Source organism: Dicentrarchus labrax, unplaced genomic scaffold (assembly GCF_905237075.1).
Source record: "Dicentrarchus labrax unplaced genomic scaffold, dlabrax2021, whole genome shotgun sequence".
Taxonomy (NCBI): domain Eukaryota; kingdom Metazoa; phylum Chordata; class Actinopteri; family Moronidae; genus Dicentrarchus; species Dicentrarchus labrax.
In genome coordinates this window covers 23711887-23833782 of record NW_026136715.1, presented here as the reverse complement: position 1 = coordinate 23833782, position 121896 = coordinate 23711887, and the positions used below count along the sequence as shown (strand labels likewise).

Below are 121896 nucleotides of genomic sequence, written 5' to 3'. Positions count from 1 at the left end.
TATGTTAAGAAATTGCACATGGTTATGATAAACACAATGCTTTTCATGCATTATACACACATGAAATGACTTTGATTGAAAGCAGCGCGATCCTGGAACATGGTATCCAGTTCTCTGAACAAATTTATAATAAAAAACTGTAAGAGAGGTCGTTAGACCTGAGATGTGTCGTTTTATTTCTGCCACAAAAGTATAAAAGCAAATAGGTTCACATTCACAGTTTAACTTTTAAGAAGGCAACTGCTAAGCTAACTGTACCCTAACTTCTGTATAAAAAAAGATGCTAAAAAGTGAAATGAAATCCAATCTGCACTAAAGGTTTGAGCACTACTGGGAAATCACATTTACACAAATAATGTCAGGATTTTAGGATAAGCATGTTGCATATGGTGTTTTATGCATAAGTTATTAAAGGCACTAAATTCAGAGAATCTTTGGAAATGAAAGAAAATAATTTTTACTTATAGGTATAGGTATACCTCTGTTGCCTGAGATCGGTATTTTCCCAACGATCTATCTAAATTTCATCCAACACATATTGATGAAATTTCATTCATTTGTTCTCTGTCACTTGTAGCCTGCTGCTGTTTTTGCTAAAATCTAAGTAATAGGAATATTTCCAACCACTGAAAGTAAGCATTGCCATCTTCCAAGCTAGCTTCCTGCTTGCTGACATGCATGATTTAAAAAAAAAAAATTAATCTGGGGATGTAATTGGATCATTGGATTTCTAATCAGTAGGGGGTTGACAACAAAAGAAAGGTTGCAACTCATTATTATTTGGGGCGGGGGGTAACAATAATACTATTACTGAAACTACTTCTTACAGTGGAAAGTAATATCATTACGTTTAGTGTGTTACTGCCGAGAGCTGTTTAATTACCACCCCAAACATAATTTATAGGGATATTACACTCAAATTAAGGAGCCACTACGTTTATTTGCTGGGTTGGTTAATTTTAGCCTCTGACCACAAAACACAAAAGAGAGTGTCAGTGTAGATTAATACCAATCCTTTTAAAGTGCCGCTGCAACCTTTTATTCTGTACATTGATTACAGCCCAGAGAGTTAATAGACGAGACAGTTGGAACAAAAGAGAGCGAAGATGCAGGGCAGCGGTGTGACAGCAAACAGTCAGGCAGGAACCAAGGACAGTCCTGGGACAAATTGGACTCAGTGATGAAAGCAGTGTTTGTTGGGAAATAAAACGGTCCCTTCAACAAAATTGCAGTAGTGTGGAGAAAAGGGGGGGAAATGGAGATGAGACAACAAGAATCCTGTTGCCTGTTGCATGCCTGAATAGAATGTATTTTGTGTGACCTCTTTCAGGGTAACAAATTACAATTTTGTGGTGCTTGTAGTTATAATTTACACTCATTATTCTTGAATAATAATGTATTTATATCCTTATCTTGATATATCACATACTCTTTTTCTCGTGATCATAAATATGTCATTATCTCAAAATAACACATTTTATGCATTTTTGATTTATATTCTGGCTGTTGTTGTTGTAATGAACACACTGTGACTGTGACTGAAGTTCAGTCAGCTCTGTCAGACTACGCCAAGATAAACTCTTGAGCAACAATGCAGTAATCAAAAAAAAGCACAAAATGCTTGCTAATCAAACAACAGCAATGAAATGATATTCCTAAAACGGGCTTTAAAATAACCAACGCAAAAGTCATGACCTCAAGGAAATAGTTTATTCGTTGGGTATCAGGTGAATATTCAGAGCGGTGGTTGCCGCAGCGACTTCCTTCCAGCACAACTCAGCCTTCCAGAGCTTGTCTGTTGACTGTTTCTGTTTACTTCACATTGCTACCGTCGTCTCTGTGGAAGTTGGACAGGACGACTCCCACCACGGCCTGGCAGGCGTGAAGCGAGGACACTGAGTGACTAGATCACATGTGACAGAACTGCGGTGAAGGAACTCAACCAATGTGGAGGGAGAGGAAGGCGGGAGGGCTAGATGATGGAAGGAACAAAGCAAGGAGGAGGAGAGGATGAGATCTAGAGACACTGGGGGGAAAAGGCCAGTCAGTGCCCAGGGCAGGTGAGGAAAAACCAAAGAGGGGGTTGTAGTTTGCTCATATACTAGGCATATGATTTTTCATCACTAAGAAAGCATGGGATGAGAAGAAATCAGGAGTGTCAGAGAGATAAAAAAGATCATTAGATGTGTTTCGCCGCAAGACCACAACCTGCCTGGTAGAAAGAGAGAGAGAGAAGGAGAGGTGTCAAAATGAGATCAAGAGAGATTAAAGAGTGAGGCTGAGAAGGGGGACAGGGGTCCAAAGCTGCTAATCTGAGACTGTGTGCGTTACATATCCTGCCAGGTTGAAGTCAGGTTACAGGATCCAATCAGAGCATGTGAGGTCACGGTTACAGCCAGGCCACTATGTACAGCCAAGAAACACAGCAGGAGGTGACACCAATAACATGCATGATATATTGAGGTGATGTTAACAACAGGGGTTCACCATAGGGCTGGGAAATGACTCTTAAGACTTGCTGCCTCAAAGCAGAACCCCTTGTGGTGTTCTGTAGTGTGGTATCGTTGGCCTTTTGAAGATCACACTAGGTTAACAGACTGGATTTCTTGACTTGCTTTTGGTTGTTGCTCACAAACTGTCCATATTTTGGTGATTTCTTTGATGAAAATATGCCAATGACACCAAAATGGAATTTTGAAAAAAGTCCTCAGCCTACAGCCACGGTAACACTGTCGCCTCTCTTCCCACTGTGGCAGTTTGAGGGCTGGTTCAGAGCCGGTGCCTAATCTTGAACCGGTTCTTCGCGTTTCGACAACCAGGAAAACGTGTTACCAACACTTTAGCTGTCTAAGACCAAGAAGCGCTGGGCTGGGAGCGCCTTATAGCCAGCTGTGTATTTATGTTAGCTGTTTAGCACATAGATGTTATTAATGTAACATTAAGCTAGCTGACTAGCTAGCTAGCTGTTGGTCAGCGAACATTATTCAAGAAAGCACAGCTACTCATTTCTCTCATCAATGTTCCCTTGTAACAACAGTGTTATGTTGATGTTATTTCAGACTGGTTCTTTGAAGGTTCCCAAGTGGAACCAGCTCTGCACCGGCACTAGCACCAGCCCATAATAAGCACTAGGTTCAAGTTGGGGTGTGAAGGCTGTGAGTGGTGTTTTGAGCTAAATGCTAACTAAGCTGGGTCCCAATTACAATGCTAACATGCTGATTTAGCAGGTAATGTTCACCATGTTTATAATCTTTAGCATGTTAGCATGCTAACATTTGTATTTAGTTCCAATCAATCCTATTTTGAGCTACACTTTTACTATTATTTTTGTTTTTAGTATGCACTTCTATTTTCTTCACCTAAATGTTTCTATTTACTTTGACAGATGGCAGACAAAATGTGTATGAAGGCCCATTGTGACAGTATGTATCTAAACCTCCCCCCCGGCCCTCACATAGTGTGTGGACGCCCCTGACACTAATATCTGGCAGTAAACACACATTTTCTAAAAAGCTTCATTCACTGGTTCATATTGAAGCAAAACTTTGGGAACACTGTAAGTTAAGAAAAGACCGGAGGGGTAAATAACACAAGCTTAAGCTAAAGCTAAAGTTTCCGATTCACTCTGTGTCCAGTACATCTCCAAAATAAATGTTTCTACCAATAACAAACATTCTCAGCGGTTAAGTCAGGAACCGCCACATGTCAATCTCATCCTGTTGAAAGCAAACCAGGCAAACCACAGTGAGATTCTTCTGCCGGTTATAGCCTGTGAAGTTAAATGGAAGGTAAAGCTGTTGATCTTGTTAACTGGGAGGAAGTTTCAGCTTTGCAGGATTCTTTCTTAAAAAGACTTATTTCTACTGGCTGATGTTTATTACTCACTGCTGTTGACCTGTGTACATTTGTTTGATATAGTGTATATTTTTGGATATTCACCTACATGCTTACTTTTGTAACCATTACTGTTAACTTGGTTGCTCTATCTTATCTTATCTTATCTTCACAAGATTGAATAAAAAAGAAAATGAAACAAGTTTTTAGCATTAACTTTATTCTAACACTAGTATCAATCAGCTACAATTTATACAACTGAGCTGAAGCTGAAAAAGTGGCCTTACATATTGATTTGAAAGGCCAACTGAACTTCAGGAATCCAAACGTGTCATGAAGAGACAGTCATGAAGTGATTCATTGCCTTTAAAACCGTTTATGGCTGTCACATCTTATCATGTATAATTGCTGAAATCACATTTCTTTTGTTGCCTTTCTCTATCTTACCTTTCACTGTAACTGTCTCAAGTAATAGCGGTCAGGATGGTGCCATTATCTTGATGTTCCAGTCTATGATTAAAAGGGTTTTTTAAATGACCGGCATTTCTTATTCAAGCATGCACTTGATGGCTTTCTTGTACTGAATTTCATGCTCTAGCTGTCATACATATTGCTAACATGCTGACACGCTAGACTCCACTTGGGATTTGTTAAACCAAGGAAATAAAAGTTCTTATACATCTTTGGGTTGCAATTTTAGTTTGTATTGATATCAAAATTTACTTTACTCAAGTGTGTACCTTACCTCCATATCTGTTATTATTGTAATTAACATGCTGCTGTTATTTTCCAAACTCCATTATATACTTCTTTTCCTTTTTGAATATGTTCTGGTGTTATGTACATGTACATGTAATATTGCATAAATGCATTATCTATACTACATATAAATATAGATGTCAAAAGATAATGTGTCTCCTCAGGGTGAGAGAATCTTATATTTGCTGCATTAACTGATTTAAAAGTCAACAGAATCTAAAACTGGATCAAAGGGAAATGTGCTGAGCCCCAGTGACCCACAGACCAGCGGTTTGTTTGGACTGCTCCCAGGTCAGCTTCTAGAAACCCTTTGTTGCAGTGACCCAGAACCGATATAGAAATGCAGTACCAGCTGATCAAGCAGGGGATAAGATAAGATAAACTTTATTGATCTCATGCAGGGAAACTGAAGTGTCACAGCAGCAGAAGCAGATGCAGTATAGATATATGACTCACTACTAAATACATTGTGAACATCTACAATACAACATGATGCATGAAAAAAACAAAAATAAATGCTAGGCTACTAAATGCTTCATACACCAACACAAACCACCAACACCAACTACAGTGCAAGAACAAGTGCTAGAAACAAGACGAATATTCTTGGATGGAATCAAATTTTATTGTAATGAGCATAAAAAGAAAATAACAATCTGCTAATGGTATAAGCTAATTCTGCTTCTTTAAAAATGCCAAGATTACTTTTCATGCAAAACAGGCTTAACAAGATTCATTTTCTTTTTAGACAAAAAAAAAAAAAAGACTCTTGTCCTAGACACAAGGCTCTTTTATTATTTTTTATTTTTTATTTATTTTAATTTTTGCTGTGTATAAAGTGCATTAAAAATGAAGAGAAATGTGAACAGAGAACCAGATGGACTCACTGAATGTTATGTGGAATAAGGGGTAAATTTTTGTCTTCATTTTGTATCCATATGCTCAGTATATCAACAGTATGTGGCCGGTACTCACTGGTGGGGAAGCTACTTTAAAAGCATAGCTTTACCAGCTAATTAATTCACACTGGAAGATGTTGAACTACAGTAAAGCTACCTTAGGGAGAAATCTAATTTGGTTAACTAAAACCACTTAGAAGAACAGTTCAAGTTACTTTGTTAAAATAAATGATGAAATTGAAAATGCATGCGATACACAATTATAACAAAATATAAAGAGAGGCACACGGCAGCAAAAAATGAAACTCAGTCGAGTCATACATAAAAATAAACATAAATAAAAATACCCCGCTATTTATTGGAAAGTGCAATGAATGTGAGCTTTGGTTTTGTATACAGTGTCCATCAGTCAGGTACAATGCGTCTGGAAAGTATTCACAGCACTTCACTTTTTACACATTTTGTTATGTTACACCCTGTTTCTGAAATGGATTACATTTTTTTCCCCCTCAAAATTCAACACACAATACCCCATAATGACAACGTGAAAAAACTTTCTTTTAAATTTTAGCAAATGTATTAAAAATTAAAAACAAAAAAATCACATGTACATAAGTATTCACAGCCTTTGCTCAATACTTTGTTGAAGCACCTTTGGCCGAAATTACAGCCTCAAGTCTTTTTGAGTACGATGCTACAAGCTTGGCACACCTATTTTTGGGCAGTTTCTCCCAGTCTTCTTTGCAGGACCTCTCAAGCTGCATCAGGTTGGACGGTGAGCGTCGGTGCACAGACATTTTCAGATCTCTCCAGAGATGTTCAATCGGGTTCAAGTCTGGGCTCGGGTTGTGCCACTCAAGGACATTCACAGAATTGTCCTGGAGCCACTCCTTTGTTATCTTGGCTGTATGCTTAGGGCCGTTGTCCTGTTGGAAAATGAACCGTTGCCCCAGTGTGAGGTCCAGAGCCCACTGGAGCAGGTTTTCATCAAAGATGTCTCTTTACATTGCTGCGTTTATCTTTCCCTCGATCCTGACTACCTGACTAGTCTCCCAGTTCCTGCCACTGAAAAACATCCCCACAGCATGATGCTGCTACCACCACGCTTCACTGTAGGGATGGTATTGGCCAGGTGATGAGTGGTGCCTGGTTTCCTCCAGACATGACGCTTGGCATTCAGGCCAAAGAGTTCAATCAGTTCCATCAGACCAGAGAATTTTGTTTCTAATGGTCTGAGAGTCCTTGAGGTGCCTTTTGGCAAACTCCAGGTGGGCTGTCATGTTCCTTTTACTGAGGAGGGGCTTCTGTCTGGCCACTGTACCATACAGGCCTGATTGGTGTAGTGCTGTACGGATGGTTGTCCTTCTGGAAGGCTCTCCTCTCTCCAGAGAGCAACACTGGAGCTCTGTCAGAATGACCATCAGGTTCTTGGTCAGCTCTAGGAAGAGTCCGGGTGGTTCCAAACTTTTTCCATTTACGGATGATGGAGGCCACTGTGCTCATTGGGACCTTCAGATTTTTCTGTACCCTTCCCCAGATCTGTGCCTCGATACAATCCTGTCTGGGAGGTCTACAGACAATTCCTTGGACTTCATGGCTTGGTTTGTGCTCTGAACTGCACTGTCAACTGTGGGACCTTATATAGACAGGTGTGTGCCTTTCCAAATCCTGTCCAATCAACTGAATTTACCTAAGGTGGACCCCAATCAAGTTGTAGAAAAATCTGGAGAATGATCATTGGAAACAGGATGCTCCTGAGCTCAATTTTGAATGTCACGGAAAAGGCTTGTTTTTTTATTTTTAATACATTTTTCACGTTGTCATTATGGGGTATTGTGTGTTGAATTTAAAAGGGGGTAAAAAAATGAATCCATTTCGGAAACAGGCTGTAACATAACAAAATGTGTAAAAAGTGAGGTGCTGTGAATACTTTCTGGACGCACTGTACCAGTGGGAGTATTGCACTAAGCAGGATTACTACTACTATAGCAGATTCACATTAAAAACTACAGCCAGACATTTTTTTTACAGGTGAGTTGACCATCCAGCTTAGAAAAGCAAATTATAAATCACTCCTTTACTTTTATGGCCCAAACTTGTTCGTAGTTTCAGTAGTTAACTACATAGAAAAATGGTAGAGAAAAGTAATTTAACAACTTGAATCACGATGCAAATATGAATTTAGTTGAGCTGCCAGCAAGATACTGCAAGCTAATTCCACTAATTACATGTCGTTCACTACTCCCCAGGCACTGTTATAACCACACAATCCATCTTATCTTTCTGTGGTCCGGTTGTTGACCAACTCCAATTAGGCAAAAGTTGAGATTACCTCCAAAACAGGATTTAGCAGACAGGCTAGGATTACTTGGGGGAGGATAAAACAGAGACCCATGCTCTCCTGTGTGTGCGTTTGTGTGATTATGCTTGCACAGTATGTATATTATGTGTATCTATATGCTAAATTCATACTTGTGCTCACAATTTTTCTCTCGTACATGCTTCATACCATCTGTAGAGGAAACAGAGCAACAGGAATTTGATTATATAAGTGAGAAGAAGAACTCCCTGTGGCCTTCCTGGCTTTTAGTCTATCTGGACCACATGACACTTAACAATATACTGCAGAATTATTTTATTTTTCATCACAGCTAAAATGATTCGCTCCTGACATGTTATTATACCAGATTGATTGTTTGTGATCATTGTGTGAAATTATAACTCGCACAGCAAATGTGAAAGCAAATAGTCATACAATATTCATTTCTTACTGTGTGGTTGACCTACTTCCAGTATTTGGGGTACAGGTTAAACCAATGACACTCTGTGTTATCAGACAGCCTTACATCTTATTGATTTCAGTCATATTCCTGCATCCAAAGTCCAGCACCACATTGATTTACCAACAGTCCTTCTTAGCTTGTCAAATGTGTGTATGTGTGTGTATCTGTCTAACCATCTCTGTCTCTGTCTCTGTTTCTATGTGTGTGTGTGTGTGTGTGTGTGTGTGTGTATACTGGTCTTTAATGGGGCTAAAGACTACAGCGGGTCAAACAGGAGTAGGCCGCTCACGTGTTAGGGATTGTGATGACAGGGAGCGTGTGTGCATTAAGCTGTTAGTATAGACTAAGCTTTGGGACATCAGGTTAAAGTATCCTCACAGCACCTCTCTGTTGATCTATGGGTGGATGTATATGGGTGGGGTTTACAGCTGCACAAAGAGAGAGGGAGAGAGAGAGAGAGAGAGAGAGAGAGAGACTGACTGTAATGCAGAAGTTCAGTGAGCGTGGTAATCTGAATTCTAGATGAGATGAGATTTTACATTAGATTAGATGAAATTTAAATCATCCCCATAAAGCAAAAAGAAAGTGGTATAACTAAGATCAAAGCACGTTGGAGATGTGAAGCATAATGTAACCAGCATTTCTCAGTGTAGAGACACATGTTAAGTAAAGATGTAGCCTATCTTCCATCCCAGCCATACAACCCAAACGGAGTACAGTTTTATTCAAATAATGAACATATAGCTGGCACAGACAGATAGCTAGATAGATAAATACTCTGCTGCCCCCACATGGCAGTTTTAGTTACTACAACTAACCACATAACCACCACCATAACATTTTACACAAAACAATCATCTTTAGTGCATTTGCATCTCATTATTATTACGACATAGTGTTATAGGAATTGTTAGAATATTATTAAAAGCAACGTCCTCGCCTGCTCTTTTTAAATGCTAAACTGTATGCTGGCCTCTGGCTGTAACCAAAGATACAGAAGTATCAAGATAGATCCCAACCTTTACAACCCATAAATGGATGGTAGTATCGTGACAACTTAATCCCAAATGAGTAAGTATACTTTGTGGAATTACAGGGGGAGACAGAAAGCAGGTTGAAAGGCCTGGGGGAGGGGAAATTCAATTGTGAAATAAATGTGAGTAGAGACCACTCCAGTCTAACGTCCCCGGCGTTTACTACCGAAATATAAATTAAGAGGGAGTTAAACATCTCATCGTGCTGTCATGCTATCTAGCTATATTTTGCGGCGCTTACGCATACATTAAGACGTATAACCCATTGACAGTATATATAAGGTATGACCATAACAATAGTTTTTTTTAGAAGATTTAAGCTTCGGTATCACTGAGGAGAATCCACCAAGCGGCACCCGGGCTAACGACACACGTTAGCTAAACTAACCCCGATTTATCCAGTGTCATTTAGCTAATTTCAATGTCAAATTTACAGCTGTGTCGTTGTGCTCCAGCTCCATTAAAGAGTATTACCAGGTGTACAAGTTATGTGTCTATGTAGAGGTCAAGACTTCATAAAGTGACGAGGCATCAAGGCGGTACCATCCGGTCCCATGGTGTAATGGTTAGCACTCTGGACTTTGAATCCAGCGATCCGAGTTCAAATCTCGGTGGGACCTCATCCTTTTCTTCAATGTGAAACAACTTGCCGGTTGCCAATATATTGCATAGTGTTGCGTGTAAACCAGAAGCTGATAAACAGCAGCAGTGTTTCAACAGCAGTCCAAGCTGTGACTAGCACCAACTACACAGCAAGACTGCAGAGAGTCAAGCAATGTTACACCGCCACCGCCACCTTACCAAACCATTTTCCTCTCATGTTGTTCATATGAACTCTGGTTGAAGAGGGAATTCCCCTATGGTGCCCAAATATCCGAAACAGCCATCCTACAGTGCTCAGATCCTTTACTTACTTTGAGCAATATCACAACACAAAATCAAGGTGGAGCTCATTTTAACTACTTAATACACCGTTAGGTTGTTTGATCTATAACAAGCCATCATATTTAATGAGTTGTTTGTATATTTTGTTGGAAAATGTAATCTGCAAAGTAACTAGCGAAAAGCACAATCTTTTCTCCCTGTAAGAGTGGAGTATAAATTATATAAAGCAGCAGTGGAAATTCTTCAATAGTGCAGTACAGTATTGGAAGACATTTATCATCCTTGGACAATAATACTGGGATTAAATAATTTCACTCAGAAATTTCACTGAATACTACAGGTTTATGTTTAAACAACTTTATTTCCACAAATAAATGGCAGTGTTAAAAATATATATATACAATAATGTGCTTGAATTGAACATTTCTTTTTACGTTTTATTGGAATGTTTCTCAAATTTCTTTACAAATATGTCCATGACAGCTGTTTCTCTACTGGGCAGCATTGGCAAAAGTATACAGAGTGGGATCCCTGTGCAGAATGAGTTGAGAACCACCGCTCTTTAACAAAGCCTTCTCATACTCAGCTGTTTTCTTACCACAATAGTGTCTTATTCCCCGTGCATCAGTGTACCCTGCTGTATCCACACTGGAACATTTGTGTTACCAGTACGTTGTGTGTGGGTGCATCCTGGAAGAACACCACATTTGAGCTCACTTTCAAACATAAGACTCGCTCAGTATTCCAGTGGAAACTGAAAAGGTGCTGCTGCTGTAGCCTGCCAGTGTACACACAGCACGGTACATGTGCAATGGAAAAACTATTAAATTATATCTCCGTGAAGTGGCAGTAAATTGTATTCATGCATTTGAAAAAAAAAAGGACATTGTAACAACCATACAAACCATTAGAAACAGGGAAACAGCCTATTTTAACAGCCACAACAAAAACAACAGACTAATATTACAAAGCAATAGGATACATACTATATACTATATATATACTATTATTGTATACTATATATATATATAGTATACTATAATAATACTGTAATAAAGACATGAAATTGTCTCTTTCCCATGCTGATTGAAGAGGGAGTTAATAGCAGATGGAAAAAAACATTAATTCCTAATTTATAAACTAATCTGCCACAGCTATATCCGACACAGACACATTTTAAAATGGAATTCTTAATGTGTAGCTCTGTCTTGTCTTTGTTTTCATCAGATTTCCCACCGTATTACAATAAAATGTATGTCATGATAGAAAGTGAAGATTGTAGTAAATTAGATAAAGGAACATTTTTCCCACCAATTGTACAAACAATTGCAACAAAGTCAGAGGGAGTACACACAGCTCCTCACACTCCTTACATACATGATTTCACACACTACAGTGCTTTTAAATCTATTGTATGTGTGCTGTTTATTGGCCCAAATGACTGAGATTCAGTATGAGTGAAATTATTGCAGCACTCCACATCTTCATTATCTATGCACCAGAGGAGAGAGTGGGAAGAGGTGGAGCCGGTAATGTTTAGCACATAATATAGTTCCAGGAAGTAAATCAGATCAAATCAGATGAGGCTTAAAATTCGCTGCACACTACTTTACATACATGTTTAGCTGTCGTGCCAGGATGTTATGCTATGGAGAAATGGATTGCCACAGTTTTATCTCCTACTGAACTACATGAGCTGTGTGTATGAATCATTAAAGTCAGAGTACATTCCACATTCAAATGAGCTCTGATTATTTGCCATAAAAGTAAATAAATATTGGCAATATTTGTGTAAGCATACATTGCGACCATCAACTTTAACAAAATACAATAATACAATAATGTGGGGATAAAGCATTTAAACTAATTTTAGCTATACCATAATGTCCTACAAAGGCCAATACTTCAGAAACAGTGAAGTTGACAAAAAGGTTTAAAGCTGCAACGGCTGGCAAACAGTAAAACGGACTCATTTTAAGCGAGCAGCAACCTCCGTGGCTAGCAAGTTAAGCCAACACGGCAAAAACTGCAGTGCCTTGAGCGGCCACTTGAGGCTGGCTACAGAAGTGAGTCACACTCCATAAGCCCCAATATTAAAATGTCCAACTTTACAGCAGAAATAAACATGTTTACAGCCCGGTACAAAAAAACGGTTTCGGTCTCTATGGCTAAATTCCTTTCTCGTGTCAACTGTATGGTGGGTGACTCATTGGTTTAAAATATATTAAGGCTTAAAGTTATGCATAATTAAGGGAATAGTGACAGGCGGGTGGTTACAGTTACCATGCTTCACTCAGCTCCACCCACGGCTAACGGCTAACCATAACCCTGTCTGTCCACCTACTAATAATATTTGTATTCATTTACAATTTAAAACATTGAAACATGTCCTTTAAAGGTAACTGAACCTCACCAAACCATAGAATTCAAAAGCTGAAATGACCGTTAGCAGGACTTTAGCTGGCTTAACGTTTTTTTCTCCATCTTGACTGGATTTTACTACTGTCTCATTGAGTTACACGGAATAACAAAGTGAAGTAACCAGATGTCATCAATATCTATATCATCTATATTTTTCAGTTACACAAAACAGCCGAGAAAAATCAGTAAATAAATGTAGGTTTAGCTAGCTGAGGCTATTTCACTAGCTAGCCTTACCTTAGCTACCTTTTTTTACTTTAGCTAATGTGCTGTCTTTGTGTGACAGAGTGCAATATGTGCCATGGTGGAGCACACACAACCACACTGTGGTTACTACAGTTTGGGTTTAAGCTCAGGTTTTCATTTGGTAAAAGGCATGTAAAAACAGTTTTGACCAAATATGTAGTAACTGTGTTTTGCCTTTTTTAGGGCTTTGAGTCCAAAAGGCTCTACACAGTGAAGTAGTTGAAGCCCTCTGGCCACTGTACACTTCCTCTGAGTCCGATTTATGTCATTAGGAAATCGCAACCGTGATTATGTTGTTTCATCCTGTTAACATGAACGTTTTTTATTTCCTTGCCGCCTTTCTGCAGACCATTGATGATTATATTATCCGTCTTAGATAAAAGCATGTAAAAGAACGTATAGATCACATCAGTGGGCTTTGACATTCATTGGTCACAGTGGTGTGTGGGGTAAAGCATTCAGAGGCTTCATAAGGCAGCAGATTACACAAACACACAGCTTTACATTTGTGATATCAAAATGGCAGGTTCAGGGATTGGCATCTTTCTAAACTTTAACAGGAAATACATTATAAAAACTACAAAAAATACTGAAATACATAAGTGGACTTCATCCCAGCAACAGAACACATGTACACAAAACCATGACTACACTAAGATTACAGGATGACACCATGATATAATGATTATTTCTCATCAGTTTATATGAGTCCAAAAAATGTCTGTGTATGAACATCACATGCTCTTTAAGTGCTTTTCAGATTTTTTTAGTCTTCTGTCTACATATAAGTGTGTGTGTGTGTGTGTGTGTGTGTGTGTGTGTGTGTGTGTATTTGGCACCACAACTATCACCTCCACTCAGATGTCAGTGGTCTCCAACTTGTTGATCATGTCCACCTCCCCGTTGCTGCATGTTTTGCTGTTCTTCTGCTGCCCGTTGGCTTTCTGCTGGAACACGAATGTGTTTTCTGAAGGCACAGCAGTGGGCTGCTCCAAGTTGATGGTGGCGCGGCTGGTTTCGGTAATGGAGGAATTGCGGTAGTGGTTGTTGGTAATAGGTGTTTCTCCCCATCCGGTTTTGCCCCAGGCAGACTTCCACTGAGCCCACTTCCTCTGCAGCGCTGTCTGGGCCTGGACGACAACAATGATAGTCATGAGAGAATTAAAACTTACTACAAGCACTGTTTAAGTGCTTAGGAAACAGTCTCAGTTTAAACAAACAAGACCATGAGTGAGAAGGTTGGCTACTTCTATGCCTGCCACCGGGACGTATCCGGTTGCATTCCCCTTGAAATCAATGAAATGAGGTAGTGGAAACACTACTGCTTTTGTCCACAGGGGCCGCCCCGCTCAACAAAATGGAAGTTCGTAGGAGCTTTAAATAAATCTATCTATCATGTATATGGTACAACAGTTTACATTATTTGAGTCTACCTTAAGTATCTATTAGCGGTTTTAGTCTCTATTATGTCTAATATTATAATTTTAACGTACCTCAGCATTGCAGAAACAGAATATAACTGCCACTAGGAGTCCCTGCAAAGTAAAAGGACAGATTAAATATTAATAAGTTAACAGATGTAGGTGACTATCCTGTAAATAATGAATGTAAATAGACCAATTGATGCATTGTTTCTTGCTGTGAATTTTGGATTTATGGCCACCACAAGAAACCAATTTTACAAATATCAATACAAGGAGCAGCTGACAGTCAAATTTCCAAAAGCGGCCAAACAGCACTTGTTTATTCAAACTCAAGAGCCCAGAATGGCTCTCTCATGTTTTGCAGTGTAATGGAAATTGTTGAAAGTGCTCTTTAGTTCGACATTGCTGCTTAATGGCATTTAATGGCATTAAAAGCATTCATGCCAGACAGTACCTGTGCTTGGAACAGAAAATGTCAAATCTTTCATGTGGTAAACATCACCATAGAGTTTGTTTCATACATCCACGATTTGAATGAGTCTCTGTTGAGCAGAAGCATCAGCCTTTGTGTGCTGGTTGTACCTGGAAGTGGCTTACGACATTTACAAAGAAATCGTAGATGGCCCGGCTGATGTGTCCCTCTGGCCTCGAGGGGAAAAGGATGTACTGGACTCCCAGCAGGGGGATGAGGATGAGAGTTGCTCTCACCGCCTTCATGTAGGCTGTGGACTCAGCACAGTGGGTGTCTTTCAGCTTGGTAATTAGGACGCGGACGATGTTCAGGAGAAAGAAAAAGTTAACCTTTGATAGATTGATGGTGGGTGGATGGACGGAGGGATGAGTGAATGAAATGAAAGTGGAAGAGAGAAAGAGAGAAGGATAGAAATGTTTAAATGTTACTGATATACAGAAGTTAACTTGACTAAACTTGAAGAGAAGGCACGTATGCATACTATCTAAAGAAATACAATGACTGGCCTGGTGGTGGCACTATCATCACATCTTTAAGTACCAAGCTCATGGCAGTGAGTCTCCTATAACCTCTTTTCCTGATTCCTGATTTCCATGGCATTTAAATATCATTTTTAAGAGTTTCTGTGTAAAATGACTTGGTAATAAAACCTGAACAATGATGTACAGTATGTTGGCCCTATGTTCTACCATTACCAAGTTACTAAATCAAATGAAATATTATCATCTCAGTGGCATATTAATATCAGTACTGTTTGGTCATTTTGTTTCTGATGAACAGTCCTGCCAATAAAGGTTGTAAATTAGAAACTGACAGCAGTGTGTTTGAATTAATTTTGTATTTACATCTAAACCACAGTGTTCATTTGCATGACGAGTTTCAGGTAAACAAATTCTACCAGTCTGCCCTTTGTTGTCACTAACTATTTGAAAGGCAGTTTGTTTTCAAGGTACATTTTGAAGGAACAAGCAGAGATTGGGTCAAATTTGCAGAAAAGTTGCAGTGACTGGACAAAATTGCAAGGTCACAGAATTCACATGGATTGCTTTAATTGTTGCAATCTCAACATTGCAACTTCCTTGAGGGACTGACAAGATAAAATCTGTGACTGATCATTTCCTGGTAATTCTTATGGTAAAACCTTACATAATATACTTGTATTAATTACTCACAAGCAGTGCAGCTTGAATTGGCCCATGAGTGATATAGAGCAGGTGTGTGTTTGAGCTGATCCAACACCTGAAACAAACAGAGAGCGAGAAAAAGTTAAGCTCTGAACACCTTCCCGGTGAGCTTTCACATGCACAGTGACATAAAAAAAAGCCAGAGGGCTTCATGAAAGCCTGAATTCATTGTTAGCACTACACTCAGAAAACAAAGGGCTCACTCAAATGCTTCTCAATGAGGCAAATCAATATATTTCAATTCCTCTCAGCCTGACAGTGAGTAAACAGAAGGTCACAGGAAGGAGAGAGAGGGAGCCTGTTGTTATGTTACAGTGGGTTACTGCATGGAATGCATTACATGCTGTAACATTCCTGGTCTTGATCTGGACTCGGGCTTTACAGTTGTGACAGTCAGAAGAACAGTAAAAATACTACATCTTACTTGTCGTTAAAGAAGAGCCCACGAGCCACAGCATACGTGATGGCAGGAACGATGGGAAAACCTTTGGACAGAGAGAAACACAGACAGAAATATCAGACTGACATCCTGAATGTCTACAGAGGCTTCTGCTGTTGCATCACAATGTGTAAACATGTGAAAAGTAAAACAGAATATTAACAGAATAGATGATACATGTGTTTTAAATAAACAGTCACACAGTATTTTTTAACTAACTTTAAAGGAATAGATTGACATTTGGGGAAATATGCACATTCCCTTTCTTGCTGAGAGTTAGATGAGAACATTGATAGGCATATCTGTTTGTTTAATAGGAAGATCAGGAGACAGTTAACATAGCTTAGCATAAAGAATGGAAATGAACGGCAAGAAAGTGACATCTAGTGGCGTAGTTGCAGATTGCAATCCCTTCACTTCACCCTCCTGTTCCAAGTGAATAGGTTGGGAGAAACTACAGTGGCCACGAAACAAGCAAAAAACGCATTAAGGCCCTATGAATAGACAGTGTTCAGTTTAACCCTTCTGGGCTACTGTACAAATATGGTTCAACATGGTGGAGTCACTAGAATTGGACCTGCTCCCCTATATTCCATTTCTGCCAATCCTCCTACATGTTACACACTTGACCTTTAAGTAACGTATAGGACATGCGCCATGCTCATTACAGGCAGGTTATTTTGTACAGGTATATATATATATATATATATATATATATATAAAAAGTGAGCCTTGCAGAGACATAAAAGAATCCATTACTGATACACAAGAGCTGGATGCCTGCATGAGTGCTGAAATAAAAAGCCCACTCATCTAAGCCCAGGTACATCTAGGCTTCAAGGTTACATTTTCGTATTGAATTATGTGTGAAATTGTATGTTCTCAGTGCAATAAAAGCATTCAAGGCTAAAATATAGTGAAAAATTGCAGATGCTTTCATACATTCAGGTGGCCTTCTAAGTACATTTATGTTTCGGCACTTTAATTTGAAACATGTTTTGGAATACATGTTTTTTGATTTTTACACAACCACAAGATGGGAGCAGCTTACACTGAAACAACAAAAAGGAAATAGTTTGGAAATGAAAGTGAAATAGCAGATCCTCTTGACTCACCCCATCCCAGGACATAGTACCAGAAGAGCTGCTGTTCCCCGACAAAGACGGCCACTATGATGAGCGTGTGGAGGTAGATGCCTTCACACAGCATCCAGAAGTAGTTGGAAGTAGACGTATACTGATTCAGCACAGCCAGGACCTTACAGATCACCTGATGGACAGGGAATGTAAGACTTCACTTCCAATGTGATTTAAACCCAGAATAAAAAACAGAGAGCCACCCACAGATTGAGTAGTGCTTTAAGCTGTGGATTATACACCTAATGAGCACAACAAGTTAAATATAGGATGTATTTAACATGGGGGAATTGAATTATTAAATGTATTAGTGTGATAAGATGAAATATAGATGAAAGATAAATTCAGCGGCTCACTGGGTTGGTGGCATTTATGGCTTGGTTATTGCCCGCAGTGAGCGAGAGCCATATTATAGTAATAATGGAGTTCAAGATGAAGGAGAGAAACATATTCTTGTGGAGGGAGATTCTCTGGCAGCTCAGACTCCTGAAAGAGAGAAACAGACAGAGGGAAGGGAAGGTATGTTAGGAAAAGTCTCTTTTTATAAAGGCTTATACAAACAGTTTAGGACTGCCATTGCCATAGCTGAGTGAGATATTGAATGTGATTGTACTTTTCCTCAACAATTACATTCTTTAGATTGATTAGATGGAAAAGCCTTTGAAACATTTGCATTTTGTCACAATAAAACTGATAAGCAGCACAGTACAGTATTGCTCAGTTGTAGAGAATCATAGTGTTATTCAATATTAAGGGCGGGGCCAGACGTTGGGCTTAGCCCAAAACTTGGGGGGCCCGGGGAGATTTTTTTTCTCCATTTATGGCAGCTATATAAACTACTCTTCAAGCCATTTGAGATAATAAAATGCCTAAAAATCTGCACATAATTTAAGAACTAACTATCTTCATAATGAAACCATAACATAAAACATTTTCAGGATGTCTGTTTTCACTCCTGCTAGCTTAAAAGATGTTATTTCAGCTACATAACATGGATAGGGAAGGGAATTTACATAAACAACATTAGTAATATTAAAGCCTATTTTCTCTGTTCATTCCATAATAGAAATGTTGTGTGCTTATGTTATAAATATCAATGTTGTTTCCATATATTGGTCTACATACAAGCAGCCTATACCAGTTTCTGAGCTAGCATACACACACTGACACTGAAATAGGACGGAAAAGTAAGTTTAAGTGTATAAAGTGAGTCAGATCAGACATTAGAAACCTTGGGACTCACTTGAAGTAGGAGAAGATGATCAGACAGATGATCAGGGACACAATGGACAGACCGTGACCCACCATGGCCAGGTAGTAGAGACTGATGGCAATCTGCAAGGGACAAAAGATGGTTTATTCATGATAAATATAAATAAATTCACCACATATTAAGGATGGTTTTATTTTAAGGCCAGGTGAAAGCATATAGAGTGTTTGCATAGTTTTCACCTTTACAGTATGTTATCAGAAGCATGCAAGCATCGCCTCTTTGCAGCACGAAAGAAAGCAACGGAAACATCTGTAAAGAATATGAGCCTTTTGGGAAAATTCAGAAAAGAAAGTGTTTCCTGAATGGTTATAAATTTAGATTCACTGACTGAAATAATCATACTGCTGTCACAGCAGTTAAATGAGATTCATGGAAGATTGTCCAAGTGGCACAAATCCTAAATGCAGACACTAGGTGGATCAAGTTGATTTATTAGACATATATTTAATTATTTAACATTAAAAAGGTTTTCACAATACATTTACACTTAAATCAGAACTCCACACAGACAAGATTCTGCGAGTTAGATGTCGAGTTTGACTTCCAAAGATGTAAAGTGGGGGGAGGAAATTGAGATGAGTTTTCCTGTGATGCTCACTGTAAGTTTATACAACAAAAAAAAGCAATCTTAGCTTTTTGAACATTGGACATTAATTAGTGTAACATAGTGCGGATGGTATGTATTACACCCTGATTCATGCAGACACACCGACACCACCCAGCTACGGGCCAATCAGGGTGTGTGATTTAAAGTCGCAGGATAGAGATTTTGATGGTTTGGAGATTTTAAAGAAATCTGATTCCACTTGCTGTAACTTGAGCTAAGCATGGTGGAGGCAGCTTGTTAGCTGTAGTTTACAGTCTCAGGGCAGTAGTGTAGTTTACAGTGTTTACAGCAGTTCCCACAACATGAGTCAGTGAATCAGTTCGTGTTGTTATGCTCAGCTGTCCAAGGACTTGTAACTTTTGACTATCAGATATCAACATCTGTCAGAAAGCCTTCTGGTGTTGTTTCCTGTAGCCTGCTCCGATTACATTTCCGGCATCATGCCAAAAAAGGTGCAACGGTTGCATGTTGCATTTTGTCCTTTCACAGTTAATGCTATAAGCTTTAGGTCAAGTCAGCCAACACTGTAAAGTCTAGGAACATTAAGCAACTGAGGCTGCACTTAACTACACTTGGAGGCATTACTTAAAAGTCTTGTGGTTACTTTGCACCAGTCCACTTGAAAGAGGAGAGAGTCTTGGTTTTTGTGGTTTTTTTATCCCACCAAATGAAACTACTCTAATTTGGTCAAATGAGCCAAACTAAATGTGTTTTTAAGTGCTCCAAACATGGAGAAACCTTTGAAATCCTCTCTCACACACACACACAGTTTCACTGCATTGTGTTTTTCCTTTACATATATATATATACTGTCAATGGTTTTACCTTGAGTTTGTCCTTGGTGTGGGCCTGGCACTGGGTGTAGTTAGTCCAGACCCTGTTGCTCTCTGGGTGGTGGAACCACTGGCCACCAGGATTACACACTTTGGTAACCTTCTCTGTTGAAAACGTTATATTTCTTACAGTTTGAATTAAGTGAGAAATTAGGAATAACAAAAAGAAAATACAAGATACACAAAATAAACTGCTGTGCCTGCATATGTGTACATACATATATGTATGTGTGTGTGTGTGTGTGTGTGTGTGTGTGTGTGTGTGTGTGTGTGTGTGTGTGTGTGTGTGCTGCCTCACCAGCAGGGTCAAAGTCAGCAAAGTATTCAGGACACATCTGCATGACAGTCCCTGGAGATGAATCCCCCCAGCACAGCCAGCCATCCCACGTACGGTTGCAGTAAGAACCTACAGAGGGCAGTACGGACATGACAGTGAACCTGCAGAGCTTGCAGATACTAGACATTAGAGATGTGTGTGTAGCTCAAAAACACATGCCTTGGCTTTTTAAAATGAAACTTAAATGTAATGCTGCTTGCTTCAAGTGCACTATTTAGATATAAAGTCACCCGAAATCCCAAACAGGTAGAGGGCTGGAAATAAAGAGAGGAAAAAGAGCAGCGTGTAAACCTTCTTCCACTCCTTGTTTTAAGTGAGGGACTTAATTCTGTAAATGGCTGTGAATCTCCAGGAAAACTTGAAAAGGCCCTATCTTTGAGCCAGTGCTTGGTTTGAATGTTCTGGGCTACTGCAGAAACATGTCAGCTCAACATGGCGGGCTTCATATAAGAGGACCCGCTCCCTCTGTAAATAAAAACTGCTCATTCTAAGGTAACGAAAAAACAATGATTCTTATTATTCGGTGATTATACACTAATGAAAACATACCTATGAATATTATATTCTAGAGCCATTTTCAGCTTGTCTAATTAGAACTTTATGAGCACTAAATCAGGCACGAGAAGTAAGTTTGGATTTTATTTCCAAAACTGAAGCCTATTGTAATGTATTACCACTCAACCAATAAATTATAACAGTTATGTAATGAGCCTGCTGTCAGTGGCAAACATGTCAACAGAGATCCATGAAGGTACTTTTTTAAATGTTTAATAAACTTCCTGGCTGGATGAATCATATAAATTATCTATTCAACATAAACGGTGTGTCACACCTCTATTTAACTGCAGCTGGCCCGCACAAAGTCTGTCAACAATGGACGGAAACCTGGTGGTACCAGGTTGCACAGTGCCATGTTGGGAAACAGAGCACAAAATAACATTTCAAAGGCAGTGAATACTGAGCAGGAGTAACAGGCACTGGAAAATAGACAAAGGGCAAGTTTCCTTTCTTTCAGGCTCACTTCCCCTCTCTCTCTCTCTGTCTCTCTCTCTCCCTCTATCTCTCTGAGTGTGTGCACACGCTGGGAACTAGGTAAGACTATCATGAGGATAATTGACTGAAAGTCATATTTTTTCCTCCTTCTCATTCACATCTTAATTGCGGATCCTAGTATGACAGTATAGTGCTAAAAGAACAGGAGCATGTGGAATTAAGGGTAATCCAAGCATTTCTTTTGGAAGGACATCCTGTAATTCAATCTCTTACTTTTTTATAAGTGATTACAACTGCAGTGGGAGTGATTTCATTAAAACTGCTTTAGCACTGCAACTTGTCTGTAAAATGTGATTAACATTTATCTGCCATCCGCCAGAAGCAAAATATGTTGATACCATTAAGGATATGTAAGTTCCAGCTGGACTGTGAGTAAACAATAAAGAACAACAGCTTTATCACCTTCTTCTAGACGTGGCGGGTCATGGATTATCTTCAGGTAGCACTCAAACTGAGCAGCCAAGATTTGGGGTCGGGATTCTCCTAGTACGGTGGAAATGTCACTGTAATTCTCCTCCTCCTCAAACTCCACGCTTTCCACAGCCACCACTGACCCCACATCCTCAGACTGGGACACCTGGGTAAAAAAAATCATACACAGTACAATACATATATATTAGAGATGTTAGAATGATGAATGGCTCTACTTGACGTAAGCTTTCCTGTTAGACTCAAATGTCACTTTACAATGAGAAACTACTACCAACAGGTCCCAGAGAAAGTATAGCTTGTAATAACTGGGATTTTATCAAATGATACTAAATGATATAACAGTTGGATATATCAGAGAAACATGCATGGCTAAAATGTAATAAAGAAGTATTACAGAAGTAACACTGTATGTGTACACACTCAGGGTGTCAAAAGCAATTAACTAAATATAGAATGAAAAGGAGAGGACTATGGATCCACACACACACACCCACACACACACACACACACACACACACACACACACACACAAATCGCACTCACCTCTGTGCCCAATACCAGTGCAACTATCAGTGACAGTGCTAGGGTCCTCCACATGTTTCTAAAACAGAAAAAAGAACAAGGACAATCCAATTATTAGACATTTTTATGCCAGATTACCAAGTATCCACATGTTATTACCTGTGAGAAGCTGTTATTTATTACAAAACTGATTCCAAACAGTTCCTGGGCCAAAGTGGACTGACTAACAGACTGGTCGGTCCACCACTTTGACACATTTTGACTCCGTCCCATGACTCTGGCTGCTAAAAATACAATTGTGACCCTTTTACGTCCGTAGCTAACATCACACACAGTTTAATAATTCCATGTTAATAAAACGTTGCTACAGAGCCCCTAAAGGGACATGGGGGCTCCGTACGTTGGTGTTTTTTTCCTGCTGTTATTTAAATTCAAATCACTGTGAGTGCATGGTCTTACAAGCGTGCTTATGTATGTTTATTTACAGTATGTATTTTCTCATGTCAGGACAGGAAGTTCATGCTCCACCAGCCATTCCTCTCCACTGTCCACTCAGGGTCACACAAACAGATGTGTGTTTATTGTTATTTCTGAGTGGGTTAGGGTTAAGGGCAGCGAGTTCCCTTTAGTGTTTCCTCTTGAACCAAATAAGTCAAACGAGGGTAAAATAAATACTCAGAATAAGGAGGCTTAAGAGAGAGGTGACAATAATAGTCTCTTTGGTGGGAGAGTGTGATGGGTTTTATTCATTATTATTATATTTACATGACAGATCAGATGCTCAATTCAGGTGGTAATAAAATGCAGAATTGTGCTACTTGTGCTTCTGTGCATCATTTGTTTCTTTCAGCTTGCTCTTCGTGGGAGTTACCAATGTATCATCAGTGTAGAGCTGATTGGATTAGGCTTTTTTTTACGCCAGATGCCCCTCCTGACGCAAACCCTCCCCATTTATCCAGGCTTGGGACCCGCAGCTAGGAATGCACTGGGGTTCAGCTCTGACACTGTCAGTATGTAAATAGGTAAGTAATGGAGTACATGTCTAAGTGATTGAGTGATCCTTTGCCTTCGGGGAGTAAGGTGTAATATGCAACCCGTCCTTCTCTTTGGAATTGGAACCTCTTTCATCCCTGTGAATTATTTTACTTGACTTCAAATGCTTGTTGTGCAGATGACATATTCAATTTTCAAACCAAACAATAATCTTTAGAATCATTTAAGAGCAGAGAAGTTTAACTTTTAAAGAGAGCGGTAAAAACCAGCCAAAGATATATAAACTGAATCATAAACAAATGAAATGAAAAACGACAAATGTTGAGATTAACTGAATGTTGATGTCCCCCTGAACAAATAAAGATGAATATTTAAGTGGTTCTAAAGCACAGACAGGCAGACAGTTAAAATCAGTTACAGTTCAAATTCAAGCCAAGAAGCTCTTCTTGAGGCCAGAGTAATGAAAACATTTGGACAGTTGAGAGAGATGAAGAAATAGAGGAGAAAGCAATGTGGGAATGCTGTGCGTCAATGGTGTGAGGCTTTCGGGAACAAGTGCTTTGAATAGAACCAGTGCTTTTAATAGTACGAAAAAACATTCCTCATTCTTTGTTTGGACGTTTTTCTTTCTACCTCTACTCGCTCACGTAAAGCACAAGATGCGGAACGTGTGAGTGTCACGGTCGCTCACAAGCATAGAGAGGGAAAAACAGGACATAGCCCAGATTTAACTGAAACAGAGCATTTCAATAAATGATGTTTGAGGGAGCATTTAGAGCAGACTTTCATGCATAATGTTCAGTGATTTTGTGTGACGTCTCATACCCAAAGGGAGTGATGTGCCAAGGTTGTACAGAAGCAAGCTCTTTTTACTCCCCCCAAGACACAAGGGTGATAATTAAAACATTTGCAGTAAATAACTTCTCAGTGTTGAAGAATGTAATATTTATGTGTGCTAACCTTTCAGCAATTGTCTGTAGTGACAATGTTTTTATGGCAGAAAGGTTCAGAATGTTTGAATAAATGACAGAAAATATATTAAGTAGGTGTCTTCCACAAAACACAATGTGATGCTAATAGTGCTAGCTGGTCATTTTTAACAGTGTATTAAAACCGACTATCACGATGGGTTCAAAAAGGCGTAAAAAGAACACTGCCATTTTCAAACCCAGGGTAACTAGGTGAGTAGTTTCCTAGCTAAAATGATAAGACACACATAAAACATTTTAGAGTGGTGGAAGTTGGCGTTTGATGGAGGCTAGCTGTTTACCCATGAAGCTGCCTCCTTTATTCACAGCAGACATTTTGACTTAATAGCAGGAACACAGGTGTTGCTCTAAGTTAACGATGGCTCTGTTCCATTTATTTCCCCATAAGACCTGACAGTTGAGTTTTTAGATTTTTTATTTATTTTATTTGCACACATAATGCATACATAAAAGACAACAGAATTTTAAAAAGTTTGAACAGTGTGCAGTAGAGGATGTAAGGTCCCCTGTATAATCTTATTTAAAAAAAGAGAAACAATGATGGTGTATATACGTCAAAGTTTCAAGCTGCAGAAACACAAAAATGTACAGAAATGTACGATTTCCATTGAATTTTATGTTAACCCAATCTAATGCATTATATTGAGATACAGTGTTAAATTATGAATAGTTTTTCACATGCTCTTTTAATAAAGATAAACCATCCTGATGTACCATATTTCAATTAAAGAAAGTCCGACCATGCAGAGGATGAAAGTCCTAAATGTCCGGTAGAATATGAGGAAAGGTCTGAGGAAAACCTTAAAAACTGCTGAAAGGCGCTACGAGAGTCATGAGTTGTGTTGTTGTTGTTGTTGTTGTTGTTGAGGGCATAAACACACAAGTGTGGAATATGTTCACATTATAAATTAATAGACATTTGTATGTTCTGAAGAGAGTCGTATCTTTCAGCATAGCTAATCACCCTGGCAACAGTATTACAATACACAGTGTAAGGAAAAGTTAAAGTACAGGAATGATTTATCAGTGAACGAACCAAAGATACTGACTGACTCCACATGTTATGGTCAGTAGCTTCTAGTGTTTTCCCCTCCCTGGTGTTCCTCTCTCTCTCTCTCTCTCTCTCTCTCTCTCTCTCTCTCTGTATGGACTCCTCCCACTCTCCCTGATTACCTGCTCACTCGTCTGACTGCTCGAACCTGCCAGCCATCAACCCTGGTTCTTCATCCACTCTCCGCCAGATCGTTGTTTCCACATGTTTGGTAGCAACTCTCTCGCCCAGTTAGTGATACTGAAGATACGTTTTTTTTCCCCAGTGCCTCAGAATCATCACCTACACCTAAGCTAACCTGCCCGCTTCACCTCACCATCTCATCAGCCACCAATTGGTTTTACAATAAAGCCCTGTCTTTGGTAATCATACTCAACTTTTGTTTGTGTTCTGCTTGTGGGTTCCTCTGTTTAACACAACACCACAGTCCTTTCACAGACAAGTTCAATGTGTTACGGAATTTAAGAAATTATTTCAACGTTTATATACGTCTATATTTTGGCTTTCTCTTTTGTATACAACTATACAGAATGCAGTAATTATTAGTGTTGTGCTTGGTGCTATTACTATGGTCGTGTGTATGTGTCCTGTCCCTCTCTCCTGGTTCCTGGAGCCCTGTTCATCTGCACACCTGCAATCAATCAGCTCGTCAGCTCTCCGGTATTTCAAACTTCGCCCAGATTGTTCAGTCAGCTGCAGTATGAGCTCAGGCCTTCCTCAAGTATTTGAGATTCAGTTTTCTTTCTGATTATTCCTTGTACTCCAGGACCATACCCCTCTGCTGATCTGCCTGGCTGCATTCAACCCAGCCATCTCCAGCAAGCCACGCTGTCCCCCGCTCACTCCTCCATCCTGTTCCGGTAAACCCAGCCATTGCTCGCTGCTCTCTGGCTTCAGTCTTTACTCGTTCACCTCCGTTCCCAGCTTCCCTTGCAATAAATGCCCTTCTGATATTTACTACTCCTGTGCCTGGGTTCTGCGTTCGGTTCCACCTCTAAACTGAAATGTAGTAATTGCACGTCAAAATGTTTTTTGTGAACAAAGTCTATTGACTTCATAAAGTAAATTGACAGCTCTATGATCTAACTCGGTAAAAGCCAATGATTGGGGGAAAAAAAAATTTCTGTCAGTTTTTTTCTCTTAAACGGCTACAGGGCTGCCTACTCTTCAATGGAAAATAACACTTGCTCTAAACTGCTACATTATGTAATGTGCTCATTTGCAACTGCCCCATTTGCTTATTAACAGTTAGGAAAAAGTAATATAAATTAGATACCAATTTCCCTGGTACATGAGTAGCTACCAGGTAACCACTAACATACATGCAATCATATTCAGCAAACACTTAGACTTAATTTTTTGCTGCTAATTCACTCGTTTGGAGAAATAAACTACTTTGTTTTTCTGGCAGTGAATTAGAGGAGAGGAATATCACTCATATCTGACATTAAATGGGAGCCTAAGCTTAGTTTAGCTTAGCAAAAAGGTGGGAATTGGCTCGCTTGCCTCAATCAGACTCAGAAGGAATATATATTGACATATTTAATGGTCCGATGAGAGAGTAGTATCACAACATCTCTAAAAACTTGTGAATAAGCTTATTTTTCCCAAAATGTCGACCTATTCCTTTAACGCTGCTTGGTGCAGCGACTTCCCCCACCACCCCAGAAAGGTTTTTGGTATGGACTATAAGATCTAATGTTCATGTATGTTTATAGCTATCTCTGGATTATTTATGTGTGTATAGTTTATGTGCTTATGCTGGGGGTTAGTTTGGATTCTTTGCTCCTCCTCAAAGAGCACTCGTGGAAGTGAAACGCTAATGCCCCAATTCCTTTTGGAAAGTAACTGACAGAAACGAAGTAACATGTGTCAGGAGACCAAGCAGGTTGTTTCTCTTGGTCACTGAAAGATGTCATGCCCCTTGGAATTAGAACACCTTTACTACCTTTACTACTAAAAAATGTCAAGAGTAGACATTCTAGATCTTGCCTTTGTCCCTTCTTTCTCTCTTTTACGTGCACACAAACACACACACAAAGCATACAATGCTTTAAATTCATCTCCTAAACCCACTGCACCAGAAGCCACTTTGCCCACTAAGCGGTTTGTATTGTCTGTCCTCTTTATATGACAACAAGCCACAGCAGCACATATATCATTCTCATTCTGGGTTTCAAGACTTGCAGCTAAAACCTGAGATAATCCAAGAGATTGATATATATATATATATATATATATATATATATATATATATATATATATATATATTGTAATTGTGTCCCCATCGTTGGTGCTGAGAACAGCACATTTTTGTACTAGTGTGACATCTTTTCCCTGGGACTGCAGTTTGAGTTCAGGCGACGACTGCTATTAACAAACACCCACAAACAGACGTTCATTTATAATTACAGTTCCATTCAATAAGACCCAAACAATGAATGCCTTTCTATCTGTTATGTACACAGTGGCCCCTAGCAATGTATTGTTCGCGATCAGGACATTGTAAATCCAAGGAAACACACACTCACACATTATAATACCTTGGCTATGCTCGCTGTGCGCCATTGTCGCTGACGAACTCTGTGTACAATGTATGTGAACTGAATCCAAGTAGTTCGGTCTGTATTTGTTTTCTGGTGACAATACAAACGGAATGGCTGCTACCCTTCTCACTTCCTTTATCCGTTGTCATTTGTCCTTTTTTTCCAGGGTGATCACCTCTAATTATGAGGCAATCAAGAGCATCAATGAAATGCTATGACATTAAAAATTAGGGATGCAGGCTCCCTCATAGCTAACCAGGTAGAGCTGGCGCCCCATGTACCAAGGCTGAGTTCTTGCTGCAATGGCCATGGGTTTGAATCCAACCTGTGGCCTTTTGCTGCATGTCATCCCCCCTTACTGTCTATCTTCAGCTGTCCTATCCAATAAAGGCAAAAAACACACACACACACACACACACACACACATACATACATACATACATACATACATATATAAAATGAGGGATGGACAATGATCAGGGCAGATAAATGATCAGCCGTTAATGTGAAATTTATATTGTTATGAATTGCAGCCAATACATTATCGGTCCACAATAATAACTTATTTTCAATTCTTATGCAAAATAATTGATAGGCTTTACGTTCTGTGAAAGTATTTGTGAAGTTTTTTTAAATACTTTTATTGTACTTGATGAACATTTGACGAGTCAGAACTGAGATGTCAGATTAGTTTAAGTTAGGTCAGAGCTACAGAATATCAAAACATCCATTTTTTCAATTATCGGCTATCTTATTGGTATCGTCCACGAGAAGCAGGTAATTGTCGGTTATGACTGAAGTGTGCATTTGATCAGTGTCTAAACTCCCCTTTTCCTTTAACTATGTATTTTGTGTCCTGGGGGGGACATGAGGGAAAGAGGAGTTTAAACTTGGGTCAAACAAACACACACACATCAGCCCTACCACCCTTTCGATGTCTCTTGCTTTCCTCTAATTACATTCTCAACCTGCCTCTGTTTTCTCTCTCCTACACTGCTGCCAACATTTATCAGTCGCTCTGTGTGTGTGTGTGTGTGTGTGTGTGTGTGTGTGTGTGTGTCTCTCTAACTGTGCCCAGCCTCTTTGGCTTTCATTTCATATCCTGTTGATCAGCTTAACAGGAGAGTGATGAGGGCATATAGACAACGAAATCACCCACACATCAATGACCTTCAAAGGGGAATCAGCTTGTGTTTACAGGTCTTGGTAAGTATATGTGAAAAGGTTGTAGAAAGCCTTTTGTTTTTTTGTCTGCTTCATGTAGAAAAATCTTTCAAACTGCCATCATGACTCCGACAACATTGAGGAATGCTAAATAGAAGTACTCTTTCACAAATATTGTCTTTCTCTTGTAGCCTGTAGAATACTCATTTTAAAAGATAAAATGCAATCTAAAGCCATGTTTACTTTAAAGGTTAATTCTAGGGATCTTTAATATTTGTCTTACTCTCAACAAATCCCATGATCCTACTAACAAGTACTGCACTGTGTATACAAAGCCTGATATATCTTATTCCTCTGTGCCATAGAGCTCCATTGTTGTCCAAAAAGATTAAAAACACATCAGAGAGCCAAAAGTTGCACTGGGTGACATCTACTTCATTACAATGAACATGGGCACTGTAGTTTATTATAATGCATAAACATACAACATCTCGCCGACATAAATACTGAAAATAGTCCCGAACAAATACTCTTAAGTAGCACCACGGCCAAAGACCTACAAGTAAATCATGAGTTAATTGTTGGTGTCTGGTACTTGATAAATCTCCAGATAAAGCTCAGTGTATTCCTTTAAAGGAGTCCTGATTTCTTTCTCCAGTGTGATGTTTAGATGGTCTGAGAGCTTTCATTGTCAAACTGGAATGCATGCTTTGCTTGTCTGGTAACAGCTGTAGAAACAACACTGAGCCACGAGTACACCATGTGTAGGACACTTAAACTCATAATAAAAGAATACAGAAGAAAACCATAAACTATTGGCAGCTTTAATTAGGAAAATACTAACAAGAGTATCAGCCTTCACAAAGCCCAAATCAGACCCCGTAATGCCAGCCATATGTGTAATACAATCTGCTGTTAAAGCTACTGCTGAAACCAGCTGCTGAGGTATGAGAAGGGGCTGAAAGAGCTGCAGAATTAGTGTCTCTTGGCAACCACGGAGCTCAAGGTAGGTGATGTTTCTGATTAATGTGTCTTTTGTATGCAGCAATCCCACACCTAGCAACATAGACACAAAAATTGCAATGATGAAACTGTCCAGTTAGTTTTGGACGCATACACACTGCAACTTCACAAGGGTTTAAAGCAAAGATGTGCAAAATCTGCCAAAATGAACAGTGTATTTAATGGAAAGAGGAGGGAGGCTTCATATTATGTGTGCCCTTTATCAGTGCATCTCGAATGGTTTGATTGGATCAAAGAGGGACATGCACCCCAGAAACAAAGAATATAAAGGCTTGTGTTTGTGGCCTCGGGGTCCTGTGCTTTATATTTAGAAGCATTCCAAAGGAGACAAACCTCAACTGAGGAAATCGAACACACATCTCCTGAGCCAAAAGCTCATATGATGCCTTATGATCATAGGACAAGTCAGTGTCAGCAGTATTGTGGCAGGGCTTAGAGTCACGGAACTTTTTTTTCCTGCTAAAAACAAAAGGGATTCGATGATAAGCCAGAGGTTCAAAATAAAGAGAGACTGGTGCCAATAATTTCCCCTTTCTCAGCACAATGGAGGGCTGCACAATTAAGCAAAAAAATAATAAACATGTTTGTGCAGCACAGACAGCAAAGGAAAAAAAAATCACTTCATCATGATTTTAATATTTTTCTTCAGTGGAAACTAATATTGATGCACAAATGATTATTCCCACACTAATCGTGATACATTTTGCAATTGCAATTGTCATAATATTCGCAATATGATGTTTTTACCATATAGTGCAGCCCTAGTGCAATGTGTTCTTGCTGGGGGGTAGAACATACAGATCCATATGAACATATATATTTTATCTGATAAAATACACACTGCACTTCTCAGTGACTCATCCTGAGGCGGATGTAGTCTGACACTGTCTAGCAATCCCTGGCAGCAAACAACAAAGTGGGAGAACAATATCAATAATTTAGTAAAAGCTTTGCTGGCTATGAGGTAATTTGGCCGGTGTTCCACCCTTTTCATTTCATTCCAATGTTTAAATATCACCACTGCAATATTTTATCCATTCGTGTTATTTACTGATGAACTGCTGACATTTTTTGTACATCCTTTTTTTCTCAACCTGCTTTTTCCCTCTAAATCAATTAGTGGCGTCCAACATTTCCCAGAATGCCTTTGGACAACATCCAAGGAATGGTCATTTTCCATTCAGAAGTCTGATATGTGTGTGTGTGTGTGTGTGTGTGTGTGTGTGTGTGTGCACATGGGGAAAGTAGTAATTATTTTAACCGGAGAACAAGACCTTCTAGTGAAAGAGTCATCACAGCAAGCCAAAAACCTGTTTTAGATCATTGAAACTTTTTTTAGCAAACCCCAACCTTATGTTTGGTCAGTAACCACCAGAGTGGAAAAAAAACCCACAGGACATTTTAGATTGAATTTTCTATTTGAGGACCATTAATGTACTTTTATGTAATCTTTGAATCCTGGTCCTTAAACCTCACTGTGAGAGTCATACTACTCTCATGGGGTCATTGGTCATCAGATGGAATGATGGGAAATCCAAATACTGTTGTCCTGCTACACCAGATTTAGTTTTAATGGCCAATGCACCCAGTGAAATGACTGCAGATGCTGCTGTGACCTTAAAACAGGATTTTGTCCCGACCCTAGAGATCATTACTGCTCGGGGTACAGTATGAGCGGCGTTTCCAGGCCTCCATTTTTGCAGGGTGGAAGGACTTTGATATAAGGCATAGGGAAATGTAAAATTGCCTTCATGAAGTATTTGGAAGCAATTTCTTTTGGGAAGTATTGCACTTAATTTGGGAAAATCCAGACACCCAGATATGCTTAAGGGAAAACAGAACAAAAAGCCTGGACTAAAAGCTGAAATGAAAACAAACTGTGTAGCTTAAAATAACAGCCGTAAGAGCAAATAGCTGAATAGAATTCTTCTGCTGCTGTCAACAAAGAAAAGATATAATTTTATAATTAAATGATTTTTTTTTTTCATGATAACTTAAACAAATAGCACTAAAAGGAACAATCACAGAGTGTTGTGCTGCAGACGGGAGTGTTTGACAGAGATAAGATAAAATACCAGAAACACAACACCAGGGAGACCCAGAGGGAGCAAAAATACACAGCCAATTACTCCAGAGCTGACCAAGAATGAGAAACAGTGGGCTTAACCTTCATTAACATGCCAAGCTTAGTCTCCTTGAAACTACTTGTGGTGATGCTGTGAAAGGATTGGTCAATTTTAACCTTTGGCAGTTATTATAATATGGTAAACAGCTATTGCTGTGAGGAAAAATACAATTCGACCCTCCGCAGACCCAACTAGGGCTGCAACTAATGATTACTTTCACTATCAATGACTCTGCTGATATTATTTCCGAGGGGATGGACTTCAAAACCCAAAGATGTTCATTTTACTATCGAAGAAACAAGTACTCACATTTAGGAAGCTACAGTAGAACCAGAAATGTTTTTATTTCACCTTGTAAAATTATTATTAATAATTATTATTATCAAACTTATTTTTCTGTGTCAACTATTGTATCTACTAAGCTCTAAAAACTACATATATATTTATATATATATATGTATGTATAAACCAATACAGCAATGTAAAAGTCCTGCATTCAAAATATATTATTATCACCAAAATTGACTTAAAGTATCAAAATATTGCCCCTCTGTCAGATATGGTATTATATATGACATTATTAGATTAATAATACTGGTGCAACAATGTGTTTGTAGCATGCAGTTGGAGCTGCTTTTATCTACATTCGATACAGTTCAGGGCAGGGTTCCCAACCTCCAAAATTGGACTTATTGCAGTGCTGGCTATTCTTTTCTCATGTTTTCTCATCTGCTCCGTGTTACCCATCTAGTTCTGTCAGAGTTACTCTAAGATTCAGAACTGACACTGAACTCTACAAGTTCTACAAGTTCCCTGTAATAAGCTGCTGTAGTTCACTGTCTTATAGGTCAAACTGTCAGAGCTCCATCTTGTAGCTCTCCAGGGACCACGGAAGTGTCTGTGTGCATCTGTTCACACATTATTATCATTTTTATATTCCAGCAGGGGATCCAGAGAACCGCAGGGAAGCAACACAAACCCCAAGAGTGTGTGTTTGTACATATGTCTGTATGTGAGGGAAGGCAGAGGAAGGATGAAGGTTGAGGAGGATGCTACTATCTTCCTCTGTCATCCTGCGACCACTTCCTCCCTTCTCTCCCCTCTCCACTTCTAAACAGCCCCACAGGTTAAAAATAAGCCATTGTTACACATACACAAAGGGACATGGAAGGGACACAGCTAACACCCTTATAGACTTTTAAGTCTCTGATAAACTTCCTCACTTTTCAAAGTCTATTATTACTATTATTATAATTAAGACAGAAATCTTATATCCGAAGTAGGGCTGCAAAAAATTTTCATGATCAAATCTCAATCAATCAATTAAGCGTTTGGTCTATGAAATGTCAACAAATTGAGAAAAATGACCATCACAAGTTCCCATGGTGACATCTCCAAACATCTCGGTTTCCTTGACTAAAAGCACAAAACCCAAAGAAGCTCACATTACTATCATCGTCATCACAGTAATAAAACAAGCCCAATTTCTCATTTGAAGAGCTGGACCAGTTAATTTTGGCCATGTTTGCCTAAAAAAAATTGCTCAAGTGATAATTCAATCATTTTTTTCTCGATTACCAATCGATTAATCGACTAATCATTGCAGCTCTAATCTGAAGGTAATGCTGCTGACTGTGTGCAATGAGATAACCAAAATATAACTTTCAATGACACTGAAACCTCACGCCTCAACGCCCAAAAGATGTCAACATCAAACCAAATAACCACACATTTGTAAACATCTATTCTCATTCTAAATTCATAAAATGCTATCAGCATGAAGAACAACTAATGCCGTATTAATGGACCGTTTGCACAGCAGTCATTTTGATAGCAGTGAACTCACAGGTGTATTAATGATAGCGGCATTCCACAAAACTATGATTACAGATGAAGAATAAACACTGTATAATAGACCTTTCTTCAAGCGGGCACTTTGATTTGTGTTGGAAGCAAAAGCACAGGCGTTAATGGCTCCATAACATTTCGGTGCCCCAGTAAACCAGATGTCTAGCATTAACAATAATAACATGCTTGGACGCAAAGCGCTGTCAAAGATGGCCTCCCTTATCTCTCATGACTTTCATCGCAAGAAAAATAAGCAGTAGCGTCAGAACAACCAGCAAGGAGACTGAACATTCATATAATTTATGTCAACACAGTATAACATCACACAGGGCCTCCCCCCCACACACCTGGCCCATAGATGTGTAAATAAAACATGACTGTGCGATTGTCTGTGTTGGAAAATTACAACAATTGTTGGATGCAGCCCCCCCAAATTCCAACGTCAGGAATGTGTCATCAGATGCAGACAAGTAGGCCTACGTGCTATAACAATGCTGAGACCTTCAGGAAACCGTTTCTCATTTGCACACACAGAGCGACATTAGTAGTAATTTGGAGATGTGTTTCTGGCCACCTGATGAGTAGATGTTCAATAATTAGTCCAATTAAGTCAGGTTATAAGCTTGTATAGCTCGATTTTTGCTGACATCAATCTGCCTGCTGCTGCTGGAGTAAGAACTACGAGACTCACACATACATTAAAGGTGCTGTTAAACCAAAACAATTAGCTCAAAGTGGTTTAAAAGTACCACAAACATTAGACACATTTGTAACTGATTAAATACATTGAAATGCACCACATGAAAACATTATTTCTGCTAACCAAGTATGTAGCACATTGAGCCAAAAACCAACATAACACAGATCCTGTTATGCAATAGCCACAAGAAGGTTCAATTACAGTTCAGACAGGGCACTTCAACCTGCAGGCAGGGGGTGACTGGATAAGACGGGATGCACTGTGCCTTTAAAGAACAAATGCAGTCCCCCAGAAAGCATTAAAGAGACGCACGTGTCTGGAACATGAGTTGATCTGCAAAAAATATAGTGTTTTTGCACATCTCCCATACGGTTTTGGGGCTCTGTACCTATTTTCCACTCCGAACGAGAGCACATCTTCTGTCCGCATTGTTAAAGTCCAGCATTAAGTTAAGTTATGTAGAAAGCGGGCTCTTAAGACTGTCTGATCCTGTAAATCACTTATGAGAGCCAGCACACCACACCACCGGGATTTACAGCAACCGAGCTATCCGTGTATGAATGATTACGGACTTGGTTATTTTCCCATAGCTGGACCCAAAAATAGCTCCTCCAGCTTGGACCTATGCCATGCAATGTCTTTTGATTTTTTATTTGTTGTTTTTTTTGTCCCTGGGGCTATAAAAACAGCATAGACAGAGTAGAGCGGAAAATAGAATCATTGCTCCCTAAGCAAGATGGTCAAACCATGATATGAACTACCCAACCAAACATAAGCTTTCCCACCAGTCAGCCGATGCCCGTAGGCTATGCTGGGAGATAAGAAGATCAGCACCAATGCCACTCTCCCCCACCTATCAATCAGTGTGGGAGCCAGCACGCCCTGACACAGTTCTCAGATATGGTCAGCCTGACACCACGTTCACCACCAAAGCATCTACTCTGATTCCTTTTTCAGCCCATTATCTAATTTTATCTTTCCTTAGTTTCCTCCTGAGAATAAGCAAACTATGCCTTTCTGTCTTTATTTAGTTTCCTTGACTTGTCACTGTTTTTACTGTTTCCTCACTTTAAAAAAAAATGGGATGCAATTCAACATTTTTCATCAATAAGATGGTTGATAAGCAGCTTGAATCCCTTACAGTGGCAACAAGTGCAATTAGTAACATTAGTAACAATTGTTATAGCTATATAGCATAAAATAAAGGGCAGTTGGTTTTGTTCAAACTAATGGCCAAGGCTTGTTGGTTTGTATGTTGTTTGAAATGGAGAGAGCGGGGTGGGGGTTGGGACCAAAGTGGCAGCCAAAGCACCTATTAATATACTGATTGCTGCCTGGCAAGAGCAGGCTGTTCCAGTCAAAGACACACTGGGACACTGGTGGGGTGGGGGTGATAGTTTCCCACGGGCGGACCTACAGTCAGACTGTAGAGTCCAGGAATCATTCTGAGGTATTCCAAAGTCAAGTAAGGGCCTGGTCTGAGATCGGTTTCTTGGGTGTGAGGATTACAACTTGGCAACACTAAAGGGTATTCCTGAAGACACTGAAATTGAGCCAATTGAAGATATAAACACACAAAACAAACATGGAAATAGCATCTGCTGGCGAAATAAAAGCTGCCTTGCAAATTTTGCAGGGGCTGGGGATGGCATTAGAATAACATTAGTTTGTAATTAAGAATAAGAATGCATATGAACAGAATATAGGTTTCCTTTTCTGGATGGATCAAGCCCAGCAAGCGGTATGAACTTACAGGAGCAACTCCTGCAAATCTGTTGGGTTTGCTGGTGATTGCTAACTTGCATGTAAAAGTGAATGAAAATCACCTAGGAGAAATGCAAATTCATAGAGAAAACAAGGCCTGCTGGGAACATGTTCAAGGGTGCCTTGTGTATCTACACCTCCATGTACCCTCCATTGTTTAACTCCATGCTGCCGCTTTGGATCTGGACTGAATGTCAAATGGAATCCAGCTCCATTCTTTAATGTGCAGAGTTTTGTTAGTTCACCATAAGTCTGTAAGGGAGATATGTTTAAGCTTGTTTTTGATTGATCATTTTGAGTGGTTTCATTGAAAGCAGAAACTTTAAGTCATTAATATTTAGGTTTCATACTAGTATGTACAGCTTGATTGAGTCTTGGAGCTCTGCTGATGACATGAACACTATCAGCTTGGATTGTAAATGACTAAAGCACTGCAATATTTCCCATCTTTACAGTCGCATGCCATTCGCTTTTATCTCTGCGTTGACGTACTGTGACGTTCCCATATGTTGACCAAGGACTCATCAGCCATCTGTTGTGTTTCATATTAGTGGGGGAAATCACAGCGACACTCTATTCAACTCTATTCTATTTATATTTCTATTCATATGGTACTTAGAATTGCAACTGTAGAAGCAGGCAACAAGCCAGCTCAGGGTGTGACCTTCCCTCAACCTGCATTCATCCTCAATGATATACTTTACAACCCCGTACAGAAAAAAAACATAGTTACATTCCATTAATATTGCTGTAAGAACTTTTAGTGTGTCTGTGGTACTCAGTGGTTACTTAAAGTGACCTTATTGTGGTTGTGATCATAAACACAGTCCTATAGTCTTCCTATGGGAGCTTACATTCTATCTATGGTCAATTGTGAATTTATAGACATCTTACAGTACTTTATGTTGTGTTGCACTTTGTCCTATACTTACACTTTACAATCCCTATAATGCTCCTAAAGTCTCTTAACTTTTCTTGTGATATAAAGTTGTTTTATAGGAGTATTGGTATTAGAATTCGTATCATTATTATACTGACTGGTGTATTGCTGTAGTTATTTTTTCAGAGGGTAAAACTGCATTACATCGTGTGTTCTATAGACACATTTCACATGACCACATTCAGTCAAGCCTCATAAAAAACATTGCAAATTATGACGCCTGTGCTGTTCCAAGTATCTGACAGGCTCTTGAGTGGAAAACAGACTTTGTGCTTACCTTTTCTTCGGGTGAGCTGTCAAACTGTCTTTTTCTCCAAATATCCCCATGCTTGCATGATCCGAGCAGGGAAGGGTCTCATGCTGCTCTTCTGTCAACACTGACCAACCTCGGGCTCTCGGCTATAGCAGTCAATTATGGCACAGTAGCAAATACATACCTTCCTGTTATCACTTCAAAATAAAACGCTCACTAACATATTGCTATATTTGTTGGGAACAATAAAAAACCAAAGCGTAGTTTAAGCACTATCTTCCAGTTATTTTGCTGTGACTGATCAGTATATTCATATGTGACATTTTTGCTTTGTATTAGTTTTTGCTAATAGATCATAAAAATATTCTTTCTATTGAGCACACAAGTTCAGCTTTAGGAGCACAGTTATATATCAGTTATATGTATGTTCCAAAAATCTACCGATTGTCTTTACAATTAGTCAGAAGCATATTCAGGCACTAAGGAAGCCATAAATACAGAGACTGCAGTAAACTTGATTCACCATCATTGTGATTTACAGTTTACCAGTAGCCTAACTGAAAGGAAATCGGCATGGATTGGATTCAGGATCATCAAGAGAGAACATGCTTGGTGATATAATAAATAAATAACATGGCATGAAATAATAATCTAAGCAAACTTAACTTTTTATTCTGTATTTTATTTCATCATTTTCCCGACGTGACAAATGTGATGCCTTTATTTTGATGGCAAAGGTTAACTTCTGGTATCATCCCACTCATCTCTGTTGGTTTGACCTCGAAAAGCTGCAGTTGAAATAAATAAAAAAAACGGCGGTTTAATATTTTGACACTTGAGCAAAGTCATTGATTCAAAAAGCAGCATTTATTTTATTTTGCAACAGAAAATATCATAATCAAGGCATATTTTTATATATTTGATAGAATTTAGCCACTGTTTTCTGTAAACTGTAAAGCAATTTAATATTTCATAGATTATATAACAAACATTTATTATTACTAGATTATTTAGTAAACTGTCAATCTCCTGATTGAAGATCATAAAAATAATGCTTGATTTACAGCAGCAACCTATAATCATTTTGCTGTGAAGTACAAAAGTGCCATCTGCTGTTTGCAGCTGGTGGCAGTTGGACTATAATATATAACATATAGCAAAATCTAAAAAGGAGAGGATAACAGGAATGCATACCATTAACATTATGTCCGGTTTATCGTCGAAAAGGTTTTTTATATTAAATAAAATATAAAACTGTATATTATAAGTATACTGACCGGTGAACCGATGAAGTTCATTTAATTGTGTGACAGGCTGTTGCATCATGGTCCTTAATGCATGCAATGTATTTGTAATTTAGGCAATAAAACCACAGTACACAGTAAGATTTAATCACACCATCGTGTAAAAGACTGGCACGGTTGCAACACTGTAAATCGCATACTGACAGCGACAGCCAAAGGTTATGGCAGGATACTGACAGCACAGAGTGGTCACTCAGGATAAAAACACATTTTTAACTTCTGCTGTTGACTAAAAGCTGCATTTAAACTATAATTTGTTCATTCAGGAGAGGCCCAATGCCCCCCCCCTCCAAGCCGACGGACCCGTGCAAAAACTCCAATGCAGCAAAATCTATTCTGCTTTTAAATCTATTTCACAAACATGCAACAAGGACCTTAAACGCATCAGCATGTTTACTGGCCGTCCATTGGTCCGTCCTGCTCCGACTCTGGTCCAATCCCAGCGGAAAGGGGCAGGAGCGTGCGCCCCACCTTGTTTCGGTCACGTGACGTGAGCTTACGAAGATGGTGGAAGTTTCTTCTTCCTTGAAGTGAAGCCCCGACTGAAACCTAAACATCCTGCACTCCGAGGGCTGGGAGTCCACTGCAACGCTACCAGTTTGGTTTTACAGCCTCCCTTCGGACCCGGGTAAGTGATGGCAGCCAATAACTAGACCTCTCACCGGCGGTATTTGTTTCTTCGTTGTCGTTGGACTTTGGGATTTCCAGCCAGCCATGATGATGACACGAGCTAGGAGGCTAGCAGTTAGCCCGGCTGGGATGGCAGCTGGCTGTCAGACTGAACCGGTGGCCAGCTGACATTCAACACGTCGCTACCCAGCCACTCCTGCGACCACACCGCCACCGTAAACACACATACCGCCTAGCGTCAGTGCCGGTTATTAGCTAACAAGGACATACTGTTCTTCACTGTGCGGCTAACTAGTTAGCGTTAGCTCGGTATCCAGTCCTAGTTGGATTAAATTATGTAATCTTTACCAACATTTGTTATCCTAGCAAACTAGAAAGGGGATGTAGAGGGATAGTGACTGAAGCAGGTGCTCGTTGTCATTAACTTAATGCACATGCTGGCCCGCAGAGTTGAAGTTAAAGTGTTTGTTTTTCCTCAGTTGTTCTCATATGGAGGAAACAGTACGCCACACTCAATACAATATATAGTTTAGTGTTCCCGCGCTCATTGGTAAAGTTATTAGTTTATATGAGACAAAATACGAGACTAATAGAACATTAGGACTAACTCAAAACGAAATATTTTGCTGATACAAGCACAATGGTTGAATGTTAAATAAACTGTTTATTGCTTTATGGAGCACGTTTGTTGATGCCCTGCAGCTGTTCTGACTGCATAGTTTTGTCTCCTTGGAGAGTTGTAGTTATGTGAGGAAGAGACAATGATTTTTTGTCACAACTGTTAGTCATCTGCATGTTGGCAAGGCTGGTAGTGTCCCCGTCTGCTGCTATGGTTCTCTACAGGGAGTATCAAGTGTTTAGTAAGCTGGTGACTAAACAGGGAGGGTGTTTTCTAGGGTGGCCCTCCGGTTATGGGAAGTTTTTTGACTATTAATGATCCATTACACAAGATCTCCAACGTGACCTTTGACCTGAAAGACGACACTTAAGTTGGATTTTCACCAGTGACCTAGTGTATTCAAAACAAAAACAACCTATGAATTATCTGAATGATTTTACATTAAGATGTAAAGATATTAGTTAAAAACTACTGTTACTTCTGTAAGTGTGGACAGTGACTGACATCAGATGGATGTTTGAGTAATTGATTCCTTGAAGCATCATAATAGAAGAACCTGTTTGTTTGCTTAGTCACGGTGTAAACAGTCTATCTCAAGTGTTAATCAGTCCAAGGAGTTACCAGTTTAGAGAATGCAAGTTCAGCCTATAGCTGATGAGGCTTAGTTTTTTGAGATTTTGTTGATCTTTAAAGAGGTTATATTGCTCAAAGTGGGCTGTTCAGGTGCACAGCTGGTGCAGTTTGAGTTCAGATGTGTTTTTAGCTGGTTAAAAAATCCAAGGCAGGTCATCGTAGAGTTTAATATTCAACGAATATCCTCATCTACAAAACGCGGTCGGCCTGCTGGCGAGGCTGCAAAGTCAGCAGTTGCAATTAATTATTGACGGAGACTGAAGCAGTAGCCAAAGTGAAAGTTTACCCAGGAGCTCCTCACTTTCTCCTTCTGGACGAGATAGACTGAGGAACATGCATTATTCAGTGACGCCGCATCGAGGTAACGGACCAGATTCTAGGAAAGATCACAGGACCTGATTCCGGTGCCAGTGTTACCCTTTCCTTTCTCTCTCTCTTTCATTGACACATTTGTGAGTGGTGCAGCTTATTTGCATTTTGATTCACAACTGTACCTGGAACAATCCATCACAGAAGAGGCAAAGACACAAGAGTCATCTTCAGCATTGAGTTGTGAATAAGCAAAGCAGCCTTGGATGTAAAGTCTTCTCTGTGTCATCACACCATAGCGGCTGATTGGTGGCCCTTTTATTGGGGGGTTGCCACGAGGCCTCCTGGAAAATGAAGGGAATCCCTAACTGAAGTAGAAATAGATGACTTGACTCCAGCCTCCTGTGGTGAACAGGTACACCGAGATAATGTCGGTTGGATGGGTTACAATACAAAGTTAATATTTGTTCAAAGCAGCACCTGTTGTCTTTATGCATTGTTGACAGCATTGTGTGGACACTTTACTGGTTTGTAGTCAGGTGTATTTGTCCCTCAGCCACAGAGCAGCAACATGGGGACAGGTAGTAGTAGTAGTAGTAGTTTTGGGTTAGTTAAGTAACAAGTTAAAAATTGACAAAAACACTTTATACAAGAAGTATTTCACAGACTGCGGGTCTGACCCTTGTCGCCATTTACCACCTGAAGTTATAGTGCAAGTTGTGTGTGTTTCACATGACGGTCTGACAAGTAACTCAAACAGAGTGGAAAGCTTGTTTGACTTGATGTTTTGAGTTAACAGACAGTCTGTTCTCCTATTGCTATTTGGAACTCAAATGTCAACAGCTGATAATACTGTTTCAGTGTTGAAGATAGATTCCAGTAAGGGAAGACAAGTAACAAATGTAGCCTCTCCATCTATTAAAACTGACGCTCCAGATTACATTACATTCATTTGGCAGGCGCTTCTGTCCAAAAGAGTTACAGTAAGTGCATTTGACCTCCAAAGGAAAAAGAAGTAAGTGCTCACATATTAGCAGTATTTCACCTGGCTGAGGGCTACATGGGGCACTGTGGGGGCTTAGTGAGCTATGTTGGATGAGACTGGATCATTTACTGTTTTTCTGTACTGTGAATAAAGCCGCGGATGAATTGCAGGTTCATGCTTCAAGCAGAAAGAGATGACAGCTATTGTGCACAGTCAATTTACATGAAAACAGGCAGAACAGGTGCACATATGGGAAGTGCACATGATGTAATTCAGAGACAAGAAGAAGACCGTAATTTATGTCATCTATGTAGGCAGCAGTATATATCATATCATATCATGCGTCATGCCTGAAAGTCTACATTGTCGGCCTCTAATAGTGACTGGCTGATTGTTATGCTGTCAGTATTATCGGTTTGTATCATACTTGATTGTACTATTTAATAAAAAACTGGCTGTTATTAGAATAAATAAAGCTGAAACTTGATTGTACTTATTGTTTACCTATTTACTGTAAGCATTAGCAAGATAGGGGTGCACATACACTCCTTGATTGTTGTTTTTTTTACTTGCTAATTTAGTTTAGATGTCTGGTTGTTGGCGAAATATAATTACCATACAGTGAGCTCATATGCGTGTTGCATATGTGCAGCAGTGGGTTAACCAATTTGTCACCACCCTAATGATGTGTTGTCTGTGCTGCAGGCCTTCAACCCAGCCCTATGTCATGGATGGTGGAGTCACAAAGTCGGGCACTTCCAACGGTTACCCTATGAAGGCACAGCTACAAATCATTGGTAAGTGTTCACATCTTATCAAACTGAACAGAGGTTCAAGTTCAAATAAAACATTTCTTGTTTTACTTTGACCATGAGGCTTCCTCTGTTCAAAAATGATGATAATTGTTAATGTAAAACAAGGAAACAAATCAATAATAAAAAATAGAATGATGGCCGCATTCCATTTAGCTGCTTCAGTTTCAGGGTGCTGATATTGTGCATGCTGACTCACTGTCACACTGTCATGGCTAATTGGGACACTTTAATAGAACAGAGCCATTGTTAATAATATTAGTAACACCTGTGCTTTTCTTACTGTGAGACGTCAAAATGTCTGCTGTGATAAAAGCCTATTGTGAGAACTTAGCCTGTCTTCTTTGCCTTGCCCTATGTTTTATTGTGTAGTGATGTTCCTCCATCACTGCATCGCCAGACATTTTGACTACCGCTGCCTCACCAGCTAAATACAATTTTGCACTTGTTTTATCCAACTGGTAATATCCAGATTTCATTGCAGTCATGTTCCCCTGTTCTGCTTTTCATTTAAAGATTGTGCTGTAAACAGTATTTCCTTGTTCCTGAGTTATTGTTTTCCTTTTCCTCTTTCTTTCTGCACCAACATGACTGACTGTCCGCTGCACGGTTCCTTCTCCCTCTTTCAGTGCTATCAGCAAAACTAAAAGAGAACAAGAAAAACTGGTTTGGTCCCAGTCCTTATGTGGAGGTGACAGTCGACGGCCAGTCCAAGAAAACAGAGAAATGCAACAACACCCACAGCCCTAAATGGAAGCAGCCGCTCACTGTGTGAGTCAAAGTCTTGCCGGGATTACCAGCCCTATGTGACGTTTGATCATGTTCATGATAATCAGAACTTCACTATTCTGTTGCTACTCAAAAAAGAGATTTTACTCCAGCCAGACATGTGTCAGACAGTATTTAAAATGCAAATATTCGGTCTGCTGTGCTGCCTGCATGGTGGGATTTGCTGCATAGGACATGGAGTGAATTCTAATGTTTTGATGTTAGCAGAAAACACCATACAGGCCATTACCTCAGCTTTGACAAACATCTTACCCTAATTATTAGTCTTCCTGTTGTGTGAAATGTCACCAGTCTCACCAGCCTGCTATTCCAGCAAGCTCAAAAACAACCCTAACTGTTATTTACAAGAGCATCTTTTATTGGGTTTGCACACATTGTTTTCAGTTTCAGTTTTACCTCTATGTGGTTGATTGGAACTGTACCAGCAATCCTAGTATAACTCTTGAATTACGGGCTGTTCAGGTAACTAACTGACTAGCCATTATTGATACAGTACAAGATATGTTGAAGCATCTTAAGGAAAAGTAGTAGCAGCTTTAAGTTTCTCATCAAAAATATTGTCGTCCTTCAGATTTGTTTTGAAGGTTATAAAGACAACATACAAACACATGTAGCACATATTGTAGTAAACACTGCCTGTACTGCTGGGTGAAGGACAGCTAAAATCTACTTCATTTGTGCAAGTCTGTTGATGGTCTTGGTGTAATAAACTGTGAGGGCTGTTCATGAGATTGCTAATAGTGAAATCAGTGTAGTTATTCTGAGTTTTGGCTTTGAGGAGGAAGCATATCTTGAAAAATAACTGCTGACTCAAGTATTTGGCATTGCACATCATCATTTCCTCAGAAAACTATCTAGACCTTAAGGAGTTTCTCCAAAGCATACAAAAATAGACTTTCTTATAATTGTATAAAATTGCTGGTTTAACATATGATCTTAATCAAGATGTCTTGCCTGCGGCAGTTTTCTCTCTGAATGAGTCACTGGGACTTGTTTTTTGGGAAGGATATTGTCTGTAGTGTAACTCTGAGTTCAGGATAATGGTGTGTGTGTACGGTGTGTGTACAGTTTAAAGAACAGATATGCTATCTCCAAGTGGTTGGCACACATAAGGAAAATGCCACACAGCGGTGAGAGAGCGGGTCCGGTTCAATTACAGGAATCCTGTTTCTAAACATATACTGTAAACTTAGTGCACTCTCACCACTTGACTTCCTGCAGTCCAACATATTCACACATCAGATGTCCTCTTAATTTTAGCCTGTCCAGGATCTTCTGCTGTGCAAGGCCACCTTCTTAAAATAGAGTTCTCCTACAATTTCTCTGGAACCCATGGGGGCAGGGTTATTATGTAACAAGTGTTTACTATGGGATGTAATGGGACCTGAGCCCATGTGCCCACAAGTGTTTTTCCTGGGGTCGCTGAGGGTGCTAGCTAAACAACTGTCATAGTATACTCGTTGTCCCTGAATAGCTTCTGAACTTTATTGTCTGTGGGTTGATTTCACCACAAGACCTTTGCTGCTCACACAGTGGCTGATGGGACTGCAAATTATCAGCTGCTTTTTTTTTTTTTATCCATGTTGGTATCAGTAAACTTAAAACCAAATGCTTATAAACTGTGATGTAAACAGTCAGGTGGTGGGAGCTGTGACATAAAGCAACATTTGTTCTCCTTTTGTAAATTGTTATTGAGGGAATAGCAGATTACCAGTTTCCTGCTGAAAAAAGAGGAAATAAAGCTCACATGGGAGATTATGAAGTCTCGATAGTTAGATCCTAGAGAGCTTTCTTAAATCAGATCCTCAGTGGGCAAGAGCAGGTATCCATCCAAAAGCATCGACGCATTGCACGTTTCAACTAATTCATTTGTTTCAACAGGATCGTGACTCCATTCAGCAAACTGGTGTTCCGGGTGTGGAGCCACCAGACCCTGAAGTCAGACGTGTTGCTAGGCATGGCCACGCTGGACGTCAGTGACACGCTCAAGTCTAATGACATGAAAAGTGAGTGTATGACACACACTCAATTTTGCTGTTACTTTCACAACAGTTCAAGCCAGCTCCCTCAGGATGTCCGTGTTTCTGTGTGCAGAAACACTAACATTTCATTGACATTGACACACTTGATGTTATGTTTACAGACATCCTAGATGACATTAATTCAAAAACTTGTTTAGAAATGTTTGGTTATCTGCAGTCTGCAATGTGGGTAGTCGATGTATTCCTAGTGTCTAAAATGAGTAAATAGCTTCACTAACATAAATAAAGCATCAATATGATCTTTTTTTTGTGCCTTAAAAATGTTTTGGTTGGTTTAGTTTGGTTGTCAGATAATGTGGGTTGTGTTTCCTTTGTTTTCTTTGACATTTGAGTTTCTCAAGGTGGAAGTTTTTGTCTGTTCAGTTGTCATGGCTATCACTTCAACAGCGAAATGCACCACTTCCTGCGCACCCGAGGTTTTGGCAAAATACATATCTTGTATCAATCTGGTGTGGTACGGCTCGATGCATCTGTGTCGCAGTAGTCAAACAAAATGTAGAAACAGCTGGTGGCCTCTATCACAAACCCCTCCAAAATACAGAGGGCATATAAAGCATTTACAGATGTGGTTTATTAGACTTTTGAATACAAAATAAACGAGGTGCTCCACTTAACATTTCCGAACGAGGCTGCTGTTTTTTGTCATGATTTTTGGGCTGTTTGTCTTTGGTTTGTTTCTCATAAAGACTCCATTCAGTCCCTTCCTGGTCATGTTTTATGCATGGCCCTGTCCAGCAGTGCTAATGACAGAGAACTCTGGGTACAAATCACATGTCAAAAGCTGATTGATGGTCAGTGTGAGGGCAGCGTAATACACACTGATCCCTATAAGTTTTTAATTTAAATGACTTGTAGATTTGAATGTGTTTTGTCTTTGTTATAAATGAGCTCCTGATTATCCCAGCAAGAGCAACATTCAGCATGAACAGGAACAGCAGATCGAATGGTGGTGTCTTGTTTCTGTCATTTATTTAGATAACTGTAATGTCTCTCTGCACTGAGCCAAGTAAAAGGCTACTGGTATGGCTGTTCAGCGGTGACAAAAATATACAATCGAGTTGGCATTTGGCAAAAATTTTAACTTTTCAACTTATTTTTTAATGTTAGGAGTCTATTTTGAACTCCTGCTGTATATCGCTGGTTTAGCTTTCATGAAATTTAAAGGGGAAAATGCATGTAGCCACTGATTGACTCAAAGACTGCCTGCATCATCAGGCGACATATTTCAGTTGTCATTGTCCTACTCTGACCATCTTGTGTTTTTGTTGTCTCAATGTAGTCTCTGAGGTGGTGCAGACCTTACAGCTGTGTGCAGACAGAGACCAGTCAGACGTGGTGGGAGATCTGTCTGTCTGCCTTGACGGCATGACTGTGGACCCCGAGATGTTTGCCACGGCCGAGGCTGACCATCACAGTGAGTCACAGCAGAGCCATAAGCCCGAACGCATGCAGACCGTTTGTTTCATTTCAGCTGTAAAAAAAAAAAAAAAAAAATTAAAAATAGTCTGGTCCTTGTCTGGTCAAAACCAAATCCTGGGAAAACAGGAAATGAGCACATTTAAAAATGATTTCCTTTCTGTCAGTACCAATTCCAAATAGCTTACAGTTCAAGAATGTGGGATAATGAGGCAAATCAACTGGGTTTAGTACACTCGTATTAGATCAAAGATTTCTGTGTTTGATTGTGAACACAAATTTCTGCTTCATTTATGTTGTGTGTTTTTACTTCAGGTAAATCAAATGGGGAATCGCAACCAAACGGGGATCATGCCATAAAGTACAGTATCTTTTCCCATTTTCAGTAGAGTCGAGTTTCACTTGTGTCGCATTTCCAGTGTCTGTTTGTTTTGTTTTTTTACAGCTTTGTTTATCCTGATCCACCCTTCCTCCTCACAGGCGGAGTCGAGACAGCTCTCCAGCTGTGGACGTCGTAGAGCACAGGTCTTCTCCCAGCGGCCAGAGGTCAGTGAACAGCACAGGGTCTCCCTCGGTGTCGTCAGGGAGCTCGAGGCCTCTCCGACCACCCAGGCCCTCCAGACCTCCCCCTCCAACCCCCCGCAGACCCACCTCTTCTCCAGGTCAGACATACGTACTGTTACTAGACACTTTTCATGTTAGTACAGGAGGAAAACAAAAGTCAAGTGCTCTTCTTGTCAGGATCTAATCAATGTCAAACATTTACCATGAGGCTAAATAGCGAGTCAGGTCTTGGCCCGACTCGCGTACATTTTTTGTATTTGCTTTGATATGAGTCATAGTCACACGAGGCAACACTGCAACAGCACCAACAATTGGACCGAAATGTGTCAGTGTTTGGTCTGTGAAGAGAGAAATTGGCCTTTCGTGAATTCTACTTTTGTTCCTTTGCCAGCTCAAGCAGCAAAGCCAGCCCACCTTAAAAACGGGTTTCTTTTTCTTTGTGATTTAACTCTGTGACATCTGATGCTTTCCTCAGCATCTTCCAGCAACGGCTCTGCACCGGCTGATGGCAGCGATGGTCAGTCAGGTTCCGAAACACCCGTGCGAACGCCGGCCTCAGGACCCTCATCAGCCCCAGACTCAAGTCCATCAGCAGGCTCAGCCACATCAGTGTCCAGCTCTGGAGCTGCAGCAACCAGACAGCCAACCAGCAGCAACACCACTGCTGTCACGCCCAGGGTCCCCGCTGTCAACGCTGGACCGTTGCCCCCTGGGTCAGCTCTGATTTTGTTGTCTTTTGCAGAAGATTATTTGGGGCACAGATTTCATCAATTCAGGCTAATGTGTCACTAGTACGAAAGAGTGACTTAAAAGTATTATCTGATCTTCCACTGTCATGCTCAGCAGTAATAGTATTGTAGTGCCAAAGCTGCTTATATGTTTTGCTGCTTTTTTTTAAAGAACAAAGGAACAGAATAAGCTTCAAAAAACACAAACTTACACCAAAGAAAGTTCAAGAAGAGAAGAATTGATTAATCACTCGGAGTAGGATTAGTGCGTTGCAAAGAAACTGGGTCATCTTTGAGCAAAAAGTCTGTACAACTCTGGGCTAACCTTTACCTCAGCCCAACAAAAATACAGCAGTGAGGCATGGTTTAGTGAGCATTTGTGTTCCTGAAGCCATATATACATAAAAGGAAGTGTGTGTGACGACAACAATGAAGTGGTATTACTGGTTGGTTTAGATTTCACATCAAACCACTGAAATCCAGAGATATTTAAAAAAACAAAAACATAGCAGTAAAGAATGCAGGCACAAGTGACAAATGTGAAGGTAGAGAAATGTTTTTGACAGTAGAAAACCGCACAGGTGTGTCTGAACATTACATCTGAGAGTATGTTACAATTGTATTGTGGTTGTGACTAACACACTCTATTATCTTCACCATCATTAGCGCTGTTTTAGTGTCGTCATTGTCACAACACTGTGACCTTCGCCGGCTCTTTGCTGGCTTTCATAGCGGGATGAGTCATGCCGTGCTAGCTGTTTCAAATCCATAGATAACCTAAATGGTCAGAGCCGTGCACCATTACCTAATGTCCTCAATTTTATTGCCGCTGTTTTATTTTAGGTGGGAGCAGCGGGTGGATCAGAACGGCAGGTTGTATTTTGTCGATCACGTGGAAAAGAGAACAACATGGGAGCGCCCTGAACCACTGCCCCCTGGGTAAAAAACTCCTTGCCCTTTGATCTTTCTCTTGTTGGATACAGATAGTATTTTCCTTTTAAATTTTATTAGTAGCTCAAATAAGACAATGTCCCCATTTTAAACAATATGCCATATTTTAAGATCCTGGTATATTATTTACTTTACATTACATTTATTTAGCTGACGCTTTTAATAAGGCAGCATTGCATTTCATCAGTAACTTCCTGCAGAGTTCCTGTTTTGTTTGCATCTTGTGCTCTATTTGCATGAGCACAAGGGTGCACATGTATGAGGATCACAGTTTCATGATACAATACTAATCCTAGTTGTTTTTTTATATTTGACAAACCTTTTTTCAAGATACCCAATGCATCTTGATGAGAACCATTGAATGTAGACATATAACTCTACAGGGTATCTTTTTAACTACCTTACAAAGGAGAGTGTATTTAGTTTATCTTTCATGGAAGGCTTCTGTTTACTGCCAAAATTACAACATGCAAAGGAGTCTCACTCTCCAAATTCCTTTGATACAAGGGCCTTAGTGTAAATTAAGGCAAAGTTTGTGTTTCAGTATGAAGATAGACCTAGTTTTATACAAAATGTAGCTTTTTTTTAAATCCAGTAACCTCTTAGTAACACTGAGATAGATTCATTGGTGTAACAGTGCTTTAAGAGTCCTATGTTTTTAGCCAGTCTTCCTATAATCACTCTTTTTTTTTCTCCCTATTCCCCATTGTCTTCCCCCATTTCATTTGTTTTCAGCTGGGAGCGTCGCGTAGACCAGATGGGGCGGGTCTACTTTGTTGATCACATCACGCGAACCACCACGTGGCAGCGCCCCACAATGGAGACGGTGCGTAACTATGAGCAGTGGCAGCACCAGCGCAGCCAGCTGCAGGGCGCCATGCAGCAGTTCAACCAGAGATTCATCTTTGGGGTGAGACTTCCTCTTTGTAATGTGATGCTGTGGGTGTTAATAAACTGGAACATGGTGACTCACCTCCCCTAGTTTAAGAAAATGAGCGTTGCAAAAAGTTTTTGCTGAAAAGTGAGTTTTGAAAGATCCAAATCTTTGCTTAATGCTGACACTTCAATAAATGTACCCATAACCCAGTTGCTGTTAATAGGTAGCTCAGGATTATAGTTCAGTTAAAGCATTTTACATAGTCTGCAGTAACATGTTTATGTTTGTGACATTACTGTTAATGAGAAACACTATCGATTGTCAAACAACCAACTGGTTTAAAGATGTTACTTTGGTTCAAGCTGATATTTGTCTTTACATCTGACTCTACCCTCATAATATGTCCTGTTAAACCAAAGTAACTCCATTTGTTTGATTGTGCATCAGGTCACAAATACAAACACTGTTGTTGTCCTTTAAGTGCTTTTTGAGTCATATGAATTATTCTGATTCTCTGCTGTGTAGCTACAAGACCAGGTCTCAGCCACCCAGAATAAGGAGTTTGATCCTCTCGGGCCTCTGCCGCACGGATGGGGTAAGATCTTTAAGGCTTTTCAATTTAAATGCACAGACCTGTGAGACTTTTTATTTTATCGCACTAATGTGTGTTAAAGTACTCCACATTACTTTTCCTTTCAGAACTTGATCAAGAAGTTTGTTTAAGATAAGCTTTCAACAATGATTTCCAAAACCTGTGTGAGTCAGAGTTGTAGCTTAAAGGTGGTCCACCTCTGCAATTATAAAAACATCCCAGGGATCACACACATTTTCACGTAAACCATGGTGTAATGGAATATACAAGACAGTTAAATATAACATTTAAATCCTGTAGAGAGGTGCAATTACATGATTGTACTCATCGGGAAAGGCTATCTTAAATGTCTTCCTGGGCACCAAAAACATGCTTTTCTCAACCTATACTGCATTTATCGCTCGATCTGTGCACTAATCTGACTATTACACAATCTGATTATCCTCTTCTGGGGCCTTTGGGCAATAGTGGACCTTGATCTACCTCAGGGACTGTTAGTTTCTGTGCTGGCTTCCTGTCTTACAGCCCTGTTGATATACAGTGGTATATACAGTATACAATGGTATATCTTTGGTTGTGGCAGATACATTTACTGGGTAAAATATCCATAACGACATACAACACTGGAGAATGTACCTTGTTTTACAAATAAAGTAGTTGGTGTCACTTCAAATTGTAAAATAAAACAAACTTTTTTCATACAGAAAGTGGGTGATTCCAATATGTAGGCATTATAAAATCCCTCCAAACCTCCAATGCCTGTTAATACAAGTTGAACAGTCGAGTAACTGATTGTAACTGTGTCTTTTCAGAGAAGAGGACTGACACAAATGGCAGAGTTTATTTTGTACATCACCCTACGCGGACAACACAGTGGGAGGACCCACGAACACAGGGGTAAGTTTGTGTGTGTGTTTGCATATTCCACTACGGTCATTTCAGATAATCTGCATATCAGTTCAAAATGTAAATGCCCTATCCTTGTATATGACATAAATGAGTTCCCTTGAAACAATCCATCACTAAACGTTGATGTAATCTCATTTCTTAGGTTGCTGAATGATAAGCCACTTCCAGAGGGCTGGGAGATGAGGTTCACTGTAGACGGTATTCCCTACTTCGTAGACCACAACAGGAGAACGACCACCTACATCGACCCTCGCACTGGAAAATCCTCACTGTATGTCCTCCACCATTTTGTTTACTACTTCCTCATAATCTTGAGATTGTAGAATTACATAACAGTATTACTTTGTAACATCTAGAGGCGTCAAGTAATTTGAGCTTGGTCAATGATCAGCAGATATTAAAGAGTAAAGCATATATACTATGAGGTCCTTTGTAACCATTATGCCTTGAGTGATGTGTGTTTCCAGACAGAGAGCTGGTATCATAATGTTATCAATGAATCAGCTTCTATTATTTATACTATATTATACTTGATGCTAATAGGAATGTTTCATCAACCCAAAGTATTTCTTTACTACTTTATTAAGCATTATTCAGCATACAGCACCAGGTAGCTCTATTCTAACAGGTACTGTAGTTCTGTATTTTTAGAACTTGTGACGTATTATCCTGATATGACTAATGGGTCACTTAGTCTCTTCCTCTCATTCTGTCAGTCTCACAGATGAAACCCCTCAGCTGATTCATGATAATGATTTGTGAGCGTAACATGACTTGAGAATAATAGCTTTGGTTTGGTTCCAGTGGTGGAAAAACCAGTTTGGTGAATGGAGATAAGAATGTGAGGATCAGTAGCATACTGGGCAAACAGTCTTTACATAATACACCCTTGTGTACTATAATATGTTTTGTAATCATATCAAAAATGGGAGAGACTTGAAAACAGCAACAAATATCACCTTCAGATAATTAAAAAAAACACAGTATTTATATCATTGTGGGATAAAAACAAGTTCATATTTAATATGCTTTAAGATATTAAAACATGTATATCTCTGCTTCCCTCACAGTGAAAACGGACCTCAGATCACCTACGTTCGAGACTTCAAGGCCAAAGTACAATACTTCAGATTCTGGTGCCAGGTAGGAGTCATAACAGTATACAGTTTGACAGAATCACCGGTTAGTTATTCTCAAGTAAAGCTCTCTGTCCCAGCTGTATCAATCAGGAAGGGTACCATAACCATCAGGAGACTGCTTGAATTTATACCTGATTTGGAAGGAGATATTTTGAGTGGTTGAATATTATACAGAAAGAATCAGCACTCATATACCATTGGAGGACTAAAGCTTGTAATTGCACTGATTGGCACCCCTTCACCCACAAAGCAAGAACTGATGAGAGAAATTACCCCTCAGAATAACAATCCGCAGAGTCTTGAGTGTTTTGTGGCACACAGTTGCACAATCCAGTTGCCTTATGTTGCCTATACTCTGTGCGATAGCAATCATTTTGCAGGTTAATTTCATGTCATACTGTGCAATCTATGTCACTGTATGTATAAACTTGAGTCATAGTGCTTTGATGTAAATAGAAAGAAATTTAAAAAACATGCAATCAGAGACATGGCTTCAATTTGTGTCATCCATCAGTGCCACACTTTGAAAATCAAGCAGACTGATAAACAGGCTTTAGCCATAGCACTGGCACTGTTATCCTCTAGAAAACCTCAAGAGAGGAGGATGAGCATGCCGATTCTGTAGAGTGAGTTTGTATTCTGCAGATTTTTGTCACATTTTTTCACCATAAATATACAGAAATGATGTTACTAAGAAGAATAATACCTCTAACTAATGATACCCATCATTTATAAAGTAGTAAATAATACTAGTGTTTGTGTGTTTGAATTTGAATGACTCATGAGCTGGCACATTTGTCCCCTAAATGCTTCTGTTTCCTTTATCTCCAGCAACTTTCAATGCCTCAACACATCAAGATCACGGTAACCAGAAAAACCCTGTTTGAGGACTCCTTCCAGCAGGTAAAGCGACCCGCTGTCACACAGAGCTCACTCAACTCTTTGCTATTTAGGATACACTTACTCTACCTTTACCATGCTACCTAAGTCATGTTGTGAGTTTTTTCACTTTTCGAGTTGAATTCAAAATCTGTGTAATTATCTCCTAAATCCAATCAACAATGGGGTACATGCTGGTCTTTTTAAAAGTGTAAAAATGTTTTAGATTATGCAAACTTAAGGTCAGTTTTCTCCATGTTTTTACTGCAGTTAATAAAGACTTTCTTTTAAAATAGGAAATTCTTAGTGCACAGGGATGGAGGTACAACATAACCTCTTGCCTTATTTAGGGAATATCTCATAATATCTCTTATTACCTTTTCCCTATTCGTATTAACTTGCCATTAATTGGACTTTGATTTGGGCCCCTTTATTCAGCTTTATATACTATCTTTACCTGGTTCTAAATTAACTTCCATGTTGCAGTATTAAGACATTCAAAGGTCAGTTTCTGAACTTTAACGTAACTAAAAAAGGACTGCATTTTTTAATGTCACAGTAACACAGAATAAGTGCAGGGATTAAATTTAAGAAGCAGACTGAAGGAACCAAACCTGCTACATGCCACACTTAACCGTTTTTCTCGGTTGCTTTTGCACAACGTTGAAAGAAAATCATGATTTTTAAAATGTTGTGTGCAGTTCTCACGTGTGTTTTCGGTGCAACTCCTCAGCTGTCATTAATCAAACTCACTTACACACAGGGTCTGAAACTGAGATTTACGCAGGCACTACGGTCACTGATCTGGACAGGACAAAACTCAGAGAGGTTAAACAGCCCTCTCATACAGAGGAGAGGATGTGAATGTATTCTGTATGTGATGTGCTTGGTCAGAGGGAGAGGTGGACCAAGAGGGAGGACAGAGCCTCCATGTTGCTGTGAGGACTTCATGGCAGAGACATGTAGAGAACAGCTTCCCCATAGATTAACTTTGTTTATGTGCTTAAACAGTTGAGAGAAACTGTACTTGGTACACTAAGCTACTGTTCCATCATACAGTCATTACACAATGAATCTATCAATATATTGTCTCTATTTTAGATAATGAGCTTCAATGCTCAAGATCTGCGAAGGAGACTATGGATTATCTTCCCTGGAGAAGAAGGCCTCGACTACGGCGGCGTCGCCAGGTAAGTTAGAACATGGCTGAACGTATATGACTGTAAATCTGAAATAGATAGATACACTGGTCCATTAGTAACTCCTCTGGATGATTATTTGGACATTTGTAACTTATTTTGTAACCTGTCTTACCAGAGATTTTGAGTTTTTCCTGCTTAATTCATTAGCAGTAATTATCTTTACTGCTACATCTCCAGCATAATTGCTTGTTAGCTAGTTAGCTATGTGGTACTGCCCGATTCTCATTACTTTGGTGTCCTGTCTTACAGGGAGTGGTTCTTCCTGCTCTCCCATGAGGTTCTGAACCCCATGTACTGCCTGTTTGAGTATGCCGGTAAAGATAACTACTGTCTCCAGATCAACCCTGCTTCCTACATCAACCCTGACCACCTCAAGTATTTCAAGTTCATAGGACGCTTCATTGCCATGGTAAGTCATTTTTGAATGTGTTGATTTGTATGAATAACTATGGTAATAAAAGATGATTGTAAGTTTGTACTGCACAGAGAAGAATTTCCTGCACAGCAACTTCTGAAAGAAATGTAATCAAACAATAATCAAGCAGCATGTGTTATTCTCCCTCAGGCTCTTTTCCATGGCAAGTTCATCGACACTGGTTTCTCACTGCCATTTTACAAGCGCATCCTAAACAAGCCGTTGGCCCTCAAAGACCTGGAGTCAATAGACCCAGAGTTCTACAACTCCCTCATGTGGATCAAGTGAGTACACAGAGCCATGCAGATGGCACTTTGAGAGTTAAGCAAGTTAAGCAATTTAGACCTTTCTTGTTCTGTAATCATGAAAAACACGACTGATGGCCTTATATTGTACATCTGTTGTGCACCTCCCCTGTATATCTCTGTTGCTAAAATGGTTGTGTATTTCATTCTTTGAACGTTTAAGTGAAACTCAGACTAGTTTTTACCAACTTGCCAAATGTGATATGATAGTGTTGGTAGATGGTGTAATTTCCTGATATCTCAGAGTTGTTGAGTCACAAAATGCAAATCCAGGTTGAGTCTCGATCGTTTCATTTTGAGTGTTACCTTTTCAAAATGGTTCAGACTTTATAGCAACAGGGCTATTTTTGGAAACACTGCTGAAAAGGAAGTTCATTTCAGCAGCAGAGGCGGGTCAACTCACCTGAAATGAAAACTGCCTTTTTGCTAACGTCAGAGGAAATGAGTTATTCAACTATCACATTAAGCTTGAGAAAAAAAAGTCATACATTTAACGAGTGAGGCAACTGTTGAAGCCGTCATCTAGTAAATACATTAACACAAGATAGGATCGGGATCCATTTGATTCAGCTGAAGTGACAATAATTAATCAATCACATTGTCTCAGTCTCTTGAATAGGATAGGCAGCTCAAGCAGTCTTAATCTGTTTGGGCTGTCTTTTAAGGAATTACTCAGGGCACAAGCAGCACACCACGCTTTAGTTTTTAAAATGATTTTTTATAAGTTTGATGTCACCACCACCACACACATTTCACCCACTACGGTCTGCATTCAGTTGAAGTCAGTTTTAAGTTTGATATTGACTGGCTGGAGTGGATTTGAATGTTGGTAGGTCCTTCAGTATCAGGAAGGAAGAGGCACAGCTCTGCCTTTGTCTGCTCCTCCAGAACATGGCCAAACATCCCCCATGTATCACCCATCCAGAATACAGGGACTGATCTGTAAATCCAAAAACAGATTAATAAAATAAAATACCACCCATGATATAGTTAGTTGGTGCTAATGGAGCTTAGCAGTTGTCAGTGAGTTCAACTTGTATTTGAACTTGCCAAAAAAATGGCAGGTGTAGTTAAAGTATGGTTTTAGACCCGAGTTCCCGTCTGTGTTATAGCAGGTCCCATTATAGCACGTAGAGCAGTACAAAATGCACTATCAAGGTCCTCATAGTTCGGTGCCCCTCTGTTTGGCGGACATGGCAATCGAAATTAAACAATTTGCAAAAATGGGAGTTTAAAAACCCATTTTTTTCTAGTCTACAATGTTTTATGAATGGATGATGGACAGTGTTTTAACAGTGGTGCTGTAATTGTCTGTCCCACTCTTTAGGGATAATGACATTGAGGAGTGCGGGCTGGAGATGTTCTTCTCCGTTGACAAAGAGATCCTGGGGGAAATCTCCACCCATGAGCTGAAACCAGGGGGAGGAGACATCCAAGTCACAGAGGAGAACAAGGAGGAGTACATCAGGTCGGTTTTGTTATATGATTCAGTCATTTTTCATTCTGCCTTTTTAATTCAGTACATTATAATCCACGCAGTAGATTATATCTCATCTTACTCTGTGACCACACAGTTCCTAGGCCTCAATGTAGTTTTCTAAAAATATAGCACATAGTGAACCACAATGAATAATGTAGTCTTAGTGTTTTGATGAGGTGGAGTGAAATATGTGTGCGTGTTCTCTGTCTCCCCCTGCAGGCTGGTCGCAGAGTGGAGGCTGTCCAGAGGAGTGGAGGAGCAGACTCAGGCTTTCTTTGAAGGCTTCAACGAGGTCCTCCCTCAGCAGTACCTGCAGTACTTCGATGCTAAAGAGCTTGAGGTATGGATGAACTGGAAGCTCCATCATTTACATGCTGCATTATGACTTTTTCTAGACGAATAAAATAATTATTTTAATATTAATAACTTGTGTCCTGTTACAGGTGATGCTGTGTGGTATGCAGGAGATCGACCTGGCAGACTGGCAAAGAAACACCATCTACAGACATTACGCTCGAAGCAGCAAACAGATCATGTGGTTCTGGCAGGTCAGTGTGCACCAGCAGTAGTCAGCTTTTTTTTACAGAGACATTACAGGCATGAGAAAGAACAGTTTAATTACTGAACAAGTCCAAATGAATATACTGTGTAGCCTTAATGTGTTCTTTTCTTCTCAGTTTCTTTATCTATATATTGATGATTTTCATTCTAATTCTTTAGTGGTATTACATGTTGAAGAATAAGTCAGTCAGAACCTGTACGAAACATTTGGATTGATACTTAAATGTGTGAATTATGTTATGCAGCACCTTCAAATAGAGAATCTCAGGTTCATACCTTTCTGACAAATTCAAAAAAAGAAGTTTGCATTTTTTGGGCCATGCAAAATTCGCCTTTGGTGCACACTAAATATAACTATTTAAAAACAGCCCACTCATTTTTCTTTTTTATGATGCTGTTTATCTTAGTCTGAACTCATTTAATCTAAATGTTTTCTTGTGACAAGTGTTTTAAACAGCATATGACTGTGTCCTGCAGTTTATTAAGGAGATGGACAATGAGAAGAGGATGAGGCTGCTGCAGTTTGTCACCGGTACCTGTCGTCTGCCAGTAGGAGGCTTTGCTGACCTTATGGGTAATAATCAGCAATATCGTTTTAATGTTGGCATTTTAATTCCAAATGCAGATGAAATGCGTATCTAGACCTGTGTCTGGATCATGCTCCAAACCTCATTCGAACACAGACAGAGTTTTATTCTGTTTTTTAAATTTTTCATTTCAGTACATGTCATACCAGTGATGGTGTGTTAAATTAACTGTGATCATTTTGCTCCTACTGACCTGTGCTTCACTTTACAGGAAGCAACGGTCCACAGAAGTTCTGTATTGAGAAGGTGGGAAAAGAAAACTGGCTTCCCAGAAGTCACACGTGGTGAGTTCATGCTAATAACTGTGTGGTTCAAACCCAGGAAGTTATTAGTGTTACTTAACTAAGTTATGGTCCCACTGAGCCTGTTTGTGGCAGTTTATTGCTGGAAGCTGTAGCGTTTCTTGCTTGAATTTGGTTTGTTTGCTTGGTTAGTTGTCATAAGGGGGGGCATAATCCCAATCAGCTACAAGAAAAGACCTCTTAAGACAAAGCTTTATGGGTATAATGAGAATGTTGTTCTTAAAAGATCAAACCAAAGTCTTGTATGATGCTCATTTGGTTGTTTCTAAAATAGGTTTTACCTTGAATAAACCATTGAAGAGAATAAGTCCAATGTCATGCTGAAATTTTTATTCTGCTTGCCCAGCTTCAACAGACTGGACTTGCCACCCTATAAGAGCTACGAGCAAATGAAGGAGAAGCTGATGTTTGCCATCGAGGAGACGGAAGGCTTCGGACAGGAGTGAGAGAACCAAGGAGAAGTTTAAATAGTGGGTGCAGGAGTCTGAAGGAATAAAGACGACCAGTGTTCAATTCAGGGAGCCTCTTCAGTAAAGGGCGGGTGTTTCGTGTGTTTGTGCTCATGCATGCACGCACACACCTGTGTGGTACTTCTAAGGGTGTGTGTGTGAGACTGTTGCCTGCATGTTGTTGCAAAGGAGCTGGGAGTTTGCGTCTACCGTGTACACCATGCTCGCAGCAGGCCTCTCAATGCTTGATTGGTACGTGAAAATTTTGTCTTCTTTTAAACCAAAACACAGAGGCTGCTCCCGTCTCTTAGAATGTGCGGCAAATTATGCATGGGATCCTGAAAACTCACCCTCTATGACACGTAAGGGCATTTCTCCCCCCCCCCCCCCACGATCATGTAATGGCCCTGGCCTTGGGGGTTACAGTCAAAATCTCATAACCAGAAGGGTCACAGGTTCTTGTCAAGGTGTCTTTGACTACCTGATTTCCTCTTAAGTTGCTCTGCATTAAAGCATCTGGTGAATGTCAAGTGTTACATTTTAAGGGAAGATTGAGAGGGTGTGGTTTTTCTAAAATAGGGTTAACTTTCACCAAAAACAAAACTTTGTTGCTCTAAGATTGTTTGTTGCATCCACTTTTATAGCATCGTCCACATCATTGTCACCCCATCATCATATCCTCAAATCTCTCACACCTTCTTCGTCGTCTCTCCTCATGACTTAAGTAGATGTTTTTTTGTTTTTTTTAAGTGAACAGTAATACATGGCAATATTAGATGATAGCTTTGACTTAGTCAATATATAAAAAGGGGTGCTCCAATTTAACGCTTAAATAACAATCTCGGTGCTTCAAAGACATTTGGGAGACATGCTTAATATAAGTAACGAGAGGTACAGTTTTGTACTCTGGTTTCTATAGTATTTGATCTGTGAATCACTTAATGATTGTGAAAAGTGTTGTGACCTCCATTATTTATAGTGGTGGTAAATTTGGAAGACTTTTGCAGAACTTAAACTGACCCTAGTTTTATAGGGCCGGAGTTTGTACACTGTGATGTGGAGCCAGGCGTCTTGGATTAGAGTATTCTGGGAGAAGTTATTCATCTCAATATCAAAGACATTTGACACTTTCTTTGTTTTAATTCACAGTCTTGTTAGAAACAAGATTCTGAAGGTGAAGTATTTTAAAGTGGTGTTCAGTATATTCAGTGCTCAAGATGGATGAGTGAAAAAACACCAAATGCAAGTCAAACCAAATCCATTTTATTTAGTTTAGGTAAAATCTTAATGCATGTAGCTCCTTGTACACATGTAGCATTTGAAGGTGAGTGATGTACGTTATTTTAACTTGTCCTTGCCCCACAGCAAACCACAAAAATATTACGAAAAATAAATATGATTTTTATTCATTTAAAAAGCTCTGTCAGAAAGATACAGTGCCCTACTTCAAACGTTTGCCTTCCCTCAGTCACATTTTATGTATTTTCACTTCATAAGCCTTTTGACGTCTTTTTCAGTTTCACAAAGACACTGCTTCCAAATTAATTTGTGAGACATACAATGGAATAATGTGTGGCTATGTTTTCCTTTTTTAAGATGTGTTAAGATATGATTTTAGGTAAAGATTCTCACTGGGGTGTTGCTTAAGGATCCCCAAAACAGCTTATTTTGTGTGCGTACAAAGAATCCCCCAAATGCTTTACCAATGTGATATCCCAACATTGAGTCTTTATATTATAATTGCAAACGCATGTTTGGTTTGGCTGCAAGTACACCACATCTGATCAACAGTACCAGAGTTAAAGAAGAAAATGAATCCAGTTTATCTCTATGAAATAAAAACACCAGGTAGTGTAGTCGCTCATTTTGGAGTGTCCTTTTGAATAAATTAATTACACGCTGAAAGGACAGGCTGGTTACTGAGCAATATTAGATTCTGGTGTTGTTAGTCTGACAAAGCACAACACTTTTAAAAATAAAAATCTCTCCAATTTTTTCTTTTCCTGCAGCATGTGGGGCATGCAGTCCTGGTTGTTAGTAACTCTAGGCTCTTAGTTTCCACATGCACTGTGAGGCGGTCTTTGGTGTTTGTCATTAGCCTTCAGGTAGCCTTATTTCCACCCTCAGGCATCAGGTATCCTTTTTTAGCAACTTGATGCCAGCAGAGAGGATCGACCACGTGGGCTTTATGGTCAAATGAATACTCTGGACTCTGGTCAGTCCTTCTTGACCTTGCCGTGGAGAAGTAACCAGACCAAGAGGAGTTTGATAAGTTCTTTAGAAGAAACTGCACCAGTGTGGAAAAGCTGTAAGATTTTAGCTGATGACACAAAGCCTGTTTCAATAGGTTATTGTGACTTCATCTGTGATAGCAACTACTGACACAAAATCAGTGTAATATAATGAATGTATCATGATGAAAGGTTGATTGATAAAGTTGCCTATTTACATTTTTGCCTCAGATTGTTACCCCTGATGCAGAGTGTTGTTTTAATCTTGTTCTGGGTCGACCACATATTAAAATCCCGGGGACATGGTAGTTAAGCAAATATGTAAATATCATAATTCACTGCTTATTTTTGTTGTTGTTCTCCAGAATTTTCCATGTATGACTAAACCACTGTCACTCTCCTGTATATGAAAACAAGTTGTAAATGGTGTCAATAACAAATTTTCTTTTGTAAAAGAAAGGTTTTAATAAGAGGTTTATGGTAACACTATATTTTCTTTTCCCTGGTTAATTTCTGATGTACATGAAAGATGTGTAATATAGAAATTGTCACCTTAATAAATTAAATTAAAAATGTGTGTTTTTGATGAATTCAACTTCATTGATGAAGTCAATTAAATTTTTATTTTGTATAGCCCAAAATCACAGCCTCAGGGCTATACAGTCTCCAAAAAAGCAAAATGGATGAAACCAGAGTCACAGGATGGAAAGACATGCCCTAGATCAACAACATCACATTATGTGCTAAGTTTGATAACAACATTTTTATAAAAGATTACAAAATGTATGTGAAGAATATGGCTCCAGGAAGAATTGAATTGAATAACTTGGTGTCACCAAGTCCGACCTGAGCCATATGACACCTCCACCACGGAGACCTGGAAGGGGACAGGTCACAAAGAAAGAAAGAATGTGAGCCAGAAGACAACGTAAAATGTAAATATTGGAATTAATTAATTTCTTCATTTATTTCTGTAAAAGTGTGAATGAGGCAGGTGCGGCTGTAAAGCACGACGGGTAATAGTCTATTGAGCTCTATTACTTTACTTGTACAGTGATTGGTGTATGAACCTGTATTTTCCACACTAGACAGGTCCTTTAAATGACATTTTATAATACATATTCCAATAATTGTGTCCACACAATTATTAATAATAAAACAATATTTACTTATAATCTTTCTGTGCGCGCGCATGCGCGTGTTCGTTCGCGCGCGTGTGCATTCGCGTCTATATTCTAGAATGCACGTCATACAGTGGAAGGTGTCATTTGGAGCGCACACAGACAACAAAGCACAGGACAACAGTGCTGCTGCAAGACTGGACCAGTTTTAGCTTTCAAAGTTCACCTTGGACATTTCAGGATAAGTTTGTGCGAGGAGGAGATGTTCTGGACCAGAACAGAAGAGGAGGAACAGAAGAGGAGGAACAGGGAGACCGAAACTACTCTCCAGGTTCTTAGTAGGGTAGGGAAATGTCCACTAAAAGGTTTGCACCTACATAGTGTGAGTTAACCTACTGACATTTATTATTTTTTCATACAATGAAGACAAAATAGGTCAATCATGAGACCAATCATGAAACCTCCAGTACCACCTGTGAAGATCATTTGAGCTCCTAAGCTTCTTGGCTAGTATTATTGGTCCATCTCATGACGGAAATGATGGTATTGGAGCTTGCTTGATTAATCATGCCAGCAGGCACTTTCCGAAGTAAGATAACTGTCATGGACTGCAGCCCCCTGAGTGCCTGCGGTTTCATTCCACCATATTTAGTGAGATTTCGGTGGGTGACATTTGTGCCGCTGCCAGTTGGGCATCTCCACACACATTTATTCGGTTTTACCGTCTACATGTAACAGCACCTTCGTTGGCGCACTCAGTCCTAAGTGTGGGTCCATGTTAACTGTGTATATGATGAAATTAATATTATTGGTCCGTCTCATGACAGAAGTGATGGTATTTGAGCTACAATGATTAGTCACGCCAGCAGGCACTTTCCGAAGTGAGATACCTGACTTTTGGTTTTGGGAACGCACAGATTCTCTGATAAGGAGGTCTGTTGAGGGAGTTCGCCGGGTACAGCCAGCTTGTCAACATTTAGTTCCTTCCTGAGGCTGGAACTGCTTCACCTACCAACTGTTGCAGAGGAGAGTGAGAGGCGGCTTAAATCACTTTGTCCTGTCAGAGCCTTGTGCATCTATTTGGACAGGACTAAGGGATTTATGTAAAGTGACCATCTTTTTGTATTTTGGTCCCCTCCTCACTGACGAAAGGCTCTGACTTGTCAGTGCCTGTCACACTGGGTGGTGGAGGCTGTTATCCTGGTTCATTAGAGTCATGGACTGCAGCCCCCTGAGTGCCTGCGGTTTCATTCCACCATATTTAGAGACATTTCGGTGGGTGACATTTGTGCCGCTGCCAGTTGGGCATCTCCACACACATTTATTCGGTTTTACCGTCTACATGTAACAGCACCTTCGTTGGCGCACTCAGTCCTAAGTGTGGGTTCATGTTAACCGCGTATATGATGACATTAATATTATTGGTCCGTCTCATGACAGAAGTGACGGTATTGGAGCTTCCATGGTTAGTCACGCCAGCAGGCGCTTTTTGTAATTAGATACCTCACTTTTAGTTTTGGGAACGCACAGATTCTCTGATAAGGAGGTCTGTTGAGGGAGCTCACCGGTTACGGCCAGCTTGTCAACATTTAGTTCCTTCCTGGGACTAGCCAACTGTTTTGGAGGCACTCTCAGGACTGCCTTTCAAGCCATAGGAGTCTGTTGACTTAAAGCTACTCTCTTTCAAATCTATCCTGTTGCTAGCAATTACGTCAGCCAAACGGATAACATTGCACACATCTTGTTTGCAATGTTCCCCTGACTATGGGAAACGGATGTTGCGCCCTAACCCTGCTTTTGTGCCCAAGGTCAGCGAGTCAGCTTATAGCTGCCCGAGGCTGGAACTGCTTGCCTTTCACCCACCAACTTTTACGGAGGAGAGTGAGAGGCTGTTTAAATCACTTTTTCCTGTCTGAGCCTTGTGTATGTATTTGGACAGGACTAAGGGACTCAGGTAAAGTAACCAGCTTTTTGTATTTTGGTCCCCTCCTCACAGAGGAAAGGCTCTGAATTGTCAGTGCCTGTCACACTGGGTGGTGGAGGCTGTTATCCTGGCTCATTAGAGTCATGGACTGCAGCCCCCTGAGTGCCTGCGGTTTCATTCCACCATATTTAGTGAGATTTCGGTGGGTGACATTTGTGCCGCTGCCAGTTGGGCATCTCCACACACATTTATTCGGTTTTACCGTCTACATGTAACAGCACCTTCGTTGGCGCACTCAGTCCTAAGTGTGGGTCCATGTTAACTGTGTATATGATGAAATTAATATTATTGGTCCGTCTCATGACAGAAGTGATGGTATTTGAGCTACAATGATTAGTCACGCCAGCAGGCACTTTCCGAAGTGAGATACCTGACTTTTGGTTTTGGGAACGCACAGATTCTCTGATAAGGAGGTCTGTTGAGGGAGTTCGCCGGGTACAGCCAGCTTGTCAACATTTAGTTCCTTCCTGAGGCTGGAACTGCTTCACCTACCAACTGTTGCAGAGGAGAGTGAGAGGCGGCTTAAATCACTTTGTCCTGTCAGAGCCTTGTGCATCTATTTGGACAGGACTAAGGGATTTATGTAAAGTGACCATCTTTTTGTATTTTGGTCCCCTCCTCACTGACGAAAGGCTCTGACTTGTCAGTGCCTGTCACACTGGGTGGTGGAGGCTGTTATCCTGGTTCATTAGAGTCATGGACTGCAGCCCCCTGAGTGCCTGCGGTTTCATTCCACCATATTTAGAGACATTTTGGTGGGTGACATTTGTGCCGCTGCCAGTTGGGCATCTCCACACACATTTATTCGGTTTTACCGTCTACATGTAACAGCACCTTCGTTGGCGCACTCAGTCCTAAGTGTGGGTTCATGTTAACCGCGTATATGATGACATTAATATTATTGGTCCGTCTCATGACAGAAGTGACGGTATTGGAGCTTCCATGGTTAGTCACGCCAGCAGGCGCTTTCTGTAATTAGATACCTCACTTTTAGTTTTGGGAACGCACAGATTCTCTGATAAGGAGGTCTGTTGAGGGAGCTCACCGGTTACGGCCAGCTTGTCAACATTTAGTTCCTTCCTGGGACTAGCCAACTGTTTTGGAGGCACTCTCAGGACTGCCTTTCAAGCCATAGGAGTCTGTTGACTTAAAGCTACTCTCTTTCAAATCTATCCTGTTGCTAGCAATTACGTCAGCCAAACGGATAACATTGCACACATCTTGTTTGCAATGTTCCCCTGACTATGGGAAACGGATGTTGCGCCCTAACCCTGCTTTTGTGCCCAAGGTCAGCGAGTCAGCTTATAGCTGCCCGAGGCTGGAACTGCTTGCCTTTCACCCACCAACTTTTACGGAGGAGAGTGAGAGGCTGTTTAAATCACTTTTTCCTGTCTGAGCCTTGTGTATGTATTTGGACAGGACTAAGGGACTCAGGTAAAGTAACCAGCTTTTTGTATTTTGGTCCCCTCCTCACAGAGGAAAGGCTCTGAATTGTCAGTGCCTGTCACACTGGGTGGTGGAGGCTGTTATCCTGGCTCATTAGAGTCATGGACTGCAGCCCCCTGAGTGCCTGCGGTTTCATTCCACCATATTTAGTGAGATTTCGGTGGGTGACATTTGTGCCGCTGCCAGTTGGGCATCTCCACACACATTTATTCGGTTTTACCGTCTACATGTAACAGCACCTTCGTTGGCGCACTCAGTCCTAAGTGTGGGTCCATGTTAACTGTGTATATGATGAAATTAATATTATTGGTCCGTCTCATGACAGAAGTGATGGTATTTGAGCTACAATGATTAGTCACGCCAGCAGGCACTTTCCGAAGTGAGATACCTGACTTTTGGTTTTGGGAACGCACAGATTCTCTGATAAGGAGGTCTGTTGAGGGAGTTCGCCGGGTACAGCCAGCTTGTCAACATTTAGTTCCTTCCTGAGGCTGGAACTGCTTCACCTACCAACTGTTGCAGAGGAGAGTGAGAGGCGGCTTAAATCACTTTGTCCTGTCAGAGCCTTGTGCATCTATTTGGACAGGACTAAGGGATTTATGTAAAGTGACCATCTTTTTGTATTTTGGTCCCCTCCTCACTGACGAAAGGCTCTGACTTGTCAGTGCCTGTCACACTGGGTGGTGGAGGCTGTTATCCTGGTTCATTAGAGTCATGGACTGCAGCCCCCCTGAGTGCCTGCGGTTTCATTCCACCATATTTAGAGACATTTCGGTGGGTGACATTTGTGCCGCTGCCAGTTGGGCATCTCCACACACATTTATTCGGTTTTACCGTCTACATGTAACAGCACCTTCGTTGGCGCACTCAGTCCTAAGTGTGGGTTCATGTTAACCGCGTATATGATGACATTAATATTATTGGTCCGTCTCATGACAGAAGTGACGGTATTGGAGCTTCCATGGTTAGTCACGCCAGCAGGCGCTTTCTGTAATTAGATACCTCACTTTTAGTTTTGGGAACGCACAGATTCTCTGATAAGGAGGTCTGTTGAGGGAGCTCACCGGTTACGGCCAGCTTGTCAACATTTAGTTCCTTCCTGGGACTAGCCAACTGTTTTGGAGGCACTCTCAGGACTGCCTTTCAAGCCATAGGAGTCTGTTGACTTAAAGCTACTCTCTTTCAAATCTATCCTGTTGCTAGCAATTACGTCAGCCAAACGGATAACATTGCACACATCTTGTTTGCAATGTTCCCCTGACTATGGGAAACGGATGTTGCGCCCTAACCCTGCTTTTGTGCCCAAGGTCAGCGAGTCAGCTTATAGCTGCCCGAGGCTGGAACTGCTTGCCTTTCACCCACCAACTTTTACGGAGGAGAGTGAGAGGCTGTTTAAATCACTTTTTCCTGTCTGAGCCTTGTGTATGTATTTGGACAGGACTAAGGGACTCAGGTAAAGTAACCAGCTTTTTGTATTTTGGTCCCCTCCTCACAGAGGAAAGGCTCTGAATTGTCAGTGCCTGTCACACTGGGTGGTGGAGGCTGTTATCCTGGCTCATTAGAGTCATGGACTGCAGCCCCCTGAGTGCCTGCGGTTTCATTCCACCATATTTAGTGAGATTTCGGTGGGTGACATTTGTGCCGCTGCCAGTTGGGCATCTCCACACACATTTATTCGGTTTTACCGTCTACATGTAACAGCACCTTCGTTGGCGCACTCAGTCCTAAGTGTGGGTCCATGTTAACTGTGTATATGATGAAATTAATATTATTGGTCCGTCTCATGACAGAAGTGATGGTATTTGAGCTACAATGATTAGTCACGCCAGCAGGCACTTTCCGAAGTGAGATACCTGACTTTTGGTTTTGGGAACGCACAGATTCTCTGATAAGGAGGTCTGTTGAGGGAGTTCGCCGGGTACAGCCAGCTTGTCAACATTTAGTTCCTTCCTGAGGCTGGAACTGCTTCACCTACCAACTGTTGCAGAGGAGAGTGAGAGGCGGCTTAAATCACTTTGTCCTGTCAGAGCCTTGTGCATCTATTTGGACAGGACTAAGGGATTTATGTAAAGTGACCATCTTTTTGTATTTTGGTCCCCTCCTCACTGACGAAAGGCTCTGACTTGTCAGTGCCTGTCACACTGGGTGGTGGAGGCTGTTATCCTGGTTCATTAGAGTCATGGACTGCAGCCCCCTGAGTGCCTGCGGTTTCATTCCACCATATTTAGAGACATTTCGGTGGGTGACATTTGTGCCGCTGCCAGTTGGGCATCTCCACACACATTTATTCGGTTTTACCGTCTACATGTAACAGCACCTTCGTTGGCGCACTCAGTCCTAAGTGTGGGTTCATGTTAACCGCGTATATGATGACATTAATATTATTGGTCCGTCTCATGACAGAAGTGACGGTATTGGAGCTTCCATGGTTAGTCACGCCAGCAGGCGCTTTCTGTAATTAGATACCTCACTTTTAGTTTTGGGAACGCACAGATTCTCTGATAAGGAGGTCTGTTGAGGGAGCTCACCGGTTACGGCCAGCTTGTCAACATTTAGTTCCTTCCTGGGACTAGCCAACTGTTTTGGAGGCACTCTCAGGACTGCCTTTCAAGCCATAGGAGTCTGTTGACTTAAAGCTACTCTCTTTCAAATCTATCCTGTTGCTAGCAATTACGTCAGCCAAACGGATAACATTGCACACATCTTGTTTGCAATGTTCCCCTGACTATGGGAAACGGATGTTGCGCCCTAACCCTGCTTTTGTGCCCAAGGTCAGCGAGTCAGCTTATAGCTGCCCGAGGCTGGAACTGCTTGCCTTTCACCCACCAACTTTTACGGAGGAGAGTGAGAGGCTGTTTAAATCACTTTTTCCTGTCTGAGCCTTGTGTATGTATTTGGACAGGACTAAGGGACTCAGGTAAAGTAACCAGCTTTTTGTATTTTGGTCCCCTCCTCACAGAGGAAAGGCTCTGAATTGTCAGTGCCTGTCACACTGGGTGGTGGAGGCTGTTATCCTGGCTCATTAGAGTCATGGACTGCAGCCCCCTGAGTGCCTGCGGTTTCATTCCACCATATTTAGTGAGATTTCGGTGGGTGACATTTGTGCCGCTGCCAGTTGGGCATCTCCACACACATTTATTCGGTTTTACCGTCTACATGTAACAGCACCTTCGTTGGCGCACTCAGTCCTAAGTGTGGGTCCATGTTAACTGTGTATATGATGAAATTAATATTATTGGTCCGTCTCATGACAGAAGTGATGGTATTTGAGCTACAATGATTAGTCACGCCAGCAGGCACTTTCCGAAGTGAGATACCTGACTTTTGGTTTTGGGAACGCACAGATTCTCTGATAAGGAGGTCTGTTGAGGGAGTTCGCCGGGTACAGCCAGCTTGTCAACATTTAGTTCCTTCCTGAGGCTGGAACTGCTTCACCTACCAACTGTTGCAGAGGAGAGTGAGAGGCGGCTTAAATCACTTTGTCCTGTCAGAGCCTTGTGCATCTATTTGGACAGGACTAAGGGATTTATGTAAAGTGACCATCTTTTTGTATTTTGGTCCCCTCCTCACTGACGAAAGGCTCTGACTTGTCAGTGCCTGTCACACTGGGTGGTGGAGGCTGTTATCCTGGTTCATTAGAGTCATGGACTGCAGCCCCCTGAGTGCCTGCGGTTTCATTCCACCATATTTAGAGACATTTCGGTGGGTGACATTTGTGCCGCTGCCAGTTGGGCATCTCCACACACATTTATTCGGTTTTACCGTCTACATGTAACAGCACCTTCGTTGGCGCACTCAGTCCTAAGTGTGGGTTCATGTTAACCGCGTATATGATGACATTAATATTATTGGTCCGTCTCATGACAGAAGTGACGGTATTGGAGCTTCCATGGTTAGTCACGCCAGCAGGCGCTTTCTGTAATTAGATACCTCACTTTTAGTTTTGGGAACGCACAGATTCTCTGATAAGGAGGTCTGTTGAGGGAGCTCACCGGTTACGGCCAGCTTGTCAACATTTAGTTCCTTCCTGGGACTAGCCAACTGTTTTGGAGGCACTCTCAGGACTGCCTTTCAAGCCATAGGAGTCTGTTGACTTAAAGCTACTCTCTTTCAAATCTATCCTGTTGCTAGCAATTACGTCAGCCAAACGGATAACATTGCACACATCTTGTTTGCAATGTTCCCCTGACTATGGGAAACGGATGTTGCGCCCTAACCCTGCTTTTGTGCCCAAGGTCAGCGAGTCAGCTTATAGCTGCCCGAGGCTGGAACTGCTTGCCTTTCACCCACCAACTTTTACGGAGGAGAGTGAGAGGCTGTTTAAATCACTTTTTCCTGTCTGAGCCTTGTGTATGTATTTGGACAGGACTAAGGGACTCAGGTAAAGTAACCAGCTTTTTGTATTTTGGTCCCCTCCTCACAGAGGAAAGGCTCTGAATTGTCAGTGCCTGTCACACTGGGTGGTGGAGGCTGTTATCCTGGCTCATTAGAGTCATGGACTGCAGCCCCCTGAGTGCCTGCGGTTTCATTCCACCATATTTAGTGAGATTTCGGTGGGTGACATTTGTGCCGCTGCCAGTTGGGCATCTCCACACACATTTATTCGGTTTTACCGTCTACATGTAACAGCACCTTCGTTGGCGCACTCAGTCCTAAGTGTGGGTCCATGTTAACTGTGTATATGATGAAATTAATATTATTGGTCCGTCTCATGACAGAAGTGATGGTATTTGAGCTACAATGATTAGTCACGCCAGCAGGCACTTTCCGAAGTGAGATACCTGACTTTTGGTTTTGGGAACGCACAGATTCTCTGATAAGGAGGTCTGTTGAGGGAGTTCGCCGGGTACAGCCAGCTTGTCAACATTTAGTTCCTTCCTGAGGCTGGAACTGCTTCACCTACCAACTGTTGCAGAGGAGAGTGAGAGGCGGCTTAAATCACTTTGTCCTGTCAGAGCCTTGTGCATCTATTTGGACAGGACTAAGGGATTTATGTAAAGTGACCATCTTTTTGTATTTTGGTCCCCTCCTCACTGACGAAAGGCTCTGACTTGTCAGTGCCTGTCACACTGGGTGGTGGAGGCTGTTATCCTGGTTCATTAGAGTCATGGACTGCAGCCCCCTGAGTGCCTGCGGTTTCATTCCACCATATTTAGAGACATTTCGGTGGGTGACATTTGTGCCGCTGCCAGTTGGGCATCTCCACACACATTTATTCGGTTTTACCGTCTACATGTAACAGCACCTTCGTTGGCGCACTCAGTCCTAAGTGTGGGTTCATGTTAACCGCGTATATGATGACATTAATATTATTGGTCCGTCTCATGACAGAAGTGACGGTATTGGAGCTTCCATGGTTAGTCACGCCAGCAGGCGCTTTCTGTAATTAGATACCTCACTTTTAGTTTTGGGAACGCACAGATTCTCTGATAAGGAGGTCTGTTGAGGGAGCTCACCGGTTACGGCCAGCTTGTCAACATTTAGTTCCTTCCTGGGACTAGCCAACTGTTTTGGAGGCACTCTCAGGACTGCCTTTCAAGCCATAGGAGTCTGTTGACTTAAAGCTACTCTCTTTCAAATCTATCCTGTTGCTAGCAATTACGTCAGCCAAACGGATAACATTGCACACATCTTGTTTGCAATGTTCCCCTGACTATGGGAAACGGATGTTGCGCCCTAACCCTGCTTTTGTGCCCAAGGTCAGCGAGTCAGCTTATAGCTGCCCGAGGCTGGAACTGCTTGCCTTTCACCCACCAACTTTTACGGAGGAGAGTGAGAGGCTGTTTAAATCACTTTTTCCTGTCTGAGCCTTGTGTATGTATTTGGACAGGACTAAGGGACTCAGGTAAAGTAACCAGCTTTTTGTATTTTGGTCCCCTCCTCACAGAGGAAAGGCTCTGAATTGTCAGTGCCTGTCACACTGGGTGGTGGAGGCTGTTATCCTGGCTCATTAGAGTCATGGACTGCAGCCCCCTGAGTGCCTGCGGTTTCATTCCACCATATTTAGTGAGATTTCGGTGGGTGACATTTGTGCCGCTGCCAGTTGGGCATCTCCACACACATTTATTCGGTTTTACCGTCTACATGTAACAGCACCTTCGTTGGCGCACTCAGTCCTAAGTGTGGGTCCATGTTAACTGTGTATATGATGAAATTAATATTATTGGTCCGTCTCATGACAGAAGTGATGGTATTTGAGCTACAATGATTAGTCACGCCAGCAGGCACTTTCCGAAGTGAGATACCTGACTTTTGGTTTTGGGAACGCACAGATTCTCTGATAAGGAGGTCTGTTGAGGGAGTTCGCCGGGTACAGCCAGCTTGTCAACATTTAGTTCCTTCCTGAGGCTGGAACTGCTTCACCTACCAACTGTTGCAGAGGAGAGTGAGAGGCGGCTTAAATCACTTTGTCCTGTCAGAGCCTTGTGCATCTATTTGGACAGGACTAAGGGATTTATGTAAAGTGACCATCTTTTTGTATTTTGGTCCCCTCCTCACTGACGAAAGGCTCTGACTTGTCAGTGCCTGTCACACTGGGTGGTGGAGGCTGTTATCCTGGTTCATTAGAGTCATGGACTGCAGCCCCCTGAGTGCCTGCGGTTTCATTCCACCATATTTAGAGACATTTCGGTGGGTGACATTTGTGCCGCTGCCAGTTGGGCATCTCCACACACATTTATTCGGTTTTACCGTCTACATGTAACAGCACCTTCGTTGGCGCACTCAGTCCTAAGTGTGGGTTCATGTTAACCGCGTATATGATGACATTAATATTATTGGTCCGTCTCATGACAGAAGTGACGGTATTGGAGCTTCCATGGTTAGTCACGCCAGCAGGCGCTTTCTGTAATTAGATACCTCACTTTTAGTTTTGGGAACGCACAGATTCTCTGATAAGGAGGTCTGTTGAGGGAGCTCACCGGTTACGGCCAGCTTGTCAACATTTAGTTCCTTCCTGGGACTAGCCAACTGTTTTGGAGGCACTCTCAGGACTGCCTTTCAAGCCATAGGAGTCTGTTGACTTAAAGCTACTCTCTTTCAAATCTATCCTGTTGCTAGCAATTACGTCAGCCAAACGGATAACATTGCACACATCTTGTTTGCAATGTTCCCCTGACTATGGGAAACGGATGTTGCGCCCTAACCCTGCTTTTGTGCCCAAGGTCAGCGAGTCAGCTTATAGCTGCCCGAGGCTGGAACTGCTTGCCTTTCACCCACCAACTTTTACGGAGGAGAGTGAGAGGCTGTTTAAATCACTTTTTCCTGTCTGAGCCTTGTGTATGTATTTGGACAGGACTAAGGGACTCAGGTAAAGTAACCAGCTTTTTGTATTTTGGTCCCCTCCTCACAGAGGAAAGGCTCTGAATTGTCAGTGCCTGTCACACTGGGTGGTGGAGGCTGTTATCCTGGCTCATTAGAGTCATGGACTGCAGCCCCCTGAGTGCCTGCGGTTTCATTCCACCATATTTAGTGAGATTTCGGTGGGTGACATTTGTGCCGCTGCCAGTTGGGCATCTCCACACACATTTATTCGGTTTTACCGTCTACATGTAACAGCACCTTCGTTGGCGCACTCAGTCCTAAGTGTGGGTCCATGTTAACTGTGTATATGATGAAATTAATATTATTGGTCCGTCTCATGACAGAAGTGATGGTATTTGAGCTACCATGATTAGTCACGCCAGCAGGCACTTTCCGAAGTGAGATACCTGACTTTTGGTTTTGGGAACGCACAGATTCTCTGATAAGGAGGTCTGTTGAGGGAGTTCGCCGGGTACAGCCAGCTTGTCAACATTTAGTTCCTTCCTGAGGCTGGAACTGCTTCACCTACCAACTGTTGCAGAGGAGAGTGAGAGGCGGCTTAAATCACTTTGTCCTGTCAGAGCCTTGTGCATCTATTTGGACAGGACTAAGGGATTTATGTAAAGTGACCATCTTTTTGTATTTTGGTCCCCTCCTCACTGACGAAAGGCTCTGACTTGTCAGTGCCTGTCACACTGGGTGGTGGAGGCTGTTATCCTGGTTCATTAGAGTCATGGACTGCAGCCCCCTGAGTGCCTGCGGTTTCATTCCACCATATTTAGAGACATTTCGGTGGGTGACATTTGTGCCGCTGCCAGTTGGGCATCTCCACACACATTTATTCGGTTTTACCGTCTACATGTAACAGCACCTTCGTTGGCGCACTCAGTCCTAAGTGTGGGTTCATGTTAACCGCGTATATGATGACATTAATATTATTGGTCCGTCTCATGACAGAAGTGACGGTATTGGAGCTTCCATGGTTAGTCACGCCAGCAGGCGCTTTCTGTAATTAGATACCTCACTTTTAGTTTTGGGAACGCACAGATTCTCTGATAAGGAGGTCTGTTGAGGGAGCTCACCGGTTACGGCCAGCTTGTCAACATTTAGTTCCTTCCTGGGACTAGCCAACTGTTTTGGAGGCACTCTCAGGACTGCCTTTCAAGCCATAGGAGTCTGTTGACTTAAAGCTACTCTCTTTCAAATCTATCCTGTTGCTAGCAATTACGTCAGCCAAACGGATAACATTGCACACATCTTGTTTGCAATGTTCCCCTGACTATGGGAAACGGATGTTGCGCCCTAACCCTGCTTTTGTGCCCAAGGTCAGCGAGTCAGCTTATAGCTGCCCGAGGCTGGAACTGCTTGCCTTTCACCCACCAACTTTTACGGAGGAGAGTGAGAGGCTGTTTAAATCACTTTTTCCTGTCTGAGCCTTGTGTATGTATTTGGACAGGACTAAGGGACTCAGGTAAAGTAACCAGCTTTTTGTATTTTGGTCCCCTCCTCACAGAGGAAAGGCTCTGAATTGTCAGTGCCTGTCACACTGGGTGGTGGAGGCTGTTATCCTGGCTCATTAGAGTCATGGACTGCAGCCCCCTGAGTGCCTGCGGTTTCATTCCACCATATTTAGTGAGATTTCGGTGGGTGACATTTGTGCCGCTGCCAGTTGGGCATCTCCACACACATTTATTCGGTTTTACCGTCTACATGTAACAGCACCTTCGTTGGCGCACTCAGTCCTAAGTGTGGGTCCATGTTAACTGTGTATATGATGAAATTAATATTATTGGTCCGTCTCATGACAGAAGTGATGGTATTTGAGCTACAATGATTAGTCACGCCAGCAGGCACTTTCCGAAGTGAGATACCTGACTTTTGGTTTTGGGAACGCACAGATTCTCTGATAAGGAGGTCTGTTGAGGGAGTTCGCCGGGTACAGCCAGCTTGTCAACATTTAGTTCCTTCCTGAGGCTGGAACTGCTTCACCTACCAACTGTTGCGGAGGAGAGTGAGAGGCGGCTTAAATCACTTTGTCCTGTCAGAGCCTTGTGCATCTATTTGGACAGGACTAAGGGATTTATGTAAAGTGACCATCTTTTTGTATTTTGGTCCCCTCCTCACTGACGAAAGGCTCTGACTTGTCAGTGCCTGTCACACTGGGTGGTGGAGGCTGTTATCCTGGTTCATTAGAGTCATGGACTGCAGCCCCCTGAGTGCCTGCGGTTTCATTCCACCATATTTAGAGACATTTCGGTGGGTGACATTTGTGCCGCTGCCAGTTGGGCATCTCCACACACATTTATTCGGTTTTACCGTCTACATGTAACAGCACCTTCGTTGGCGCACTCAGTCCTAAGTGTGGGTTCATGTTAACCGCGTATATGATGAAATTAATATTATTGGTCCGTCTCATGACAGAAGTGACGGTATTGGAGCTTCCATGGTTAGTCACGCCAGCAGGCGCTTTCTGTAATTAGATACCTCACTTTTAGTTTTGGGAACGCACAGATTCTCTGATAAGGAGGTCTGTTGAGGGAGCTCACCGGTTACGGCCAGCTTGTCAACATTTAGTTCCTTCCTGGGACTAGCCAACTGTTTTGGAGGCACTCTCAGGACTGCCTTTCAAGCCATAGGAGTCTGTTGACTTAAAGCTACTCTCTTTCAAATCTATCCTGTTGCTAGCAATTACGTCAGCCAAACGGATAACATTGCACACATCTTGTTTGCAATGTTCCCCTGACTATGGGAAACGGATGTTGCGCCCTAACCCTGCTTTTGTGCCCAAGGTCAGCGAGTCAGCTTATAGCTGCCCGAGGCTGGAACTGCTTGCCTTTCACCCACCAACTTTTACGGAGGAGAGTGAGAGGCTGTTTAAATCACTTTTTCCTGTCTGAGCCTTGTGTATGTATTTGGACAGGACTAAGGGACTCAGGTAAAGTAACCAGCTTTTTGTATTTTGGTCCCCTCCTCACAGAGGAAAGGCTCTGAATTGTCAGTGCCTGTCACACTGGGTGGTGGAGGCTGTTATCCTGGCTCATTAGAGTCATGGACTGCAGCCCCCTGAGTGCCTGCGGTTTCATTCCACCATATTTAGTGAGATTTCGGTGGGTGACATTTGTGCCGCTGCCAGTTGGGCATCTCCACACACATTTATTCGGTTTTACCGTCTACATGTAACAGCACCTTCGTTGGCGCACTCAGTCCTAAGTGTGGGTCCATGTTAACTGTGTATATGATGAAATTAATATTATTGGTCCGTCTCATGACAGAAGTGATGGTATTTGAGCTACAATGATTAGTCACGCCAGCAGGCACTTTCCGAAGTGAGATACCTGACTTTTGGTTTTGGGAACGCACAGATTCTCTGATAAGGAGGTCTGTTGAGGGAGTTCGCCGGGTACAGCCAGCTTGTCAACATTTAGTTCCTTCCTGAGGCTGGAACTGCTTCACCTACCAACTGTTGCAGAGGAGAGTGAGAGGCGGCTTAAATCACTTTGTCCTGTCAGAGCCTTGTGCATCTATTTGGACAGGACTAAGGGATTTATGTAAAGTGACCATCTTTTTGTATTTTGGTCCCCTCCTCACTGACGAAAGGCTCTGACTTGTCAGTGCCTGTCACACTGGGTGGTGGAGGCTGTTATCCTGGTTCATTAGAGTCATGGACTGCAGCCCCCTGAGTGCCTGCGGTTTCATTCCACCATATTTAGAGACATTTCGGTGGGTGACATTTGTGCCGCTGCCAGTTGGGCATCTCCACACACATTTATTCGGTTTTACCGTCTACATGTAACAGCACCTTCGTTGGCGCACTCAGTCCTAAGTGTGGGTTCATGTTAACCGCGTATATGATGACATTAATATTATTGGTCCGTCTCATGACAGAAGTGACGGTATTGGAGCTTCCATGGTTAGTCACGCCAGCAGGCGCTTTCTGTAATTAGATACCTCACTTTTAGTTTTGGGAACGCACAGATTCTCTGATAAGGAGGTCTGTTGAGGGAGCTCACCGGTTACGGCCAGCTTGTCAACATTTAGTTCCTTCCTGGGACTAGCCAACTGTTTTGGAGGCACTCTCAGGACTGCCTTTCAAGCCATAGGAGTCTGTTGACTTAAAGCTACTCTCTTTCAAATCTATCCTGTTGCTAGCAATTACGTCAGCCAAACGGATAACATTGCACACATCTTGTTTGCAATGTTCCCCTGACTATGGGAAACGGATGTTGCGCCCTAACCCTGCTTTTGTGCCCAAGGTCAGCGAGTCAGCTTATAGCTGCCCGAGGCTGGAACTGCTTGCCTTTCACCCACCAACTTTTACGGAGGAGAGTGAGAGGCTGTTTAAATCACTTTTTCCTGTCTGAGCCTTGTGTATGTATTTGGACAGGACTAAGGGACTCAGGTAAAGTAACCAGCTTTTTGTATTTTGGTCCCCCTCCTCACAGAGGAAAGGCTCTGAATTGTCAGTGCCTGTCACACTGGGTGGTGGAGGCTGTTATCCTGGCTCATTAGAGTCATGGACTGCAGCCCCCTGAGTGCCTGCGGTTTCATTCCACCATATTTAGTGAGATTTCGGTGGGTGACATTTGTGCCGCTGCCAGTTGGGCATCTCCACACACATTTATTCGGTTTTACCGTCTACATGTAACAGCACCTTCGTTGGCGCACTCAGTCCTAAGTGTGGGTCCATGTTAACTGTGTATATGATGAAATTAATATTATTGGTCCGTCTCATGACAGAAGTGATGGTATTTGAGCTACAATGATTAGTCACGCCAGCAGGCACTTTCCGAAGTGAGATACCTGACTTTTGGTTTTGGGAACGCACAGATTCTCTGATAAGGAGGTCTGTTGAGGGAGTTCGCCGGGTACAGCCAGCTTGTCAACATTTAGTTCCTTCCTGAGGCTGGAACTGCTTCACCTACCAACTGTTGAGGAGGAGAGTGAGAGGCGGCTTAAATCACTTTGTCCTGTCAGAGCCTTGTGCATCTATTTGGACAGGACTAAGGGATTTATGTAAAGTGACCATCTTTTTGTATTTTGGTCCCCTCCTCACTGACGAAAGGCTCTGACTTGTCAGTGCCTGTCACACTGGGTGGTGGAGGCTGTTATCCTGGTTCATTAGAGTCATGGACTGCAGCCCCCTGAGTGCCTGCGGTTTCATTCCACCATATTTAGAGACATTTCGATGGGTGACATTTGTGCCGCTGCCAGTTGGGCATCTCCACACACATTTATTCGGTTTTACCGTCTACATGTAACAGCACCTTCGTTGGCGCACTCAGTCCTAAGTGTGGGTTCATGTTAACCGCGTATATGATGACATTAATATTATTGGTCCGTCTCATGACAGAAGTGACGGTATTGGAGCTTCCATGGTTAGTCACGCCAGCAGGCGCTTTCTGTAATTAGATACCTCACTTTTAGTTTTGGGAACGCACAGATTCTCTGATAAGGAGGTCTGTTGAGGGAGCTCACCGGTTATGGCCAGCTTGTCAACATTTAGTTCCTTCCTGGGACTAGCCAACTGTTTTGGAGGCACTCTCAGGACTGCCTTTCAAGCCATAGGAGTCTGTTGACTTAAAGCTACTCTCTTTCAAATCTATCCTGTTGCTAGCAATTACGTCAGCCAAACGGATAACATTGCACACATCTTGTTTGCAATGTTCCCCTGACTATGGGAAACGGATGTTGCGCCCTAACCCTGCTTTTGTGCCCAAGGTCAGCGAGTCAGCTTATAGCTGCCCGAGGCTGGAACTGCTTGCCTTTCACCCACCAACTTTTACGGAGGAGAGTGAGAGGCTGTTTAAATCACTTTTTCCTGTCTGAGCCTTGTGTATGTATTTGGACAGGACTAAGGGACTCAGGTAAAGTAACCAGCTTTTTGTATTTTGGTCCCCTCCTCACAGAGGAAAGGCTCTGAATTGTCAGTGCCTGTCACACTGGGTGGTGGAGGCTGTTATCCTGGCTCATTAGAGTCATGGACTGCAGCCCCCCTGAGTGCCTGCGGTTTCATTCCACCATATTTAGTGAGATTTCGGTGGGTGACATTTGTGCCGCTGCCAGTTGGGCATCTCCACACACATTTATTCGGTTTTACCGTCTACATGTAACAGCACCTTCGTTGGCGCACTCAGTCCTAAGTGTGGGTCCATGTTAACTGTGTATATGATGAAATTAATATTATTGGTCCGTCTCATGACAGAAGTGATGGTATTTGAGCTACAATGATTAGTCACGCCAGCAGGCACTTTCCGAAGTGAGATACCTGACTTTTGGTTTTGGGAACGCACAGATTCTCTGATAAGGAGGTCTGTTGAGGGAGTTCGCCGGGTACAGCCAGCTTGTCAACATTTAGTTCCTTCCTGAGGCTGGAACTGCTTCACCTACCAACTGTTGCAGAGGAGAGTGAGAGGCGGCTTAAATCACTTTGTCCTGTCAGAGCCTTGTGCATCTATTTGGACAGGACTAAGGGATTTATGTAAAGTGACCATCTTTTTGTATTTTGGTCCCCTCCTCACTGACGAAAGGCTCTGACTTGTCAGTGCCTGTCACACTGGGTGGTGGAGGCTGTTATCCTGGTTCATTAGAGTCATGGACTGCAGCCCCCTGAGTGCCTGCGGTTTCATTCCACCATATTTAGAGACATTTCGGTGGGTGACATTTGTGCCGCTGCCAGTTGGGCATCTCCACACACATTTATTCGGTTTTACCGTCTACATGTAACAGCACCTTCGTTGGCGCACTCAGTCCTAAGTGTGGGTTCATGTTAACCGCGTATATGATGACATTAATATTATTGGTCCGTCTCATGACAGAAGTGACGGTATTGGAGCTTCCATGGTTAGTCACGCCAGCAGGCGCTTTCTGTAATTAGATACCTCACTTTTAGTTTTGGGAACGCACAGATTCTCTGATAAGGAGGTCTGTTGAGGGAGCTCACCGGTTACGGCCAGCTTGTCAACATTTAGTTCCTTCCTGGGACTAGCCAACTGTTTTGGAGGCACTCTCAGGACTGCCTTTCAAGCCATAGGAGTCTGTTGACTTAAAGCTACTCTCTTTCAAATCTATCCTGTTGCTAGCAATTACGTCAGCCAAACGGATAACATTGCACACATCTTGTTTGCAATGTTCCCCTGACTATGGGAAACGGATGTTGCGCCCTAACCCTGCTTTTGTGCCCAAGGTCAGCGAGTCAGCTTATAGCTGCCCGAGGCTGGAACTGCTTGCCTTTCACCCACCAACTTTTACGGAGGAGAGTGAGAGGCTGTTTAAATCACTTTTTCCTGTCTGAGCCTTGTGTATGTATTTGGACAGGACTAAGGGACTCAGGTAAAGTAACCAGCTTTTTGTATTTTGGTCCCCTCCTCACAGAGGAAAGGCTCTGAATTGTCAGTGCCTGTCACACTGGGTGGTGGAGGCTGTTATCCTGGCTCATTAGAGTCATGGACTGCAGCCCCCTGAGTGCCTGCGGTTTCATTCCACCATATTTAGTGAGATTTCGGTGGGTGACATTTGTGCCGCTGCCAGTTGGGCATCTCCACACACATTTATTCGGTTTTACCGTCTACATGTAACAGCACCTTCGTTGGCGCACTCAGTCCTAAGTGTGGGTCCATGTTAACTGTGTATATGATGAAATTAATATTATTGGTCCGTCTCATGACAGAAGTGATGGTATTTGAGCTACAATGAATAGTCACGCCAGCAGGCACTTTCCGAAGTGAGATACCTGACTTTTGGTTTTGGGAACGCACAGATTCTCTGATAAGGAGGTCTGTTGAGGGAGTTCGCCGGGTACAGCCAGCTTGTCAACATTTAGTTCCTTCCTGAGGCTGGAACTGCTTCACCTACCAACTGTTGCAGAGGAGAGTGAGAGGCGGCTTAAATCACTTTGTCCTGTCAGAGCCTTGTGCATCTATTTGGACAGGACTAAGGGATTTATGTAAAGTGACCATCTTTTTGTATTTTGGTCCCCTCCTCACTGACGAAAGGCTCTGACTTGTCAGTGCCTGTCACACTGGGTGGTGGAGGCTGTTATCCTGGTTCATTAGAGTCATGGACTGCAGCCCCCTGAGTGCCTGCGGTTTCATTCCACCATATTTAGAGACATTTCGGTGGGTGACATTTGTGCCGCTGCCAGTTGGGCATCTCCACACACATTTATTCGGTTTTACCGTCTACATGTAACAGCACCTTCGTTGGCGCACTCAGTCCTAAGTGTGGGTTCATGTTAACCGCGTATATGATGACATTAATATTATTGGTCCGTCTCATGACAGAAGTGACGGTATTGGAGCTTCCATGGTTAGTCACGCCAGCAGGCGCTTTCTGTAATTAGATACCTCACTTTTAGTTTTGGGAACGCACAGATTCTCTGATAAGGAGGTCTGTTGAGGGAGCTCACCGGTTACGGCCAGCTTGTCAACATTTAGTTCCTTCCTGGGACTAGCCAACTGTTTTGGAGGCACTCTCAGGACTGCCTTTCAAGCCATAGGAGTCTGTTGACTTAAAGCTACTCTCTTTCAAATCTATCCTGTTGCTAGCAATTACGTCAGCCAAACGGATAACATTGCACACATCTTGTTTGCAATGTTCCCCTGACTATGGGAAACGGATGTTGCGCCCTAACCCTGCTTTTGTGCCCAAGGTCAGCGAGTCAGCTTATAGCTGCCCGAGGCTGGAACTGCTTGCCTTTCACCCACCAACTTTTACGGAGGAGAGTGAGAGGCTGTTTAAATCACTTTTTCCTGTCTGAGCCTTGTGTATGTATTTGGACAGGACTAAGGGACTCAGGTAAAGTAACCAGCTTTTTGTATTTTGGTCCCCTCCTCACAGAGGAAAGGCTCTGAATTGTCAGTGCCTGTCACACTGGGTGGTGGAGGCTGTTATCCTGGCTCATTAGAGTCATGGACTGCAGCCCCCTGAGTGCCTGCGGTTTCATTCCACCATATTTAGTGAGATTTCGGTGGGTGACATTTGTGCCGCTGCCAGTTGGGCATCTCCACACACATTTATTCGGTTTTACCGTCTACATGTAACAGCACCTTCGTTGGCGCACTCAGTCCTAAGTGTGGGTCCATGTTAACTGTGTATATGATGAAATTAATATTATTGGTCCGTCTCATGACAGAAGTGATGGTATTTGAGCTACAATGATTAGTCACGCCAGCAGGCGCTTTCCGAAGTGAGATACCTGACTTTTGGTTTTGGGAACGCACAGATTCTCTGATAAGGAGGTCTGTTGAGGGAGTTCGCCGGGTACAGCCAGCTTGTCAACATTTAGTTCCTTCCTGAGGCTGGAACTGCTTCACCTACCAACTGTTGCGGAGGAGAGTGAGAGGCGGCTTAAATCACTTTGTCCTGTCAGAGCCTTGTGCATCTATTTGGACAGGACTAAGGGATTTATGTAAAGTGACCATCTTTTTGTATTTTGGTCCCCTCCTCACTGACGAAAGGCTCTGACTTGTCAGTGCCTGTCACACTGGGTGGTGGAGGCTGTTATCCTGGTTCATTAGAGTCATGGACTGCAGCCCCCTGAGTGCCTGCGGTTTCATTCCACCATATTTAGAGACATTTCGGTGGGTGACATTTGTGCCGCTGCCAGTTGGGCATCTCCACACACATTTATTCGGTTTTACCGTCTACATGTAACAGCACCTTCGTTGGCGCACTCAGTCCTAAGTGTGGGTTCATGTTAACCGCGTATATGATGACATTAATATTATTGGTCCGTCTCATGACAGAAGTGACGGTATTGGAGCTTCCATGGTTAGTCACGCCAGCAGGCGCTTTCTGTAATTAGATACCTCACTTTTAGTTTTGGGAACGCACAGATTCTCTGATAAGGAGGTCTGTTGAGGGAGCTCACCGGTTACGGCCAGCTTGTCAACATTTAGTTCCTTCCTGGGACTAGCCAACTGTTTTGGAGGCACTCTCAGGACTGCCTTTCAAGCCATAGGAGTCTGTTGACTTAAAGCTACTCTCTTTCAAATCTATCCTGTTGCTAGCAATTACGTCAGCCAAACGGATAACATTGCACACATCTTGTTTGCAATGTTCCCCTGACTATGGGAAACGGATGTTGCGCCCTAACCCTGCTTTTGTGCCCAAGGTCAGCGAGTCAGCTTATAGCTGCCCGAGGCTGGAACTGCTTGCCTTTCACCCACCAACTTTTACGGAGGAGAGTGAGAGGCTGTTTAAATCACTTTTTCCTGTCTGAGCCTTGTGTATGTATTTGGACAGGACTAAGGGACTCAGGTAAAGTAACCAGCTTTTTGTATTTTGGTCCCCTCCTCACAGAGGAAAGGCTCTGAATTGTCAGTGCCTGTCACACTGGGTGGTGGAGGCTGTTATCCTGGCTCATTAGAGTCATGGACTGCAGCCCCCTGAGTGCCTGCGGTTTCATTCCACCATATTTAGTGAGATTTCGGTGGGTGACATTTGTGCCGCTGCCAGTTGGGCATCTCCACACACATTTATTCGGTTTTACCGTCTACATGTAACAGCACCTTCGTTGGCGCACTCAGTCCTAAGTGTGGGTCCATGTTAACTGTGTATATGATGAAATTAATATTATTGGTCCGTCTCATGACAGAAGTGATGGTATTTGAGCTACAATGATTAGTCACGCCAGCAGGCACTTTCCGAAGTGAGATACCTGACTTTTGGTTTTGGGAACGCACAGATTCTCTGATAAGGAGGTCTGTTGAGGGAGTTCGCCGGGTACAGCCAGCTTGTCAACATTTAGTTCCTTCCTGAGGCTGGAACTGCTTCACCTACCAACTGTTGAGGAGGAGAGTGAGAGGCGGCTTAAATCACTTTGTCCTGTCAGAGCCTTGTGCATCTATTTGGACAGGACTAAGGGATTTATGTAAAGTGACCATCTTTTTGTATTTTGGTCCCCTCCTCACTGACGAAAGGCTCTGACTTGTCAGTGCCTGTCACACTGGGTGGTGGAGGCTGTTATCCTGGTTCATTAGAGTCATGGACTGCAGCCCCCTGAGTGCCTGCGGTTTCATTCCACCATATTTAGAGACATTTCGGTGGGTGACATTTGTGCCGCTGCCAGTTGGGCATCTCCACACACATTTATTCGGTTTTACCGTCTACATGTAACAGCACCTTCGTTGGCGCACTCAGTCCTAAGTGTGGGTCCATGTTAACTGTGTATATGATGAAATTAATATTATTGGTCCGTCTCATGACAGAAGTGATGGTATTTGAGCTACAATGATTAGTCACGCCAGCAGGCACTTTCCGAAGTGAGATACCTGACTTTTGGTTTTGGGAACGCACAGATTCTCTGATAAGGAGGTCTGTTGAGGGAGTTCGCCGGGTACAGCCAGCTTGTCAACATTTAGTTCCTTCCTGAGGCTGGAACTGCTTCACCTACCAACTGTTGCAGAGGAGAGTGAGAGGCGGCTTAAATCACTTTGTCCTGTCAGAGCCTTGTGCATCTATTTGGACAGGACTAAGGGATTTATGTAAAGTGACCATCTTTTTGTATTTTGGTCCCCTCCTCACTGACGAAAGGCTCTGACTTGTCAGTGCCTGTCACACTGGGTGGTGGAGGCTGTTATCCTGGTTCATTAGAGTCATGGACTGCAGCCCCCTGAGTGCCTGCGGTTTCATTCCACCATATTTAGAGACATTTCGGTGGGTGACATTTGTGCCGCTGCCAGTTGGGCATCTCCACACACATTTATTCGGTTTTACCGTCTACATGTAACAGCACCTTCGTTGGCGCACTCAGTCCTAAGTGTGGGTTCATGTTAACCGCGTATATGATGACATTAATATTATTGGTCCGTCTCATGACAGAAGTGACGGTATTGGAGCTTCCATGGTTAGTCACGCCAGCAGGCGCTTTCTGTAATTAGATACCTCACTTTTAGTTTTGGGAACGCACAGATTCTCTGATAAGGAGGTCTGTTGAGGGAGCTCACCGGTTACGGCCAGCTTGTCAACATTTAGTTCCTTCCTGGGACTAGCCAACTGTTTTGGAGGCACTCTCAGGACTGCCTTTCAAGCCATAGGAGTCTGTTGACTTAAAGCTACTCTCTTTCAAATCTATCCTGTTGCTAGCAATTACGTCAGCCAAACGGATAACATTGCACACATCTTGTTTGCAATGTTCCCCTGACTATGGGAAACGGATGTTGCGCCCTAACCCTGCTTTTGTGCCCAAGGTCAGCGAGTCAGCTTATAGCTGCCCGAGGCTGGAACTGCTTGCCTTTCACCCACCAACTTTTACGGAGGAGAGTGAGAGGCTGTTTAAATCACTTTTTCCTGTCTGAGCCTTGTGTATGTATTTGGACAGGACTAAGGGACTCAGGTAAAGTAACCAGCTTTTTGTATTTTGGTCCCCTCCTCACAGAGGAAAGGCTCTGAATTGTCAGTGCCTGTCACACTGGGTGGTGGAGGCTGTTATCCTGGCTCATTAGAGTCATGGACTGCAGCCCCCTGAGTGCCTGCGGTTTCATTCCACCATATTTAGTGAGATTTCGGTGGGTGACATTTGTGCCGCTGCCAGTTGGGCATCTCCACACACATTTATTCGGTTTTACCGTCTACATGTAACAGCACCTTCGTTGGCGCACTCAGTCCTAAGTGTGGGTCCATGTTAACTGTGTATATGATGAAATTAATATTATTGGTCCGTCTCATGACAGAAGTGATGGTATTTGAGCTACAATGATTAGTCACGCCAGCAGGCACTTTCCGAAGTGAGATACCTGACTTTTGGTTTTGGGAACGCACAGATTCTCTGATAAGGAGGTCTGTTGAGGGAGTTCGCCGGGTACAGCCAGCTTGTCAACATTTAGTTCCTTCCTGAGGCTGGAACTGCTTCACCTACCAACTGTTGCAGAGGAGAGTGAGAGGCGGCTTAAATCACTTTGTCCTGTCAGAGCCTTGTGCATCTATTTGGACAGGACTAAGGGATTTATGTAAAGTGACCATCTTTTTGTATTTTGGTCCCCTCCTCACTGACGAAAGGCTCTGACTTGTCAGTGCCTGTCACACTGGGTGGTGGAGGCTGTTATCCTGGTTCATTAGAGTCATGGACTGCAGCCCCCTGAGTGCCTGCGGTTTCATTCCACCATATTTAGAGACATTTCGGTGGGTGACATTTGTGCCGCTGCCAGTTGGGCATCTCCACACACATTTATTCGGTTTTACCGTCTACATGTAACAGCACCTTCGTTGGCGCACTCAGTCCTAAGTGTGGGTTCATGTTAACCGCGTATATGATGACATTAATATTATTGGTCCGTCTCATGACAGAAGTGACGGTATTGGAGCTTCCATGGTTAGTCACGCCAGCAGGCGCTTTCTGTAATTAGATACCTCACTTTTAGTTTTGGGAACGCACAGATTCTCTGATAAGGAGGTCTGTTGAGGGAGCTCACCGGTTACGGCCAGCTTGTCAACATTTAGTTCCTTCCTGGGACTAGCCAACTGTTTTGGAGGCACTCTCAGGACTGCCTTTCAAGCCATAGGAGTCTGTTGACTTAAAGCTACTCTCTTTCAAATCTATCCTGTTGCTAGCAATTACGTCAGCCAAACGGATAACATTGCACACATCTTGTTTGCAATGTTCCCCTGACTATGGGAAACGGATGTTGCGCCCTAACCCTGCTTTTGTGCCCAAGGTCAGCGAGTCAGCTTATAGCTGCCCGAGGCTGGAACTGCTTGCCTTTCACCCACCAACTTTTACGGAGGAGAGTGAGAGGCTGTTTAAATCACTTTTTCCTGTCTGAGCCTTGTGTATGTATTTGGACAGGACTAAGGGACTCAGGTAAAGTAACCAGCTTTTTGTATTTTGGTCCCCTCCTCACAGAGGAAAGGCTCTGAATTGTCAGTGCCTGTCACACTGGGTGGTGGAGGCTGTTATCCTGGCTCATTAGAGTCATGGACTGCAGCCCCCTGAGTGCCTGCGGTTTCATTCCACCATATTTAGTGAGATTTCGGTGGGTGACATTTGTGCCGCTGCCAGTTGGGCATCTCCACACACATTTATTCGGTTTTACCGTCTACATGTAACAGCACCTTCGTTGGCGCACTCAGTCCTAAGTGTGGGTCCATGTTAACTGTGTATATGATGAAATTAATATTATTGGTCCGTCTCATGACAGAAGTGATGGTATTTGAGCTACAATGATTAGTCACGCCAGCAGGCACTTTCCGAAGTGAGATACCTGACTTTTGGTTTTGGGAACGCACAGATTCTCTGATAAGGAGGTCTGTTGAGGGAGTTCGCCGGGTACAGCCAGCTTGTCAACATTTAGTTCCTTCCTGAGGCTGGAACTGCTTCACCTACCAACTGTTGAGGAGGAGAGTGAGAGGCGGCTTAAATCACTTTGTCCTGTCAGAGCCTTGTGCATCTATTTGGACAGGACTAAGGGATTTATGTAAAGTGACCATCTTTTTGTATTTTGGTCCCCTCCTCACTGACGAAAGGCTCTGACTTGTCAGTGCCTGTCACACTGGGTGGTGGAGGCTGTTATCCTGGTTCATTAGAGTCATGGACTGCAGCCCCCTGAGTGCCTGCGGTTTCATTCCACCATATTTAGAGACATTTCGGTGGGTGACATTTGTGCCGCTGCCAGTTGGGCATCTCCACACACATTTATTCGGTTTTACCGTCTACATGTAACAGCACCTTCGTTGGCGCACTCAGTCCTAAGTGTGGGTTCATGTTAACCGCGTATATGATGACATTAATATTATTGGTCCGTCTCATGACAGAAGTGACGGTATTGGAGCTTCCATGGTTAGTCACGCCAGCAGGCGCTTTCTGTAATTAGATACCTCACTTTTAGTTTTGGGAACGCACAGATTCTCTGATAAGGAGGTCTGTTGAGGGAGCTCACCGGTTACGGCCAGCTTGTCAACATTTAGTTCCTTCCTGGGACTAGCCAACTGTTTTGGAGGCACTCTCAGGACTGCCTTTCAAGCCATAGGAGTCTGTTGACTTAAAGCTACTCTCTTTCAAATCTATCCTGTTGCTAGCAATTACGTCAGCCAAACGGATAACATTGCACACATCTTGTTTGCAATGTTCCCCTGACTATGGGAAACGGATGTTGCGCCCTAACCCTGCTTTTGTGCCCAAGGTCAGCGAGTCAGCTTATAGCTGCCCGAGGCTGGAACTGCTTGCCTTTCACCCACCAACTTTTACGGAGGAGAGTGAGAGGCTGTTTAAATCACTTTTTCCTGTCTGAGCCTTGTGTATGTATTTGGACAGGACTAAGGGACTCAGGTAAAGTAACCAGCTTTTTGTATTTTGGTCCCCTCCTCACAGAGGAAAGGCTCTGAATTGTCAGTGCCTGTCACACTGGGTGGTGGAGGCTGTTATCCTGGCTCATTAGAGTCATGGACTGCAGCCCCCTGAGTGCCTGCGGTTTCATTCCACCATATTTAGTGAGATTTCGGTGGGTGACATTTGTGCCGCTGCCAGTTGGGCATCTCCACACACATTTATTCGGTTTTACCGTCTACATGTAACAGCACCTTCGTTGGCGCACTCAGTCCTAAGTGTGGGTCCATGTTAACTGTGTATATGATGAAATTAATATTATTGGTCCGTCTCATGACAGAAGTGATGGTATTTGAGCTACAATGATTAGTCACGCCAGCAGGCACTTTCCGAAGTGAGATACCTGACTTTTGGTTTTGGGAACGCACAGATTCTCTGATAAGGAGGTCTGTTGAGGGAGTTCGCCGGGTACAGCCAGCTTGTCAACATTTAGTTCCTTCCTGAGGCTGGAACTGCTTCACCTACCAACTGTTGCAGAGGAGAGTGAGAGGCGGCTTAAATCACTTTGTCCTGTCAGAGCCTTGTGCATCTATTTGGACAGGACTAAGGGATTTATGTAAAGTGACCATCTTTTTGTATTTTGGTCCCCTCCTCACTGACGAAAGGCTCTGACTTGTCAGTGCCTGTCACACTGGGTGGTGGAGGCTGTTATCCTGGTTCATTAGAGTCATGGACTGCAGCCCCCTGAGTGCCTGCGGTTTCATTCCACCATATTTAGAGACATTTCGGTGGGTGACATTTGTGCCGCTGCCAGTTGGGCATCTCCACACACATTTATTCGGTTTTACCGTCTACATGTAACAGCACCTTCGTTGGCGCACTCAGTCCTAAGTGTGGGTTCATGTTAACCGCGTATATGATGACATTAATATTATTGGTCCGTCTCATGACAGAAGTGACGGTATTGGAGCTTCCATGGTTAGTCACGCCAGCAGGCGCTTTCTGTAATTAGATACCTCACTTTTAGTTTTGGGAACGCACAGATTCTCTGATAAGGAGGTCTGTTGAGGGAGCTCACCGGTTACGGCCAGCTTGTCAACATTTAGTTCCTTCCTGGGACTAGCCAACTGTTTTGGAGGCACTCTCAGGACTGCCTTTCAAGCCATAGGAGTCTGTTGACTTAAAGCTACTCTCTTTCAAATCTATCCTGTTGCTAGCAATTACGTCAGCCAAACGGATAACATTGCACACATCTTGTTTGCAATGTTCCCCTGACTATGGGAAACGGATGTTGCGCCCTAACCCTGCTTTTGTGCCCAAGGTCAGCGAGTCAGCTTATAGCTGCCCGAGGCTGGAACTGCTTGCCTTTCACCCACCAACTTTTACGGAGGAGAGTGAGAGGCTGTTTAAATCACTTTTTCCTGTCTGAGCCTTGTGTATGTATTTGGACAGGACTAAGGGACTCAGGTAAAGTAACCAGCTTTTTGTATTTTGGTCCCCTCCTCACAGAGGAAAGGCTCTGAATTGTCAGTGCCTGTCACACTGGGTGGTGGAGGCTGTTATCCTGGCTCATTAGAGTCATGGACTGCAGCCCCCTGAGTGCCTGCGGTTTCATTCCACCATATTTAGTGAGATTTCGGTGGGTGACATTTGTGCCGCTGCCAGTTGGGCATCTCCACACACATTTATTCGGTTTTACCGTCTACATGTAACAGCACCTTCGTTGGCGCACTCAGTCCTAAGTGTGGGTCCATGTTAACTGTGTATATGATGAAATTAATATTATTGGTCCGTCTCATGACAGAAGTGATGGTATTTGAGCTACAATGATTAGTCACGCCAGCAGGCACTTTCCGAAGTGAGATACCTGACTTTTGGTTTTGGGAACGCACAGATTCTCTGATAAGGAGGTCTGTTGAGGGAGTTCGCCGGGTACAGCCAGCTTGTCAACATTTAGTTCCTTCCTGAGGCTGGAACTGCTTCACCTACCAACTGTTGCAGAGGAGAGTGAGAGGCGGCTTAAATCACTTTGTCCTGTCAGAGCCTTGTGCATCTATTTGGACAGGACTAAGGGATTTATGTAAAGTGACCATCTTTTTGTATTTTGGTCCCCTCCTCACTGACGAAAGGCTCTGACTTGTCAGTGCCTGTCACACTGGGTGGTGGAGGCTGTTATCCTGGTTCATTAGAGTCATGGACTGCAGCCCCCTGAGTGCCTGCGGTTTCATTCCACCATATTTAGAGACATTTCGGTGGGTGACATTTGTGCCGCTGCCAGTTGGGCATCTCCACACACATTTATTCGGTTTTACCGTCTACATGTAACAGCACCTTCGTTGGCGCACTCAGTCCTAAGTGTGGGTTCATGTTAACCGCGTATATGATGACATTAATATTATTGGTCCGTCTCATGACAGAAGTGACGGTATTGGAGCTTCCATGGTTAGTCACGCCAGCAGGCGCTTTCTGTAATTAGATACCTCACTTTTAGTTTTGGGAACGCACAGATTCTCTGATAAGGAGGTCTGTTGAGGGAGCTCACCGGTTACGGCCAGCTTGTCAACATTTAGTTCCTTCCTGGGACTAGCCAACTGTTTTGGAGGCACTCTCAGGACTGCCTTTCAAGCCATAGGAGTCTGTTGACTTAAAGCTACTCTCTTTCAAATCTATCCTGTTGCTAGCAATTACGTCAGCCAAACGGATAACATTGCACACATCTTGTTTGCTATGTTCCCCTGACTATGGGAAACGGATGTTGCGCCCTAACCCTGCTTTTGTGCCCAAGGTCAGCGAGTCAGCTTATAGCTGCCCGAGGCTGGAACTGCTTGCCTTTCACCCACCAACTTTTACGGAGGAGAGTGAGAGGCTGTTTAAATCACTTTTTCCTGTCTGAGCCTTGTGTATGTATTTGGACAGGACTAAGGGACTCAGGTAAAGTAACCAGCTTTTTGTATTTTGGTCCCCTCCTCACAGAGGAAAGGCTCTGAATTGTCAGTGCCTGTCACACTGGGTGGTGGAGGCTGTTATCCTGGCTCATTAGAGTCATGGACTGCAGCCCCCTGAGTGCCTGCGGTTTCATTCCACCATATTTAGTGAGATTTCGGTGGGTGACATTTGTGCCGCTGCCAGTTGGGCATCTCCACACACATTTATTCGGTTTTACCGTCTACATGTAACAGCACCTTCGTTGGCGCACTCAGTCCTAAGTGTGGGTCCATGTTAACTGTGTATATGATGAAATTAATATTATTGGTCCGTCTCATGACAGAAGTGATGGTATTTGAGCTACAATGATTAGTCACGCCAGCAGGCACTTTCCGAAGTGAGATACCTGACTTTTGGTTTTGGGAACGCACAGATTCTCTGATAAGGAGGTCTGTTGAGGGAGTTCGCCGGGTACAGCCAGCTTGTCAACATTTAGTTCCTTCCTGAGGCTGGAACTGCTTCACCTACCAACTGTTGCAGAGGAGAGTGAGAGGCGGCTTAAATCACTTTGTCCTGTCAGAGCCTTGTGCATCTATTTGGACAGGACTAAGGGATTTATGTAAAGTGACCATCTTTTTGTATTTTGGTCCCCTCCTCACTGACGAAAGGCTCTGACTTGTCAGTGCCTGTCACACTGGGTGGTGGAGGCTGTTATCCTGGTTCATTAGAGTCATGGACTGCAGCCCCCTGAGTGCCTGCGGTTTCATTCCACCATATTTAGAGACATTTCGGTGGGTGACATTTGTGCCGCTGCCAGTTGGGCATCTCCACACACATTTATTCGGTTTTACCGTCTACATGTAACAGCACCTTCGTTGGCGCACTCAGTCCTAAGTGTGGGTTCATGTTAACCGCGTATATGATGACATTAATATTATTGGTCCGTCTCATGACAGAAGTGACGGTATTGGAGCTTCCATGGTTAGTCACGCCAGCAGGCGCTTTCTGTAATTAGATACCTCACTTTTAGTTTTGGGAACGCACAGATTCTCTGATAAGGAGGTCTGTTGAGGGAGCTCACCGGTTACGGCCAGCTTGTCAACATTTAGTTCCTTCCTGGGACTAGCCAACTGTTTTGGAGGCACTCTCAGGACTGCCTTTCAAGCCATAGGAGTCTGTTGACTTAAAGCTACTCTCTTTCAAATCTATCCTGTTGCTAGCAATTACGTCAGCCAAACGGATAACATTGCACACATCTTGTTTGCAATGTTCCCCTGACTATGGGAAACGGATGTTGCGCCCTAACCCTGCTTTTGTGCCCAAGGTCAGCGAGTCAGCTTATAGCTGCCCGAGGCTGGAACTGCTTGCCTTTCACCCACCAACTTTTACGGAGGAGAGTGAGAGGCTGTTTAAATCACTTTTTCCTGTCTGAGCCTTGTGTATGTATTTGGACAGGACTAAGGGACTCAGGTAAAGTAACCAGCTTTTTGTATTTTGGTCCCCTCCTCACAGAGGAAAGGCTCTGAATTGTCAGTGCCTGTCACACTGGGTGGTGGAGGCTGTTATCCTGGCTCATTAGAGTCATGGACTGCAGCCCCCTGAGTGCCTGCGGTTTCATTCCACCATATTTAGAGACATTTCGGTGGGTGACATTTGTGCCGCTGCCAGTTGGGCATCTCCACACACATTTATTCGGTTTTACCGTCTACATGTAACAGCACCTTCGTTGGCGCACTCAGTCCTAAGTGTGGGTTCATGTTAACCGCGTATATGATGACATTAATATTATTGGTCCGTCTCATGACAGAAGTGACGGTATTGGAGCTTCCATGGTTAGTCACGCCAGCAGGCGCTTTCTGTAATTAGATACCTCACTTTTAGTTTTGGGAACGCACAGATTCTCTGATAAGGAGGTCTGTTGAGGGAGCTCACCGGTTACGGCCAGCTTGTCAACATTTAGTTCCTTCCTGGGACTAGCCAACTGTTTTGGAGGCACTCTCAGGACTGCCTTTCAAGCCATAGGAGTCTGTTGACTTAAAGCTACTCTCTTTCAAATCTATCCTGTTGCTAGCAATTACGTCAGCCAAACGGATAACATTGCACACATCTTGTTTGCTATGTTCCCCTGACTATGGGAAACGGATGTTGCGCCCTAACCCTGCTTTTGTGCCCAAGGTCAGCGAGTCAGCTTATAGCTGCCCGAGGCTGGAACTGCTTGCCTTTCACCCACCAACTTTTACGGAGGAGAGTGAGAGGCTGTTTAAATCACTTTTTCCTGTCTGAGCCTTGTGTATGTATTTGGACAGGACTAAGGGACTCAGGTAAAGTAACCAGCTTTTTGTATTTTGGTCCCCTCCTCACAGAGGAAAGGCTCTGAATTGTCAGTGCCTGTCACACTGGGTGGTGGAGGCTGTTATCCTGGCTCATTAGAGTCATGGACTGCAGCCCCCTGAGTGCCTGCGGTTTCATTCCACCATATTTAGTGAGATTTCGGTGGGTGACATTTGTGCCGCTGCCAGTTGGGCATCTCCACACACATTTATTCGGTTTTACCGTCTACATGTAACAGCACCTTCGTTGGCGCACTCAGTCCTAAGTGTGGGTCCATGTTAACTGTGTATATGATGAAATTAATATTATTGGTCCGTCTCATGACAGAAGTGATGGTATTTGAGCTACAATGATTAGTCACGCCAGCAGGCACTTTCCGAAGTGAGATACCTGACTTTTGGTTTTGGGAACGCACAGATTCTCTGATAAGGAGGTCTGTTGAGGGAGTTCGCCGGGTACAGCCAGCTTGTCAACATTTAGTTCCTTCCTGAGGCTGGAACTGCTTCACCTACCAACTGTTGCAGAGGAGAGTGAGAGGCGGCTTAAATCACTTTGTCCTGTCAGAGCCTTGTGCATCTATTTGGACAGGACTAAGGGATTTATGTAAAGTGACCATCTTTTTGTATTTTGGTCCCCTCCTCACTGACGAAAGGCTCTGACTTGTCAGTGCCTGTCACACTGGGTGGTGGAGGCTGTTATCCTGGTTCATTAGAGTCATGGACTGCAGCCCCCTGAGTGCCTGCGGTTTCATTCCACCATATTTAGAGACATTTCGGTGGGTGACATTTGTGCCGCTGCCAGTTGGGCATCTCCACACACATTTATTCGGTTTTACCGTCTACATGTAACAGCACCTTCGTTGGCGCACTCAGTCCTAAGTGTGGGTTCATGTTAACCGCGTATATGATGACATTAATATTATTGGTCCGTCTCATGACAGAAGTGACGGTATTGGAGCTTCCATGGTTAGTCACGCCAGCAGGCGCTTTCTGTAATTAGATACCTCACTTTTAGTTTTGGGAACGCACAGATTCTCTGATAAGGAGGTCTGTTGAGGGAGCTCACCGGTTACGGCCAGCTTGTCAACATTTAGTTCCTTCCTGGGACTAGCCAACTGTTTTGGAGGCACTCTCAGGACTGCCTTTCAAGCCATAGGAGTCTGTTGACTTAAAGCTACTCTCTTTCAAATCTATCCTGTTGCTAGCAATTACGTCAGCCAAACGGATAACATTGCACACATCTTGTTTGCAATGTTCCCCTGACTATGGGAAACGGATGTTGCGCCCTAACCCTGCTTTTGTGCCCAAGGTCAGCGAGTCAGCTTATAGCTGCCCGAGGCTGGAACTGCTTGCCTTTCACCCACCAACTTTTACGGAGGAGAGTGAGAGGCTGTTTAAATCACTTTTTCCTGTCTGAGCCTTGTGTATGTATTTGGACAGGACTAAGGGACTCAGGTAAAGTAACCAGCTTTTTGTATTTTGGTCCCCTCCTCACAGAGGAAAGGCTCTGAATTGTCAGTGCCTGTCACACTGGGTGGTGGAGGCTGTTATCCTGGCTCATTAGAGTCATGGACTGCAGCCCCCTGAGTGCCTGCGGTTTCATTCCACCATATTTAGAGACATTTCGGTGGGTGACATTTGTGCCGCTGCCAGTTGGGCATCTCCACACACATTTATTCGGTTTTACCGTCTACATGTAACAGCACCTTCGTTGGCGCACTCAGTCCTAAGTGTGGGTTCATGTTAACCGCGTATATGATGACATTAATATTATTGGTCCGTCTCATGACAGAAGTGACGGTATTGGAGCTTCCATGGTTAGTCACGCCAGCAGGCGCTTTCTGTAATTAGATACCTCACTTTTAGTTTTGGGAACGCACAGATTCTCTGATAAGGAGGTCTGTTGAGGGAGCTCACCGGTTACGGCCAGCTTGTCAACATTTAGTTCCTTCCTGGGACTAGCCAACTGTTTTGGAGGCACTCTCAGGACTGCCTTTCAAGCCATAGGAGTCTGTTGACTTAAAGCTACTCTCTTTCAAATCTATCCTGTTGCTAGCAATTACGTCAGCCAAACGGATAACATTGCACACATCTTGTTTGCTATGTTCCCCTGACTATGGGAAACGGATGTTGCGCCCTAACCCTGCTTTTGTGCCCAAGGTCAGCGAGTCAGCTTATAGCTGCCCGAGGCTGGAACTGCTTGCCTTTCACCCACCAACTTTTACGGAGGAGAGTGAGAGGCTGTTTAAATCACTTTTTCCTGTCTGAGCCTTGTGTATGTATTTGGACAGGACTAAGGGACTCAGGTAAAGTAACCAGCTTTTTGTATTTTGGTCCCCTCCTCACAGAGGAAAGGCTCTGAATTGTCAGTGCCTGTCACACTGGGTGGTGGAGGCTGTTATCCTGGCTCATTAGAGTCATGGACTGCAGCCCCCTGAGTGCCTGCGGTTTCATTCCACCATATTTAGTGAGATTTCGGTGGGTGACATTTGTGCCGCTGCCAGTTGGGCATCTCCACACACATTTATTCGGTTTTACCGTCTACATGTAACAGCACCTTCGTTGGCGCACTCAGTCCTAAGTGTGGGTCCATGTTAACTGTGTATATGATGAAATTAATATTATTGGTCCGTCTCATGACAGAAGTGATGGTATTTGAGCTACAATGATTAGTCACGCCAGCAGGCACTTTCCGAAGTGAGATACCTGACTTTTGGTTTTGGGAACGCACAGATTCTCTGATAAGGAGGTCTGTTGAGGGAGTTCGCCGGGTACAGCCAGCTTGTCAACATTTAGTTCCTTCCTGAGGCTGGAACTGCTTCACCTACCAACTGTTGCAGAGGAGAGTGAGAGGCGGCTTAAATCACTTTGTCCTGTCAGAGCCTTGTGCATCTATTTGGACAGGACTAAGGGATTTATGTAAAGTGACCATCTTTTTGTATTTTGGTCCCCTCCTCACTGACGAAAGGCTCTGACTTGTCAGTGCCTGTCACACTGGGTGGTGGAGGCTGTTATCCTGGTTCATTAGAGTCATGGACTGCAGCCCCCTGAGTGCCTGCGGTTTCATTCCACCATATTTAGAGACATTTCGGTGGGTGACATTTGTGCCGCTGCCAGTTGGGCATCTCCACACACATTTATTCGGTTTTACCGTCTACATGTAACAGCACCTTCGTTGGCGCACTCAGTCCTAAGTGTGGGTTCATGTTAACCGCGTATATGATGACATTAATATTATTGGTCCGTCTCATGACAGAAGTGACGGTATTGGAGCTTCCATGGTTAGTCACGCCAGCAGGCGCTTTCTGTAATTAGATACCTCACTATTAGTTTTGGGAACGCACAGATTCTCTGATAAGGAGGTCTGTTGAGGGAGCTCACCGGTTACAGCCAGCTTGTCAACATTTAGTTCCTTCCTGGGACTAGCCAACTGTTTTGGAGGCACTCTCAGGACTGCCTTTCAAGCCATAGGAGTCTGTTGACTTAAAGCTACTCTCTTTCAAATCTATCCTGTTGCTAGCAATTACGTCAGCCAAACGGATAACATTGCACACATCTTGTTTGCAATGTTCCCCTGACTATGGGAAACGGATGTTGCGCCCTATCCCTGCTGTTGTGCCCAAGGTCAGTGAGTCAGCTTATAGCTGCCCGAGGCTGGAACTGCTTGCCTTTCACCCACCAACTTTTATGGAGGAGAGTGAGAGGCTGTTTAAATCACTTTTTCCTGTCTGAGCCTTGTGTATGTATTTGGACAGGACTATGGGATTTAGGTAAAGTACCCAGCTTTTTGTATCTTAGGCCCCTCCTCACTGAGGAAAGGCTCTGACTTGTCAAGTAACATACTCCTTCAAATTGAAGGAAGTGAAAAAAATCTTAACCAAAACGTGCAAAGAAAAAGTTAATGTTTAAAACCTTGCAAACATGTTCTAAAAAATGCTAAAATAGAAAACTGCCTCAAGGAGTTAAAAAGTTAAACTGTTAAAATACGTGAGAAAAAATAATAAGTCTTGAGTAAGTTATAAAACTACCCATAAAACAGATCAAATGTGCTCAATTATAAAGTAAAAAATCACAAATCACGTGACATTCTCCTACAACTTCTAGTACCCACAAGTAAAACATCAAAATGTAACTCAGAACATGCAAAGAAAAAACGCATCTAAAAAAATTTTCAAACTAAAAAATAATGCTTAAATAAAAAAACTTGAGGAGTTAAAACCTTGAAACGAAGTGTGTGAAATGAAGTCTTAGATAATTTACAAACGTACCCATATGAAAAGTTTACATGCTGAAATATCAATATATAAAAAAAGTTAAATCAAGCGGCACTCTCATACAACTTGTAGTAAGTGCAAAAAAGTTAAGTCAGAAACATAATAAAAAAATATATAAAAAAACATAGGCCATGTGACATACCTGTTCAAGGTATCTTGAGTAAAGTAGGAAGATAACCACGAGAGAAGGTTCAACTTGCTCAAATGTAAAAATGTAAAAACAACTAAGACATACTTGTAAAAGTTCTTATAAATGCAAGTAAAAAAAAATTCCAAATGGAAATGTTAAAAATGGAAGAAAAAATTAAGAATTAAGTGTTTAAAAACGTAGTAACAAGTCTTAAGTAACTAAGAAAGATCCCCATAAAAAAAGGTTAAACCTGCTCAAACACAGAATATTAAAAAACTTAAGTCCCGAAGCAAATTCTACTACTTCTAGTAAAGTAGTAAAGTAAGTCTAGTAAAAAAAGGTAAAAATGTAAAATTAAAAAAATGCACATAAAAAAGCTTTTAAATTAAAAAAAAATACCAACTTCTAGTTACTGCAAGTCCAAATCACATTGTAGGAATTGAAAACTTGCATTGAAAAATGCTAAAATTCAAAGCTGTATTGACACGTTAAAACCTGAAACTGAACACGTGAAATGAAGTCCAATAACTTAAAAACTGGCTGATTAAGCTTAATTAAGACTACATGGCTCAGTAATTAGTAAAGTCATTGAGTAAATGACTTAGTAATGGATTAAATGGCTAAGTACCCGAGTATAAATGCCATTTACTCCACTAGGTACTCCATAGGTGCAGAACAGAATTGAAATTCAAAGCCCTTAATGATCAGGCACCAACATATTTTAAAGAGCTCATAGTACCATTACCCCACTTGAACACTGTGCTCCCAGAATTCAGGGTTACATGTGGCACTTAAAGTAGAATGGGAGCCAGAGTCTTCAGCTATCAAACTGCTCTCCTGTGGAACCAGCACCCAGTTTGGTTTCTGGAAGCAGACACCTTCTTCAATTTTAAGAGTAGGATTAACACTTTCATCATTGATAAAGCTTTTAGTTAAGGCTGGCTCAGGTGAGCCCTGAACCATCCCTTAGTTATTCCTCTATAGGCCTTGACTGCCAGGAGACTTCCCATGATTCAAGGAGCTCCTCTCTCTTCCTTTCCCTCCCCCTCTGTATACATTCTTATCTTATTATGTTACTAACTCAACATCGTTCTCTCCTTTAGTTTTGTGCTTTCTCGTCACTCTCTGCAGGTATTTCTGCCTCCAGAGCTGGATCTATTATTGCCAGCCACCTACTGCACCCATACTCCTGCTCACCATAAAATGCTACAATTATATTATATATATATATATATATATATATATATATATATATATTATTTTATTATTAATTAACTCTTATTACTTATGGTTATTTGTAGAAATATCATTACCACTACCATACTACCGTTACTATTACTTTACATCTCTGTGAAATTTTCATGTTATGTTCTCTGCCCAAGGTTTCTGCCAGTTGAAAGGGAGTTTTTCCTTGCTACTGTCACCAAGTTCTTGCTCATGGTGGTGCGAACTGTTGGGTCTCTGTAAATAATATGTACGGTTTAGACCTGCTCTTAGTGTCAAAAAGTGTCCTGAAATAACTACTGTCACGATTTAGCGCTATATAAATTGAATTGATTTAAATTTACGAAACACATCAACTTTTTGTCCAAAACTCCTGTCATAACTGCCGGCATGGCTTGTTTCAAGTTATGTACTTAAATTACTTGTGTTTTTGTGTTTACTGCTACTTCTGTGTCCTCTGTGCACATATCTGTTGCATTTACATTATGTCCATCCTGGAGGAGGGATCCCTACTCTGTTGCTCTTATTGAGGTTTCTCCCTTTTCTTCCCGTAAAGGGTTTTTTGGGAGTTTTTCCTAATCTGAATCATATTTTTACAGATTATATTCTGAGAAAGAGTTGGGCTTTTTGGCTATATGAATAAAATTAATTCACTTGACTTTAAAGGCTTTATCAATTATTGTGTACATACAGTGCTTACTGTTGACAGGTGTTGTGTATGTTTTTTAATCTAATTCATGACCAATCCAATAAATCTCATCTTAATATCATTCCACAGACTTTTTCTATATACTTTCACACACATAGGCAACTTTTTGTTAGGTACAATACGCTTACTTGTAGGTGCCATTTTTGCAACTAGTTTTGAGAATCTTTTTGTAATGGTGACCCCATTTTTCCTTTGTTGAATGAAAAGAGTTTAACCCTGAAACAAATTACACATGTACTTGAAATAAATGTATAGTATAATACATTATAATACATAATACATTTAGACCATACTAATTACCAGCATTTGGTTATTTCACTGTGATTTTATTATTACTAAGTAACACCAGCAGGTGGAATTAGTCTGGTGACCTCTGTCTATCTGTAGAATTGGGCAGCCCTCACTACTTTAGGCTCGGATGCACCTGTTCATGCCTAGCTACATTTGGATATAGCCCTTTTATTGCGCCCCCACTAGGTAGTCTCAGAAATGTAAGAAATGACCAAGTGAAGTAGAAACAAGCACAGTTGAAGGAAAGTGTGTACACCAACACTTGAGCAGAAACTGAATGTCGAACTGATCATACATGACAGAAAAAGAGTATCAGAGCTTGGAATTTTACAAGAAGAATATTTATATGGACACAAATATAATTTAAACTTATAATCATTTCATTTTTGCTACATAAATTCAGATAAAATGTTGCCATTGGTTTTTGACATTTTAAGTGAACCACTGTGGCTTAACTTGCACAAATGTTGCACACGAACACAGAAAAGGTCCACTGGTTATTTTGGCAATATAGATCAACCAGGTAACATAACTGTACCCTTATTTTCATTTACAGTAAAACACATAAAAACAGTGCCTATCATTTACATAATGTTTTAATTTAAAACAAATAATGAAATAACTTCCCAGACCCACAGTTTTTTTTAAAATAATGGATGGAGTTTGTTTGGTCCATGTTCAGGAGACATTCCTACAAAGATCAAAAACTTAAAACTTAAAACTACAAACATGGCTGCTGCAAACAGTTTTGGTCATTGCTCTGAATCTGCTCCAGTGCCTCGGCAGCATGTTCCATCCTGTCTTCCTCCTCCTCTCTTTCCGTCTGCCCTTCAATGGTGGTTATAGACATTGCAGCCTGACAACCCTCGTCAGTCCTCCTCCCCTCCTCCTCCTCCTCTTCCTCTTCCTCCTCCTCCTCCTCCTCCCCGTGTGTTTCCATCTGTTCTTGGCTGCTCTTAGAGCTGTCGTCCTCCTCTCCGTCATCTCCACCAGCCCCTGGCCTTTTCGCTATTCTCGCAAACCTGCTTCTTCTCCCGTCATCCTCTCCATCCTTCTCCTCTGCCATCGGCACTCCTATGACCTCGTCTCCCTCTGCCTCTCCAGTCCCTCCTTCACTTCCTGTCCCGTTCCCTGCTGCAGGACATTTGTGATCTCTGTAATAGCTCTGTCTAGTGAATCCCTTGTTGCAGGTGGAGCATCTGAAGCGGTAGTTATCTGTGTGCGACTGCTGATGCTCGAGCATGTGAGCCCTGCGGCTGAACGCCTTCTGACAGAATAGACACTTGTAGGGTTTGATACCTGGAGGAGAGAGGAGTTTATAAGAATCAGTGTAATAATGGCATTTATCGTTTTTGATGTTTCAGTGATACAAACAATTCTTGGATATTAAGATGCTGAAGAAACCGGCTACTACACCTAAAGATTTAGTTCCTAACACTTCATTTACATTTACTTCCACTTAGGATTTGCAGTCAAGTCTATTGTGTGTCCAGAAACAAGTCATTCATCCAAGTGAACTATTTCCACGTCTGGGTCACCACCAATATCTAATATATATATCTAATATAAGAATCTGTTCCGTCTTTAGATAGTCTGCTAACAGACTGGTTTTTTAAAAAATAAATCATGTGGTAATGGAAGTTTAATTAAGGCTTCGACTTATCAGAACATTACAAACAATATTCCATCATCATTGTTTAGATCAAAAATATTACTGCTATTACTAACTCACCAGAATGTGACAGAATGTGGGCCTTGAGTTTGTCTGGTCTGTTGAATTCTTTGGTGCAGCCTACATGTGACCTGATGCAAAAACAGAAATGTTAGCATAAAGATAAATTAAATGTCTTGTAAGAAAGGTAAGACAGTCTGAAAGGAAATGAGGAGGAAAATGAAAGGTTAGATGTGAGAAAAGTTGACAAGAATCCAATAGGGAAAGAGGGAAGAATGGGTTAAATGAGAGGGCCTGTTTCAGTGACTTCAGCTAATCCGGCTTTTCCATTGGAGAGCCTCACCTAAAGGGACACTTGTATTTCTTGAAGGGTTCGTGGATGAGCATGTGTCGCTTCACTTTATCCTTCCTGTTGAACGTCGCCTCACAGAGGGAGCATTTGTATGGCTTTTCACCTGGAAAATGGAATCAGCGTCAAACTCACACCTTTACCTTGATTACGTAATCACAGCAGGCACTTAGATTACATATATAGATACATATATATGATATATATATAAGTGTTTTTACTATTCCAGTGCTAACATTTTAGCCAGAGATACATCAACATCAACATGCTTCATCAGTAGCCTCGGAATTTACTCACACATTATTAAGGTATTATAATGCAACTAAAAACAGTGCTACCCACAGAAACAAACATCGTCAGAGAATCTCCAGCATAGGACGGCAAAAACGTCACCAAATCAGCCTAAGACGACGCACAATTGTTTAGTGGCTTGGCAAAAACCAGTGTCAGAGAGACAAGAGAGTTTTATGATACACATTCAGACCTGAGTGAATACGTGTGTGCAGCTTGAGGTAGTGCTCTGTCTTGAAGGCCTTCTTGCAGATCTGACACTTGAACCTCCCTCCGATGCCATGAGTGGGGAGGTGGCGCCTGAAGTACCTTTCACATGGGAAAATCTGACAGACAGAGAGAGAACAACAGTTCAGCTAACAATGAATAAATACGTATCTCAACAAAATAACTCTTCTTTGGGATCTAAGGAAGAAAATAAAAATACTCAGTTTGAGACATACAACCGTTGGCCAACCAAAGTAAACCCAAGTGACACCTCTTGCATCTAATAGACAAGCTTAGTGATTCTCCAACAACTCCAGTAGTTTGGCCAGTGTGCTGCTGTCAGCTCCAGGAAATGACCAGCCTGTGTTTGATGGTGCGTCCACGCAGTAAATAGAGGATGGAGGTGGAGAGTAATCTGATTCTGCAGAATGGCAGAACTCTTTGGCTTGTTGGCGGGGGTTGGCAAGCTAAACAACGATCACTCTTAAGACAGACTGGGCCCCTTTTTAAAAACACAGGCATTGCTGGTTGATGTAAAATGCATCAATACTGGTACTATAGTGTGGGGAAGTTGACTCCATATTCAAAACGCTTTATACTGTGAAATACAGAGATTTACTTTGTGGTGATAGGCCTAATCAACTTTGTGCAAGGGCTTCATTTATATGTAAAAGTCCCGTAGTCCAGCAACTCCGGCTCTTCAGCTTCACAGATTCCAAAGGTGTATGGCTTGTATGTATTCACATTAGTGTGTACAGTACCTTTTGACAGTGTGGGCAGGGAAAGCTGTGTGAGGCAGTCAGTAGATGTTGTTCCAGTGCCTCCTGGGTAGAATATCTGCTTTGACACTTCACACACCTGAAGAGAAATGCAGGAAGGGGATTTTTGGTAGAATTAAGAATGATGTACCAACAAACTACTGTAGCATAGGTCTCCTTTGAACCTACACATACCAGCCATACAAGAACATAAAAGGGGCTGAGGACCAACTGCAGCCTGGAGGAAGATTTTTGACATTTTTCTTTGGTATGAACAGCCGAGAAGAAGTCCATCATGCTTCATATCTCTCTACCATATCTGTGGCACTAAAGCCCATTCATTCTTACTGACAAGGTAAATCTTTATACATGGCTAATAAATAGAAAGTATAACTTTTTTTAAAGGTTAGATAATTTCCAATAACTGCTGGGCACTGTAGGTATTAGCAAACGTTACTCAAACGGGGACTATTTTCAGTTGCGGATTAATTAACACATTTGGTGCTCTAGTGAGTATTTATGGCAGCAGGACGGTGTACATGGGATAGACTCAAAATAAACTACAGTGACATGTTCATCATAATGAGGGAAAATGTCACTCAGTACAACAATGTGGCTCACTGATGTGTTTTTAATAGATTTTAGACAAGGATGGAGCTCTAAGATATATCAGGCCTTGGCTACACAAGCAATACTTTTTAGAAGGACCAATTCACTGTTGGTTTTAGGTTTTTCATGGAACAGTAGAAAATGACAGTATCAATATTCCTGTTAACAAGTTTTGTCCATGTGATGTCTGTTTTCCCGGGTTTACTTGGAATTTAAAGCAATGTGAAAATGCAATGTGAAGCCAAACAAACTACATACAAGAATATTCTGCCAAGACCTGAAACACTTAAGTAAAAATAGGAAAAATAAGTAAAACAAAGAAACTGCCACTTTTTTTTAACTCTCCATCATTTGCATTCTGTTGTTGAGGAGCTTAATTTATGAGAGACATACTCATGCATACCCCAGCTCAACCAAAAATATGAGGCCATTTCAGCTGACTTAGGGATTCCAGTGTTCTTCCCTCTATTCTGCTATAACTAATATATAATCAATACACAAGGATGAGTGGTTGAGCTGACCTGTAGACGGTGGTTTCTTTGCGTGTGTTCTGTTGTGGGCAGAAGCAGTGGGAGTACTGGTGGACTCCCAGCTCAAACAGTGAGGGGAACACCTTGCTGCAGAGGTGGCAGCGGTAGGTCAGCTGCTCCTGGTGCGTCCTGATATGCTCCAGGAACTGATCCAACTTCTGGAAGGTCTGGGAGCAGGACTTCAGCACGCACTTATAAACCTGCATGGAAGTGTTTGTGGTTATTAATCTTGTAAGATGTCACATAAGAAATAACAAAACATTTTCTAATGCATGTCCTTTCATACATTTTGTATAGGTGTTTTCCACCTTCCAGGTAGCAGTGGCTTTCTATATTACTAATAAAATAATGAATAGAAATGTTCAGAGACCAGAAATGTGCTTGACAAAGGTAATACAGGACAGCGATACTTGATTTATCTTGTCAAAATGACTTTATTATTGTGTGGCTTTTAAAAGCCTGTTTGTCTGTAACCATGTACTGGTTGGAAACGTCAAGAGTCGTCTGCCATGAGACAAATAGGTAAACACTGACTTTGGGAGAAAAGAGAAGCTGAAGTTGGTAGCTTCTTGTAATAAAAAGGCTGCTGTTCAGCATCTGACTCTAAAGTTACAAGATGCCCATAAATGCACCACACAGGCAGACTCTTGTGCTTTCATTTGCAGAACCACGCAGTGAAAGAACCCAACTAAAATAAAAAGATAATTGCCTTTGTCAATCAAGAGTCAGGTTTTCTGCAGGTTGACAGAGCCCAACATATATCTTCCTCTGTACTCACCTGCTCCCCTTTGTGCTGGGTCAGGTGGGACTTTAGCTGGAAGTAGGTCTTGAACTTGCTGGCGCAGAACTGGCACTGGTAGGAGCTGTCTATCACAACTATCTGTTTGGTCTGAGCTTGGCACTGTTGGTTCTGATCGGACTGCGCCTGCATCTGTACCTGAGGATGCCCGTCCTGCATGACTTCCCCTCCGCTACCCTCGGGATCAGCCTCGGTCGCACTCTCCTCCAACTCCCCTGAAGCTTCTGTAACCAAGCATTGTATTTACTGAAAAAGGCTGGATCAGTTGCTATAGCTATTATAACTGGGATCAGCATTTTTTTGTCCTAAAAGCAGGACAAAAGTATGAGTAACATCCAACTCAATGAAATACAGAAGATGTAGCTGTGAAGGTTCGATTTATTGCAGGGCAATATATTAGTTCTATCTCAGTGTACTTAATAAACAGGCAACTTGAGCTCTATTGTTTATGGTGCTGTTGGTACACGTTATTTTGTTTACTTGTTGGCATGGGTTGCAGTTGCTCTAACCAGCACAGAGCCACAAAGACAGCAGCTTTTATTTTATTCAAAGCTTTACTTCATGCACAATGTCATCAATATGATTCAGATTCTCTGCATTGATATTTGGATGTGTCAGTTTGGTGTATTAAACAGATATTACCTGTTTGAGCTGCCTCTTCTTCTGCTTGTACTTGACTGTTCTGCTGCTGTGACCCTTCCTCCTCTGGTTCCCCCTGCTGCTGCTCCCCGCTCCCCTCCTCTTCATTGGATGACATTGATACCACCTTTACTGTGATTGGTAATCTTGACACTGTGCTGGCCACACCCATAGGCCACACCTTTAACATAAAGACAGTTGTTGTTACTGTGTTGTTGGCACTACGCTGCGTTCACATCTTATGGGAATAATCTGAGGAAGCAAATTTTACATTAAGTTTTACTGCAAACCAAATATTGCAGGCTATTCCACGAACAAAACAAAAAAAATCCCAGTCAATAGCGATGAATGGCTCTTAAAGACAACAGTTCATTCAATTTGAATGTTGTTACTGTTAAATTAATAAACACTAAAATGCAGATTCATTGAGTATTCAGAATTGGTCAAGTTAAAGAAACTGTAGTCAACTGATCGTTCGCTTAACCCTTCTTAACATGGTGTGCAGGGCTTAGCAAACGGTCGATTTACAAAAAAATAAACAATTACAAAATATAATTCATAAAAATAATTACAAAAGCATTATTAAGTATTTAGAACCTTGTGTGTCTGCATGTGTTTCTTCACGTTGGACTTTTGGGCAAAGGCTCGGCCACAGACAATGCACTGAAACGGTTTCTCTCCTGTGTGACTATAGGGAGAAAATAAATATCATGAGTGGAAAGAAATTGATTCCCTTTCTTCTGCTTCAACATGTTAGCCATTAACTCACCTTCTAATGTGCTGCTGAAGGTCAAAGTTTTTCGAGAAAATTTTGTCACAGAAATTACACTTCAGCTTTGGACCTTTTCCTTTCAGCTGCTCTGCTGAGGAGAGAAATTCAGTGAATGAATATTTATCCTATGATGATCAACATACATTTCATGGTTATTGTGTCATCATCTGCAGTTTTATTCATTAATAAATGTAGCCTGTAAGTTTTATAACGGACAAATGCTTCTCCAAAACATTATGGAACCAGTGGATCATTTAACAAAGTCCTATCTGGACAGAGGTTCAAAAGGACTAAAAAGCACACTTAACATTGATCTGCCCCTGCATTTAAAAAAATTAAATAAACTTGCAATGTTGTTTGATGTTTTTCCTCACATACCCGTGGCTCCATCTGGGCTTTTTTTGCTACTCCTCGGCCGTTTAGGAATGATGACCTTTTCAAAGTCGCCCAGCTCTGTCAGGTTGGTGGTGATGCTGCAGATTTTTGTTTTGGTTCCCTGATTCCCGGGGCTGTAGACGGGAGGGGTGGTGAATGGCTGGCTCTCCACACACTGACTGGGCACCTGAGGGAGACACATGGGCTCAGTGCTCTTCAGTTTGAGTCCTCTGTGCATATAACCACATGCCTTATCTAATCATGCAATACAGTGTTTGTTTGTTTTTACTTGTGCATCACCAGAATACATTAAATAGTGCATAATATAATCAATACCACACAGCAAGCTTTACTCACTTGTACAGGATGGAAAGGCTGCAGACCCAGGGTGTGGATCTCTGCACCACCACCCCCAGCCATATGGGGCAGCGTGCTGTACACCTGGACCACTGAGTTACTGTGGCTCGCTGGGACCTGTGAAGAGAGCGGCTGCTGGGTGGGCTGTCCAGCTGGCAGGGGGTGGGCCGGTGTCTGACCGGGGGGCAGGGGGTGGGAGGACTGCTGCTGCTGCTGTTGCTGCTGCTGCTGCTGCTGCTGCTGTTGGTGATGATGATGATGGTGGTGGTGGTGGTGATGGTGCTGCAGGTAAGATACACCAGCTGTGTGCATGCTCAAGTTACTCTGCAATACAAAAAAGGAAGCAGACAGATTTGATAATAACATAGTGTATTATTTAATGTATATATATGCTCAGATTGGACATTATCAGCTACCCAAACTTTAAATAGAAACTATCATACACGTTGCATGGCAAGGATGTGATGTGCACAACATCTCCTGTGCTGTATTACCTGTATAGGCGTCTGCATGGTGGCCATGGGCTGGTCAATGGAGGTGAAGGCTGAGATGGCCGACATGAGAACGTCGTCACTGACCAGCACGTTGCCTTGGACCAGAGTGTGCGTCAGAGGGGAGGGCGGGACTGTGATGTAGGTAGATACCTGATGTATAAGTGGGGAATGCATGCATGATTGTGTAAAGTAGTTCTTACCTACTGTGCTAAATACACACAACCATAAGTAACAAATATGTGTTTTAGTCTCAGACAAAATTAATGTTACTGTATTTTTATCTTAATGTATAGCTTCATATTTTATCTACAGAGCATATTTTTCCAAATCACTTCCTGGTTCATTTGTAGTCTCATTTAGTTCATATGCTGTACATTTACAGATAAACCAACAAAGTATGACCTAACCTACTAACGGACTGCCCATTAAACTGACACTGATCAAATAATTAATCAATCACCCACATAACAAACCCTAACCATCCTCACCTGTCTGTTGGCGGGAGTCTGTGGTCCAGAGCTGATTGAAGGGACAGGCGTGTAGGCATTGGTGGAGGCCAAAGACACTGTGGACAGGGAGGGGGCGCTAGACTGACACTGCTCCCTCTTGTGTGTCATGAAGGCTGGCAGAGAATTGAACTGTTTCTTACACTTCCCACACAGGAACACGTCTTCGTCGTCTGTAGGAAAGGCAAACATGGAGGTTTGAGGAATTTACAGCAATGGAGAGAAAGAATAACACACCTACAGTGCTGTGTACTGTTGTCATACCCTCCAGCATTTCCATGCATACAAATGTCTATTTCAAATATTATTTCAGTGGTTAAGGGGAGGGATATTTATATTATTCAGTCAGTTGTACACTGCCTGTTATCAGCCTACATGGCAACTGGTCCATGTTACTCTCAGACCAGGCCTAACCGAGCCTCATGGGTACAGGCCCTGGCACCTCCCCTCACAGGCCTTGCTCCTGGAGGGGAATCACCCTCTAAACTTGCTACTCACCTGGGATCAGTTTGCCTAGTCAGACCCTACCAGGAGGTGTTACCCCCAGCAACACATCTCCCAGAGTCGCAGGGAGACACAAACCCTCCCAACACAATAAGGTGGCAACTATCAAGGGATTGTGCTAATCTTGAGAAGCAAAACAGGCAAGCAATTTTTTTTAAATATGTGACACAAGGACAGGTTGCGATGCCATAACATCAGGGAGATGGGTTCAAAGTAGATGAGGGGAGTAAACAACCACAAATCATTCAGTCACAATCCAATAATAACCATAATTATTGCCAACTTGTGACTAGCCGAATAAGTAAATAAATCCAAATATAAGTAAATTAAAAGTATAAGCGAGCCCTATGACAATAAAGATCTATCATCAAATGCTATATATATAGTATATTTAATGAGCAATTATTTAAGCTGACATTTACTGGCAAAATTGATCTTGCGATGAAATTCATCAGGATCTGGGTGGCATACCCCGTCAGCTAAACACTTTCCTTAATATATGAATGTATCTATTGGTATTGTCTTTACTGTATTTATATGTTGCTGTGTTTATGTCTGTGTGTTTCTACGTTGAACTGGCTGTGAAAACAAATCTCCCTCAGGGACAATAAAGTCTAAATCTTAATCTCAATATCTGAATGCCTCCTGTCCCCTTTGTTCTCCATCAGTACAACAGGAGAATAACATTACCTTCGACCAATTTAAAGTAATCGTGATTCTTCTTCTTAACATTAGATTTTTGCATTGAACTGACACTGTGTTGAAGACTGTATCCCTTCGCAAGGAACCACATTTTGTGTTTGCCCAACGACACAGGCTGTAGACTTTCTGACTCCGCTGTCAGCTACTGTATGTGCTGTACATACCCATAGACTGGATGGTGGGGGTCCCAGAGACGTTCTGGTTGTTTGGGTCAGGAACCCCGCCTTGGCCATCCAGCAGAGACTGGACCGCCAACACTGTCTGGTTGTCCATGCCTGAGGAGGAAGGAGGAGGAAGAGGAAGAGGAAGAGGAAGAGAAACATGAGTCACATGATTCAAAGCTCCACTGTAATGTGTTGTAATACAGTTTTGGAAGAATGTACACAAATCTAATAATAATGATTAATTAAGAAGAAAGAATTCTTAATTGAGAATAATAAAAAAAAGCATGTGGTCGATGTAAACTCACTATGGACTAACACATCAGTTATTATAGTCCTATAACAATATTACAGTTTGCTTCCATCAAAGGGGCCTGCTGCAAAACTCTAACATACAGTGTGAGTGTCAACAAGGGGCCCACATTATTTTACTGCCTGGCTGTATTGTGTTGAGAACGCCTTACAGTCGTAAGCTGTCCATATTGTCTTGACAATAATCAGGCTGTTTGTTTGTTTACAGTCACAGTCACCCTCTCCTCTATGGGATGTTTGGATTGTTATAACAAGAATAGACGCATACGCATTCATTCCGCACATGGAAATGGTCCAGGTATATCGCTGTTGTATAAAACACACATTCCTGTTTCATTCTAGTTGTGGTTACGTGGTTATTAACAAATTATTCCTACCTTCAAGCACTTCAAATATTGCCTGCGCCATCTTGTAGCTCTTCTGCTGCGCAATAGGCGCTCGATTAGCAAGGGCTGCCTGTTGAGGTACGCTCCCCACAACTCATAGGAACTTACAATGAAAGCGCTTAAAACTAAGAAGTTGGGGCAAACATTTATGTTCACAATTAACAGACGTTGATTTAAAAAAAAGTACTGTTTGTACTACTGTTTATTTATTTGTCTGAGGCCGATATGAAGTGTAAGTAATGGTCTGTTCATTTCGTGTAAGCCTGTAACTAAACCAACACGGTGCCATTAAGTTGTTGGTTTTTTTGCGTGGAACTTGAACGCACCTTCTCAACGATGACTCTGCGCTCGGTAAAATGACAGACTACAGTATAGACCAATCAGAAGCCGTCCGCCCCGCCCTGCGGAAAGTTCAGCTTTTTGACCAATGGGAACCGTCGGATTGGCGCACGTGTCGGTTTCGCGGCAAAAAAGATTTCGCGCGAAAACTGTCCGATCCTTGTTTAGATGTAGATCAGCTGGGACAATAACAACAATAACGACCGATAACGGGGTCGGGACGGCGCTTTTCTAAATGGACCGCGTACTGTGTGAGCAACCAAAGGACCAGCGGCTGTTGTTTTAAAGGATGCGTGTGTATTTAACCGCTTTATTTCCTTACATTTCCAGTTTGTCGGACTGCTTCCTGCGTGCCCCAACAAAACGAGGGGTTGAAGAATTGGGCTAATAACTTAGCTAGCATGCTAATCTGCCCTACATTTTCACCTCCAACGGTATCTGTGTATAATCCGCTGAACTGCCCGTCGCTTTATGGCTCGTACTCTCAAAGATGCTCTTGAGTTCTGGTGAAGCCTTTTGCATTGTAGATATTTTATTTCGATAGCTCACTCCTGGAATGCTGCTATAAAGTTTTAATAGCCGTTTAACTAAGCCCAGTGTGAGGTGTGAGGAGAAATAATATTGTTAAGTGGGTAACGTTAGTTTACCGGCTGCACCGGGTTGTTTGTTAACTTGTTTCAGTCTTTGTTGTTAGGACACAAGCTAGCTCGTTAGCAGGGCTGGTAGCTGTGTTAAGGGCATTGTGGCCAGGCCTCGCGGCTGTACTGTACTGACAGGAGAGATGAAAACAAAAGATTAGCTTGCTCCCTCGCTAGCTCGCTAACCCCCTGCGTTTATTACTGCCACGGACTATTTGGGACTCTCTCTTTGATAACATATCAGCGGCTGAGCCTCAAGGCGCAGAGCTGGTATGCATTTTGCAATATTATATTGTTTGCCAAATTTCCTTGTTTGGCAGAACAGCCTGTCTTGCTGTTTCACCATCAGCCTAAAAATAGTTTTCAGCAGTTAGCTTCCAATAGGTTATCATTTGGTTATAATGTATTTGCAGTAGGTTGAGCAGTAAGGCGGACAGTAGAGAAAGAGGAACTTTATAAAGAAATGTTTAAGCTGCCTATAAACAGCTGCAAGCAGACTTTCAGAAGGTTTCACCATTGTTCCTTAAATTCACTGAGCACAGCAAATCCAAGTCGGTGTTGAGACCCCCAAAGTCCAGTGAAGGACCACTCGGTGACACACTGCAATGTCAGAGACTCTGATAACGGGCCAGACATCGGAGGATCTGTTGGCTGACTTTGAGATCTTGCTGAACTCTGGGAGTATTGACCTGGGCGAGGACCACCAGATAGTGATCATCACCAGCCCCAGCAATGAGGGACTCCACCCGGCCGCTGCCCCCACCAGCACGGGGGAAATCTTGCTGTTTGCCACGCCACAGGGCCCTGCTGATGTGGGGATCCAGGACAAGAGGCGGCCGGCTCTGGGAAGACCTCCGGTGAGGAGAGGAAGGGGTGGGGGGCGCTGTGGGAAGAATGGGGAGAGAGAAAGTGAAAGAGTGATAGGGGAAGTGGTTAGCTGAGGTGTTGTCCCTTTTGTTGAAATGTTTACATGAAACTGCTTCTGACTGCGTGACAAAGTCCATCCACCTGTTGCTTTAAGACATTTGGTGGCTTACTTTTACTTTCCTCTTCTTAATATATAATAAGTACATAACGGTAATAATATAATCATGGTAGTTTTTCCACAATGCTTATGTTTCTTTCTCCAACATCTGTATTTCTTCAGGTAAAGAGGAAGTTGGACCTGGATAGTGACCATCAGTATGTCAGCACCAATCGTCCGTCCGTTGGCCAAGCGCCACCCTCCACGCCCGCCCCTCCCAGAGGTACACATATACTCGCTCACAGCTCATTCTGCTGATTTCTTTTCATTGTCACCCAAAATTCGCAGCAGAAGCAACACGTCAGCTGTGCGTCAGCCATCCAATCCATACATACTCTGACCTTTGCTACAGCCATTGTCCTAAAAACAGCTGTCCCTTTATCAGCGCAGACAACAGCCTGCCGACCTTTGTCTTTGTCTTCACTGGGCTGACAGCTATGAGAAATATTTAAAACTACTGGTCTCTTCGAATGACAAAAGAGAGCTTTTAAGCATGCAGGAAGACAATGTAGTAATTCATTTATGTCGTTTTCTCGCTCACATTAACAGCAATAATTCAATAATCAGTAATTCCAAAGTTCAAAACATAAGGTGGGTGTTTTGAATGGTTGCTTATGGGAGATGCACTTCACTACACACACAACAAGCAGAAAAGAAATCTGACATGGAGTGTAAAAGATGGGTCACATGTTAGAGTTGGTTATTGTTAACTGAACAAACTACAAATTCATGGCATGTCTTTTAAAATGTTTTGACAAGGAGTTCAAACATCAATCATATTAAGAGAAATTGATTTTAAAAACTGTTTATAGTATAATTGATTCATGTGAAGTTTAGCATGCAGCACACACTGGGAAACGGGAAATGTTTTTGTCGGGTGGTATTGTTTACTGTAGGATTGAGCAATGTTTTAAAAACGTTATCCTCACTAAACCACCTTGGAAGTACTCTAATAAAAAAACCACTTATTTCAACCTCAACAGAAAAGAAAGTCTTTCCACTCATCACCAAGTCTAAACGAGTTAGATGTGAAAGTATTCTGGCTCTACACGCTGTTCCACCTCCTTCTCGCTCTTCACGTCATGCGTCTACTGTCCCGACTGGTCCCGCCATGTCTTTGTTGTGACTGGAGTAAGAGTCCTGGTTGGCGGCACAGTAAATCACCTCTGTACTTTATGCCCTGTCATACAATTGGTCAACTTAAACCCTTAATTCACAGAGTTATAAAAAATGTTCTGCCCCAACAGCTGTTCTTCCTCTCACTCGTTCTTCGGCTCAGTGGGTGTACTGTGCTGCTGAACGTCTGTCGCAAGCAGCAGCTTTTGTTCTTCAGAGGCACACCATTAAATTAGCAAAATAAAACCAGCAATGACTGCAGAAAGCTGATATATTCATTCAATTGCCCAACCCTGATATACTGTTTTCTAGGATGTACATTTGAATCGAATGGAATGGACATTTTCTGCAAATACAAATAGCAGGCGTCTGTAAAGTAATTTCTTGCCCTAGAGTAAGAATGAATGATAAAAAACATCCTCATGAGTGCCTGAGTGTCCAGAAAATAGGAGGAAAAACATCCAAAATAATGTATTATTTCCTGGACAGTTTGGGTTTTACTCTTGCTACTTCCCCCAGGCCAGCAGGAGTTTCATTAGGTCAACAGGATGATTCAGTTCGGAGAGATGGGATGCTCTTCTTCACTGCTGCTTCAGTTTGTGCCGTATGCCAATAAGGGTGTAGTCCACTGTTGTTAAAAGCAGAATTTCCCCCTTTCTTTCCAGTTCCTCGAAATACAGCGGAGAAGTCGCGGTATGACACTTCCTTGAACCTGACCACCAAGCGCTTTCTGAACCTGCTGTCCCAGTCGACTGACGGCGTGGTGGATCTGAACTGGGCCTCGCAGGTCCTGGATGTCCAGAAGAGACGCATCTACGACATAACCAACGTCCTGGAGGGAATCCAACTCATCTCTAAGAAGTCCAAGAATAACATCCAGTGGCTGTGAGCATTAAAAAAAAAAAAGAGCCTATATTGTGTTACTAGACTAGAGTATAAAAAGAATAAATACAACTACATCAAAATGGCGTATGAAACCCTAACAAACGCAACAGTAAGCATAACATTACAGCAGTGAAATATTAAGTTGGTGTGAAGCCCACAAACCACTTGATTTATTTTATCTTTCATTTTCCTTCTCCTGCAGTGGGAATCGAGTGGATGCGGCACTGGTCTCCCGCCATAAGGAGTTGCAGAGGGAGGTGTGTGACCTCACAGAGGCCGAGGAGCAGCTGGATGAGCTCATTTCCAAATGCAACCTACAGCTCCGACTGCTCACAGAGGACCCACAGAACAAGAAATATCCTTTGGACAGTACAGCTGCCAACTGCCGATTCTGTGTCCGACTCAATGCCTCTGACACCGTTCACACGTGGTCAACGACAACCTCACTAGATCGAGGCGGCTGCAGTTTTTAGAGACACTGCAGCTGCTGTTTACCGGCTGCAAAACCCAGGGCATGATGGGAGATCGGCTTTTCATTTTTGATACCACCAGTTTAATATTTAACTCCAGACTGTAGGCTGTTTCAGGTCTCATGTTGTGCAGTGAACGTTTAATCTGTTAACAAACACATCTTGTCTGGTTGCTAATAATAATAATCGTAATAAAGTTTATTTGTATGTCCAAACGTTATCTAAAAACTACAGGCAGCCTGAGGATGATCTAACAGGATGTAAACATTTCTGTGACTTCCAGGATATTGTTTGAAGGCGGCTCGAAACTGTCCGACTTGACTGCTGCGTTTTTGTCACCGCCTCCTGCTGCTGCCGCCTGATCTCGTCCGCTTCCCAAGCGAGGCACAGTTCATCTCGAACGAGCCCATTGTTGCTGTCTTGGACTCTGTCTGGTCTCAGTGTGATACCACTTTCAGCTGTATTGTATTCCTTAATTGTTGTGTTTGTCACGTTGGGCTATGTGCGCTGCCAGGACTTAAAGAAGTCATTTGATTCCCCAGACCAGCTGGTCATGGTGATCAGAGCTCCACCAGAGACCCAGATGCAAGTTTCAGAACCCAGCCAGGTACGAGGCTTGACCGTTATTCAGCTTCTTGAAACAAGTTCATTTAAAGGATTTTACTTGTCCGTTTACATTTGTTTCCATCTCTCAGGGTTACCAGGTATCGCTGAAGAGCTCGCGGGGTCCAATCGACGTCTTCCTCTGTCCCGAAGACAGCTCCGGCGTCTGCAGCCCCGTGACGGGAAGCAGTCCCTCGAAACCCAATGCTGACGCCTCCCTGGACCCGCCTGCCACACAACACACAGACAAACCACAAGCCAGAACGTCCACAACCGCCCTGGAAGTGGGTTTATCATCACCAGCGTCCACGTCATCCACGGCGACAGCAGCCTCCCAGCATGACCCCTCATCACTGGTGTTAGGAGGCGACACAGGTGAGTGTTCATTTGTTTGGTAAATATATGTAGGTTTATTGGAATACCCTCAATTTTCAATGCTGAGAATCAATTTAAGGGATACTCTTCCCAAGATTTTGAAAGGTAGTCGTAAGAAGACTGCTGCTATCCCCTATTGAACTCTCATCACGCAGCTAAACGAGCAGGTTGTAGCTTTAAATAGACAAAATGTTTAGCAATATGTTTTACTAACTAGCATCACAAACGCAGTTTATTGTCCCAGACTGGATAATCGGACTTTGATGCTGATGTGACTCCAAATCCGTTTCTCTTCACTGATCTCTCTGTTCTCAGCTCAGTTTTTCAACCAGCAGTGTAAAACCTAAAGATATCAGCGTACAATCATGTATGACAAAGAAATGCATCAAATCCTCACATTAGGGAAGTTGTAAACAGCAAATGTTTTTGCTTAAAATGAGGCAAAGTGAGGAAGTGGAGAACGTATTTAAGACATGTTTTACTTACCGGTACATTGTTTTCCTCTCAAACTTCAAAACTTGAGCTATTAATTAGAAGCTCAGACTCTTTTTCTAAAGCATGTGCTACTGAAGTAATGGGCCCTTTTCAAGGCAGATGTTTTGACTTGTCGTAGCATAGCACATGTGAATCATATTGTTAGTGTTTTTCTTCCACAGAAGTCTCCCAGTAAGCCGTGTCAATGATTGGGCGTGCACAATAGACTTGGCTCTGGAAATGACTCACTTAAATGGAAAGCGGCCATTGTTAATGTTAATTAAAGCTGCCAAACTATGACCGATGTTCTGTTGATATTCGGTAAATGCCCTTTACTGATATAGCACCTTTCACGTCATTCTCCCATTCACACACGTTCATACACTGATGACACAGCATCAGGAGCAGTTTGGGGCTCAGTATCTTGTGCAAGGACACTTTTAATATGTGGTAATCAAAGCCGGGAATCAAACCACCAACCCTCTGATTAGTGGATGACCCGCTCTACCTCCTGAGCCACAGGCAATAAAAATATTTGTGTTTTTAATTGGTAATAAATCAAAATCCAGTCACCACAAATTTCCCTGTGATAACATTTGTTACGTTTGACCTTCCGTAACAGAATCGCTCCTGGGAGGCGACCCGTTTGCCAGCCTTGGAGACATACCCGATTTTGACCTCTCACCCCTCTCCTCCTCGGACTTCCTGAATGGAGAGGGCCTCTCTCTCCCACTGGACGGTTTCATCAACCTCTCCCCCCCACACAGTCATGACTACCACTTTGGACTGGAGGACCATGAAGGCATCAGTGAACTGTTTGACTGTGACTTTGGTGACCTATCACAAGTTTTTGGGAACAGTTGAATGAAAAAGGAGAGGAGGAGCATGTAAGCTTCTAGATTTAGGACGTGTCCTCTCTTCCTCGGGGCTTCTGGAAGGAGTGCTGGAAATCAACGTTATATGGACGTATCTTTTATCAAAAACCCACACATAATGTTGTGGGGTGTGGGGAAAATGTTTCGTGTAGTAATTGCCTGTGATCCCCAGAATACCACCCTAACTACAAAATCTCAAAAATTCCCCCAAATTGTATAGCACATGATTAGCACTTCTCTTTGGCCATTGAAACATTTTAGACCAAGACTTTAGCTTTAGAATAGCTATTTAAATTATTTATATGAATGTTATTTTGATATTTTGTATCAAGTGAGGTGTTTGTCGTTGTTGATAATGTTTTATCCGAGCGGATCGTGCAGGTGTTTGCGTGTGGGAGTATGAACTCACAGGGCTGGTTTCCTAAACACAGATTAGCTTACATGCTACAACTCATAAGACTGGTTTCTTTTAGAAGGCTTAAGGGTTTTTGGAATCAGCATTATTAGAGGTGCAGATCCAGTGCTGGGCCCCGTCCAAAAGCATCTTGGAGTCCACTTTTAATTGCCCTCAAACCCACTGGGTTGTCTTTAGTGGGGTATTCATATATGTATGTGAAAAATGAACGCAAACAAGAACTAAGATGCTTTTGGGGAGCTTGATCCTCATCCTTCTTCAAAGAAAATGGTAACAGAAAGTCACCATGACATTTGTTATTTTTCTTCAAAATACACGTTTCCTTTGGTCATCTGGAGAAAAGCCATTTTAGAGAGTCCGAGGGACAAAGGTGGAGACTCAGTGTGACTCATACTGTGGTTTTGAAGGAAGATCATACAGTTAAAATCCGAAAGGTCAAGACATGTTTTGTTGGTGTGCCGGAAACCAGGTTATAATAGTCTGCTGCAGTTATGCTAGCGAGTTAAAACTAATACTGAATATGTTGTTCTCTATTAGTTAGCTAGGCGTGTAGCACATAGTCTCAGGTGTTCAGAGCAGAGCAAAGTCTTAAATCAATGTTTTTGATGCAAAACATGTATGAGAGTGTGACGTTTTAGATGCATTTCATGGGTGTTGTGTAGGTTGATAATAGGTTTTTACAGGTCTAGAAGAAGCTTGAAGACAGCTTGCGTGTATTTTTATTTTTATGTTTATTTTCGACTTTTTCAGCCGAGGGTTGAGGCGAGAAAAGTTCACCAGATGCCTGTAGAGTAATGCTCCCAGAACCACCCGACTGTTATTGCCAGGTTGGGAATCTCCCAGCAGGCCCTGAGCCCTGACGTACAGTTAAAGAAGTTCAGCAGATCCTTTGGTTGCGTGTTTACTGGAAACATTCAGTGTGGTTTGTTTGTCATTATGGGTGTATTAAAGCACAGCTGCATCTTTTGCTTTTACCAGTCTAATCAAGTGTAGAGCAGTGAGGACTTGAGAAAGGGTTCAGCAGAAGGTATGTTAAACAGGGACTTCCTGTTATGTTATATGCACTTCGAATCAATTCAGAAAGTTAATGTTCATGCCTTAAATCAATGATCTCTATGTGAAGGGAGGTACCTTGGATATCTTATCTTATAGCCCCGAATTCCTTCTTGTCCTGTACAGTCACATCAGGCTCCGCCTTCACATACTACTACATGGTTTGTTTCTACCACATTGATTTTCAGTTGCAGTAAGCAGCAATAACACATCATGTACTCAGAGTATGAGATGAAAAACTGCCCTGCTTCGTGTCCTGTGTTGTTGTAGTTAGAAATTTCTGCATCCAATTTTTTTTTCTTGTTCTAAGTTATGTAAGCTAACATGTTTTTTTGCATTCCTGAAGTATTGGGTTTTAAGATGTGTGTGGGTGCATGTGTGTGGAAAATACAAATTGTCTTTTTTAATTTGATATTTATTTAAAGAAGGGGTTTAATAGAAAATATGGTACAAAGTTTTTCTTTTCTCCCCCAATTTTCTGGCAGGAAGTAACTTTATACCCACACTTTGGGTAAATCCAAGCTAATTGTGCATTGATAAATGTGTTCTTGTAGTAGAATTTAAGTATTTTGTTTGTAAAATAGCTTCTCATAGTATCAGTTATATTTTGCCATGTTTTGTCTCCCCCATAGAGAATATATTTCCCCGTCTTTCCCGTCGTGCATGTGCAACCTTTGCATTGGCTAATGATGCGTCATATTTTCAAGAGAAAAATATTCACAAATACAGCGTATTTGGCACTTTGACTGAAATAACTAATGTAACTTAATTCTTAATTCCTTGTTTGATCGCGGCATTCGTTCTCACATCAGCTTAGATGAAAGATAATCTCGATGTTGCAGGCAACATTGCTGATCTAAGGTTGTACATGTATTATATAGGGCTTCCTTTGGGTGCCTCAAACTGTCACGTGAATGTGTGAAAACCTTATAACTACAGTCATGTTTCCTTTATCTTCAGCTCTGGAAATCAGAAAATCCAGTGTATATTTTCAACAGCATCTGAAAAGTTTTCAACTGACAGCGGTGTTACACGCCTCTAAGATGTTAGGCTCCTTTTATAACCCGTGTAACCCTCATAGAATGTATCATGTTTGTTTTTGTCTGTCTTGGTTTTAACGTCCAACATCCAGCTGAACTGGTCGACATTGTTTGCAGAATGTGAGCAGTTCATGTTGTCCACCTTTGTGAAATTTGTGTCATTCATGTTTTGGTTCCCTGCAGGACAAATGCAGTGCCTTGTTGAGGTAAAATATTAATTAATATTGAAATCAGGATTTCTTTTTGTGTGTGGCCAGGGTGATGGAATGCAATGTTTTCATGTGGTTTGTTTTGTTTTGTTTGAAAAGTGTTCAAGATAACATTTGCACCAGGGTTGAAATCAAATCACCTTCAGTTAAAATTCAGAACAGATACCTCTGTATAAGTATCTGTGGAAATTGGAGCATATTGAAGGAGCATAATAGGTCAGGGCTGTACTGAATTCCTTGTGAAATATATGACATTTGACGCAAAACTAAAAATATCTAATATAGTTGTTGATTCTTATACAAAAGTGTCTTATCATGTGTTAAAAGTCACTGTTGGATGCAAAAGAATTTCACTAGTGCTATGAAATTTCTGTGGTTTAACAGACCGAAAGTGAATTGACTCCAACCCTGATCCAGTCGCTGTTCGAAGTGCTTTTAAGGGAAACTTATCTGGCAACCTAACAATCAGTCCCAGTTATTCTGTTTTACAAATTTTATTTTTGTCCTTACATTCTAGGTAAAAAAATAAATAAATGCAGGTTTGTACTTGTGAATTATTAATGGGCCCTAATATGCCCTTTTGTATCAAATTTTCTTTGACAAAAATAAAAAGTTAACTATTTTGATTTGACCCATTTGTATCACGTCTTGTTTTTCTGTAACACAAAAGTGAATCTAACACCAAAACTATAAATATATAATCTACACCCATCAGCCATAACATTGTGAGCACTGACAGGGAATAACACTGATTATCTGGTTATCATGGCTCCTGTCAGTGGGTGGGATATATCAGGCAGCAAGTGAACATTTTGTCCTCAAAGTTGATGTGTTAGAAGCAGGAAAAATGGGCAGCGTGAGGATTTGATGGACTTTGACAAGGGCCACATTGTGATGGCTAGACAACTGGGTCAGAGCATCTCCAAACCTGCAGCTCTTGTGGGTTGTTCCCGGTCTGCAGTGGTCAGTGTCTATCAAACATGGTCCAAGGAAGGAAGAGAACCAGAGACGGGGTCATGGGCAGCCAAGGTTCATTGATACACGTTGGGGAGCGAAGGCAGGCCAACAGACGAGCTACTGTAGCTCAAACTGCTGAAACAGATGATGCTGAATCTGATAGAAAGGGGTCAGAACACACAGTGCGTCACATTGTTGGTATGGGGACTGCAGAATGGTTATGGCTGATCAGTGTATATTAATAATATAAAAATACATTGTTGATTGTATTTAAAATACCCTAAGAGCTACACACATTTCAGAGCAGTGTACCACACTTGAAAGA

General features: G+C 42.1%; 4 protein-coding genes and 1 non-coding gene across 7 annotated transcripts; 3 read left to right on the top strand and 2 right to left on the bottom strand.

The window, feature by feature from the left end:
* Positions 1–9857: 9857 nt before the first annotated feature.
* On the top strand, positions 9858–9929 carry trnaq-uug (transfer RNA glutamine (anticodon UUG)). Its single transcript has one exon. It is a non-coding gene; the product is annotated as a tRNA-Gln (tRNA).
* A 606-nt stretch (positions 9930–10535) lies between these two features.
* On the bottom strand, positions 10536–38116 carry calcrl2 (calcitonin receptor-like 2). The gene is made up of 13 exons (XM_051426534.1): positions 37995–38116; positions 22595–22652; positions 22022–22196; positions 20528–20635; positions 20222–20334; positions 18760–18851; positions 17873–18002; positions 17496–17649; positions 16366–16426; positions 15930–15996; positions 14868–15086; positions 14355–14396; positions 10536–13991 (listed from the first exon to the last, which is right to left on the bottom strand). Exons 1-13 carry the CDS (start codon positions 38042–38044, stop codon positions 13719–13721), a joined length of 1542 nt encoding a protein of 513 aa, XP_051282494.1. The 5' UTR covers positions 38045–38116; the 3' UTR covers positions 10536–13718.
* Positions 38117–39735: 1619 nt separating this feature from the next.
* itchb (itchy E3 ubiquitin protein ligase b) lies at positions 39736–59513 on the top strand. 2 transcript variants are annotated; one of them, XM_051426517.1, is made up of 24 exons: positions 39736–39902; positions 43156–43247; positions 43892–44033; positions 45933–46057; positions 47373–47507; positions 47825–47870; positions 47990–48171; positions 48549–48786; positions 49645–49740; positions 50488–50662; positions 51155–51224; positions 52034–52118; positions 52273–52401; positions 53201–53273; positions 54101–54172; positions 55250–55338; positions 55600–55759; positions 55916–56049; positions 57398–57538; positions 57770–57890; positions 57994–58098; positions 58589–58685; positions 58910–58982; positions 59347–59513. In XM_051426517.1, the coding sequence occupies exons 2-24, from the start codon at positions 43178–43180 to the stop codon at positions 59444–59446; spliced, it is 2658 nt and encodes an 885-aa protein (XP_051282477.1). In that variant the 5' UTR covers positions 39736–39902; positions 43156–43177; the 3' UTR covers positions 59447–59513. The 2 variants fall into 2 exon arrangements, with proteins under 2 accessions (XP_051282477.1, XP_051282478.1); XM_051426518.1 differs by lacking the exon at positions 43892–44033 and having other exon boundaries at positions 39829–39902.
* A 41481-nt stretch (positions 59514–100994) lies between these two features.
* Positions 100995–111199, bottom strand: znf341 (zinc finger protein 341). 2 transcript variants are annotated; one of them, XM_051426491.1, is made up of 16 exons: positions 111090–111199; positions 110404–110514; positions 109016–109206; positions 108528–108677; positions 108034–108357; positions 107680–107863; positions 107299–107392; positions 107127–107217; positions 106533–106710; positions 105870–106114; positions 105083–105291; positions 103956–104052; positions 103181–103313; positions 102691–102802; positions 102408–102478; positions 100995–101974 (listed from the first exon to the last, which is right to left on the bottom strand). In XM_051426491.1, exons 1-16 carry the CDS (start codon positions 111118–111120, stop codon positions 101397–101399), a joined length of 2799 nt encoding a protein of 932 aa, XP_051282451.1. In that variant the 5' UTR covers positions 111121–111199; the 3' UTR covers positions 100995–101396. The 2 variants fall into 2 exon arrangements, with proteins under 2 accessions (XP_051282451.1, XP_051282452.1); XM_051426492.1 differs by having other exon boundaries at positions 107299–107389.
* Positions 111200–111513: 314 nt separating this feature from the next.
* e2f1 (E2F transcription factor 1) lies at positions 111514–121245 on the top strand. Its single transcript, XM_051426538.1, has 7 exons — positions 111514–112932; positions 113223–113322; positions 114881–115100; positions 115303–115455; positions 116063–116177; positions 116266–116548; positions 117645–121245. The coding sequence occupies exons 1-7, from the start codon at positions 112681–112683 to the stop codon at positions 117884–117886; spliced, it is 1365 nt and encodes a 454-aa protein (XP_051282498.1). The 5' UTR covers positions 111514–112680; the 3' UTR covers positions 117887–121245.
* Positions 121246–121896: the final 651 nt, after the last annotated feature.

Coding starts and splice junctions, on each gene's coding strand:
- calcrl2 (XM_051426534.1), bottom strand. CDS start 38,044: ATGGGGATATTTGGAGAAAAAGACAGTTTGACAGCTCACCCGAAGAAA. Junction 18,003..18,759: donor ATCATCTTCTCCTACTTCAA/GTGAGTCCCAAG, acceptor TCTCTCTTTCAG/GAGTCTGAGCTGCCAGAGAA. Junction 13,992..14,354: donor TCTGTTTCTGCAATGCTGAG/GTACGTTAAAAT, acceptor GTTGTCGTCCAG/GCCCAGACAGCGCTGCAGAG.
- itchb (XM_051426517.1), top strand. CDS start 43,178: ATGGATGGTGGAGTCACAAAGTCGGGCACTTCCAACGGTTACCCTATG. Junction 46,058..47,372: donor CAAGTCTAATGACATGAAAA/GTGAGTGTATGA, acceptor GTCTCAATGTAG/TCTCTGAGGTGGTGCAGACC. Junction 51,225..52,033: donor GCCTCTGCCGCACGGATGGG/GTAAGATCTTTA, acceptor GTGTCTTTTCAG/AGAAGAGGACTGACACAAAT.
- znf341 (XM_051426491.1), bottom strand. CDS start 111,120: ATGGCGCAGGCAATATTTGAAGTGCTTGAAG. Junction 106,115..106,532: donor AGAAGAGGCAGCTCAAACAG/GTAATATCTGTT, acceptor GCTTGGTTACAG/AAGCTTCAGGGGAGTTGGAG. Junction 105,292..105,869: donor CCCAGCACAAAGGGGAGCAG/GTGAGTACAGAG, acceptor ACTTCCATGCAG/GTTTATAAGTGCGTGCTGAA.
- e2f1 (XM_051426538.1), top strand. CDS start 112,681: ATGTCAGAGACTCTGATAACGGGCCAGACATCGGAGGATCTGTTGGCT. Junction 112,933..113,222: donor CGGCTCTGGGAAGACCTCCG/GTGAGGAGAGGA, acceptor GTATTTCTTCAG/GTAAAGAGGAAGTTGGACCT. Junction 116,549..117,644: donor GGTGTTAGGAGGCGACACAG/GTGAGTGTTCAT, acceptor CTTCCGTAACAG/AATCGCTCCTGGGAGGCGAC.